Here is a 135,277-nt window from a genome sequence, read left to right as displayed (position 1 = left end):
ATTTATTTTTGCTCATAATTACGTTTTAGGAATCTAATTTTTGACTAGAAATTAATGTTGACTGTGGCTGAGTACAGTGGGAACTTGGGAAAGCTGAATTTTCTACAGGCGCCTTCTATTTATAATTAATTAAATGGCAAGAAACTAATATGTTAACTCATAATTAAATTCTATCTTCTATTGGTTTGTTAAATGAAATTTAAAGATTTCACAAAGTAATGGAATGAACTTCATTTAAATTCTTAATGGAAACTAAAAATGAGGCTTTATTCGGAATACAAATTCGATGTAGTTTTCATTTTATTTCTTGCAATTTGGCTGTATTCATTGGAAAGTATTTTAGTTTTTTTATACTATTAATTTTAATGCCCATATTTTGTTTGTTTGTTATTGTACAAAGCTAAATGTTTTTTTTTTTAAAATTAGCTAAAAAATTTTTTAAATGATGCTTTTAAAAAATTATATATATTTTTTTACCTAATTAAGTAATAAATTAGTGTTATAGAACATTTAAAACATTTTTTATAACTGCAGACATGCTTTGGTTTTGTTATTTGCTAGTATTTATAGTAGCAATAAAGCATTTACATTTTGTGGTCTAAAAATTGCAATAATAAAAATCTGTAATCTCTTTCTTGCAGTTTTGTCCATTCTTTTTTTTTTTTTTTTTTTAATGTTGATAATGTGCATGATGAACTCTAAAATTTGTTTTCAAATTGAATAATTCATACTTGTAAAAATATGCATTGTAAAGATATATATATATTATTTTAGTTAAGTTTTTGATAAAATATGGCTTATTCTCCTTTAAGAAAGTATGATAACCAAAAATCCTCAAAGGAATCATCAAAATATTCAATATTTTCTATTTAATAAAAACTAATTTTTGTTTTGTTAAAATAAGATTTATATTGAATTAAAAATTATATGCATAAGCTGATTAATATTACATGATTTTAAAAAGTACCTTTTCAATACATATATTTCTTATTCTAATTTATTAATTTTTTTTCATAAATGCTTAATACATTTATTTATGCATACAGCAATTTAATTCTTCTTTTTATGCTAAAAATCAGAATTTTGATTGAAAGTAGCCAAACTAAATTTGAAAAGGTAATAGAATCAATTATTTCTAATTATACGATTGGTGTAATAATATTTTAAAAGAAAATTTGTATTAAAAATTCTAATATCGTGGATAAATTTGTTCTAAATGTTGAATTTTCTACTTTTATAATAATGCACAGAAGTTAAAACTTAAAGAAAATTTGGAATGTAATTTTTAATTTCAAAAAATAAAAATTATTTTTTAATTTAATATAAAAATATTAGTGTATTCTAAATTAGTCAATAGAATTTTCAATTAAATTGTAAAATATCATTTGTTAATTTTTGCATAATATTTAAGTCATATTTTATTCAACACTTATATTTTCTCAAGAAATTTTTCTTTTTCTTAGTTTTTTGAAGCTTAATTTCTTCTCATTTTGATTTTCAATAATAATTCATGAAATAAAAATGATTTGCTTCACAAGCATTCATTATTGTAATATACAAATGTATATTAGTTAACCAAACCATTAACAAAATAAACATTTACTCCATCTTAAAAAATGCTATACTAATATTGTTTTAACTGATTCAAATGAGTGGATAAATACCAAATGATGAATAGTTCTGAGATATTGTGTAAAAAAAATTATAAAGGATGATAAAAATCCTTAAAACCTATAAAACTTATATAGTTTATATACCTACTTTATCTTTTAGAATTAAGGTTTTGACTAAATTATTAAAAAAGACAATTTCTATGAGGATGTAGAAAGAAAAAAAATGTTTTAGGAAAATAAAATGGGAAAATAATTTTTTTTTGTTTTAAAGTAATGAATAATTACAATGGAATAATGAATTTTAACACTGTTTATGTTAAATTGAAAAAAAATATTTACAATTTAGAATCAATAATAAAAATAATCATAATCTCTGAATCAAATTATCTGCAAATTCATTTGTTCAATAGGAATTTAATAACTTGGAGAATATGACTTTAGTCACTTGGAGACTTTAAATCAACTTCCATTGTCCCCATTACTAAAACGTAAAGAAAGGCTAATTTCCAAAAATAATTTAGTATTGATTCAATTCACCTTCAGTAAAAATTTTAAACTACTAACGCAAGTAGGTTAAAACTGTCTGAGTGGTTTAACTTACACATATCAATTGGATCAATAAAAGAAAATAGATGGCAATCAACTGAAGACAGATTTTATTCATTACAGAAAAAAGGATGGACAGAGAATGAATAATATCAGAAGGATCACAAAATATGTTCTGATCATTGTTTTGATGAAGGAGTAAATTAGTGAGTATTTTAAAATCAAAAATTTACTCCAGTAATTTAGTCAGTATTTTAAAAATCAAAGTAGTTTTGTACATTTTAAATGCAACTGAAAGAACTTCCTGGGCCATTGTATTCACAAAAGAAGAAAAAAGAAATCTTTTAGCATATGAAAGAGCAGTTGAACTTGGATATGTATCATATAATTGGGGACTTCTAAAGAGAACTTGACAGGAAGAAAAAAATAAACTTGATGAACAAAGAGAAAGCACAATCATTTACAATTGGAATATATGATATAATATATTCTCAAGATATTGTATCAAAGCTGATAATCTATGCAACTCCTCTCAAAATTCAAATTCTACCTCTAAAACATGATTCTTATTAATGCTTAAACCACAGCCTGAAAATTGAAAGGAAAAAAAGTGTAAACAGTATCTTTCACTTTTGTTTCCAATATCATTTAAAAAAAAAAAATCTTTCTTTTTTATTTAGTTAAAATTACTTTTTAAAAAATCGTCTACCTCATTATTATTCATTGTAACTAAAAAGAATTTAAATTAAGTATGTTAAATGTATGATGTGTTATTCTTTGTTTTTTTATTAATTTTTTAAAAATTTTATGAAATAAAAAAAATGATATGCTTCCCTCTCTTTTATCTTTAACTTTTTCTGCCTCGTTATAACATTAGCATATAAGATCATACAGTTTTTTTATATGAATACAATTAATTGAAAAATAAATAACCATTGTGGATATTTATCCTTAAAATTAGATACCTGAATGCCATCACTAATCAACTCGCACTAAAAGAAAATTTTACTTTTGAAGAAAAATAATTATTTTGCGAATAAAAGAAACCTTGGTTAATGCTTCAGAAGAAAATTTCATAATTTCCACATGTATTTTTTGAAGTTTTAAATACTAAATCTGAATGATAAAATGGTATTTTAACAAAATTTCGAATATGGCTGTGTTAATTTACCTAAACATTTTTATTGAACAAATAAAATATCTTGAAGGGTACGAGAAATTGTGTTGTTTCAAGATGTCATAAGGAATTGTTTACCTCGTTTGTAGATTTTTCAGCTACTACTGCAAACATAATATTCCATTTTTTTTCAAAGATTACTGTTATCAAATAATATTATTGCTGTCATACTTTTTTTTTTTTTTTTTTGTAATCACTATATTGCATACAAACAAACGCGTAATGTTGAGTGACAGAAAAAACAAGTTTAAATTAATGACAAAAGAATAAATTCATCTTTACTTGATTAGTTAAATTTTGATAGTCTTGGGAATGAAATGAATTTTATTACAATAATAAAAATTATTGTAGAAATACATTCTAAAATATTTTTTTAGTTTATTTATATTAAAAAGACAATTGTATGATAATGAAATTGATATCAATAAAAGGATTTTGATATTAAGTTTGGAAAATGGTGTTAGTATCATTTTTGTACAATAATATATTTGGGAATTATAAGAGGAAAACATCAACATTTTGTTTAGTTAAAATTATAACAGGAAATTTTGATGCATTGCATCAAAGCACACGCTTTCATCTTTTAAAGCATGTTTGATAGATTTTCAGTTCCTGGAGTCGGCAGTCTGTCTTATAATTCATGTTAAAGTATAGATAAATATATGAACAACGATATATTTCTTTAGTAAGATTGAAATTACAATTGCATATCTGTATATTGACCTAATGTTATTCTTTGATTTGATATCCACCGGAATGCAGCATCTTGTAAAATTTTTATTCATCTACTATTCTATTTAAAAGTGAAGGGTTTTTTTTTTATCAATTAATTTTAATAAACATTATTTTGATATTTTTCTCTTTTTTCTTTCGCATTTTAATCATCAAAATAAAATTGCTTAAATGTAGTTTCTCAAAGAAAGCTTATTTGCAGAAAAGTATTTCTTAGATAGCGCAGTAACCGATGCTTTTATGAGCATAAAGAAAGAAAAATAGATACTTATGACAGTTCTGTAATTGATTTTTCCACTTCCATCTACTTATCTATCTCTGCTGCTTTTGAAAAGCTACCCCAATTTGCTTACGGCAACAAAACCACCGGGTGGTGGTAAGCAGATGCGATCTTATCTAGTATCATATGTGCTAAAATTGTAGGATTAACGGAATTTAATTCGCTTTTAGAGAAAACTTGGTAAACAGTTAGAAAAGCTGTAGGGAATGCATATTTCTCATTCTTATAATGTGAGTGATTGATGGATAATGATTCTTTTTTTATGGGGTAATCAACATTTTTCCCACGCGAAACTTGATAATTACACTTTAACCCACGCCTGGAGATGGGAAAATTCAGTGAACTCATGATCTAATTTCCTTCAAACAAATGCCTTCATTTTATAAAGGCAAATCAATAAATTTTTATTGAATAAAAAAAAAAGACAAATTAAGGAATAATTAAACAGATAGTTATATGTTTACACAAATGATATAACAAAGTATTTGACATTCGCTTTGGTCTGTGAATATCCATTTTGAACGGATGATTTTTAAGTAAAGTTGATTAAACTGAATCTATTTTTCCCTTGTAGCATATAAATATTACAAACACTTGATAAAGAATATTGGAATTATTATTACGATTTATTTCTTATTTAATACTTTTTTATCGATGTATTTTAGTCAGTTTTTGAGTTCGCTGTTTTGAGTTGCATTTTAATATAGTTAATGTTTTGATAGCAATAATGGACAAAACCATTTATTATACAACCATGTCGAATGAGTTTTATTTCAATATATAGTATGTATAAATATATATATATATATAGAGAGAGAGAGAGAGATTAATTAAAATTATAGTTGTAAATTTTGATAAATTGCCTAAAAGTACACATTTTTATCCTCTAAATCACGTTTGCTAAATGTTAATCTTTGGGGCGGCAGTCTGTCTTGTAACTCATGTTAACACGTAGATAAACACATTAATAATTATATTATTCTTCAGTAAGACTGAAATTACGAACGGGTATCAGCATCTTACTCTAACGTTATTCTGTTGATTTAATATTCATTAAAAAGGACCGAGAAGAGCTATTTGGAAGGCAGCATATAGCAAAATTTTTATTATTTTTATTAATCTGCTTAATGATCAAGATTTTTAACCAAAAAATTTTAATAACATGAGTTTTATATTTTCCTCTTTCTTGTTTGGTATTGTATTCATCAAAGAAAGAAATCGCTTAAAAGTAGCTTCTCAAATAAAGGCAATCGTTTGCAAAAATAAATTCAAGTTAAAATATCGATTTTTATTTATTCTTTTATTATTTTTTTTTATTGGGCTCAATTTTTCATTCGGTTGATATGTCTAATTTTTCTGAAAAGGATGTGGCATTATTTACAAAAATTTTAACATGATTAAATTTATAGATTGGATGTTGTCTCTGAATTAAGTTAGAACATTTATAAGGCAAAAACATATTCGAGATTTCTGAAGGCTAGACCGTTCGACCGAAAGTTGGTTCGTAATTTGAATAATAAATGTTCACTAAGAAAAGTTTTTAAAATTGCAAATAGGTTTTTTTCTTTAAAAATTTATTGACGTTTTAACCCTTCGTCTCAATAACTTCGGAGCGTATTGTTGCATAGAAGTCATTCTTATGCCATTTTAAAATTCAAAATATTAATTATTCAGTGATATCAATTTTATTTCTGTGTAATTTCTTTTCATATTTTAATTAAATATTTGAAAATATTTTAAAGAATATTTTATAATAATACTTTCTAGTACCTTTGTTACAGGGTTGGTCTTAGAAAACGCGAGGCCTAATCTGAAACTATTTTCTATAATACTTATTTCTAGACAATTTTTACCAGTTATATAAAATAACTTTTGTAAAAAAAACATTTTTTAAAAGATATTCTAATTAGTGAATTAAAAGCAGATTTTTAAAAAAAATTAATTGATTTTTTTTAAATTTTTAAATTATTGTTACTATTCCCCTTTGGCAACTAGCTGGTTTGCCTAGAATTAACATTTGCTTTTCAATTAAATATTTTATGTAACTTGCTCTCTTAATAGATTCTCAAGCAAAATGTTTTTAAGCTTCAAATTTTTATAAACATATCACCGATACTATTATAGAAGCCTTTCCTTATTCTGTTCGTTCTTCGATGCCTTTCTCTAATTTTCTATGAGCTCCCGTAAAATGTAAACTTGAAATTGAAGCCGGAATTGATAAAACTTCAATAAATACATTTTTTAAAAACCAAACAAGTCTTTAAAAAATATATGAGTTTAGAATTAATATCTAATTTGTATTACAGAATATTTACATATTTTATGAATTAAATAAAAACATAATTCAATAATATTTTCTTTGGTCTCGTCATAAAATTTTATTTTTAATTTTGCTTTCTAAAAGATTTAAATGACGTAATATTTTATTTTATTTCAATTAAAAAAGTACTTCTGTAAACGATTATGAAGTCTAAATTTTATACGATCCTTCAGACCTAGGAATCCTATTCGGTAAAATAATCTTGACCATCTAACGTTTCCATCTTTGCGGCAAATCTGACCGAGTTATAAAGCCTTGAATATCCTTATTTTAGGACAATCAAAAATGTAATTATTTTAGATTGATCAATCTTGGGGAAACTCAGGGCACTGATTTTGTATCTTCGAGGCAGTCAATGGAGTTCCGCGTTTTTATAAAACAGTGACATTCAAATTGTCATAATTCACTCAGTTTTGGTCACAAAAGGGCGAACTTTTTTTTTTATATAATATAACAAAATATACATAGAAAAATTATTAAAAGCATGCCTCATATTTAAGTCAACTTAACATGGGAAAATAAACCAAACCTTCATATCTTGGTCATATCAGTGGGAAAAGGCTAAGATGAGGTATTAGGAGCAACAATGTAAATGGTTTCAGTTTCTCTTCAGTAATAAAATACAATGCTGTAAAATAAACTTAAAAACTTTTTTAAAAAAATAAAAAATAAATTATATGGCAAAAACTTTTTCATCATTAAAAAGATAATGTTTTGAATTTTAAGATGCTTGCCATTGTAGGATGTCTCCTTTCCGAAAACTAAGAGAACTGCTCCACTTCGGTCTCCTTCATGGTTTTTTTCTATCATTTTTCCTGATAGGTTTTCGAATATCCTTCTATTGATAGCGTTTGAAAAAGTCATAACAATAGTTTTTGATGCAAATTTAATTGAATTTTTTATTTCTTAAGATTTGAAGTCTGATTGGAAGAATTTACTTGATAAAATCAAATATCATAAATCCCATTATGGGTTTGAAGGGGTTTATACATTCCAGCTTATTTTCATCAAATAATCTACAAGCAAGTTCATTACATTTTCAGAGAATAAATGTAGATTATTCAAAGAATAGTAGTTGATTAGAAAAGATATGTAGAAATTTATAGAACAATTAAAGGTCCATGCTACACATTCAACATTAATATAACAATATAGGCGCATACCCGGCAGCTGAACATAAATGCTAAATAGAGAATCAGTCAATAAATATTAATTTTGGATTTTAAGAGGAGTCGGTGCATAACTAAGCAGGTATTCCATGTATGACATGGCTAGAGCCCAAGAAGAAACATGAGCTCTAATGTTAGCTAACTATTTAATAAATAAACACCGCGTTCCCCAATGATATAAGTAGACTGTTTTGTTTCACATTGAAAACACATTTACATTATAATGATGATTATTGTTAGATGTATACTTTGGAAACGAAATCGAAATAATTAGGGATGTACCAGCTGCTTTCGGTGACCAGCTGGTCTGTCCATCATACATTTAGTATTATTTTAATTATGTCAATTAAAGTATTTGCAATAAATTTAATTTTTGTTAAATTAATGCATGAATTGCAAAAAAAAAAAAAAATAATAACAAGTTACATATAGTTGTAAATTATTATAAAAAATACTGTTTATAAGAATTTTTTTTAATACTTAATTTTAGTTTAATTCTTCTTTAATTCTTAGTTTTTTATGAAAATTACTGTTTAAGCAAACTATAATATATAAATAATTAACATAACCTTCGAAAAGAATTATCTTGCAGTTGATAGAGGACTTATTTAATGATTGAGCTAAGAAGTAAATATATTAAAACTAATAGAAAGTTAATTTTTAAAATTGCTTTTTATTGAATGATAAAAAAAAGCCATAAAAAGCTGGTCAAATAAAAAAATCAACTGTATTTTATTAGGAAAAAAAAAAAAAAGATGATGCTCCAGTTATACCTAATTTTTAATTTTATGTTAACCTAAAATAAATGAAATAAAATAAATAAAAAATAAATAAGAGAAATGAAAATAATAAAGTAGATTTGAATCTTCATCCAAAATATTATAGAAAGCCAAGATTATAGATTTTAATTGTTTAGTTTTATATTATCTTTAAAAAAATTAAAATGACAATAATATGTGCATAAAATTGTATTGAATATCACTGCAATGTGCTCATATAGAAGTATAGTTAAACCAATGAAAAAATTTTTTGAAAAATATGTTTTAAAGTATTTTGAAAAATACTAAGATCAAAGAAATAAAATATTAAATGGAGTTAAAAAAAAAAAGATAACTGAAAAATTAATTTTTAAAAAAAATTTAAGATGTTTTTGGTCAGCGATATATTTTGAAGTTATAAAGAAAATGTTGGAATTTTGTTAATTTTTTATTAAAATTTTAATTTAATTTTTGAAACAAGATTTCTTAATATTGCTATCTAAGAAATAGCTAATTGCCAGCCAAATTTGGAAGCTCTAAGTCCAACAACCTGCCTCGAAAGATGCAATTTATTGATAGCATGCCAGCCTATAAATTTTATTATATTAAAAGTATGAATAATTTTACCTCATATTTTTTAATAAAGAAAAATCGTTCAGCTTTGATTGAAAAATGAAAATGATTTGTCTTTCATTTACAATATTGCTGTAAATCAAAATTTAAAAATTTGTTAAAATAAAGAATATTATAAGATTTTATAATTAAAAAGATATCTCTAAATATACTTTTATTTTAAAGATGAATTAAAATCTTTTTTTTAATTTGGAAACATTTTCGAAAGTTATTGCAGAAAAACTTCAAACTTTTTTGCTGTTTTTAAATAATAAAAATTAAAAAATTACTTTACCAAACATTACACTTTCCTACCCTCCAAAACATATTTATTCTTCTCTGCATACACACGCGCACGTTCTCTTTTATTAGAAAAAAAATTTGCATTTAGTAAAAAATTTATATATATATTATATGGAGAGTCCTTGCAGTCAAATATTATTTCGAATCGCAATAACATAAAAGCATTTATTTATTCAAATTTCGCATGAAACTATTTCTATTATTTTCGCCTGTTGGAGATGTTTTCTTTCAAATGAAAAATAATTATACAATAATAAAATAAATAAAAAATAATAAATAAATACATTTATATTTTCAATAAGTTATTTAATAAATAATAATTTTTAACAAATGACAAAAAAATTCTTAATAAATAAATACATTTTAATAATAATAAAGAATTTATTTACATCAAAATCAATTTAAAATAAAAAAATTATCAGATGAATTTCTGAAAGAGTGTAAAAGAAACGAGTAAAGTTTCAGAAAGAGTAAAAGAAACGAAACAGTTTGACGATTCCAAGTTTTGGCGGAATAAAATAAAAAACAAAATCGCATAATAAGAAAAGAAAAAGATTGGCATAATTCGCCACAAATGCGCTTATTTGCCAAATCTTATAACCCCTATTATAGCTAATCCTGCAATTGGGATAGTTCTTGTTAGCGCCTATAGATGGCTGTAGACTGCTGGCGCCGTCTACAGGCACTAATTGGAACCTAGCTTGATCCTCCAATACGTCCTCCGGTTAACTCTACCCCTCAATAAACAGCTTCTATTCATTTCATTTCATTGGAATATTTCCATTAAGAAAAGAAATATAACTGATAGAAGCGAATATTAAGAGAACGATCATACGTTATCGAACTTCCTTAATTGTTCAGGTTGTTTTTATTTTATTTTACTTTCTTTTAGCAAAGAAAAATTTCTAAATTCCTATGGTAATTTTTTTTAAAATCTTCGGTCTTCAATTCCCAGAGGGGAAAAAAAAAAAAAACCTTCCCTGTGATGATAACCCTAACTAGAATGGTCATTTATATTTTCCATTTCTTACTAAACAATAAGATGAATATTACTCGTTTTCTCCAGTTAAATCTGAGCATGCGCAGAAAAAATCATTCCAGCTCAGAAAATTTCTAAGTCCCTTAACATTATATGATCGTTCTTTCGCTATTCCCTTCTATAACAAATCCATCTCCCCTTCCCCCCTTATTACAAACATACCCGTGCGAATCTTCATCAGTACAAAATGTAATATTTTAAATACCAATCATTATTCTGGAAATACTTTTATCACAGAGATAACTTTATGATTTTTTGCTATCCTCGTTATTTTTAAGTTTAATTTCGGATCGAAATTGAAATATTTCTAGTTCAATTTTTCAGTCAAAAATAAATATTACATAACTGAAATTGTGCACCTATTTCTACATATTAAAAAAAGCGCCCACAGAAAAATTTAAAAAAAAAAAGGAGGGGGGTCACGATTAAAGTATAAGCCTAGCGGGCTCTGTTTATGTTTCGTTTTTTCCGTTAAGAGGAATTAAGAATATTTAAAGCTATTTTAATTGAACTTTATCTTTGGTCCAATAAATTATCGAGATTGTGACAAAAGAAAATTATTAACGAATGAATTACATAGATATTTTAATTTTCCAGGTCATCGACATGGTTCTATGTGTAATAAAACGCCTTCTCGAAGCAGACCCAAATTTTGCGGCACTTTATTTGATGTGAAGGGCACTTTTCCCCCGATTATTAAGACTCAAGAAAGCTTAAACTATATCTGCATCTTCGACTATTTATAAATTTTCTCTTTTCAAAAAAAAAAAAATGATATAGGGTGCCTTCGTTAGTTTATATCCCACATTGTTGACACTTAAGTTCAAGAAGTGATATTAATGCTATCGGTCTGTTCACTAGATAAATTTTATTGAGTAGTGACAAAAAAAAAATTGTAACACTTAAAAATGGTATAAAAAGATGGAGAAATCGATGACTTTTTGTATGATTATAATTAATTTGAATTTAGGAATTAAATTAGATGAATGTCGGAACAAAGCATTTAATTAGAGTAAGTAAAGCATCAATTGAATACAATGCTAAATAGAAATAAATGAATTGAAGAATTGATTTATGAAAAATTTCAAAAGTATATTTATTTTGCAAAAAATTAAAGATTTATATATTTTTGTAGTAAAAATTTCAGGTACTTGTGTATTGATCACATACAAGAAGCTAATCACCAAGGCTCGTGCCATTAAGGGTTAGCAAATCAAGGTCAATAAACTAGTAGCAAACTCATTTACAGTCATTGTCTGGCCATGGGTACATTAGGTAACACGTTTTAATAGATATGCACGGCTATACAATTTTATTGCTGACTTTGGACAATAATGTATTCCTTTTAAAGTGGACATATGTGCATAGTATTTAGTTTCACAAGATAATATAAGAATAATAAAGGACAGAAATGCAATGCAATATCAAAATATTACTAAGTCATCGCTTCCTGTTTGTGCTAATTTTTTTAGGCAATGCTGGTTAAACAAAGGTCACGTATAGTAAATATTTCATTACTTCTTAACTTTTCACATTTTGATACTAAAATTAACATTTGAAAAGTTTTAAAAGAAAACCTCATTGAAAATATTGAATTTTTTCTTCTATATGTAAAACCTAAGATAATTCAATCCCTCCTCCCACCTTACAGTTTGTATTTTAACTGCTAAAATATCATGGGAAATATTCACTTTAATGTTACCAACTAAACTTCATGAATTCTCTTTAATTTGATGTATTGGATAAAAAGCAAACTGGAAATTAAGATACATTGTTTTAACTCATTCTCTTTGAAAATGATTCTAACAATCATTCGCCTCTCAGTGGCATCAATGTACTTATGTTTTAGTCAACTAAATTGGCAAATTCAACAATATTTTTATTAAAAAAAGTTTTTAAGCTTGCTTACTTTATTAAAATACTTAGTGTTAAAAAAAGCATGCATGCACTTAAGCAAATATACTAGTAATATATTGCTAAGAAAGTGTATTTGATATAATTCAGATGTGTATTTTTGCAGGGTTTGGGAGGTAGACAACTGTTGAATATTCCAACAATTTTTCTTTCTAGAACTTGGAACTTATTAGAATTTGCAAATATTAGAGTACCAAAAAAAGGTTTTAAGTTGTAATATTTTGATTTGCCAAAACTTTCTATTTCATCAAATATTTAAAAGTAACTTAGAATAGTTCTTAATAATACTCAAAAGTTAAATAACTGTTAAGCTATTATCTTTAATATGTGAACAATAAAACTTCACTACAACACTTCATAATCTAACCTGAGCATTTAAAATGTTATTTAGGTCTCCAAGTATAAATTAGGAATTTATATATAGCATAATACACATTTCAGTGAAAACATTCATGTAAAAAAGTTATTTTGAAGAAATGTAAAGTTGATTCAATAAAAGACATAATACAAATGCTGGAATAATTTATTTCTATGTTTATATTTTTTGGAAGGCAGCAATATCTACAGATTGAACATAATCTTCAAAGTTTTGTATTTCTTCTTGTAGCCAATCAATGCTGACCTGAAATAGAATAAAGAATTCAGAAAAGATTTCAAAATTTACACTCATAGCACAATTTGCATTATAACAAGTTTTTTTTTTCTTTCATTAAGAAAATTATAATGAAAGCATTCAGGAATAATTAATATTTATATGCTTGCATATTTTACAAACATTTCATATGTGTGCATTATTTGTTTGGGGGCAATGATTAAGCAAGGAAAGATTTTTAAAAAAATCACTAGTTTGTATTACAAATGTTTGCATTTTTTGTATTTTTTTAAAAAGCCAGGGAAACTTGTAAGATGTCTATGTTCTAATCTAATTTTCTCTAGAAATGAAGCTTTAGTGACATCTTACAAGTTTCCCTTGCTTTTTAAAAAAATACATGTAAAAATTAACTTTTTTCTTACAAAGAATAGATATAAACTAAACTAACTAAAATACTCAAGAAAATTAACTGATCTTTTCCTTCCTTTTAAAATCTTGACCATCTATACATTACATTTCAATAAGAACCCATTCAATCTAAAGATTTAAATTATTCCACTCATTTTGTTTACTAATACTACAGTAGAGAATAATCAATATAATTAATTTACCTTATCATCCTCTACAACACACATAATTTGCAGTTTCTTAATACCATAGGCAAGAGGTACAAGTTTAGCTGAAAAGAAAAATATTCATTTAATAAAAAAAATCAAAGAGATACTGCTATTAATACAATATTATATTGATTAATATATTCCAGAAGAATTTAAACTTAAGGTAAAATAAGAATTATTGAGCATTCGACGGTGAAGAATTTGCAAATAAAGTATAAGAAAATTTGGAAACAAGACATTTCTGTGATTGCAATATTATGACATGCAATTATTAGAGACACCATTTTTGAATAAAAGAAATAAATAATTTGCAGTTGAGGATATAAAATTCATTCATACATAGATTTTAATTCAAAAGAGGAAAGAAAATTGTAAATAATGAAAAACTGATATCATAATAAGATCGTATAGCAAAATTAACAGAAAGGTTGATTTTAGCAATTTAACATAATGTCAGTATAGATACAACGGATGGTCAAAAATTCAGCAACAAAAGATGTAGGGTAGAGGACCAAACCAGTAGCAAATTCAAACCATATTATACCCATACTATAATTCATGCGTAGATACAAAGAGTTTAGTATAGTATTTCTTAAGGCTCCTGTATATCTTTTACAAAAATATGTTTAATTTAAGAAATTAAAAGAATTTAATTCAAATGACTTATTAAGATAAATAAAAATGAAACTTGTTTATGAACAATGTAGATTTAACAGAACATTAGCCCACACTTTTAAATGAATTTTACTGTTTTTCTCAGGTAATAATTCAATATCCAAGACTAAGGTTTATGATCCAAGTCAGATGCACAAAAGTTTTCAAATATTTATAAAAATGCTTTCTTTTATATTTTCCAACATTTAATATCAAAACTAGCTAAGAAAATCTTCTTCACCTTCTTTTCTATGTAAATGTTTGAAAATATCTTTCATTTAATTCTCTACTTTCATTTTTAAGTAACAGCTTTCAAGAAGAAATTTTTCTTAATGAAATAGGCTTCTAAAACTTTCTTCAACCCCCCCCCCCAAAGAGAAAAAAATACTTTCAATGATCCAACAGATTTTACATATTCTGATATCCTGATGAAGTAGACCAGAACATGGAAAACATAATGTGTTTAATTTTATTTATGAGAATTTAAATTGATTTAGTCATTTGAAAATCCAATTGACTGCTAAAATATATTGGTAAATCATTGAAATGACAGAGAGCACATTATGAATGAAGGAATTATGAGAAAAGAGATTGGAGTATTTAATGAAAGTTGCATGAATAAGGCATTCTGTTGATTAAAGAAGGCAATGCTATCATTTCTGAAGATCTAATAAAAAATTGATGGAAAAGTTAAAAGACAAGAGCTTTTCATGAATTTCCCGAAGCTTCAAGAAGTGTTCTTAATGGAAATGGGAACACTTAAATTATTATAAGTTGTGCTTACACTGGATATCGAAAATGTTAATTGAGGTGCATGAAAAACCAAACTTATAACCAGTTGTTGACTTTCCTTGAGCAATACAGTGATTTTAATATTGATGTTTTAAGCCAAATAGTCAGACAAAAAAGCAAGGCGGCTACTGGTATGCCAAAATCAGAACAATCCATGGAATAGTAGTATTCAAAATTATTCATGAAGTGAAACTCAAGAACAAAATTTCCAACTGAATTATCAAAAAATACTGTGTTTTAAGATAAAAAGGAGTTGCTGCTAGTGGAGCTGTTAAGGTTTCAGAATGTGTATTACTTCAAGGAATGTTAAGCTTCATAATAATGTTAATCTTCACATAACTAATTATATCCAAGATCTCATACTATCATTCATCTAAAAAAAACTTCACCATCCTTAATAAAGTGCTGATCTAGCGACTAACGACTTTTTATTCTTTTATTTTGTATTTTAAAGGTCAGCATTGCAATGATAACGACCTCAAAACAACTATAATGCAGGGGTTATCAAATTTGATAGATGTTTATAAAGGTGGATTCTAAAAACGTTTGAATGATACAGCAAATGCCTTAATATTGATAGAAATTATGTGTAATTACAGATTAAAGAACAAGTTTCAGGTAAAAATAAAACTGATAAAAAAATTACAGGAACTTATTTAATTTCAAAGTGACCTTTAAAAAATATGCCATATATCAATTACTAGAGTAAGCATTAAATAGTTACGAACCATAGTAGGACTGGCCCTTGTGCCAAAAAACCCAAATTAACCAACCAACCAGTTGCAAACCATAAATTATTTAAATATGTTAACAGAATATCAATTGACAAACCTGATTTAAGATGAAAATGTTTTTATATTTCATGTTTTTAATGTTAAATTTTTTAAAAAAATTGAAATCAAAATGTCGGTTGTATTCAACAATTTTCAAAAACTAATCCAAAACTAATTATCCCCTATGTTATACTCATTATATATTCATTAAATCCATATTCTATACTATTTATAGTTATAAAAAAGTTTAATTTTCAAAACCTTTCTTTAGGAATAAAATTTGAAGAAAATATATACTACAGCTTAGAATTCCAGCAAACAAACTATTTAAGATTAGAACTTATTTTTAGTGATAAAAAAATACTTACAAGCTCCCCATTTCAGGCCATCACATTCAACAGTGCGTACACATTTTTCAAGCTCTGCCATGTCTGTTTCATCATCCCATGGTTTGACATCCAGAACTACACTGGACTTGGCAATGACACCAGGTTCTAAAATACAAAATAATTTATTTACAGAAATATCTAGACTCATCTATTAAATAGAAAAAGCAGACACAGAAAAATTCATCTTTTTAACACTGTTCATTGAAAAATTCTATTAATACAAATAAAAAAACAGCAAGCCATTTAAAAAACAGACCATTGAAAAAAATTCAAAATAAAATATTGATTTTTCATTCTATTCCTCAAGTGGACAGTGCAAATGAATAATATGTAAATCTGTGTTACAACAATACACAAGCAAAAATTTACTAATTATGCCATTTCAAGATGCTTCAGGCAGCCAAATAAGATTTAATGATATAAAGAACTTTTATTATTTTCTTTTATTTGATACATATAAAAAAACATAACTTTATTTATTACATGTTTGAAATTCGAAACTTCTTTGGAACCAGGCGAAAAAAATCATTCCTCAAAAGAATGAAATTTAATACATACATTTACATCAACACTATAGGTTTACATTCAATTTGAAACAAAATCAGTTTATGGACAATTTGTTTTAGTACATAAATTTGAAGATGTAGCAAGTTAAAAGAAATTTAACCATGATTTTATTATCAGAATTATAAATCTGCATCAACTAGGACAGATCAAAAAGGTTTTCCTATATATGTATATTTGCTTTTATGGGCATTTATAATGAAACACATAATGCAACACAGTGCATTATAATACCAGAAAATTGAGAAAAGAATACTCCTTACCTGAGATTAAATAAAGAAAGTTAATTTAAATGTTAATTCTTAAAATTAAAATATTTTACTTAACTTATATTTCATAACTATCAAAATAAATTCAATTTGCAAATTTTCACTATACGACAAAACCATGTTAAACATGGAGTGCATAATTACTGAGAAGTAAACCAGCTACTTTTTATTTGATAACATAATAAGGAACATTTCAAAAAAATTATGTAGTAAAATCATCAAAAAATATTAACCAACAAAAAAAGTGAAATTCTCATAACACTGAAGAATGTTTCCAAAATTCAGCTTTTTTTTTCATGCATTTTATTGAATATTTGAAATATTTATCCATTTAGATTGGCCAATAATATAACAATATTCAATGAATATATATTAAAAACGATAAGAATATTCTTTTATTTAAAAATTTTCCAATACCATACAAAAATAATAATTTCTGAAATATCAATATTTGTACATGTTTAAGAAGTCATTAAAAATAAATTATTAATTATAATAAAAAGAAATTACTTTTTGATTTCTTCTCTGCATACTGCTTCAGTCGCTCTTGTTTCAACTTCTCTGCTTCTGCATCCTTAAATAATGAAGTGTATATTTATGAATAAACATTTATAAACAAGATATTTATCATATGCAATACACAAAAAATGATTTGAAATATTTTATTAAATGTCATAAGTCATTATACAAACAGATATTAGCAATTCCACAATGATTTTCGGATGGTAAATTTTTGAATTGAAAATAATAACTTTGCCAGATAACTAAGATTTAAATAAGTACTTCACACAAAACTTTTTTAATTGCAGAACTTCAGTTATTTGTATATTAGAAAATTCAGTAAAATCCCAAAAATGAAACAAGCAGAAGGATTTGTTATTAGAATATATGCCCAGGTCATATTTCAGAGGTCCAAAATTTTGGGTATTAAAATACAAGAAAAAGCAGATTTATCAGTATTGATCAATTCAAAAGTACTAGTTGCTTATGTAAAAAGTTGGTGGTTGGAAGATACACGTTTCACACATTCAATGGTTATAGAAAATATGGACTATATTTCTAAGAAAATTCACATGAAATGAATACGACATACAATTATTTCATAAAAGGACTATTGGGAAATGTTGCAGATTCTCACTTCTCTGATGGGTATAGCAATAGCATGAGATTGAATTATGTCTATGGAACGATTTCTCACAGAAGGGGTTTGGCTGAAGCCAGAGAACTCTAATCGTAATTATTATGTATCATAATGCCAATAATCATTCATAAAACCACAAATCCCAAGATAGGGCCTAATCAACATCTTTTGATTACGACATCAATTAAGACCCCATGGCAATGACATGGTCAAACACATATTGAAGACTACTATATAGATGTGTATTGCATAGTTAAAGAACATACAGAACACTGGAAAAAAATTTTTGTACGAGATCTTATTTTGGTACTGATAATGTTTGAAGGACAAGAAATTTAAGCACCCAATTAAACTTTATAATTATTCTAATAAAGTAAATTCTATAAAGAGGATAGAACAATTGCATTATTTATTAAATCTTATAAATCTACAAGAATTGGATTCTTAAATTGGGTATAAAGTGTTTAGTATAAAGTACATACTTCTTCATCATCTGATCCAAATAAATCCAAGTCATCATCATCTCCACCAGCTTTACTAGCTTTGGCAGGTGAAGCGCTTGAAGCATCAGTGAAAGCACTTATGTCCTTTTTAACTCCAGGAAAACTGAAATCAAAACAAGATTACACACGTACATAAATGAAAAATGTTCAAAATCAAAGTATTTAAGACTTAATGGAAAGAATCTGGTTCAATACATTCATCTATATACAGATACAAGTATCACTCATTATATAATTTTTTTTTCCTCACTTGTAATGTTTAACAAAATGCAAACACACATAATAGTTTATAAAAATAAATATTTATTATAAATATATATTAACTTTTTATTTAAAACTTAATCATTAAAATATCAGCAATGAATATAAAGCAATATATAATTAAATTTGAAAAAGTAAGTATTTTTTTAATGTATGCACACCTCACATAATTATTACAAAACATTTAATACATATTGAAACTTATGCCATCAGACGTGTTATTGTTCTCGACATTATTGATAAGGTGTTACACATATAAATGCTTACAATGATGAATATGCAAGTCAGCATTTCTTTTTAACATATGCTCTCAACCTAGAAAATACAACTGACCTTAAGTTAGATACATACTGTTTCAACAAATGTAAAGTTATTAAGATGAATATGGTGGTAATTCAATGCTCTCTCTTTATCCTAATAATCAGCTAATCAGAATTCCACCAAGACTAGTAATCACAGTAAGCAATGAAACGGCTTGAATTCCAAGATCATGAAAGCAATGAATGGTATTGTTTACCAATGGATTTATGGGCTTAATTCAACAGAATACAGATAATAAGAAAGATGAAAGAAATGTTTACATTTAACAATAATGAATATTTAGGAAATGTGTCCGTTCTTCCACAAACTAAGCCCTTAATGAGACAGAATTGTTAAAAAGCGATTGTCTTGGGTTACTGAAACAAATAAAGGAATCTTGCTGGAAATATCATTCTCCATTCTGAAGCCTCACTTGAATGCGTTTCTCATAACCTTTTCACTTTTAAGTTCAGATTAAAATAATTGATCATGATATTCTCAAACAAAAAAGATCCAATTAATTCAAGTATCGAAAAACTACTTTATACAGTTAACAACAGATAGACAAGACACTGCATTTTAATGTCCTATAAAGAGTATTAATTACTGAATAGCTTTAATTATGACGGTTGATAAGATCATTATAAAAGTATTGCTTCGATGCAAAAAAAAAAAAAAAAAAACGGCACATAATTAGAGTTATGAAAACATTAACACGATGCTATCGTTCCATTCACTGAGACATAAAAGTTTACAGAATATTTTTAATCATTATTATGACTTATTTAGAGTTGTGTATACATATTTGAAATATCCCATATAACATTTTTAAAATTCAATATTAATTATTTACGTATTAAGGAAATTTAATACAAGTAAAAAGAAATAATCTTAAAGAAAACAATTCAACAAAAGCAAATAATTTGCTTAATGCATTAATTTGATATCTGTCACAGATGTTAGTACGACAATACTAGATTCTCTTTATTTCTTCTATTCTCAAGCATTAGCGAATGAATTTTCCAATTCAATAATGAAAATTACAACACAGCTATTCATCAATTTTAACTTTTTATGGTTACATAATAATAGGTAACAAAGCCAATTACAAGTTTCTGTTATTTTTTGACAAAATACCAAGAACATAGGATATGTCTTATGGAGTCTTGTATTCAGATATCGCAATGCATTGAGATATAAACATTGCTAATGCACTTTTGTTCAATTAAAAATCAAAAAAACAATTTTAAATTGATTATTAAGTATTGTGAATCTCTACCAAATTATAAAATTTAAAATCAATTACAAGAATTACTATAGAGCTAATGAAAAGTACCAACTTGAGTTTTTGAAATATTTGTGCAAGTCCTATGTCTAATTACACTATTGATTTTGAAAACCATTTAGGTGTTTGTCACACAGAAAGCCTTCAACGAATCTAGTTGTCGGTCCTTCTCCAACATTTAAATTCACTCAAAGCTTTAATATCAGGAAATGTTCAATTAGAAAAAAAGTGAACTAATTAGATTTTACAATACCCAACAAATTAAAAGTATGATTTGCTGAACTGTGATTTCTTTAATATAGCTAACTATTTAAAAAAATTTTATTGTTTCTTGTTTTCTTTAGAATTGCCACTTATACTGTATTCTTTAGTGGAGATTTCCAATGCAATGAAAATCATATCTCATAAATAATCATATTAGTAATTTCAAGTTAAGAGTTGTCAAAAAAATTTTTTAACACATTTATACTGTTATATTAATAACGAGCTTTCATTCTATACCTTTTTAATTATTTGTACAAGAATTATTCCTAATGCAATTATAAGAACATTAAAAAAAACTGCAATTTTTGTCTAAATTTACAAAAATAAATTTAACTTTTTATTTATTTCTCAAAATACTTCTATTATACATATGAGCTTATTTAGTGAGTGTTTAATGAAAACTAAGAATCCATTCCGTGGACATACCTAGTGATACCATTGCCGAAAGACTTGATGTGATTGTACCATCTGAGAGCATGAGGAAATTCTGCATTTGGTGGAGATTTCAAGGCTTGAAATACAGTTGTATCAGCCTGGGATGGTTGAAACCTGTAATGAATCCACCGAAAGTAAATATCTAATGCTTAATGAGAATGTAAGCACTTTTTTTAAAAAATATTGCCATACCAGAAGATATGTTACCCAATTACAATCTTAACAATCCATAAATAAAACAACAGATTTACCCTTCAATGTAACTATTATCTGCTAAGAATTCATCAAGGGACTTAAGTCCAGCATTAGTTTTAAGATCACCGAAACCCATTTTGAAAAAAATTAGAAATTTTTTGAAACCGTCTGAAATCTCCACTCAACCGGCAACGTAGATCAGAAAAAGTGGGAGAAGAAATTATGTTGTGTTGCCACTGCAAGTACTTTTCCTTCGTTTCGATTCAAAGTCCTGTCATTTTTGCATAGCTGTTTAACCAGCCAGTTTCGTTTTCTAACAAAAATTAAAAGTGTGGCAAATCAACTTAGAAAAAGTGTTCTTTTGCATAGTATGGCTTGTATTTAAATAATACACCAAAATTAAATAATTTATTCTCAAATTTAATAACATTCAGAAAAAAATGCTCAATTATTTCTTATATTACTGTCGTAATAACGGAATTGGTTTCATTTTCGTTTTTTCTGGTTTCTGATTCAAGTCTACAGGGAATGAAAAATTAAGGAGTTATCATCTGTGGTCTTGAGAATGAAACTTCTGTATCTCCTTTTCTATAACTGAAACCATTTATACTTTAATCTTCATCTGAATGAGATCAATTTATATGACGTAAAAGTCACATGACATTACTGTGCATGTAAAATTACATCCGCATCGATTTTGAAATTGGGTCTGTTATTAACGTCTTGCACTTTGGTTATTTCTTGTCGGATAGTATTTTACTTTTAATTTTATACTCTTTTCATAATATAGTTGCCATTTAATTTAAATATTCTTTTTTTTAGTTGATAGTTGTCTTTTAAATAACTCTTTTGCTTTTTTTTTGAAAAGAATGTCTCTTAATTTTTTTTTCACAGGAAAGAATTTAGATAACAGACTAGTGATTTTTCTGCAGCAACACTAATTTACAATACAAAATAAATTATCATTTTAATTCGGTGTGGTTTCAAATAAATCTGTTTATTCACAAATCTAAAACGTGCAACGATTCTTTAAAGAGTGTGATTCTTAAAAGAAGCAAAAATAATATAATATCATTTGACTGATTATATTTTATTTGTGGATATAATATTATTGAACAAAGAAAATTAATTTGAATATTTTCACAGTTTATTAACTGATATTTGTTTTATAATTTTATTTGATAACCAAAACTGTGATATATCTGTTATGATTAATATTTTCAATATATGATTATTCTTTAAAATTCTTGTTTTTCCTACTAGTTATTATATGTTTTTTTTTTATTATTTATTTTAACCTTTTTGTCATGAACATAAATTTGTTAATTTTATGACAAAGATGTTCAAATTATGTTTACTTTTCTATTATTCCTTATTTTTTAAGAAAATTATATTGCCTCTTTACTAATTGTCAAATATACATGTATCATATTTATTTTAGTAATCTAAATGAAGCACAATTGGAAATACTGAAAAAACAAGTTTTATCGTCTTCCACAAAATACTTAAAAATGTGAAGTATAATGAGATAAAATAAATTGTCCTGTTACTTGTAATGAAAAAAAAATTTTTTTTTAAGTTTGAACAGTTATATATATATATATATATATTGTTTAGTTTCTTTAAAAACTATATTTCTAATTATGTCAGTGTACATCAGTGATAGTATTGTAATTGTTTTATTTTTAATTGAAAATTCCATTTTTAGACAGATCCATTTCACTAAATGATAATTATTTAAAAATATAATAAAATCATTGCCATTTTTGAAAATTATTAATTGAAACTTTAGAGCACTTTTGATTTTCTGTTTGTTACATAACCAATGCATTCAATATAAAATTCTTCTGTACCAAGTGATGCTTTTTTCTTTCTTTTTTTTAATTAATGTCTTTTTCTCAATACTCTGTTTTAAAATATCACATTTGATATTCCTATTTCTACAGCTTTCAGTCTTTATTTAAAGTTAGAGTTAAAGTTGATTCAGTTAAAATCTTAAATGATTAAGTGAATTAAAATTGTTCCTGTTGTAACCAGTCCACTTTAATTTAAAACAAAAACCCTTTTCCCAATTCAAAATAGTAAGGCTTTATTTTTGGAAATAGCATTTTAAATTTGTAATAAGTATATAAAATAATAATGGTTTACTGTAGATTAAAATGGCATAACATTATGCTATTGTATTAATATGTTTTGCTGTGCTATAAAATATTCTGTTTTTATTTATTTCCACTATACTTAATTACTATGTCATAATCATAATAAAGAAAAAAATTACTTCATTTATAAGATATTGAATAATACTAGATTATATTCATTATGAAAGATTTCATAAAACAGATAAATACACAATTGTTATTGTTCTGAAGAATGTAATAGAATTAAACAGTAACTTTTAAAATAGATGTCTGTTTATATTCTCTTATCTAGAGTTTTTTCATTTGAATTAATTTGCATATGCCAAAAATTGCAGCTATAAAGTGACAAGTAATGAATTTTTCATGCTTAAGTAAACAATATTATAAGGTATATTCATAAAGCCTCTTAGATTGCAATGTTAAATTGTTAAGTCTAACCTTTGTTGATAAATGAATTCTACATAATTCATAAGAACTAAACTAAAGCTATAAATCCCCTGATTTTTATCATTAATAAACAGACTAACAAATATGAAACAAGATTCTAAAAGTTAATTGAAATATATATCAAGGGTAATTGCAGAATGCTGATTCTAATATTTTAAATAAACTACCATTTGGATTGAGAAAAAGATCTCATTGTATTTCTTGGATATGTAGAAATATTATCATGTATCTCTGTTAATTCTTATTGCATTACACAGAAAAAACAACAAATGATTAACAATTAAAAGAGTAACTCTTTATTTAAATAAGTACAGTTTGATCTATAAAAGTGGCATACTTCAATTTTTATTCCAAAACAATTAAAAATTGTATCATAGTATTCATATTGGAAAAAAATTAATGGAATTTTAATAGTTATTTTTTGTTTTAATGTTGCCATTCAGAATTATATGTGCTGCAGATGTATGATAACACCTTAACTTTCATATTTCTAACTGAAAATGTCATTCACAGCCAGTCCCATTTAATTATTTGATACTTCACTAAACATACAATAAAATAATAGATAATTTTATTGGAATTAGGTTAAATTTTTTAGTTAATGCACAGGATGGCTCTTTCTTTTAAAATGTAAATAATTCCAATGACAATATACTTAGACATGTAACAAATATTTTCTTTCAGTAATTTTACGTTTTCCCTCCAAGAGGCTATGGTTTCCTCACTATCATGTTTCATTGTTATGTAATTTGCTTTAATGTTGTTTTTTAAATAAAAAACTGTTTTTTGTGTGCGAGTGGAAACATTTTGACTGGACTAAACATTTGGGCTGTCTCTTACTGTTTGTGTGGATTAGATTGGGGAGTGATATTGCTCATTTCCCTTTATTTAATTACTGCTATATTAGATAAAAATAATATCTGCTGATTTCAGCATCTTCTTTTATTAACATAAACCAGAAACTTGAAAGAGAGGTCTGAAAATAATATAATATTGTACAAATATGTTGTGATATCATACCATATTTTATGTTAGTAAGATGTTATATGCAAGTTTTATATGCCCAATTACGAAAGAAATTTGCTAAAAAATGTAAATTCTACAAATTAGTGAAATATATAAGATTAAATTAATACTTTATTAATTATAACTAGTGAGGTTCCTTTCTGCTTCATTACATTCACTTAGTTATTAAAATATTTTTAAGCATGTAAAGTATAAAATATATTGTGGATAAATGTGGAAAATGCATATTTATGAATCAACTTATCTGCTCTGTCTAAATCAAAGCAGACGGTTTCAAGCATAAAACAGCAACTCGTAAAAAAACACTCGCTGATTGTTATCTTGATTATTCAGGCATGACACATTTCCTTGGAAGCACTCATTTCAGTATTGAATTTTATTATTCGTAAGATCATTTAATTTTTTAATATAATAATTCTACAATTTTTTAATATCTCAAGCACTTTATGTATAAGCATATTTATTTTATGCTTCAGGTAATCATACTTATTTTACTTCTTGTTGTTTATATTTGATACAATTTATTATTTTATATTCAGCTTTTTTTTATTTTTTTTTGTAACAAGGGCAGCTTATATATTTAGAATGGATGATGTTCCATATTAAAAAAAATTCTTTTACTAAACCTCTAACAAGTAGGAAAAGGGGTGAACCCAAAATGAGATGGATGGAGTCAGTGCAGATGGACTTCCTGGCTATCCAAGAAAGAAACTGGCACAAAAGTGTGAAAAATAGAATGAGGTGGAACACAATTCAGAGGAAGGCACTGGCCCACCCTGGACTGTGTAGCCAAATATGATGATGAAACATCTACATGTTTTTTATATAATTGTGTCATTAATTTCATATTCCACACATTGCTAAAATTGTTATCCTTATTAAAAGCAGTTTACAAATAGCAGTGTAATAAAATACAGTAATAGGAAGTTTTTAAACGAAGAATTGAGAAGGGATAGCTTACATAACTTTTATTTAATCAAGATATAGCAAGTTGTATTGCCTTTTTTAAAAAAATTTAGAAATAGGGAAAACTGTGGATTATTTTTACTATGCTGTATTTCTTATCAACAAATATAAGAATTTTCTTTCTTTCTTTTTCTTTTATTTTCCTTTCACTCTCTCTCTTTTTTAAATCAAAGGACTTGGACAGTTTTCTTTTAAAAAGCTAAATGAATATGTGGTGTGAAAGCTAAGTTTGCCTCCAAAAACTTTATATAACTCCTTGTATAACTTTTAAAAAATATGGACATTATTCAAGATTTTTATCTAAATTATATTTGCTATTTTTTATTCAGAGAATGGAAAGCACTCTCTTACAAAAAAAAAAAAAAAAAAATACTTATAAGGCCTACTTTGAAGCGGTACAATTCATTTACAAATATTTCTCTAAAAATTGAAATGCAAAAGTAAGGAGGAGTTTGACAAAGGTAAACAGAAATAAATTTATATATATTAAAGCTTAAATAACAAAATTAAAAAAAAAAATCGTTTTGTGGAATTCAAGAAACTTTTTTAGGATTTTTAATGCATTTGAAAAGTTGGAGAGAAAAGGATTTTTGATTGAAGGAGTTCCTCGAAATAAACACTGAAAAGAACAAACTAAGTAAACACAGTATATTCTTCTAAAAAGTCCAGAACCTTAATTAAATCAACTGCACAATAAGTTGATGAATCTAGCGAAACAAATAAAAAAATGATTAATTCCAAGAAGTACCAAGTTTTAATATTTATTGAAGAAAAAATTCAATATGTTCGCTTAAATATCTTTCTAAGACTTCCAAATTTTTTTCTTATATATTGAAAAATTGCAGCAACAGTGAGATATAAAGCTTATTTTTTGAATATTTTTTTCATTATTTTCATAAAAGAATATGAAATTAATGCTTATGCAATTTCACCATTGTTACCAAATTCATATTGGTTTATGATTAACATTTTTTTTAACCTTACAAAAAATGAAAATATTCATTTGAAATTTTATATAAAACTAGCGCGAGTTGTCTCCCTGAAACTTTCTCGCATACCCCCGAATTAACGTCTTATCCCTCTCCCTCCCCCTACCATTAAGGATCTTGAGTGTGGTCGCATATGCCATGCATGGTATTGGAAAACAATAGTTGCAAAATTCGGATTTTTGGCGTGAATCTAACATTTTTACTGAACCTATCTTGCGACACCAACTAATTTCAATTTCAAACCAAAATCTGACACGGAGCTACTGTTGTAATTACAAGGTAATTTACCGAATTTTATTGATTTGAGTCATTTCGTTTGAGTTATTGCATTTACATGCAAGCGAAAGTACAGACCGACAGACAGTCAGTCCTTTGTCAGATTTGATTAGAAAAATAACAATAATCCATATTTAGATGCTAAACCTTTATACCAAATTTTATCCACCTAGCCCTTTGTGTTTTGGAATTATTGAGTTCACTTGCAATCGCACAACCAGATGAAAAGACTTCCTGTAAATAGATTTCGTTCGAAATTTGATAACAATCTACAAATTTGGTCCTAAGTCCATATACGAAATATCATCAAGCGTTTTTGAATTATCGGAGAGACAGACAAACTGAATTCTACAAATGAGTTTTCGAACTCAGGAAGATCTGAAACGTGGTGATTCATCAATATCTCGAATTATAATTTTTTGACAATTACAATGCTTTCTCTATACTTCGATACGAGAAAAAAAAAAAAAAAAAGTGGATGGATAATTCAATTTTTAAACATTCTATTGAAATTTGTTTGTTCGGGAAGGTTCAGCTCCTGGCGTCCAATCTTTCGCAAGGAAAAGTGTTTGCTCGGGACATAACGATCAACTATTTGTTCGCAACCCTGTAAGTAGCCAATGGTATTATAATAATTGTATTTGGCATATAACTCTAACATAAGGATAAGGTAGTTTTACCTTAGTCTTAAGAATTACAGTTTGACGAGAGTGCCAATTAATGAATAGGTATTCTGATAATCATACAAAAAGATCCCAGAACATTGCTTCCCGCTTTAAAAGCCCATTCATTTTATTCGGAATTAGAATTTGCTACTAAGCAAGATTTATATGAGATGTACTTTTTAATCAAGAATAGCTGAAAATGTTACGAGTTGTTCTGTGGAAGAATACATAATAGCAGAAATAATAGTTAACAATTTTCTGAATTTTAATAATATAGCAAGAAACTATACGTTTTTGTTAGCTGATCTAGCCATCGAGGCAAATCTGTAACTTCTGTAAGAGACTTCGGTGGCATAGTGGATATGTATTTTCAGAAAGTATTGTTTCTGCCCACGAATGATTCGGTCAGCTATTGGATCTAGTCACCGGTTAATTTACATTTTTTACGGTTACGGTTACACATAATTACATTACATTCCTTTTATTTTATACTATGTTTTGATTTTTCAGATATCTCCCTTGTCAACCAAATTCAAATCTGATTTCAGTAACTCCCTTTTAATAACTCTAGATTGAAGTTATTTCACAAAAGAAGGAAAACCTAAGCCATATAATCGAGTTTAACTGGAAGGAAATATAAATATTATAATAATTTAAACTTTTTAAAAATCAATCGGGTATTCAATTTCCCAAATATAAAAACTAATATCTGTAAACTTTCATTCTGTCCAAAAGTTCTTATCCGTGCAAGCAGGCCGTTCGGGAGCAATGCATTCAAGAAAGGTAGTTTAATCGTTCATCTGCAATAGAAATGTAGTTTCGAGTTATGTGCAGGGTTTGTTTTCTTTGTATTCCATCTAATGAATTAAAATGGTAAAGATAAAGTTTTTTTGCTTGAAAATTTAAAACACACTCGTATTGTTTAACTGTAAGTCACCAAATAGTTAACTAAATAGAATGGATTAGGTTCTTGAATTTTTCTCTATTGGACGAACACAGTACGTATTATAGTACTTAAGAAAAGAAGTCTGCAATTTACAGCTAATTCTATGATGAAAGTTGAAAGATTAGATATTCTTAATTCGGTAAGATTCTACATGCATTTTTAATTCAACTGCGGATTAAATATTTTTTTATTGTGGAAGTACTTACATACACTTTTTGAGAGTTGACATTTGCTGCTAAATTTTAAAAAGAACTCTTTTCAATATTTAACCACTTCTAGCGTTCCCTCCCCATTTTAGAATAATTTATTCAAATATTTCACTCTTTCAGTTTTCAATGTTTCATAGTAACTCCAGTAATATTGTTGTTTCTCAGAAATTTATATTTGTGAGTGAAAAATACCTAACCTTCATATCAAGTTTAATACAAAACTTACAAAAGTATGCTCACATTGATTGACTTCACAATTGCACTGTTAACAGAAGTTCTTATTCGGTGGTTTTATATTAATCATGAAACTAAACTGAAAATTCGGTCCAGCTTCTATAAAGTATTAGAATATCTTTTCTAAAGTTAAGTATAAAGCAGTTTTTCTAAAGTAAAATTCTATTTCTTAATGAAGTACAAGATTGTTATAAAGAGTACTGTTATAAACGAGAAAATTAAGGGCCAACTAGATGCTTAATTATTAATGTAGAAAAATATCTTTGCTCTCTCTCAAAGTAATATCCTGAAAGTTTAAACTAAAAATTGAATGAATTTTTCTACATTATCTGTTGTACAACCAAGCATAACTTGGGCTTTAATTAAATAGAATAAAATTAATCTTGGAGATCCTCATTTTATTCGAGAGTAAGACACGAGTCTGGGTATACTTCTGGGGGAGGGGGGTTGATTCGTAGATGATCTTTACATATTTTGGAATAAAGCTATTGAATAAATTGAACGTCTGATATTTGGAATAGAGTAGCTATAGTTTATGGAGTGGTTATTAATTATATACTCGGTAGTTTGGATGCAGTTAGAACAATTTCAATGGTACTAGATATGTGGAGATTTATTTTAAACTACGAAGTTTGTGTACAAAAAATATTACCTCAAAAATAAGAATAACTAGCAGTCGCCGTGGCTCAATTGTAGAGCATTTCGTTCTGTTGGTTGGTCCGTAATTCAAATCCTAGTCCCGGTGTTTAATCCAAGGATTAGAATTCTTTTATTTGAAATGTTATTCATTGCTTATGTAAGGTGTGGAAGGCTCTACATCTTAAATATTTAAAATGGGTTCTCGAACATTCTATATGTGCATAAAAGTCGAGTCCCATCAATAATGGGTAAGCTCACAATCTCGAGATATTGTAAGTTGATTCGTCCAAATAAATCCGTTTATTTAAATTAAAGGCGCAATCCATTATATTTCTTTGATAATATAACATATTTTTCATCATTGAAAACAATCGATATTAATGTAATAAAGGCTATAGCTTTTATTCTAATAAGCACAGAAGATTTTTTCATCCAAATTAATATTTGAATCCTTTATAAAGTAAAATAGGTATACCTATTAAATCTTTAGCATCCGGTGGAAGATTAAATGGGAAAATAATTTCGCCCTTTCTTTACAGGTGATCTGTTACAATTAAACTATTTGTTATCTAATCTACGGCTCCTATACTCATGATGAATGTTGGATAACAATTCACGAATTTCCCACCAAGTTTCTAAACAAATATTTCGATGCTTAGTTCAAGAATTTGTCAACTGGAATATTTTTGAAGGAAATTTTAGACTACTGCATATGGTGCTGCAGATGACTCATGATTATCCATTCCGCGGATTTTGTTGAAGATAATTATGACAGTAAGTAAATCGGATGTTTTATAGTTGTTTTTTTGAATAGAACTGTAGCGTTTACTTCGGGTGTTTGGCATTTTAAACTTCATTTTCAATTCTAATCTCTTACTATACCACTTACTAGCTCAGAAATTTCTTAGTTAACTTTGAATTATGCGATATTGAGTGAACGTATTAACTAAATTAGAATTCAAAAATTTTGAATTCTGTTTTTTAATTCGAGATATTAGTGTATTTTAAAATAATGGCAATTGAATATACAGAAAGTGTCCCCCAAAAATAGACGCGATTTCATCCTTTACCCATAAGTGATAAGTGGACAATGTATTTTTAAGAGATAATGGGTGACGCAATAGTTCAAAATTAGATACAAAATAAGACCACTTTAATAAAATTTTCGCGTTAATTTTCCAAAAGTTACTTTTTAAATTTTTCTACAACTTTTCCAGATAAGGTCGGTCAATTAGAAAGTTTTTCTGTTCCATCCAACAAAATCATTAGAAGAAACCGCATATCTGTATCTTTAAAATTAAATTAGGATAGAGGAAATATTGACCTATGCTATTATGTATTATGCTATTTCTCGTATCACTTAAAACGCTTTCTTTGGTGAAATTAGGGACAATATACAAATTAGAAGTTTTTAGATCAAAATGCAATAGTGCGTGTAAAAAAAAAATATTTAATAGGTAGCGATAAACAATGGTATGATAGACTCGTTTCATATAGACGTTTAAACTCGTAACAATATAGACGTCGGAACAATATAGACGTTTTAAACTCGGAATAAGTTTTGAATTTAGCATTCGGGCTAAATCAGTAGTTCTTAATCATCACAGAGAAGGAGATCTCTGATTCGCCGCTTTCGTTTAGTTCCCGTACAAAGGCATCAACAGAGGTGGCGCTACAATCGTTTACCAAACTTCGAAGTGAGACTTCTGGATCTCTTTCTCTGTGTTAATATCATCCGATAAACAAGTATGCATAGCATTTCAAGCAAATGCGGATATCGCCGTCTAAATTCCTTAGAAGTTTCTGCATTATTTTTATTGCACATTGAATAAATTGTTGCTAATTCAAATAGCTCGTCATTTATTAAAAATAACGTAATACACAACCAGTTTTGCTATGTTCTTAATTCTACATTGCTGAATTTATTATGTCATGCGAAAAAAGTTTGGTTACGTTATACTGAAAAAATAAATTCTGAGAATAAATACATTGAAAAAAATCGTCTGTGTTTCACTATGCCATTTTTAAAAAGTTAACATTAATACTTGAAACGGCTAAATTACAATTAAAAGAAAGAAAATAAATCATTTGTGAATTTGTTAGAATGTCGCTTTGAAAAATTGATAAATTTGACAGTAAATTACTTGCATGTATTAATTTTGTATTTTAATTTTTACAAATAAAAATGACAATTTTAACATAAAACTTAAGAAAGCGTGACAGTGCAGTGATTATGCCCTAAACAAAGTGTTTTATGCAAATATTATAATATATTTTGTATTTTTATAATGTAAAAATATTTTTATTTTGGCATATGGTCCCTATGCAACGCACTAATTTCTCATTTCAGTATAATTCATTCAATTTAAAAAAATATATATACTTTTTTGTAATGTTGCATACAAAAATTAAACCTTTCGAATTGACTAAATTTGTCTAGAGGCGTGACATAAAAATTTAAAACGTGTAACTTTTGGAAAATTAACTGGAAATTTTTTTTCTTATTTTGAACTACATGGCAATTTACATTGCCTACTTTAATAAGTAAAGCATTAAACAATGCTTCAATCTTTTTGGGACACCCTGTATTAATCAAAGTGAGGCAAGAAGTAAATTATAAACTTGATTTCATTATTTTGGCATGTAATTTAAATCCAAAATCTGTTGCAAACATTGCATGCTTTTTTTAAATCGGAATACTTAAAACCAATACCTCCGCAAGTTCATTTTTTATCCATACCAATACAGCAAAGACAGTGAGCAACAAATGGTCAATCTCGATTTTTGATAGTTGTGCTAACCTTTTATGTAAATCTTTAAATTCTGTAAACCGAATTTGACGTATATATACAGCAAACCCAGATGGCAAATTAGGAATATAAATTCCGGTCTAATCTATCCGAGTGTCTTTGCCGCTGCTTATGTAATGGTTAAAATTTCCCTTGAAAATTGAACATATTGCCACTTTCGTGGTAACGAAAAAAAATTATCATACTAAATTCTAGACGAGCTTTCGAAAGTTGTAACAAGAGTTAAATACTTAATTTTATTTATATTGCTATTAATATTGCTAGTTTTTAAAACATGCAACCACTGTGTAAAAATTCAGTTTATGAAAATCACCTGCAATCAAGTGCTTCGAATCGAATTGCATCATTTTTGTATGAAAGGAATGCATACAAATGCGTTATATTTAATTTACTTTGATACGAAAGTTGGATTTCTCTATTGTCTCTTACAGTGACATCCGCCGAATACCGAGTTTTGTTTCGTGTTTGGGTCAAAGGCTTGAGTACGAGACTCAATTTTCCCTATCAAACATTATCAATAGAAATCTTGTATTCGAATGTTTCACTAATTTCTTGTTCAGTTTCTGAAATTCGCGAGTGGATTCGTTTGTATTTCCTTATGTAATCACAAGTCTAATACTTAAATTAAATTTTTTTTATTAAAAAGTGAAAAGTAATCTAGTTTACCTAATGCAAATCTAGAACAATCCACCATAACTGACGATATGGCTGCAGCAAGAATAGTCTGATTCATTATTTAATTAGATGACTTCACTATGTATTTGGTGACGGCAAAGAAGGGATAATCTAATTAGATAAGTGAATCATTGACGTTAGTCGGACAGCAAACATTTTCAGCTTTAGTAGTTAGAGATGCATAATCCACTATTTTTTGAATAACAAATATTTTTGCTATTGTTATTTTTAAATATTTGTTCCAAATATCCGTTATTTCAATCATATTAATTAAAAATTATTAATTAGTATTAAATATAAAATTTATTAATTGTAATTAATACTTAATTTACTAATTTAAATAACGTGTGATTGAATGAATTTATCTATTTTAGCTTACTTCTTAAATTTGATTTTTTTCAAAACTATTTAATTTTTTTGGTTGAGTAAACCATTTTCTGAAAATTTGAATAAAATATGTATGTAATTTGTTTAAAATGTTTACTTTAGTTCGATATTCTAGCAATAGATGGCCCCAGCAGTAAGCAATATATGCAAAGTCGTGTCACAAGCAATTAAAAATGATTTGTATGGAATAGTGCATCATTAAATGCAAATATCGGAAAGTCAAGGTCACTTCACTGGCAAGTGTGAAGTCGCCGCTCCGATAAATTTCAGTGATATACAATTCAATGATACGATAATTCCAAGAATAACCGATCCGTTCACTTTTCAACCCATTCACAGATTTCTCCTTTTCTGTTTTGTTCGAGAGCTTCCATTGGACAGATCGTATTGATTGTACTTCCTATCGTGATCCAAAACCAAATGTAATGTAACCGAACCAGTGTAATGGAAATATCACCAGTAAGATCGTATCAAGGATTTGAATCACACCCCTTTTTGAAAAGTACTGATCACTGGTATTTGTGACTTTGATATTGGTTACGTAATAACCGCTCGTAAAATATTCGTCATCCCTATTAGTAGTAAGCTCGTAAAGAACCTATTAGGAAAATGCTTTCTATTCTAAGATTGCATTTAAAACAGGAAAATTAGCAAGGCACTTCGATATAATTAAATATGATACAGGAATTTACTGTTTATTAATAAGTAGGGAAATATTCTAGACTGATATTACTCAATAGAGAGTATTTTTTAAACTAAGTATCGTTTTGCAGCATGTAAGAACTTAAGCACAAATACTAATGTATCACAATTTAGCTGATATTTCTGATTGTAAGAAAATGCTTTGCTAGAAATATGATTTGCGGAAATTTTTAGATTTGGAAAATAACAAGAATGTTTCTTCTGTTTTGTTTGCGGCTTATTGATGCAAGAGTAAATTCCTTGATCATACTATGCCAGAAGGTTTAATCCTGAATTTAAAATACAATTGTGCCAATAGTTAGAAAAATAAAAGGTTGGAAAACTGATCAAATTATAAAAGCTCACTTAATATGAAAAACTTAAAAGTGTAAAGATGTAATTAAAGTATAAAATCCTATTTAATTTTAAGAAATTGATTATGTAGCGTTTTATCAACTTGTCAGAAGTGGAATAGAACTTGTTTGAAAGTAATAAAATCCTTTAAGGTTTAAAAATGGACATTCCACCAGAATATGGAAAGCGCAACCGGACAGTCGCAATGAGGGCTGGTGGAACTTGTTTTCCCTTTACTAAATATCGATAACTTGCTCAAGTATTCTCAATATGCATTCTTGTTGAAACAGTGGCCCATTTTCGATTTCTTAAAGGCCTATGCTCAATAAACTAGTTCAATTGCATATCATTGATTCTTTGTTTCATGAATTCATTGAGTTAGCCAGGTTGAGTAAAGAAGGCATTAAATTGTTTTTACAGGTTGATACAAGCGAATAAGTAAGGATAGAATTTTGAAACTGGCATTTAAATATTTGGTATACTAGTTTTGAAACTTCGTTTGCGATGAGTACTGCTTGAGTATTTCAGATGACCATGCGCTTTTAAATACTTTTCTAGCTCCATAATTTAGTAGTTGCATTGCCATGTAATAAATTTGAGAAATTGATTTAGATTCCGTATTTATAATTTGACAACATACATAGCTGTAAAACTGAAATTCAATTTTTACTTCTCAATAAATTAGTTTTTCAATAATCTAACTTTAGCTATTAAATCTTTCACTATTTCTATTTCGTTACTCATTTTGCTTGTTTCCGAAATGCTGAATGTATTTAAATTTTTTCAGGATATCTTCAGTCTTTACTATGCAAAGATGTTGGTGAAAGTTATTTGGAACAAATTCTGGATGTTGAAGATTGAAAAAGAACATTGCCTCTTCCTTGATTGTTCTGCCCGTAGGAAATGTGATGTTAACCTATTTTCTACTCTTGGGTGATATATTTTTTAAAAAATTGTTTTAAATATCTTGAATGTCCTAAGAGTAGTTCAACCTGTAGATTACGATATAAATTAGATACAAAATGGAAACGATTAACACCTGAAAACCGTTATCTTGCCATTCCCCCCCCCCAAGTAATAAGGATCTGCATGTAACATACTCAACATAATTTCAATCCCATTTTAATCTGTTGAAACAATACTTAATGTGTGAAGCCTATTGATCGACAATTTTAGGTAACCGATTTTTGACATCATAGTTAAATCGAATAATTTAATGAGCTGTATGTTTGTACTCCAAAACTGTAGACTTGTTTGTGGATTTAGTGCACCACTTTAGAATATTGAGCTGTAATTACAATTCGAGGCACATATAAGGTGTAGTAAATGAAATCTTCCTCTTTAAGAGGAGATATGGGTTAGTGTTGATTGCAGGTTTCAATCCTGAAATGATCAATGAGTACAGGGTTTCATCCAGATTTCCACAGCTGGGACCTCCTATCTACATTTGGAAGAAGGGTCTGCACTGAAACTTCAAATATCAATACACGGTATTTTATTCTCAATGAACAAATACAACCAGACTAAGACAAACTTGTGGCGGATTGTAATGAGCGAGGATAGAACCTGGCACCTTGTGGTTCGCAGCCGAGTAACAAGACCACAAGACAAAAGTAATTACTCGTTTTTCGTACCTGTTATCTGGCGTATAAGCTTTCACCCCAAACTTCTCTTTTTGAAAACAAAGCTTTATATTTTTTAAAGGAACTAAAATAGTGTATTAAAAGAAATTAGACATAGTTAGCTAATATTTCAATCTACGTAAAGTAGACTTTGGAGTATTTCATTTTCTGTTTTTAATTTTAAAAGGCGTTTAGAATGCATCACATATTTTAAATATTATAAAATGTATGCAAATTACTTCAAGCAACTCTAAATCACCACTCTCTCAAGACTCTGGATTTACAGCCAAGTAAATTTGATCCTTATAAGAGGTATCAGTAATTCCATGCCTTTCCATATGTTTTACTGTTGAGTTTTAAAGAAACGCCAAGATAAGGTCGTTCTGTTCGTATGGCTATTCAGCTTCCATCATGAATATTTAATGTTAAAATGACGTGCTACAGTCTTAAACTTTTATTCGCCTACTAGTTAAGAACTTTGAAGATTTCGTTTAAACTTCTTAATCATTTAGGAGACTAAGCAAAAATTTAAATAAATCAGGAAAATTTAGAGCAATTTATTTTTAAATTAATCAGACGCGCAGTCGCATATTAATGTTAAAACTAAGTTGATCGTTTCATAGTTTGGAACATTCGCTGTAGATTAGGAATACGAAAATTTTAGTTACCAGAACATTTTAAAATCCAGGTTTCTTCCATGTTCTGATAGTTAAGTGTGAAATTAAGCTTCTTTATAAGGGAAGGGAATCTAAGTTGATTGATAACACAAGGTTGGGAGTGGTAAAATAATGGTCAGATTAAGAGATAAAATAATAATGATCGTATAGCAATTTTCTTTGAGATGAGAAGGGTGGGTTAGGTACCAGCCGGCTGGTGTGGAGGTGGGATACACTAATATTTCCAATTCAATAATACCCCAGTTTCGGTTGCTTCGAACTTAATCAAGCATAATGACTTATAAGCTAACAAACTGGCTTAACTAACAATTATAAAGGAGCTTATTTTATGCTTACGTTTTCATGAATGTGAGGAAATCTGGAAGAAGTAAAGTGTAGGTTTCCTTTTACTTCATGCTGAATCATTAGGGTAAATTTTAAATATGGTTAAATGTCTTTAATTTGCTGCATTAAATTATCGGTTTTCTTTTTAGAAGAAAAATTTTAGTATAACGTTTAAATTTTAATTAAGAGCTGAATGTTTAACATAGTTTAAACTGGTTACTTTAAAATATTCATGTTAGGAGCAGAATGCCATTTGGTATGGTTCAGATCATTTAATTTTCAAATAGTTTCATAAATTTATTAATTTCTCAAAAGCAAGATTCTAATTCCTTATCTTGAACTTTACTTCTCACATATTAAAATTCGATAGCACAATATAAACATTTCATGTCCCATCAGTCTTATTTAGTTGAAATGAAACTTTTTGATATTAGTTTATTGAATTAATTTTCTTATAACCATCACAGTACAGCATGGATTTTATTACAACTTTTAATAACGCAATTTTAAGCTGATCATTTGCTGGAGAAGTTAAACTAAAAGAATCAAATATCTTCATAGTTGAGCAAGTAATTATTGGTATGATTAAACTGGCTTGAAAAATATTTAACGGAATTTCCAAATAGTTTTAAATAAGGTTTTTATGCTTAAACGAAAATTCAGAATAACCCGGTGATAGAAAAATGATTGTATTTGAAAATTGTGTATAAATCACATGGAATAGCAATGCAATTGCAATAAGCACTTTAGTTTTAATGAATAAATTCGTTATGATCCAAAATCCTACCGATTGAACTTTCTATCGATGCAATAAGACATATTGAATATTCCCTCTCTTGATCTATGTTTAAGATGCATTTCCAGCCTTGCGTATTTTTATAATATTCATTTTTGCTCAAAACAAGTGATGTGCAACGACAATTGACCGGATCTGAGTATTGTACATGCATTCATATATTAGTAATTCTTGCTGATTGCAACTCTTGATTGTTTCAATTGAAATAACCATTTTTAATCAGTTTCAAATGTTTGGTTGTGCAAACATATAGCATTCTATATTTTGTTTTGCTACCAGATCTAACGAATGGAATTGGGTGTGGATATGGGTATACTTGCCCAAATCGATTGTCTATTCAGCGAATGCAAGATGGTGGAAAATTTAGATAAAAAAAATCATTGACAAAACAAACATGCATAACGCTGCATAACAATTAGACGCTGCATAAATATTGAATAGCACAGTTCACATAAAAACAACTTAAAATATATTCTAAATGAAATCAAAACAAAGCAAGCGTCTGAAGACAATAAATTATCATTACAACAATATAGAATCCAAAAGAGGATTTCATAGTAAAATATATGCCATCAAAAACATAACTTGTAAAAAAAACCAAGTCTCGCAACTCAATTCTTCTATCGTAAAAAGTTGTGAGATCCATGTAATACCAAGTCGGTACATTTATTCAGTCCCTACTTAAGGGTCCTTCTGCCTTGAGTTATTACGTAATTAGCTAACCTAACATCTTATGGTGACCATATCAATATTAAAAATCTTTTATGATTTAAATCAATAGATTGACTTGGCAATCGCATGAAAACACAATGTATCTTTACATTAAATTAGATTACATTAACATATTATATTAAATTAGATTGTTTAGTGCGATTGCCAAGTCAATCTATTTATTTAAACCATAAAAGATTTTTAATATTGATATGGTCACCATAAGATGTTGTTAGGTTAGCTAATTACGTAATAACTTAAGACAGAAGGACCCTTAAGTAGGGACTGAATAAATTGACCGACTTGGTATTACATGGATCTCACAACTTTTTACGATAGAAGAATTGAGTTGCGAGACTTGGTTTTTTTTACAAGTTATGTTTTTGATGGCATCTCATTTCTTTTTGTAGATAGTCCTTTTCTTATTTTTGTATGTAGTCTTCCCCTTTTCTTTTCCGGTACTACTTCTTGAGATTCAGCCACAGTTTTTCTCAAAGCCCAGTCTCTGTCTCTATGGGTTTTTCTCGTAAGCTTTGATGTGACAATTTTGGACAAGTCTGGACGGTAAATGCTTCTTAGTCTGTTGTATTCACAAATTGAGGATTCCTGCGCTTTAATACTTGCAAAGTCGACATTTATTAGATGTAAACCGTCCAGACTTGTGACTCACGGAAGTGCCACGTAAGCTTGACCGGATGTGAACGCTGCAAAACCAATATCCATCAGTGCATTATTTAGACTTAGACCGTGACTTTTGTGTATAGTTATAGCATAGGCTATACGTATGGGAAACGGTTCGCGATGAGCATAAGCTCTATTAATAATTTCAAATTTAGTTTTGACCGGACTAAGCTCATAAACATGTTCTTTATTAAATGCAATGTATATTTTCTTAATTATTTTTTGTATTTTCCGGATCAACCTTTACTCTTTGCACTATACCGATAGAATCATTAACTAAACCAAGACTCACGTCAATATTTCGCCTTAACATGACTTTTGCTCCTATTTTTATAATTATGTTCTCTTCCAGGCCTGCAGTCATAGAAGCATCGTCTTCATATTTTTTTATGCATTCACGAGCTCTTTTTGTTAGGTATCTGGGGGCAATCTATGCTATCTACAGCTGTAAGTTTTATTTTGGGATGTAGAAGAGATTTAAGCATTGCAGTATTTAATTGTTGACACATGTTTTTTGTAGATAATAAGCAAACGATATCATCAGGAAGTTTCGAGAGGTGTTCAATTATTTCAATTAATCTGTTTTCTTTTGAATTGGATTTGAGAGTTATTAATCTAGTCGAGAGTAAGTCGCGGTCTTTTTGTGTAGTCACACCTAATCTTATTCTATTTAGCATTTCAACAGAGTCAAAATCATTGAGCTGTCGCATGTTAATTGTAAGTTCATCGTATATGAACAGTTCGGTCCACAGATTCGGTACACTGAAGGAACCTAATAACTTGTTAGTTTCAGCAGTTGATAGTTATTCAAAAGGTGACTTTTCTCTTACCGGCGGACGCTGTAAGAGATCTCCGAAAACTACAAGATGTTTTTTTCCAAACTACCCATTCTGATCGTCTCTTGTGTCGAATATTTCAGATAAGCGTAAGTAAATATATGTTAAACATTGGATATCATCGACACTTCGTCTATTATAAACAACACTACTTCTTTCAAATCTGATCTCAGAAGGAGCACTTCATCAGAAAGTTGTTTGTACTTCGGTATTTGCTTGTGTTCTACAGGCAGTTGCAATAGTCTATTTATAGTCAATCTATTCTATGTATAGTCAGCTATTCCTGTTGGAGTACTAACTGCCACTTTTTTTGTTTAAATACGTCTTAACCCAAATTTTCAGAGTTTTTATTAAAAAGCTCTTTCCAGTGCCACCAGTTCCACTCACAATACAGCGTAAAACGTCAGCGTTATTATCGGTTGTGTCCATTTTATTTGTGATCATATCGAAGACTCCTTTTTGATCGACATTAAGTTTTGCGATCATACTTTGAAGATCAGTTTGCTTTCTTCTACCAGATTGATTTTCTGAAAGTCACCCATTGCGTTTGCAGCTTCCAATTGAATTATTTCAAATTAGATATTGTTAGAAACCTGTAATTTTGAGATTTAATTAATTTTTCCCAGCGAGAATAGTGTCATCATATGAAAGACAGTTTTACAGTAATCTGTATTGGATGCTGCCGGATGCCGAGCCAGTGATACGGGAGCTTGGTGACAAACTTGGCGACCATTTGGCGACTTGGCGAAGAATTTGCCGACAAAATGGATAATGCTCGAAACTTCGAAAAATTTATCTATCCGTCCATTATTACATGGATATTTTAGTTTTTCCTTGATTTATACACTAAACACTATTTGTATTCTAAATTTGAAGCTTCTATGTCTGCTAGAAGTGCCTTAGAGTTTTGATGATCTGTCAGTCAGTCAGTCAGTCAGTCAGTGACAAAATTCACAAACTTTGACTAGTTATAATTCTTAAACTACTGATTCAAATGTAATGAAATTTGAAATATACCGTGTTTATATAATGCCTTCTTGGTTACTAAAAATTCAGGCTTCTATATTTATCCACAGCGAAGTTATAGGGGGTTGAAAATGGCCTGAACTGCTTCGAGAAAAGGATAGTACCGCCGTGCCGCTTGTTTTTGCTCGACTTGGCGGGGGCACTGCCGTGCCCCCAGATAAAATAAAAACTTGCTGTAGATAAAACACAGTATACTTTTTTAAAATGAAAAGAATGAATCTTTGACATGAAATCAGTTATAACGTGACTTGTCATATTTTTAACTATATAACCACTGGTTATTACATTACCTCTTTATGTTTGATGATCCTGCAAAAAAAGTTGACTCGTGCATCGCATAATTAATCCGCTTGCACGAGCACGCATAGCAAACTGGATTACCATGCATTCTTGAATATATTTCTCAATAGGAAAATTGAGTAGTTACAGTAGGTAAAGAATGTGCAAAGTATGGTTGGTGAACTATTCCAGATGTTATCATTTCAACCAGTTCATTTTAGAATATGTGATGCAGCTTCAGATTTTGTGTTGTCAATCCATTTAGTATGGATTACAATTAAATTTGATTTGTATAATATGTTGTGTAATTCACTATCTTCTATGCAAATACTTCATAGCATTTAATGTCAATTTTTATGTTGAAGCTGGGTGATGTTTTATAATTAATCGATGCATCTTCAATTGTATCAAAGTTTATTGGGTTAGCTTTATACATTACTAATTATCTCAAATAGTTTAAATTAATTACTGGATATGAAATAAGTCTTACTTTAACTGTCATCAAAGTAATTAAGGTTCTTGATGCTTTCTTAAATATTACTAAAGGGTTGCTTATCGAATGTTCTCTTGGTGGCAATTTCTCGATATGAATATTTGAAAATACCTGTTCAATCTTCTATAAAATACTCGTTCCATTGCTCATTCACTTCATTTTAAATCAATATTACTGCATATGTTGAACGTAAATAAGGTTTGATTAAAAGGCCTGGTGAAACATCTGTCTCCAAGCATTTATGTTCCAAATATATTTACTATTTTGCATATCTACATTCCATCAATTACGAACTGTTTGATATTGCATCTAATCAACTTTTAAATACTTGGAATCTAACTACAAATATATTTCAAAATTGAACATAGTTGCAACATATACTGAATCCGAAAAAATTCCTCCCCCCCCCTCCACAAAGCTGGTAAAATCCTTGCTATATTTTGATAGTTGTAGAACCCTTATTAGTGTTTTTCATGCCCTGCTTCACATGATACTTGGGCGGAAATCTTATGCTGAAACTCCAAAACGAAATTGATTGGATTGGAAAGGGCAAATTTTTCTTCTGCAGCATAAACTATTGAAATGCCAATCTTCCAAAGTCTTGATGATTAATCCTATTGAACACATAACAAAAATGTTTACAAAAATGAATTTGGCTTTAATTCTTTTTTCCAAAATCTAATGGCAGACAACTTACTTTCCAAGAATGGAGATTTTAAACTATCAATCATTTCTAATTATGTTAATGATCATCACTCTGCCAATTTTTTTCGTACAGATTCATTGAGCCGACTTTCTCCCATGAGGATTTACATTTTAAGTCGCACCAAGTTGCATACGAACTAGAGATAACTGCAAAATTAGTTTCTCTTACTCTGAATTTCAACTGTAAAATATGCATTATGAGTTGCTCAATAATAGATAAGATATAATGGGAAAATTTAAACACTATTCAACTCATTGTTTATAATAAGAATAAATTTCCAATTTCTGATAATGTCTTTCAGTTGGTGTATTTTGACACAATTCGTTTTGGATATTTATCTGGATTGATTCTGAATTAGTTTTCGAAAAATTCTTGTTTGGACGAAAGTTATCTTAATTTTCACTTCAAATAGAAAGCCAGTGGAAACATTTGGAAAAGACGGAATTGGAATGGAGAATGAAACTTTCAAATGTCGGGTATCATTAAACTTGGAGATTGTTTTCATGAGTCTTCGGTGGTTTTTGGTATGTTTACTTTGTAAAGAAAGTTGATAGTTAAATTGAATGTGCAAAAGTTTACTGTTGTAATAATTAAAAAAAAAATGCAACATTCAAGGTTGGAAGGTCAATTTGATTCGAAGGCGATGCAAAGTCTTTAAATGTCCATTTCTATAATTTCAGTTACTTTTCCATTACCCGATCTTTAAATAGGCTTGTCAAAACTCGATTCTTACAGTCCAGTAAATATTTAGGGCAACAGTCAATAGTAGATTTTATGAAAAAACAGTGAATTCTGTTTTTAGACTTTATGGGGAATAAATGGGCTGATTAATAACATATGGTATATTTTTGTTAAGCTAGATTGAGCTCATTCAGTATCGCTTTTAGAAAGAACAAGATAACATACGATTACTATACAAAAATTTCAAAAAGGAAAATTTAATAGATTGAAAAAAAACTTTAATTTTGATCATTAATGTATTGCATTGTATGTATTATTTAGTATGTATCGTTGATGTAGTGTTGTATTATTTGGAATTGGATATACAAATTGTCTTTGAGACACTAGGGAAATATTTAGTCATAAACAACTTTGAAATCAAGATATTTGAGATAATAAATAAACTTAAAGTTGTAAGCTTGTTACTTGATTTATAAATATCTTAAATTCATTTGAAATCAAGTTTTTAAAATGGAATAAGTCGTTTTAGAAAAGTTTTTTCTAGCAAATTGGGCTGACTTTTGGTTTTCGGAAATAGTTGAATTCCATGTTGCTAATATAATTCAATTACGAATATCATAGATGTCTTAAAGTAGCCTTGGAAATTTAGAAATTCAGACGAATAAGCAGTTCAAGCCAAGAATGAAAATGAATACTCAAGTATTGAGTTTCTTTCAATAAGAAGGTATAGAATTTTTCGCTGTTAAGCTTTATTTCAATAATCTTTCACCATATTTGATTCTTGGGCCATTAAAATCTAATTTTCCATCCTATCCAATCCATTAACTGCCAACTTTACTGTTACTGAAATGAAAACTTTCTCAGAATTCTTATTCTCTAGAGCTATACGCAGATTTCAGTAAGGTTTCAAAATGGAATTTGTCTTGAATATATTAAAGCTGGCTTTGCACACACTGTTGCAATAATCTTAACTTACTGATATGATTTAGTAACTGGTTAGTTCCTGAACTTCCTTGAAGAAATTTCAAATTACATTATCAATGATGCAGCAGAATGGATAAATTGGCATTTAAACAACGAGCAAACTATTTTTTTTTACCCCAGTTTATCCTCTAACTTGAGGTTATTAGCAATTCAAACCTGTATATAGATACATGCAGAAAGATTTTAGAAAAATGTTAAATAGGAAACACTGCATCACAATGTTTAATAAAGCAGTTCTATGGATTTCATGTAAAATGAGGTTGGTTGAGAAAACGAATGGTCGAAATCATTGAAACCATAGTAAATTGAAAGAAATTTGGGTGAGTGTAAAAAAAAAAAAAAAAAAAAAATGAGCTTTGTTCTGGATGGAACTGTACTGTCTCATTTAAATATTAAATTTATTTTCAGTTGCATTATTCCACCAGATTTGTTCGATGTTCTGGTTAGGTTTTGCAGTGTGGGAAAAGTGTGGTGGACAGCTGATAACGTGATAAAATGACCTACAGCCACAATAATCAGAAAATTTGCCTGAGGAAGCCTTTGGGGTATGAGGAAACTGTCGGATTACTTCTAAAATTCATGTCTGCTCCATGGTTCTGTATTAAGGGAAATTTTGGGCATAATTCCTGTGGTTGAAACGTTGACTATTTTTCTTGTTGATGCTGAAGACTAATTCTTTGCGAATACTTTTAAGAAGGCTTCTTAGAGCTGAATATTCAAGAATACTCGGTCAGACATGAATTGTTTGACCAAAGAACTGCCTCGTTGCTCCTGTTGATCGCATATGCTTTGATACTAGTTGAGAAATGGCTGAGCAGGATTCGTTTGTATTTATTGTGATATTAAGTATGTTGATGAAAATGAGTTATCTTGAAGCTTGACTTCATAACAAATACAGGTTTCACACTTTATTTTGACATTTTATTTCTAATTATTTGGAAGTTTGAGTAATATATAAAAGTTCTGCTTTAAAGGCAGTGTTCTGCTTATTAAATGTGCTGAACCATTATTGAATACACGTTGCTATTTTTGTAGTGGGTAAAGCCTATTTGTACCTCAAATTCGAACCCAAATATTAAATTCTTTGAAATTCTTGTTTGAAAGAGATTTTTGTTTAAAAAAAGTCTAAGTCTTATTTTTTAAATTATTGATATCTTGAAATAATTTAGTTTATAATGTTGGATGCTCTGTGTTTGAATTGGAAAATTGCTTTGATAATTTGAAATTTTGTTGTGTAGAAGTCGTGTGAATTGCTACTGAAATTTTGAATATTCTTCTCATTGAATTTGGAATTGAGAGCTGAACTAAAAGGTTATAAATACTGTATATGAAAAGTAGTGTTTGAATTCTTTATTCAATCCCTAAGTAGAAGTAGCAATTTTGCTGAGGTATTGATATAGAATTCACTTTAGTTTTGTTGCTGAGAAAGTGAAATCCAATTGAGCTTATTGTCTATGGCGACATCGATATATTTTAGATAGTCACATTGTTCCATGTAATTTTTAAACCCTTTAATTGCTAGTGCTATTTGAAGAGTTTCTATTAAGGATATCTTTAAGCGTTTCTGTGGTATTAGTATTCAAGTTGTGGCTTCAAATATAAATGTACAGTATTGATTTAATTCTCAACATATACAAATCTCAAATTGTGAAACTTCTGTATTAGAAAACAAGTTATTAAATTTTTCGAGATACTAAAATAGTGTATTAAAAGAAATTAACCATAGTTCAGGGCTAACGTTTCAGTCCATGTAAAGTAGACTTTGTGGTATTTTTGTTGCTGAATTTTAATTTATAACTGAATAACTTGAAATGTCTTACAAACTTTAAATATTTGAAAATGTATGATAATTTCTTCGAGAAAACGTTAAGTTTCTCATACTTTCTCAAGACCTGGATTTATAGTCGGCGAATTCTATTCCTACAAAAGGTGTTGACATCCACATTTCGGCATATGTTTTACTCTTGAGGTTTGAAGAAAGGCCAAGATTTGGTAGCACTGTTCCAATTGGCTATTCACCTCCCATTATGAATATTTAATGTTAAAATGATACTCTAGGGTCTTAAACTTTTGTTCGCTTACCAGTTAAAAAATTTCGGGATTTAGCTTAAATTCAGTATTTTGGAGACCACGCCAAAAATTAAATAAATCTGGAAAATTTCACTAAATTTATTTTTAGGTTTTATTAATTTTAATTAGGTTAATCAGATGCACTGTCGCGTGTCAAAGTTAAAACTAACGAATGAAAAGGCAGAAACAATACTTTTTCAACGAATCCGATATTCAACGAATCGACAAATATTTGTTGATCAGAATTCTTAAAAATAAACAAGAACAAAACAAAACAAAAAAAAATCAATTTAGTTTCCAAGAGGTCGAATTATTAAATGTGCAAAATATTTTTCTTTTCCAATTTCAATGAACTTTACGACGCCCCTTTTTTTTTTTTTCACATAACTGAACGTTTAAGTCTAGAGTCTCAGCGAAATATTTTGAGAAAATATTAGGATTACTTTAAATATAGTTAAATATTATTAATTTTGATTTTAATAATCTTAATACATTAAACTCCGTAAAACTGTTAATTATATGTTCAGATACGGATTCTTGTGGATCGTAAAGAGATTCCATTAGAAACTGAATCAGAATGTCTTGAGTTTATAAATCAGCAATACAGTTGTTTGGAAACTACAATAAAATTTGCTGTTTTCCATTCAACTAACATGTACTATAGACATTGTATTTAACCTGCAAATCTTCATCCCTGCTCCGAAAAATGATTCTCGCAAAATCAAAAAAATATTTCTAGCTTTAAAGTTCGAATTCAGAACAGTTTCATCAAGTTTGAGGTGTTAAAGCATGTTGATTACAATCCGAAGATCCAAGATTTTACTACAGAAGAATAACAATATTTACTATAGAAGAAACAATATTATAATTGCTTTTCAAACGAAGTTGTCAAACATTCTAGTTGAAGAAAATTCGAAGGCTGTAAGAGTATGAACTGTTAATTCCAAGCTAGAATGTGTCGTATTCACCTAAAAAGCTTGAGAATGGTGATATTGAAATCGAAGTTCCATTTCCTGTTGTAAGTATGGTGATAAATTAGTTCGTTTGGTTTATGTCATTTCAATAGAAATAATGCTTCCTTCATATGCAGGTTTAAAAAGAATCTTTCTGAGCTATTTGATTTGAAAAAGATGAAAACGCAGAAAAAATACTTTTTCAACAAATCACTAAAATTTTTCGAGACCTTGGATTAGATTCAGCATATTCCTATATTATTCATTTTCAGTTTTTAATATACCTTATTAAATTCGCTGCAGTTGACAGTTCTGTAATTGGATAACCTTTCTTAAGGATCATTAGAATGCTTTACTGCAAGGGAATCTCATGAAAACAAAGTACAAACTCTGCCAGCTATCCACAGATAATCTACGTCCTTGTGGTGGAAAATAATTATTTGAAAATGCTAGGGAATCTTGAAATTCTGAAGTAATTTATTCGGAAAAGAGTTTCGTCCATTTTGAACTGTGAAAACATTTAATCAACATACAATCCGATAATACAAGATATTTTAACAGAAGAATCGTCGTAGCATGCGGTACCGTTCTGCAAACTTATATCAATTGCCTTGGGACCGATTGATTTAATGCAGTCATATCGTTTACTTATAAACTGATTTCATTCCACGTCGACTTGACAAAAGCAAAGCATCTTATTAAAAGAATGCATTTGTTTCATGGTAATTATAAGTTCTTGTTTAATATTCGGACAAACTATATAATCGCGTCATTTTCATCAAAGACCCTTACTTCTAAGGAATCCAACAAAACTTCAGATACAGAATTTAAACGGTCACGGTGCCATCCTACTCCGATAGGAAGTACATACTTTCCCCCCGTGAAGATGTTTTGCGAATTAAGATCCGAGTGCAGAACTCCATATTTACTTTTGTGAATAACGAAACATCAGAAATCGGCAACCGTTCGTAAATGTTGGAGTAAATTCGGGTTTTTTCAACTTCAATCGAATCCAAAGTGCTTTCAGATTCTGCAATTTTTTTTCTTCCACTCAGGCTATAGGTAAATAATTTACAATTGAACGTTTCGACTCATTTTAAAATAGGAAAGGGGAAAGATTTTTACCTTTATCCTTAAATGAAAACTATAAAGAATGAATAACACTTTAAATTTAATTATTTTAGTATTTCTAATTTGCTATCGTCTATTCGTTACTCCAAAATTAAACGTATTCGCATTGCCATTGCAAATAAGATCTTTTGGGGAATAACTAAGGAATTACCTATACCGTTTATGGCTTCCAGTTGTATTCCTTTTAAAGAAATCGATAACCATCTCTTCCAATAAATTATTGTTCTGTAGTTTTCAAATATCCATTTTTCTTAATATCCAACCAATAGCTTATCCATCTTTCAGGAAGTGTGCTCCTTTTAACAAACATAGCCCCCATACTTGTAAAATTTCGGTCTTTCTAAACTGACAGCTTATTCCCAGATCCACAGGTTAAATTACACTTTTGATGAACATGAAATTGGGATTTTCTATGCATAACTGTGCAATTCTTCCTTGAGTGTGTGTGCGAATTTCTTTCTCCACTCCTCCCCCAGTGCGTGTGCGGATTTCTTTCTTTCCCTCTCCCAGTGTTTGTGCGAATATCTTTCTTCCCCCCAGTGTGTGCGAATATCTTTCTTCCCCCCAGTGTGTGCGAATATCTTTCTCCCCCGTCAGTGTGTGCGAATATCTTTCTTCCCCCCCGTCAGTGTGTGCGAATATCTTTCTTCCCCCCCGTCAGTGTGTGCGAATATCTTTCTTCCCCCCCGTCAGTGTGTGCGAATATCTTTCTTCCCCCCCGTCAGTGTGTGCGAATATCTTTCTTCCCCCCGTCAGTGTGTGCGAATATCTTTCTTCCCCCCCGTCAGTGTGTGCGAATATCTTTCTTCCCCCCCGTCAGTGTGTGCGAATATCTTTCTTCCCCCCCGTCAGTGTGTGCGAATATCTTTCTTCCCCCCCGTCAGTGTGTGCGAATATCTTTCTTCCCCCCCGTCAGTGTGTGCGAATATCTTTCTCCCCCCCCGTCAGTGTGTGCGAATATCTTTCTCCCCCCCCGTCAGTGTGTGCGAATATCTTTCTCCCCCCCCGTCAGTGTGTGCGAATATCTTTCTCCCCCCCCGTCAGTGTGTGCGAATATCTTTCTTTCCCCCCCCGTCAGTGTGTGCGAATATTTCTTCCCCCCCCCGTCAGTGTGTGCGAATATCTTTCTTCCCCCCCGTCAGTGTGTGCGAATATCTTTCTTCCCCCCCGTCAGTGTGTGCGAATATCTTTCTTCCCCCCCGTCAGTGTGTGCGAATATCTTTCTTCCCCCCCGTCAGTGTGTGCGAATATCTTTCTTCCCCCCCCCAGTGTGTGCGAATATCTTTCTTCTCCCCCCCCCCAGTGTGTGCGAATATCTTTCTTCTCCCCCCCCCCAGTGTGTGCGAATATCTTTCTTCCCCCCCGTCAGTGTGTGCGAATATCTTTCTTCCCCCCCGTCAGTGTGTGCGAATATCTTTCTTCCCCCCCGTCAGTGTGTGCGAATATCTTTCTTCCCCCCGTCAGTGTGTGCGAATATCTTTCTTCCCCCCGTCAGTGTGTGCGAATATCTTTCTTCCCCCCCGTCAGTGTGTGCGAATATCTTTCTTCCCCCCCGTCAGTGTGTGCGAATATCTTTCTTCCCCCCCGTCAGTGTGTGCGAATATCTTTCTCCCCCCCCGTCAGTGTGTGCGAATATCTTTCTCCCCCCCCGTCAGTGTGTGCGAATATCTTTCTCCCCCCCCGTCAGTGTGTGCGAATATCTTTCTTTCCCCCCCCGTCAGTGTGTGCGAATATTTCTTCCCCCCCCCCCGTCAGTGTGTGCGAATATCTTTCTTCCCCCCCGTCAGTGTGTGCGAATATCTTTCTTCCCCCCCGTCAGTGTGTGCGAATATCTTTCTTCCCCCCCGTCAGTGTGTGCGAATATCTTTCTTCCCCCCCGTCAGTGTGTGCGAATATCTTTCTTCCCCCCCCCCAGTGTGTGCGAATATCTTTCTTCTCCCCCCCCCCCCAGTGTGTGCGAATATCTTTCTTCTCCCCCCCCAGTGTGTGCGAATATCTTTCTTCTCCCCCCCCCAGTGTGTGCGAATATCTTTCTTCTCCCCCCCCCCCCCAGTGTGTGTGAGAATTTCTTCCCCTTCCTCGGCGTGTGTGCAGATTTATTTTTCTCTTCATTGTGTATGCTTAGAAAAATATTCTGATTATCTTAGCTAATTGAAGTACGGGCTGACAGCTTGGGAAGCGTGTGAAGGCATATATTCTAAAAGAACAGCAATCTTTTTTTATTGTGAAAGTCGGCTTAGTATCGCTGAGAGATGGGTATACTATTATAAATTGTGATTCTGATTCAAGCGGACATTTGAAAACTACTTAATTCAGAAAAAGTCGGTAGAGACAGCTATCGATTTCTTTAAAAGGTACACAACTTCATTCCATAAAACGCAATTAAAAATTCCTTAGTTATTTATCAAACCAATGTAGCTACAATGGCATTGCCAATAAATTATTAACAATTCATAGCTGGGTAACACAACACAACGCATAGATGATAGCAAAGCAAAAATTATCTATTTAATTTTATTTAAAATTTAGAAGGAATGTATAGAGTTTTAACAATAAAAACGAAGGTAAAAATTTCTCTCCACTTTTGCTCTCTCGTATTGAACGTTTCGATTCATTAAAGTAAGCTATTAAACTTGAACTAGAAAGATGCAAGTTACAGAATCTGGAAGTATTTTTGAATCTTTCAAAGTTAGAAGATTCACAGTGCGCTTTAACGTTTTGCAAAAATATTTGGGGAACTAATTCTCGGGGGATAGTTGCCGATTCCTAGTGTACTCGAATTCATAAAACTAAATATGGAATCTTATACTCCGACTTTAGTGCAAAATCCCACCAGGAGGGCAGGGGTGTGGGAATATGTACTTCCTGTGGGAATCGGGGATAATTTAAATTCTGTATCCGAAGTTTTGTTAGCTCTTAGAAGTAAGGTCCTTGTATTGAAAATGACGTGATATATGGCTTGTCCAAATAGTAAATATTATGAACATACAGTTACCGTGGAGCATGAATGCATTCCTTTAATAAGCTTTGCTTTTGAAAAATCGATTTGAAATGAAATGAGTTTATAATTAAATATGGTTTTATTTAATTAATCGATGCGAAGGCAATTGTTAGAAGCGTGCAGAACGATTTCGCATTCTAGGATGATACTTCTGAAAAAAAATCTTGAATCATCGGATTTTAGCTTTATTTATGTTTTCACTGCTCAAAGTTGACGAAACTCTTTTCCGAATAAATAACTTGAGAATTTCAAGGTTCTCTGAATTTTTGAAATAGTTATTTTTCCTAATAAGGACGTATATTACCTCTAACCTGCCAATATCGATTGTAGATGTTCATTGGATAGAAAGTATACCAACATTTTTAGCGTGTTTCTGTAGAAATGGACCGCTGACAAAACTTTTGTACTTGGTTTTCATCAGACTCCCTTTTAGTAAAGCATCCTCATGAATGCTTGTGTGAGTATACATCTGGCAATCTCATCGAATTTAGTAAGAAATATTAACAACTTAAAATGAACAATATACGAGTATGTTGAGTCTAATCCAAGGTCTCAAAATATTTTTAAATGATTCATTGAAAAATATTTTTTCTGATTTTTCATCTTTTTAAAATGAACATGGTTCAGAAAGATTCTTTCCAAACCTGCATTTCAAAGATCTTGGAACATTATTTCTATTCAAGACAAAAACGACCAACTGCTTTATGACCATACTTATAATAGCAAATAAAACTTCGATTTCAATCCCGCCTTCAATGGTAATCTTTTTAGATTATTACTACAGTTGTTAGTTTGTAATTAACTGTTCATACTCTAACATTCTTCAAATTTCCTTCAATTATAATTGTCTACTTTATTTGAAAAACAATTATAATGTTTCTTCTGCAGCAAATTTTGTTGTTCTTCTGTAGTAAAACCTTGGATCATCGGATTGTAATTGTATTTTCACAGCTCAAACTTGTTGAAACTATTTTCTTAATTCGAACTTTAAACCTGAAATATTCTTTTATTTTTGCGAGAATTATTTTTTGGAGCAGAGATGTATATTAGCAATATAAATACAATGTCTGCAGTTAGATGCTTGCTGAATAGAAAACGCAACAGCAAATTTTATGGAATGTTTCCGAACGATTGCATAGCTGATAGATAAAAATCAAGACAATCTAATTCTGTTTTTAGTAGTTTTTCTTTATGATCTCCCGACAATGCGTATCTGAACTCATAATTGTCAATTTAAGCCAGTTTTAATTAAGATTATTAAGCTCAAAATGTAAAATATCTAAATGCTTAACGTAATCCTAGTATTTTGCAATGGCTCAAGATTAAATCAAATGTTCAGTTATTTATTATGTGAAATGAAAGAAAGCCTCTTAAAATTAATCGAAATTGGGAAAGCTAAATTATGTTGAATATTTAATAATTTGATATCTTGGTATTAAATCTGATTTTGATTTGCTCTTGTTCACTTTTGAGAATTCTGATCATTAACAGATATCTGTTGAATGCCTCTAGATGAAAGGGATGAAATTAGGATTGTTCAAATTCATATCAGAGTTGCGTTGAAAATATATTCTTGAAGTTTTGGGTGTTGGATTTTGGGATTTTACTTTGCATGACTAACTTTTCTGGCAATATGTATCACCTAAATATCGAAGATTATTTAAAAGATTTCCGTTATTTGAAGTCATTCATAATCCATAGTGCATTAGTCTATTGCAGTTAGTGTAAAATGCTTCACATTTATTAGGTTAATTTTAGACGGCTACTTTAACTACTAAATGGTTGGAATTTCAAGAGGAAGATTGAATAAATCAGCCCTTGGTTACCAAAATAAGCATAGAATAGAATACTTTTTGTATTGTTGAATTATATCAGATTTATTTTAAACTGTCAAGTGCACATATTTTAGTTTTGAGACTTCATGAAATTCTAAATTCAGTATTTCGAGGTAATTTTTGATGTTTGATAAATTATTGGTATAGCATGGCGCTTGAAGTCTCATTTTTTAAGTATAAATTCGTCTAATTGTGTAGTTATATTTTGGAATTTCATTTTAGTTTAATCGTGATTCTTCACTGACGTACTTCTGAATCGGAATTTATTCTTGGATTTGAATTTTTAAATTTCTTTAGAAAAATGTTCAATTTTATGCAGTGCAGAGTAATTCATGACAATTTTCGACTTCTTATTTTTCATCAATATTTCGTAAGTCAAATGGCGTAAGAATGACATATTTCCTGTTCAGATATAGTCATAATTAAATGATATGTCATCTATGAACAGCTGTACTGGAATATCGGAGTTGAGAAGAATATTGATATTAAAATTAATTGAACCAAGTCCAATAGTGAAGATCATTTCTTCCACATCAGGTTGAATGTTGCATGATCAGTAGATTTTTCTTCATTCGAAGACCTTCAGGATTTGAAATCTAGTTATCTTGTGAATTTGTATATTATCGAAACTTGGTAAAATTATTTTTGCTGTATCTGAAATCTATCGCATTTTTAAAAGTATTCAAGCTTTATAATAAATTTGACAAATAGAAGTTTTATTTTCAGAAAAAATGCGAAAATCCTGCTTTAAATTGCTTTTTGTAATAATTCATTCTACAATAAATTAATGATAAAATTTAATTTTAAATGTTCATCAGAATTACTGAATTTGTTCACGAAATATTACTTTTTAAAGCTATTGGATCTCTGGAAATTGCAAATATGAATGAGTAAAAGAAGTTAATATTTCTAAATAATTTTAATGCTACAATTTTCATTTTTTAATCTGTTTCCCCTTTCTTCTGCCTTTAGTGCGATGAATCTTCCAAATATCGACAATATTAGATCAAGGCATTATATACTAAAAGAAATATTCTTATAGTATTCTTGTTCTTTAATTTTAATTGCAAGTTTGTCTTTTGATTCATTGAGTCTTAAACATTTTTATTTGAGTATGGTTTTCCGTTTTTGAGCCTAAATCTTTAATCTTTTCTTTTGTTTAATCCTAAAATGGTCCTGGTGGTTTTGGACAATCGTTCGTCTTATCTTTTAAAGGCGATGAAAGGAGAGTATAGGCAAGGAAATTCAACATATTGACAAGATATTTTATATTTTAATCACTTTAGCTCTGAAATTGCATCTGAAACTTGGTATTCTATTCAGTTTTCAAATTACAGCCGTAAACGTGGTTCTTTAAGAAGTAGATTTAGTCTCGCAACTGGCTTCAGTATAATTTATTCAGAATGCATTTTAAGCCATGCATACTTGCTCGTAAAACTGGTCCGTTTTGGTGGCTTTCAAAAATGGATATTTTTGCAATTAATATTTGACGTAACTCTTTCCTGCAGTTTGTATTTAATATATGTATCTTAAACGTGACGAGATTCGATATTATAAAAGCATACTCAGATATACCAAATTGCTAATAATTGGAAAGTCACTATTTCCGAAATACTATTTTAATATCTTACGAAAAAGTTCTACTTCCGTTACTTGTTTTTAGGATGATCCCTGATATGTTTACATTTCTCATGAAAGTACTTCTTTATATGGTTAAATTACTTCATAAATCCTTTTAATACATATGCATAATCATTGTATTATAGTACCTTTAAAATCTGTTATAGAGGGGAAAAAATTAAGTTTTTTTAAAGCTTTTAATGAAAGATTTGGAGAATATTGGATATTTAATGTAAATTTTCATTATTTCAACTGCATATTCAATGGTAGTTGGTTAACCCTTTCTAGGGCCATGGGAAGTATGCTTCCTACCAAATTCATCAATCTTTGTATGGAATTATTTCAATCAGACGGAAACTTAGATGCTTCATTTCCTTATCTCACACAAAATGGTGTGTCTTGATTTGTTACTTAATTACTAATTAACCAAAAGAAATTTATCTAATAAGCTAAATGAGTCGCTTTTCTTAAGCCATTCACAATCTTAAAAATATTTTAATATACTATGACTAGAAAAAAATGGACCTTTAAATGGTTAAATTTGTTGAAATTAAATAAGTACAAAATACGAGTAATTAAACCTTTGGAATGCTTTTTGTATGCACGTTATAAGACGCCAAGAATGCAATTATTGTGAAAATTAAGTGAGTTTCCTTCGCCAGATTCAGTTCAGATCTTTCAAATAAAAAAAATATGGACCATAAAGACTTGCCTTGTTCATATCTATCCGTTAATTAGCTGGAATCTTCAACTTTTTTCTTAGCTTCATTTGCACAATTTGAAAATACTAAATTCAAATATTATAATTTTAGATAATTTCCGAAACATATCTTGGTATTTCTGAATTTCTGAAATTATACTATATTAATTAAACTATATTATTATATTAGAAGATTTGACAAAGAAAATGTGTTTCATGTGTAAAGCTTTGTTAAGTATTGAATACCGCTGTTACAAGCTGGCAAATTTCATTTTAATCGTAATCCTCAATTTCGCACATCTGAAGCATCATCGCATTCCAAGGCTCAAGCAGTTCTATTCTTATGACATCAAAATGTATGCAAGATGTTTCTTCTTTGCTTTTTATCTCAAATGAAATGATTTGAAATGGTTACAGCTTCTCGTGCATACCTGTGCTCAAACTCGAGTCAAAGCAAACAAAGAATTGTATTTCAGGTATTCGATTTCAATTCAATACCTAATTTCATTTCTGCCATTGTGTATTTTATTGGGGGGGGGGGGGTTCTGTCACAACAGATTTATATTCGGAACTGACCACATTTAAAATAAACGCTCTACAACTAGAATGCTGCTATTGATTTTTATGCTTGTTTATCTCCGCCCTATGGGGAATTATCCAACTGACTGAAAGTTCTCATCTCTAGCCCTGGTGAAAATTGTTATTGCCTATTTGAATCCAATTACTAGCTTCGATAAAAATGTTGCCATTCTGTTGTATTCTGATATTATTCATATTCCTTTCAATATGCTTCTTAGCTTTCATAGATGGCCAGAAAAGGGCCGATAAAGTAAGTTTTGATATTATCGATGGCTCTGTAAACAACTTCCTGCACTTAACTTGCTAATCGGCAGAAATCGACATTCTACATATATTGGAATGTTTTTTGCTATATTCTGGTACAAGTTCTCTCTATTCAAAGAGCATGCGCTTTGATATGAAAGTTTTGTTGTTCTTCTAGCTTTATATTTATAGGTATTGTTCAGCTACTGTTACAGTTATCTTTATAATGGAGAGATTTTGACGTAATATTTTGTTGAATTTGTATTCATATTGGTATTGTTACAAGTGCCTCAAATTGTTCTTGGGTCCCTCAGGATTAAAAATGCCATTTAATCTGGAGAATATACGTTCAAAAAAGAGCTAAGTGATTTAAATGTGATTAGAAAATACTGTGACGGAGGCTCGTGCTTTGGTAAGCGTGTAAATCCATTCTTGTAGAAACGTCCAGTACACTACATTATTGCATTACAAAATTGGTTGCTTCTACTCTAATCTGGTTTCGTATCATCTTTGCTGTAAATCCTCCATCATTCCTTGATAAGTTTTAGCATTGCTTAGAACATATTTCATCCAATAGATGGAGACGTGTTTCCTTGATATAATCTCGAGGTTCGGAATGGGAATCTCTGGTTCTGGAACCATCGAAGCTTCGCAGTACATACAGGCTGGACATCTATCAACGTCCCTTGGCCTGTTCAGATATTTACAAAATAACATTGCTAATTTATGCACCTGAAGTATTTGGCGCATGAATACTCGAGCTTTGATTTACCCAGAATAGTGTGTATTGTCTGAGAGTGGTGGTAGAGGATAAATATGGGCAAACAGGCCGTCATCCCACTGTCTTCGGGATAAGGGGAACACACAGCCCATCATTGCAGCAATTCAGTCCCAGATCTTAATATTTACCGTTAGACGTTGCTGGGGTGGACAGTTGTGGACAGTGCGATACGGATGGTGTCTATCATCCATTATTATTTCATTGTTCGAATGTAGCTTCAAACTTGGACATTAGTCTAAGAAAATCTGTTACCCATTATTTCAAATTATAGCGTTTGTGTTTTGAATTGCTGCTTTTTGTAGTCAAGGCTTGGAAAAATTGGCATAATGAAGTCATTGTCGATAATTTCTCTTAAAAATAATTTTATATATTGGAAGTTAGTTTTTATCTTCGGTAATTTCGAAGGATTTCGCTTTTCAGTGAAGGAACCAATATTACATCCTAACTAAAATCGTACATTAAAATGGGAATTGATTAGTAGATGGTATAAAACTAATCAAGAGATTGAAGTATGCTTATACGTCAAAGCAAAATTATGTGTTTTACATCACCCAGCTGTTTGCATATTAAGAATGCTGCTATCATTTTAAAACTGAGTTTGTTTTAAATTCTACATTAGATATGAAGCACTTTTATGAGTTTCTTGTATGCGACTCTTATTTGTTAGCTATATAACTTGTTGTATAATATTCATCCTTAGTATTTATTTCCTTTATAGAATTTTTGATTAAGATTTTTAGAATGCTGTGTAAGATGTCAAAACATCTTTAATTGTACAAATTTTTATCCATTTAAATTTAACTTTGTTCGATAAAATGAATGTACTTTTTGCATAATTGTTCCAATAAAATGTATTTTTGTAAAAAATGCGTTTGATATAATTCTTGATTCTATTTTATTTTTAAAATCGCTTCCAATAGTGTACAATAATCCTTTGCACTTGTACGAATTCTAACTTGGCATTATGACCGATGCATCATTTTAACTTTTTTGAATATACCAGTCATAAATTTAATTAAATTTAGCTATCAACTATATTCAGCTTCTTAAGCTTTAAAATTTTTACACTCGGTGTATATAATTTTGCAATTTCTTTTTTTGAGTACGAAGGCTTGAAATTGAATGATACATGATTTGTATGTGTAGTGCATGTTAAATGTTTATCAAATGTTAAAATTAATTTATTTAATGAATTTAAAATTAGTTTTCTTTTTTAATTAAATAGAATACATCAGCCATTTTAGATAGAAAATTATAAATTCGAGCTCTATATGAAGTTTTTTTAAAACTATTCTCATGATAAATAGTAAAATTTAATTTATAGGATAAGGAAATTAATTTTTTCCCATTCAAGCTCATAATTTATTTTAAGGTGAAAATCGTAATGTTTAGGAACGTTTTAAATACTCTGAAGCCAAGTTTTAACCAAAGTGAAGCCTTTTCACTTTGCATATTCAAAAATGTACAGAATTGAACTTTGCTTTACAGGGCAAAATTCCAAATAGCAAATTTGGAATTCTTATAACAAAAATGGCCATTAATTATGAATAATTTTGTTGAATTCATATCGTTTTTAAAAAAAATCTTAATTATAAATTATCCTAAGTTCTTTGCTTCAACACGCAGTAGGAAAGTATCAATTGATAAAAATTAAAAATGTGGTCTTGTAGCTGTTTTTACAAATGTTTTTATAGCATAAAAATTTTTGTTTCAGCTGCATAAAACATTTTTCAAATCCGTTGAAATCATTTAAAAAATATTTTTGGTGAAATTTTAATTTAAATATTTTTAATTAATATAAAAATACTTTATCAGTTCAACGCATTTTTAGTTTTTATATATCTTTGTTTAGTAATTATAGGCATAAAAATCACTTCACAATATAACTTCGTAATGAGGTTTACTATCTATAAATCTAACTTAGCATTTCCCACCTTTAGCTATCCATTAGAACCGTTATAAAAAGAGGGATTGCATACACACTTTAATCTTAAATAGAACACAATGTTTCATTCAAACAACAGAGACATGATGGTTTTAGATAAGTCATGTAAATAAAAGTACAGCAAAATAGTACGATATTGGTCCTTGTGCTTGGTTTATTGGCTTTTCCTATTTCGAATATACAGATCTATAATTTGTGCAAGGCCGCGACAGCTTAGTGGAAGGGTTTCGACTCCGAAACCACAGCTTTGCAGGTTCGGAACTCGATTTCATTGAAGAGCGTCTGTGTAAACGGTTTTGCACGTTAAATCCATCTGGGCTTAATGTTCTTGAAGGGGTGGGGTGAGAAAGTTTGGAGAGAGGGTGCAAGTTCAAATGTTGTCTACATCATCAAACCATTGGTCAAAATTATGAAGTCTTCCCCAACTAATCCTAGTGTTGCTTTAAAATGGGATATTATTAAACTATATAATTTGTACAATTCAGATAAAACGGTAAATCCTCACCCAAATTGTAGTAAAAAACCTTCAATAATGACTGGGGAAAAATGCTATTCAGAAATAACAAGACGGATACATTTTGGAAGAGAATCAAAAAACAAATCTGCACCTGAAGGAGATCGAGCTAACAATGTTCTGTTATCTTTGGTGTCAAAACTTTGTTGTAGATTTTATATTTATCTCAACATTTACCTGGATGTTGAAAATTTCAATCACAGAAGATCGTCCATCAACAATAGTGAAATTTATTCTGCGGTAAATTTAACATCTTGTTTCTGAAACTATTAATACAAACGTTTCTTGAAATGAAACGTGTGGCTTTGGAATCAGAATAACTGATTCTATTAGTTTGATTCCGATAAGCAGAATATATTGTTCTTTTGTAGATTTTATGCTTGCTTTTTTTTAAATATGAATCTCTTTAAAGAAGTTTTTTTGATAATCATTTTTAAAAATCTAATGTATTTTAGTTTCATTGTTCTCTTTAACCATATGTTTAGCGCAGCATGGGTAAGCCTGGGGCTTGTGTCATTAAATTCTACAAACCAACCAATCGATATGCTGATAGACAATTAGTGTAGATGATTCGAGCGTTATTACAACACTGAGTTCAGTTATAAGAGAACAGAAAGGATACTTTGTCTTCATGACACTATTGCTACGTGCTGCTACCATAACGTGTCAGAAAAGGTCTATATTCAGTTTCTTGATACTGGCTGCTTCTGTCGGCTTTGCCATTGTTATTAGAATCCCGCATATGGTGACTTTTTTTTAATTACAACCAATCGCACCGCTAGCACAGAACTAAGTCATATAAACCGGGATTGTTGTGACTGGTTGTTATGTTCATTAGCTACCCAACTTTGGGGTTAGAAAACAACGCCCAACAAAAGTTCAAAAAATATTCAAACTGTTGGTAAAAGACTAGAAATCTTTGCCATCATTTCTTATGCTTTTATATTTCCAGGATATTGTAATATTGTTAAAATTAGTATTCATAATGAGACCTCCTCTAATTTCTTTGGATTTAGTACATTCTGTTCTGTTCGGTATGTTCTGAAACGCCTGTGGTGACTGAGGTTGAAACAGAGGTCGTTGGTCATACTTTTGTTTTTATTGCACTTTACGACCTCTTGGATGAGCACTTCCTTCTAGGCTTCTCTTCTATTTGTTTTATATGAGATTTTTTTATTAACAGACATTTCTGATTATATCTCGTTTGTTCGCAGGCTGTTATCTCTGATGGCGCACACATATTCTACAATATTGTAGGATATTAACCAATATTCCTATTGTATAATATATATCTTACAATATTGTGCCACAAGCTGTACTACATGGGTAGGTGCAACTTTTCTACAAGGTCATCAGAAGTGATCTATTATACCATATATCAAAAAAATGACACTTCATTTCTAGAAAGACACTTTTTACAAAATTGAGCAGTATCATCAAATTTTTCAATCCATCAAACTCTCAATCATGCTCTCTCATTTCTTCGAAACAGCCATCATAGCAAACTGATTGGGACGCAAAGATTTCTTAATAATCTCTACACAATTAAACTTACAATCGATCTCTGGCCCACATTACTGCTAACTGGACATCAGAACCAGGCAAAAAACAAAACAAAACTGGACATCATTTTAACTAGGTCGAGGATTGATTACACTCGATTCACCCATCGACATTTGTTGATGAGAGAACTAACACCATTTTGCTCAATTTGTAACAATCCTATGCCTGTTTTACACATTCTTGTGGAATGTACGCAATTTTCCTTAAAACGGTTTTTTTTTCCAAAAAATCTCATCTTGATTTGGACGAGTTGCTCAAAACTAATCATGTCAATCTTTTGGGGCTTAAAAAAATATTGGTTTTTATAATCATATGTAAAAATTAGCCACGTAGCCTTACATTATAGTTGCAATTCTAGACATTTGGATTTTGTAGACATTCCATATTTCGATTTTATTATAAATTGATACAAATATTTTAATTCCATGAGTGTGGTTGGCTGGCCAAGGCTGGCTTTTGTGCCATTAAAAACAAACTCCAAGCAGCCATCAAAGTAATTTTAGAATCCTATGTGGAAATCTTTTAGCATTTTTGTATGGTGCTTTTCTCTGAATAGCAAAAAGCTGACATCTCTCCTAATTTCTCAGGGCTCAAATTGAACTTTTTTAAAAGCATATCTTTAATATGGTGGAAATCCTTAACTTTTTTGTCCGGTACGTTTACAATTAGTTGTGCAACTTCATTAAGTAGAACTCTAAGCAGAAATGAGACCCAATTTTTTTTCCAACCCCACCTTAATCGTTAAAATAACCTACATGTCTTCTTTAGAAACGATATTTGGAATCAAGTTCTTTAATTGCAAATTTGGTCGATTATTGAAAGCAACATTAGTAGTACTAGACAGCGGCACAAGCGTTTAATCCTCTACATATAGACGAAGTTTCTTCAAATCAAATGCTATTTCGTGATCAATTCTTTCTTGGTTTGCTTTGCCTTATCTTTCTTCGATTATTGTATTTAAATAATTACGAGTAAAAACTCTCATAATATTTTTCACATTTTTTCTGTTGATTCTTTGATCTCAAGAACCCGTGGAACAATAGGAATTTTAATTTCCATATCTTGAGCTATAAATGACAGGGACCAATTTTTCATTTCATTCAGAAACTGATTTTGAAGCCCCTCTTTTTAACTTGACGAATCATTTATTACATTTAATTGCTCAATAAAAAAAAACATCTTTTACTTTTCACTATAAAGCATTTTAAATAATGCTTTTGAGTAATTAATTATGAAATCAGTTCTTTTTATAAAATTTACTAATATGTGACCGGTATAGCCTGGTTGGTAGGACGGTGGATTCGCACCCCTTGGGTTGCAAGTTCGATCCCTGCCGGCCGAAGACTCGCCGTGTGTGTGGTGGCTGGCGCACTTATAAATCTGCCGTGGTCACAAAGTCCTTCATGTTGAGAGTAGTACCACTGGGGTACTGGATCAGAGGTGATCGTTCTCTGGTTCAGGTCTAAATTACGATCTGTGGTTGAATGAATGAAATGCATGAATGAAGTCCGCCCCGTAAAAAGGGTTGCGACGCGTGAGTAGCTAAGTCGTATTCTTGACCCTAGATGGCGCTACTGAAAAACAAGAGACTCAAAAATTTCGGCTTAAATTCGCTATCTTTGTCAGCGGGCTTGTCTGTGACAAGTGCCATCAGAAACAACAACAAATTTACTAATATACAGTTAGAAATCATGATTCACTTTCATTTTAAGGATGTAATTTTTAAAACAATATATTCATGCACTGCATTTTCTATTTTTTAATTACATAATATTTAGCAGCATTTATAGAACAGATTGAAGGGAGGAAAAGCCTTTGCTTTGTGTTATAAACCATGAATATGAATATTTTTCATAGTTTTTATAAACATCTTATATATTCATCAACACAAAAGAAAAATCAGTCTCTCAGTATTTATCCTTGCATTTACATCCCAATAATCAGAATATTCTTTCAAAACTATATTAAACTATCGGCCCATATTTCTTTCATCATTTTTTAAATAAAAGCACTGGCAATTATTTATTTTCGTAATTTGAACGGCAATAATTAAACCCTAAAATAGAAGATTGGTAGTTTACATTATTAAAAAAATTCTTTTACCTTCACAGAGAAATGCAACACTGACACTAAATAAGAATTTTAAAAAAAAATTTCACTTTCAACAAAACACACAAACTTATAACTGCTTCTCTTCGGATGGGAATGTTTGTTCTAAAATATATTAATTTTCCGAAGATATTGAATATGACTGGAACACTTTCATGCGCTGAAAAATTAATGAGCAAAACCAAGCGAAAAACGATTGAAGTCGAGGTCTCGCGTTCGCCCAGTAGTGGGCTAATTTAAAATAATCCGATTAGAGTAAGACTTGCATATTCATCCAAAAGCTATCATTATGCAGGTGTCAACCTTAAATTTCAAACAAAAAAATAATCATAATCGTAAAGAAAAGTTCCTTGGTCACGCATTTGCCATTCGCTTATTTTTCACTTGACACTTTTGCCCGCTATTTTAGATACCTTTGGAAATTAGTGCAATTAAATCGCCAGATTAATTATTTAGCTCTAGTTAGTAGCTTTGAAAATTATATATATGTAGTGTAGTTGTATTTCCGAAATTATATTTAGAATTTCAAAAAAATTTTACGAGGGACACATCCTTACTATTCAAAGTATATTTATACCTGTCTCTCCAAATACATACTTTTCTTTATTATATATATAAAGGGAAAGTTAAAACCCTTTTAAATTGCAAAAGATGTCTTATACAATTAAGAAATCTATCTTAAAATGAATAAGCTGAATTTACTGAGACATGTGATAGCGCTCCTGGTTGCGAAATAAGAAAGTCACAAAATAATTTTAAAAAATAAAGGAATTCAGCCAAAAAGTCCAAATAGAAAAATGTAAGTCATACAAAATTAAAACGCAGGTAAAAATTTCATGGAAATATTTGTAAAATTGGCGGAGATATTTGTGATTAAATTATAAACTTAAAATATAAACCAATTGTAGGACTTTGTCAATACCATCGGGAGTTCTCCCTTTTTTTCTATACCCTCGCTATATCTTCATTGCATGTAGACTCTTCTAAGAGGAATTGAATAGATGGTTTTATATTATTGATGATACAAGAAAATCTAACACTTTTGCTGTTTATTAATTAATGTTAAATGTTGTAAAAAATGGCTTTCGTTATCATAAGAATCTATAATACATAGGTGACATTCTTATATAAAAATGGAGAGAGAGTTAAGGGGAGAACTTTCTCAAATTTCAGAATAAAAGAACTGAGTTATCAGAAAAGTGCTCCAATCGTTATCGCATAGAACTCATTTTCACTTAGTTTCTCTAGTTCCTCGTACTTTTCTCAAACAGGACAGAATTCAATTTTATGCTTCAGTCGCTGTCAATACAAATGATTGAAGAGGACGATTAAAAAGACAAAGTTACTTTTGTCACTGGCAAAATGCTCCACTTAGATATTAATTATAAATAAATTGCTTGGCATTTATGACCGATATGAAACAGGAATTCTCCGCTTCACTCAAATAAATGTCTTTCAGAGAACGGTCGTGTTTTGAAGAGTCAAAGAGAACAAAAGCGTCTCCTAGAAGCATCTGAATGCTCCGATGATCATTTGTGTCTTGTCCGACCATAGTATCTTCAGTGCGCGTGATGAAAGAGCTGAGTTGAGGTGACTGCAGCCGAGGCAAGCGATCGTCTGCTCATTTCTCGTGGGCGAAAAGGATTTTCTATTCGTATCTTCAAGCGCGCAATGAAGGATCAGAGTTGAGGAAATTGCAGCTGAAGCAAGAGATCGTCGGCTCTTTCTTTATAAGAAGAAAGAAGCTACTATTTATTTATTTCAAATTATGAAGATCTGAAATCTCTCAACAAATTATTTCTGCATTATTAAATGAAGATTCAATCCTTTCGACAAATTATTTCTGCATCACATGTTTAAATTTAAATCATTCATAAAGTTAATTGAAATATGTGCGATTAATTCTTAGAATTTATTTTGAATTAATTAAATACTTTCGACTAAATTGCGCAATTTTTTAGTTTTATTTAACTATGGTGCACATAGAAAATGTCTGTTGGATCTAAAAAGCTACCAAAGAATTTCAGGTGAGTAATTCTAATTAGTATTTCAAAAAAAATATCATTTTACAAATATAAGTTTTTATTATTAGAATTAATATGATAATATTAAAACTTAGAAACATTGTGTTAAATAACATTTTTCCATAAATTAAAAAAAAAATTGTCTATGAAGTTAAAACGAAATTAAATACTAAAAAAATTAAATTTTAAGAAAAGTTTTAAAAAATTATGCAATTTAAAAATTTTTTGAAATCATTTTTAGCAATGCATTACTTTAAAAATATACAAGTATTTTTAAAGATAAATATTAAACTTAATGGTATTAATTTTTTATTTAATGTTCTACAACATTAGCTAGATTTTTCTTCCATTACGGATTTTCAATAATTTCCACTAATCGTTTTTCTTCCGTCGAATTACGAATCTCACAGCTAAAATTATATATTTTGCATTTTAAATTTTAAATTAATTTTTATTTAAATATATTTTTAATTAATTAAAAATGTAATCATTTTTAAAAATTAAGTTATTTTAATTATTTGCCTTTTCTTTCTAAAAATATTCTTTTTGATAAAAATTTAAAATTTTGTCTGATAGTTATATATTAGCGAATGTTAAAGTAGTGTATCTGAGTAGCACATAAATAGTGCGTTTTTATAATAATAATGAAAAAATCAAAAGGAATGGAAAATGGAAATGAAAAAACACACACTGTATGTTTTTAAGATCAAATTAGGTAGTGAAAAGCAAATATTTTAACTTTCAATGTTTAAAAAATATTTCGTAAGAAATAATATCTTATGAAGAAACAATATCTTGTTGAAAGTATCTTATGGAAGAAATTGATAAAAAGTATTTAATTAAAATTAAAACTATTGTGCTTAGATTGAAAGTGATTTAAAAGAACTGGATAAGCAAGATACATTTGCAGATGTTGTAATATAAGTTACCTAAGTAACTGCATACACATCAAAATTTATTCACTCATGCAAAATATTTCCTGTTTTCAATCTCTCTTTTACATGTATCATGTCAACATGATAATTTTATTGATAGGTCGATAATTAAAATAGGTGCTGAAGGTCAGATTAAACTCTCTGAAGGCGCTTATACAAAGTAAACTAATTCATTGTTACAATGTTTTGGAACCCCTTTCCCCTTAACCCTGCGTGGGGCACGTCAAATTGAGGGTGAGATGCTTCCGGCATGGTGGTTGGATCTCACCACTCTGGAGGGTACACAAATAGGTGGGGGATCTGACTCTTCCCATCGATGATAGGACGTACTTCCTTCGGGGAGGGTTGTACCGTGGCCGGTGAGGGCCCTTAGGACTCAACCACAGTTCCCGCCAGTGTTGCTGTTGCGGCGGTCTGGTCATTCAGCCTTATGGTTTAAATCCGTGTGCCTTCGTGGCGAGTCGGAGAGTCAGTTAATTGACTTCCCCTTCAAAATTTCAAAACCAGATATTTTTAAAATTTAATATCTATATATGCAGTTTTTGTATCATAAATGTGACGATAAACTAAAATAACAAACGAAATGTGAACCAAATTTGTCAAACGGTTGACCTTCTATCGGTTTGCCTCCTCGTATACATTTAAATTCAATAACACACAAATGTATTGACTTAAATCAGTTGTATGTGATCTTGTGATTACAACTGTAGTTCCTTGTCAAATGTTGGTTTCAATCGGTGGGAAAGAAAAGCCATTCAAAATTCATATTCGTATGCTACATTCATTAAAAATGCTAAACTCACGCCAAAGACCCATATTTCGCAACCATTGTTCGCCAAGCAAGCGCTGCTTTACGTAAGACTTAAAACTTTTACGAGGGAGGAAGGGGATAAGAGCTTTATTAGAGAATATGCGAGAAAGTTGCGAGGAGACTACTGCTGAGTTCATTATGCATCAAACAATTACAGATAATGGAGTTGGGTTGATGTCCTGTTTTGCTATATCATGTACAGGTTGATACTGGTACTCGACAGTATACTGATTCTTTTATTCCTTATACACTGGTAATATTTTCTTTCTTTGTTGAATGAAACTGGGTACACTAGTATTGCTTCTTATACTTGCTCCAAGATTGGTTGGCATATGTCACTGACACGTAACGTATATGACTTAAAATCAGGATTTTGTTTCTTCAGAGGAAGTATTGATAACTATGAATCGATAGCTTGATTCTGACAGTGATTGACGGGCGGATGAGAAGAGGTTTTGCTCCTATATTTAGTACAGGAGAAGGCGGGAATTCTTTAGTAGTATGTGTACCATTATATGGGATAAAAGAAGTAATGACTGGGGAAGTAGTATATATTGTTAAAAAATACCTTACGCATGTTCATAGTGTTGCTGCATCGGTATCAATTAAGTCCAATAATTATACTGAGTATCTAATATTCTCAGCCTTTCTCAGTTTTTCGTAACTAATACTTTTGCATAACGAATACAAAGTAAACATTAAACAGTATCACGCAACCCTAGTCTATATATATAATCATGTTAAAATGTGTTAGTATGAGTTCAGGAATGAGCTCATACTCATTGCGAATGTCATATCCATAGTTTAATGGATATGACATTCGCAAAATACATACGTGACATCACATAGTTATAAAGATAAAAGTTCGATGGTCTAGACTTCATTTTAGAAATTTCTTCAATTACAGACATCCCTTTCTGACCTCCTAATCAAACAAAAAAACTCAACGACAGATTTCTCTAGAACTTTTGCGCTTATTCTTAAATGAAGATGTTAACCATTCTCTTAATAGCATGAAATTAAGAATTTCGGGTTACTATAACCAGTTCAAGTGCTCTCAGATTTATTTTCAAATTCCTACATGAGAATTATGTGATTTGTAGTACAGTACTGAAAATCGATACTTTGTATTAATTGTATAAAACTGACGAACAATAATTACGAAATATCGACCTTTGAAGTAAATGTAAGGTACGATCTTTGATAATTTCATTGGCACGCAGTTAATACATAAGTAGAAGAAAATAGAATATGTATTTTAGATGCTATTTTTTGTCCGATAGAAACCAAAATTTAACATAGAGTTTCAATTGTTATCACAAAATCGCATATTAAATTTCATTTAATTAAATCATTCCGTTTTTGCATTATTCTTTTACGAGCATATGAAAATACAGACAGACAGATGGTCAACCATTGGCGGATTCGGCTCCAAATTTTATCCTAATGTACAATTTATGCTAAATTTCGGAACTAAATTTTATGTATTTAATTCTGCTCATTTTGTAGTTATTGTGCTAATTTATATTCGGTCAGTCAATCAGAAATATTTCCTACAAGTCAATTTCATTCAAAATTTGGCAGATATCTGCAAATTTCATGTAAAATCCACATACCACATTTCATCTATCTAGCTCAACGCGTTTTGAGTTATTCATGTTCCTAAAGAAACAGATGAGCATAATTTCAAAAATGTGTGTTTCGGACTCAAGGATATCTAAAATGTGGAGATTCGTCTAATCGAATTTGAATTTTTTTTTTTTGACGCTCACAGTACTTTCTCTTTGTATATCTTAATGTGCGATAAAATAAAAATATAGACAATCAACATTCTGATGCATTTACTTCAAAATTAAACATAGGTCAATAGGTTTGAATGAGATATTTGATGAAGAATTAAAATATTGCAGGTGATTCGTTGCTTGACAATATTTTCATTTTTTAAACTTAATTTAGAACCATATTCTTTGTTTTTTTTAATTAATTAGATATATCTATTCAAAGTTTCTCCATTTCTTAACATTGTTGAACAAAGTTAATGAAACTGAGTGATATATTCACTCATCAAGTACGCTGCTTGATTTATTATGCCCGCACACATGTAACTATACAGTCCGATAAACTGACAACCTTTTGCCAAAATTGTTTTAAAATCTGACATCAATCTACGAAATCTAATGCTAAAATAATACGTTAAATTTTGTTCACAGTAACTTATTACTCTTTTAAGTAATTCTGTCCAAATGCAGGCAGTTAAGCATTTAGGTAGAATTCTAAAAGGACAGAGGACAGACTTTATCTAAGATTTCATGGATTGGATTCGAAGTAACATGATTCTCTCTCTCTCTCTCTCTCTCTCTCTATATATATATATATATATATATATATATATAATATATATATATATAGAGAGAGAGAGAGAGAGCATATACATATATATAGAGAGAGAAGCAGAAGCCAAAGAGAGAGAAGGCACTTTGAATTTTTAACTTTGCTTTTGTTTCATCCCGGGAGGCATAATTTATGCACAAGAAGCAGAGACAAAACGCGTCCGTTCACAGCGCGGCACAAAACAGAAGAGCAGAAAATATTTTTCCCTGCTTATTTATTCTATGACATTTCGATAGGGATTTTCTTTACGCGTGTTCCAGGTAACATTGCTCGTAACACATTATTGTACAATATTTTGCGATATTATATTATATTATTCAATATTTTATAATATTGCGAATATTGTTTAATTTCATACAATATTGTATAATATACGTGTGCTACGAAGGGTCGATTTAGGTAAGGGAATTATAGGGATCTTTTAAAAGAATGTGTTAGGTCGACAAATTTTTATCCCTTCACTTTGAGTGTGGGAACTTGTCGACGTCAGCCATTTTACAGTGCTTCTGTTGCATTAATTAAATAAAAAAAGTTGTATTGGATCAGGAAATAATATTTTAGAATGAAGACAGTATGAACTAAATGAAGATAAAAACTAGGAAATTAATTAAATTTAAATTAGATTATATATATATATATATATATATATATATATATATATATATATATATATATATATATATATATATATATATATATATATATATATATATATATATATATATATAATATATTCAACAAAGAGAAACATATTATACGAAGATAAAAAATATTGTAACCATCAAGAAAATTTGAACTCGATCACATTTTTGAAATTATATCTATCTGTAAAGACGATAACACAAAAGCGACGAGAGTTAGATGGATGAAATTTGGTATTTGGCTTTTATATCAAATTTGTAGATTTTGATAGATATCAAATTTGTAGATCTGTATCAACTTTGGCACCAAATCTATCAAGCTTGCGTGGCAGTCTGTGGATGTATACTAAATAAAACTAAAAACTGTATACTAAATAAAATTTAGTATACAGTTTTGGCATATAAAGTGTAGATTAGTATCACATTTTGATTTAGTTTTCTGTACATTTGCATGCATGTAAACACGATAACACAAAAATGCAACAACTTTGATGGATTTGATTTTGTTACTATTGTTGTAAGTTCTGCGTCAAATTTTAATTTCAATCACTAAGCAGTGTGAATGTCCCCTCCGCAACTTTCTCGCCTATTTTCTAATGAATGTCTTACCTCTTTCCTTCCACCCTCGGGAGGGGGGGGGACCTCATATAAGGATTAGAAGCCGCCGGCATGGTGGTCGGTTCTCGCTACCCGAGGGGGTATAGAAATGGTGGGTCGTCGATTATCTAATTCCGAATTATGGGACATACTTCCCACGGGAAGGGTTGTACCGGGGCCGGTGATGGCCTTTTGGATTCAACTTTAGTTCCCGCCAATGTTGTTGTGGTGGTCCAATCATTCAAACTTAATCCCAATATGTCTGTAATTTGGCAGGGTGAAGTAATCTTATGTGGTTACCACTTTCCTTCGTATAAAATTGTAGATCTTGGGTAAGGCCAAGAAGATCATTCATGGCATTGTTGAGCGATATTTAAGAAATAAATAATTTTGACCGGAATCTGGCACTTCTACTGAATCTATCAAGATAATATACAATTTGGATGCCTTTTCCCCGGCCGATTAAACCAAAATTTGTCACGGAAGTACAGTTGTAGTCTTAAAATCACTCCGAAAGCCATTGTGATTATAAGTTGATTGCATTCACATGCAAACGAAAATTCAGATCGCGTCAGTAATCTCAGAGCTTGGTGACATGGCGAAGGATTTACTGGATAAATTTAATTAATTACTGGATAAATTTAATTAATTAATTGATATTTGAAAAAAACTGTATTAACATCAAGTGTCATCTATTTACAAGTTTAAAAAATGTATTTGAACTTGAGTGGATGAATAAAAAGTATTTTATTAACGATTGAAAATTTGAACAAGATATATATATATAGGGAGAGTGTGAACTGATAGGAGGAATTGAAAAAGTGAAAAGATTGTTTTAAGGTATATGACAACATTAAAAAACCAATTTTTTTTTTGTGAAGTTATAAAATTTCTTTTAATTTAATATTCTTAATATTTGAACAGGCTTCTTTATAAAACCTTTAGAATTTTCTTTCCTCCAAGTCCATTTTTTGTGAAGTTGCACTGAATTTTATATTTGCATTTGCCTAGAGTTTAATGCTATTTTATATCTTTAAATGCTGTTTTCTCAACTTCTAATCTTGGATAGAATTTTCTTAAAGAAAACCTCATAAATTAAAATCTAAGGTGTATTTTTTGTCCAAATTTGGTATAATAATTTCTCAATGTATTCTGCATTTCAGGAATTAGACAAGTAATCTATCCCTTCAGAAATATTTTATAGTAATTTCAGCGTTTCACAATGTGAAAAAGATTTGAAAATTTTGTGTTATTTATCAGTCGAATTCCAATATTTAAAGACTGGAAAGAAATACGGCTGCTTTTTTCAGTTCTGGAACAAAATAATATATTTCTTCAGCTATATGCAAAAGTTTAAGTAAATCATTTAATAAGCCTCTAAACTATAAGGTTTTTTGCTTTATACTTCTTTTTAGCAAAAAAAAAAAACTTATGATCCTTAATCGGTATATTTTGGTTTCATAAATGTGTTTGCAATCGTTTCTAAACAAATATTCAAAAATATAGTTATTTTCGAACGCTTTTCAAAAAAATTCATTCTAAACGTAATAACCTAAGCAGTTTAGCAATAAATTCTCATTGAATTTGAAAGTGCCATAAATTAATTGTAACTGATGGGTGAATGGCGTAAACGTAGACGAACTAATTTTGTTTTAATTTCAAAACAACTTTATGATGAAAATAAATTTATTTTTGTAACATCGTTGAAGACTTTTTTTTACAGTATTCTTTCATTATTTAGGTCACGTGGGATGAAGCTTCTCGACTTCATTTTCACCATATCATGTTTTCTTGCAATCACAATACAGGTATGTAGAAACATTTCAATTGCAATTAACAAAGAATCTCGATGTTTCATTTGTCTTTTTCAAGTAGATAATAAAGCAGGATGTGTTTTCTCAGCCCTTCCATACTTGAAAGCTATTTCAGCAACTTGTCTGTTCGAAGCAAATTTTTTTTGAACATACATAGGTTTCGAAAGGGATTGGTTCTTTTACCTCCGTATTTATTTTATAGTAAAAAAATAAAAATAAAATCTCCTCCGTCTCTTTCGGTTCGTTTGTTCTACCATGATATATTAGATATATAATTATTTCTTTTAAGTCTGAGCTTAACGTCCCGTTTTAAAGCAACACTAGGGCTGTTTTGGGACGGACCTCGTAATTTTGAACCACTGTAAGATGACGAGGGCGAGACCAGAGCTGGCATCACCTCCCACATCACACCAGCGGGAGGACGTTTGGCCCCGGTGGATTTAACGTGTACCAGACCTACTTACAAGATGGTTCTTCACTGGAATCTGGTCTCGAACCTGAAACCCACCGGTTCTGAAGCTGAAACTTTACCAGCAGGCTACCGTGGCCTACTTAGAAACAAATCTACAATATTAAAGCAAATATCGTAATTAGAATTCGTTTGTGTCGGTTTTCATGCTTTTATTTTCACATATACGTATGGAGAAAATATTGTAATCGCGTTGTCGTCAAAATATTCGAAAATCAATGTTCAACTAATCTCCACATTTAGACCTCACTGAGTTTGGAAAATGTCTATTTGTCTGAAATAAAGATAACTCAAAAAACGTTATGAGCTAGACGGATGAAATTTGATATACTGTCTTTATACTAAATTTGTAGGAGAAAAATTCATTCAGAGGAAGTCTGTCTGTCCTGTTATTCGAATATAAGTTAACACGATAATCACTAAGCGAAGAGCGATAAATAGATTAAATCCTGAACACAGATTTAACATTCTATAACCCAGACACTTATGAAAATTTGAGCCAAATCCAGCAAAAGATTGACCATTTGTCATGAAAACGCCATAACTCAAAAATGTAATGACTTAAACATATCAAATTTGGTATGGAATTTTATGAGTATAACTGCATCAAATTTTAATTTCAATCGGTTGTAAAAAAATGCAACTAAAACTCAAATTCGATATTCGGATACTATTAACCGCATGCCAGAGTTTATTCGCCAAATAATTCGCCAAGGATCACATGATGGATTCTGTGAATATGCCATATTCATGTCAAAGTATCGTGTATTTTGTAATTATTGTACGCCATTACCACAGAAAGTGTTATAATAACACTTTTATTAGAGAGTTATGTGAGAGCATACCCACTGGTTGAATTATTTTGTTCACAAACATATAAATCATTATTTATTGATCAATAATCGCGCCACCGATTTTGTAACTGAAATGTTCAAATTTTGGAAAGGATGCAATATTATAAACGTTAGTTATAGCGGGGAAGAGATATGATTTTGAATAAAATTTGGATCGATTTTGGACCGAAGAAACCGCATCATTTATTTATTTTCAAACTTTAACTTTTCTTTGTAGTTATAATCCGAAAAAGAGTTTCTATTTCCATAATTGGAAATATTCTGTTTCCTATTCAGTTCACGTGCATACCCAAAATGCATCTTTTGGAACTTGGTATTATTCATTAAATATGTGGTGGTCCTGCTATCACACACCACAAATATATTCTTAGTGCAGTTTCACGCTTTCTTTCATACTTTGTAAATGAATTGCTATTGTTATCATCTATATTAAGATAAATAAATCCTCGGGATACACAAACACATTATCCCATAAAATAATTTGGATAATTTTCGCTATAAGTGTTTTATTAGAGATAAATTATTGTTCAGTGATTAAATAAAAATGTATAAAGAAAATGAAGGAAATTATAGTTCCCAGATATATATATAATATAATATAATATAATGATATTTTAATTCTAATTTCAATTTAATTAATTTCCAAGATTTTATCTTAATTTAGCTCATAGTAACTTCATTCTAAAAATATTCTCTTATTTCGTGATTCAATTCCGCTTTCGGTTTAATTAATTCCTCTGTAAAACTAATGCGCCATCAGTACTACGTATCAAATGAAAGTGATACTTTATTTGCCTTTATCAGAGGTCAAAACATGTATTCCATTGGCACATAGCCAGAAATCCTATGTTATATAAGACTAGTGATCATTTGTTTCGCGCTTTTTTTCTTACTTCTGCTTTTGTTCTGCACTGCGTCTGCTTGTAAATAAATTGCTTTCCCGAGATGGATATTAAAGAGAATTAAAAATACAACGTCTCGTCTATGTCTTCAAACCTGTATATATATATATATACACTATAAAAATAAGAAAAATTTCTGTAATAACTTTTTAAAATTCTTATAGGTAAACTAAAATCTTCTATAATTTTAATTTGTAAGTTCATTTTCAATTGATAAGTTAACTAATTCACGAAAGATATTCACAGATTTATATAGCAGATTCAGTTATACCAATAATATTTTAATCCATATGTAACAAAACATCTGTTTTCAAGCCAACTCGTCGAATAGTTTTACCAATAATGATATTTATCAAAGCCAAATCAATCACTATCTGACCCTTCTTGTCAATGAGGATTGTGGATAGCCCTGATATGATTAATTAGATGTACTCAAATGTCACATAGTTTTGTAACAGATGCGCTCAATTGAATTTACACGCAACGTTAACTACTAGTACATGCATTCAAAATGCAGTTTTATTGGAAATGAATATAGTCAGTAGGGATGTGCAATGAACAATAATAAAGGCTGCAGAGAATGCATATTTCTCGTTCTAATAAGAGAAAGTCTTATACCGGAGGATATTTTTGTAAGTGATAATTAGCATTTTTCTTATTTTTGCCCTTTAGTTCCTGGCTAGTGTCGTGAAATTTCATTGCATAACTACATCACTTCGCTCCAAAATTATCTTTGCTGCCTCAGGGTGGCAATTAAACCTAAAGATCTAGGCATTTTGAGACACTAGACAGTGCACATTATAAAGCCCACTTTTTATGAAGTGGTAAATTTAATCTCAAATTTTAATTGATTTCAAAATTAATCAAAATATTAATGATTTATTTTAGGCTGTTTTTAATAATCTGATAAAATTACGTTTTTATTTAATATATATTTAGTTATATTATGGATCAATTATTTGTGTATGTATGTGTTATGACTCACAGATCCACGACTTTCAAGTAGGTACACAATAGTATCTAGGTCTAGTCTTTAAAAAATTTCATAATAAGTAAGAGCTTAGAAGAATTGAGGACTTGAAACTTGAACTTAAAAAATAAATATGAACTTGACCAATTAGTAAAGACAGAGCCTTCATATCATCCTAAAATTTCATAATTCAATGAATAGCATGTTTTACAAATTCTATGTATGTCTATGTAATTACATGCTTTTATTTATTTGGCAAACTAATAGCATAATTTTAAACGACTGCCTGCAGTCCCATTCAGCTCAGTGGTAATGGGTAATTCGCTTGCTCTAGGTAATTGCCTAATTTGTCTAGTGTTTTTTCTCCTAGATTTTACGTTTGCGAAACAAATTTTCTGCTTTTTTGAACGATCCTCAATACGAAACATAGGTTTTAGCTAACGATAGAGATTTCAATATCAGTTTCGAAATTATCATAACACCTCATAGAAGTCTTCGCTGGATGAAAACTACCAAAAAAAAAATTTGGGATTTATAACATTTAATAATTAATATCAAAATATACTTTGATTTTTTTTATATGTGTGATATATTCTGTGTATCTGAAAAATATACATCCTTTTTTTGCTTTCGATAAATACTCTCTCTGTTCAAGGATTGAAGCCTATTTTTTCTGCTTTGTTTATTGCACTTTGCACAGATAATAATTGCTTCAGGGTTCACCTCTTCTCTATACGACTTCCGACACGCCCATTATTTTGACTTGAATATATCATTATTTATTCATTATAGGGGGATTCTATAAAAAAAAAAAAAAAGGAAAATGTGAGACGGAATTTTTGGATGCTGGTGGCTAAATGGTTTGTCTCTTGATATCGTGTTTATACAACAAGATCACATGTATGAAAATGATGGACTATTGAAAAATTATTTTGCAAATTTAATAGTTCTCCTGCGACAAAAATACAGTACATATAAGATTGTATTTATCATTACTATCCGCTTTTGACGACTTGCTATTCAAAAGCCATATTAATAACGAATAGCCTCTGACGATCAACTGGTTCACCAGGGGTGTTATTTATATTTCATTTCAATTAAATTGCTTAGACACATTTCATCAAAATAATTCTGTCAAATTGTCGTTTACATTAATATCGTGATATTTTAATCGTCTTATGTATGTTATATTCATTTATAAATGAATGCATATAAAAATTCCTATTGAAGAGGTCATAGCGCTATTAAAATATAATTGCCCTTTTCATCTATATTCTTATTTTCGTAATATTATATTTCACTTCTTTATTACTTTCACGTATATGTAGTTCTTACAATTACTTTTCACCCAATTCTAACCAAAATTATAACTTTTTAAATAAAGTTTTGTAAAAAAAATATTGTATTCTGAAAAAATAATACTTTAATGAATTATGTTGATGGACAGAAAGTGTATGCTACAAATGAAATGCACCATTGCAATAAATAAATAACATATTACATACATTTAATAAAATATTTCTTATTTAGCTGTAGTTTTTAATCAGCTGCAGAGTTTTTACACTTGAATTCATTTTTATTTATACAGTAAATTGTATCAGTCTAACTCGAGAATTTTTATCTATGGCGCTTTTGCTACCCCCCCCCCCTTTACCAGCGTTCTTAGCAGAGACCAATCCTGTCATCCCGTCTGTACGTCACTAAATTTATAATACAGTCGCACAATTATAACCAGTTGATAATTGTATACTTTCGTAATAAATTAGTAGAAACTCTGACCTGGTCAAGTTAAATCGATAAATTTATTTGCCATAATTGCAACAAGCGGAAGATTAGACCATTCACAATTATCTGTTAAATAACTTTTAAAAAATTTAGGACTAAAAAATTTCTATACGCCAAATCCCCCTTTCATTTAAAATAGTTAAAAGTACCAAAAGTGAAATTAGTTAGAATCAAAAAATAAACTATTCCATGATTTTATCACTAATAATTTATTACACATGCATTATAAGCTATGTGTTATTAATTATATATTAATAAAAATTCTTTTCTTAATTCAGTATTATAAAATCTGCTTTCAAAGGAAATCTTTACTTTGACATGCCTTCACTTATTTTATTGCTGCTTTTCAGACTAACTTGCTGGATAGCTTCAGTCTATTAAACAATTCTCTCTTTTATGTGTAACTAAGCGCCTCTTTCGACCAGCTGGTTCACCGGGAATATTGGATATATTTGATTTTAGATAAATAGTTTAAATATAACTTCAGGTTCATGATGCCGTCAAATAGTCTGACATTAATATCGTGTTATTTTAATTGTTTTATTTTTTATTTATTGTGTGCATGTATTTTTCTAATAGAGATAGTTCCATGCCATCGTAGCGCTATCAAAATTTTAAATATCCGATTCCATTTATCTTTTAAATTTTGTTATATTGTAAATTCACTTTTTATCCGCCTTGTAAACTACAAAGATATTAAACACAATTATTCTTAGGTTTCAGCAATGTAAGTGAATCATGCATTCCATCATCAACCGCGTATCTATCATCAATTAGTAATCTGCTATTGGATTTGATTTCAATCAACCCATCTATTGTTTAATGAATCAGTAGTCTATTGTTTTATTTTAACTATGGTTGGAAAAAACATTTTTAAATTGCCGAAATTCAGAAAAAAATGCATGATTATTAAATCGGTGTCATTACAAAGACATTTTTTTAAATTTTAAAACAATGTAAAATTTTTTTTGTGCAAAAATATTTTCGGAAGATATCGTGAGAAAACACCAAAGTTTGGCTTAATTTTTAATTAATGTAAACATAATTAAAATTTCCATAAACTCGGTACGATATACACATTCTCACCCTCCAAGGTATACAATTATAATGTAAAATACATATTTGTTAAGTAGTTTTGTGGCCTAAGAGAGAAGAGACACTTTTGAATTTTTAAAACTTCCGATTTAATCCATCCCAGGAGGCATAATTTATGTACAAACAAGAAGCGACAAAATAAGTCAATCTACAGCGCGACACAAGAGCAAAAGAGCGAAAAATATTTTCCCCGTTGGTTTTATACTATAAATTTCTGACAGAGATTTTTTTTAAAATTTTTTTACACGTGTCGATTTAGGAAATGGAATTATAGGTATCTTTTAAAAGGATTTGTGTGGCTTGACAGATTTTTGTCCCTTCACTCGGAGTGTGGAAACTTACCCATTGCATCAGTTTTACAGAGCTCGTGTTGCATTAATTAAATAAAAAAGGTGGAATTGGATCAAGAAATAAGAGAACATTTTAAAATTGTTAATATATGTTATGATAAAAATTAGGAAATTAATTAGGATTTAATTTAGATTTATATATATATATATATATAATGATATTTTAAACTCTTAATTTAGACCATAGTAAAATATTCTCTTATTTCGTGATCCAATTCCACTTTCGATTTAATTAATCCCTCTGTAAAAAATAATGCGCCATCAGAACTACGTTTCAAATGAAAGTGATACTTCGGTACCCTTGAAAAGGTGTCAAAGGTCATTCCCTCGGCGCGTGGCCGGAAATCCTATGCTATATAAGACCAGTGATCATTTGTTCGGCCTTTTTTTTTTTCGCTCTAAAATGCTTACTTCTGTTTTGTGCCGCGTTGCGCCTTCTTGTTAAAATCATGCCTGCCACTCGGAATAGAATAAAACAAAATGTAAAAATACCAAGTGTCTTCACTGCTTCGAACCTGCATTCCATTTAAACCAAAATATGCTACATATTATTTAGCCGACAGGATTCGAAAATTTTTACATTATATATATATATATATATATATATATATATATATATATATATGCCAAATTTGGTAGCTCTAAGTCATAGGGGGTCAAGAGCAAACACACAACGTACACACACGCATACTTCCCCTTTATTATTTACAGAGATTGAAAAGAGATAAAAAGCCGACTTGGCACTGAAATCTATTCATTATTTTATTATCATCACTCCTAAAAGAATTAAATTTTTTTTTGCAACAGTTCCTTAAATCGTTTTAAATATTCTAGGTCAAATTTTTAAAAAAAGAAGAAGAAACAAATTATGAACTGATGTCTCCTGTCAAATATGAAACACCTCCGACTGCCACACGTGATGTTTTCTTCGAAAAAGATTCCCATAAAAAGATTGCATAATATGATTGTAGTGATATAAAAGATTCTGTCCAAGTTTTCTTTCCAGATAAAAAGTTCTTACTTAACGCCCCAGGTATTCCATTGATGGACATTCTGCCGGTCACGGTCACATGCTCGAGCCGCTGTTTTTACGAATACGACAATGAGTTGATGTCCAACAAGGCGTGGCCAGAGTAATAAACACTGCCGCCACACCCCAGCTTTCGATTCGTTTTACGGTTGCATCTGATATAGAAGGATTCGATTTCGCACGAAATGTATTGAAATTGTGGTACGATTTATAGAAGATACTATCTATAAAATTTTTAAGGTCATGAGGAACGGACATTAAAGCAGATCTGACCTAAATAAAATCAAAGTAGAGTGAGACTTCTCTAATTGGTAATTTGCCCCCTTCCTTACTAATTTCAACAATGATTTAAATTTAAGAAAAAATATGAATAAAATGATAGAGTAAAGCAATAAAAAAACCGTAATATAATAAAGGAAAAAATATGTATAAGAGTGTCAATGCTCTACAGAGCAGATCGTTTAATCTACAGCTATCATACGTAACACATACATACCTTGAAGGGTAAAAACGTGCACATAAAAACGCTTTTTTTTAAATTTTAAGCAAAATTTTAATTAATCAAAAATTAAGCGAAATTTACATAATATTAATTCCTACATAATTTCCAAAAATGTTCCTGTACAAAAATGATTTTTTTCCACCGTTTTATAGTTTAAAAAAATTTATCTTTTCTAATAATTTAATGGCTGGAAAATTGTTTAGTCTAGATTTAATTAACCTTTAAAGATATTTTTAAGTATATTTTACAAAAATATTTCCATTGTTGTGAATGGAATCCAGATAATTTTTATTGTTCATCAAATATTTAATCGCACGATTTTCTTTCGATATTGAAAACTAAGAATGAAAGATTGTATTTAGTACCTATGCAGTCTATTGCTTGAATAATAACAAGTAATATATAAATAAAAAATCAAGTCAATTCCTACTTAGGTCGACGAATTTTTTTTAAAATTTTAGTTACTTTTTGTTAAATAATAACAATTAATATAAATATGTATATACATATGACAGAATTACAATATTAAGTGGCAAAAAAATTTGGCGACCAAATAGAAATTACTGGGCAAATTTAATTAATTAATTGATATTTAAAAAGAAAACTGTATTAACATCAAGTGTCAACCACTACAAGTTTAAAAAAATGTATTTAAACTTGAGTGGATGAATAAAAAGTATTTTATTAACGATTGAAAATTCGAACAAGATATATAGAGAGTGTGAGTTAATAGTAGGAATTGAAAAAAGGTGTATGTGTTGGTGCTCTACAAACTAGACCGTTTGACCTACAACTATTAAATTTGGCACATATATACCTTGAAGAATGGAAATAAATTTGTCTCATATACACCTTGGAATGGTTTTCTTTTTTTGAAATTTTAATTAACTAAAAATCGCACTGAATTATTTATAATTTTTTCAGTGTAGTTTCTTCTATAGGTTATGTAGAAGATGTAGTATATATGGAATGTAGTTTCTTTTATATGTTATGAATTACGTAGTTTCTTCTATATGTTATGTAGAAGATGTATATATGGAATGTAGTTTCTTCTATATGTTATGTAGAAGATGTAGTATATATGGAATGTAGTTTCTTTTATATGTTATGAATTATGTAGTTTCTTCTATAACTTCTGAATATATTATTGAACAAAAATTAATTCGGCACTGTTTCAAAACCTAAAAATTGTCTTCTGAATGATATCAATTTAATAATCGTACAAATTTTTCTTGAATTTTGGCAATTATTTATTCATTTGTTTTGCCTAATTTTTAACAACAGATAAATTTTTGCTTTATGGTTCAAATCATTCTCCATATTTCGTCAGATATTTTGTCACATGTTTTTCTTCCGTTGTTGAAAATAAAATAAGGATTATGTTAACATCTATCTAGTTTATCCGGATATTTAAGCTTTTAATAGTCCTATGATGTCATAGGATTGATCCTCACTCAAAAGGTTCATTTGCGCAATGAAGAGACCATTTGTAAGAAAATTCAAATAACGCCATTTTAATGCCTGATAATTTTACGGAATTATGGACATGAAAATATATCCAACCGATTTAAATTGAATGAAATTTAACCAATTTTAACAAGAACCAGCTGGTCGACAAAGATGATTAACATGAGGCATAAAAAAAGTAAGGTCTATGCGGTCTATCTGTCTAAATCTATCTATCATAATTCGATTTTTTTTATTTACATTTCTGGGGAAATGTTACATAAAGTTATACATAACATTAAATTATACATAAAGTGATTTAATTAAAATTAAACGCAACCAGCACTCACAGCTATTTTTCGCCAAATTTGGCAATTAATAAATAAAATTAGAACAAGAATACAGTATATTCAGAAATGGGCTGATTCCTTCAATTTCATGTTTAGAAATTCATGAACCACATTCTTCACAATTTTCGAAGAATCAGGGCTGGGGTATCAAATAGGATAGCCCCCAAAATTTTACCAAAGCCCCCAAAATTTTCGCAGGGGTCGAATCTAAATTTTTTATCACAATTTAAAGTAATTCAATTTTGTGCATTCATTTTAATTACAAGAGCTATGAATTCCAGTTACTTTAAGTTGAAATCTAGTATCTTTCAATTTTAAGACAATATTCATCCGACATTCCCAATTAATTATATTCTACAAATTGTATATCATATTGATTTACAACTTTAAAAAAGTTGCTTTATAATTTATAAAATGCCTGATGCTATTGTTAACCCTTTAAAGGGTAATTTTTTTCTAGTCATATTATGTTAAGATATTTTTAGGCTTAAATTTAGAATACGAAAAGGGATTCATTTAGCTTAATAGATCAATTTAATTTCATTAATTAAATAATCTGGTTAATTAATAATTAAGTAACAAATCAAGACACATCATTTTGTGTGAGATAAAGAACTGAAGCATCTAAGTTTCTGTCTTTCTAAAAAAATTTGTTAGAACTTATGCCGACCTATATAAATTCATACAAAGATTAATAAATTTGGTGGGAAGCATACTTCCCACGGCCTTGGAAAGGGTTAAACAGTATTTATGTTATCTTAAGTGGTTAATTTTACTTCTAAATCTAAATAATTACTATTATTACTTTCTAGAATACGAAATATAGAAAAAGTATAGCAAAAAATTCTTACTTGATTTTGATTTATCTCCACGTTTTAGACTTCCTAAGGACAAAAAAAACACACTTTTGGAAAATGCCCGCCTGTCTGTCTCTCTATTTGTCTGTGATAAAGATAACTCAAAAATGCTTTGCGTTAGACGAATGAAATTTGGAATACAGGCTTAAAACCAAATTCGTAGATTTCTATCAATTTTTTAGGAAAATCCTTTCAGAGCAAGTCTGTCTGTCTGGCGTACGGATAATTGCAAAACAAAAAGAGCTACATAGATAAAATTCGGCATTGCGGATTTAACATCTTTTGTGTAGACACCTATCAAGTTTTGAGCGAAATCCAACAAGAGGTTGGCCGTCTGTCGGTCTGTACTTTCAAAAACATGTAAAAGTGATAATTCAAAAACGCGATAATTTAAATATATCAATTATGGTACGTGTTTTTGAGATTTTTAAATGTAGTTATATGTCAAATTTTTGTTTCAATCGGTTGGGAAGAACGTGTCTGAAGCCCAAATTTGATTTTCGGATACTATTAATCGCATGCCAGAGAGTAATCGCCAAAACATTCGCCAAGCATCATGCAATACATTCAGTAAATGTGCTAAATTCACGCCAAAGGTTAATATTTCGCAACTATTGCACGCCAATGCCATGCAAGGCTTAGATAACTGGAATAAAACCATTATTAGAGAGTGTGCGAGAAAGTTTTAGGGAGAACACTCCGCTAATTATGTATTTTATTTATTTACTTTTTCTTGTACCTGAAATCTTTTAAACAAACTCTCTTGAAAGAAGCTTTCAATTAAGTATTTTGTTGTGTCAGTTAGTTGAAATTTGCTACCTCAAAATTGTTTATATAGAGATTAGATTAAAATCAATTTCTGCATTAAAAAAAATCTTGTATTTAAATATAGAAAAAATTCCCCTCCCCCTCTCCCAAGATTTGCTTTGTTTAAGAGCCCTACAGCACTTAACTCAGCTGTGAGAAGTCCTCCTGCTGGTGTGGAGAGGGGGGTGCCAGCTCAGGTGTCGTCCTCGTCATCTGACCGAGGTTCAAAATTATGAGGTCCGTTCCAAAATAGCCCTAGTGTTGCTTTAAAACGGGACGTTAATATAACTAAACTAAACTCAGCAGTGAGAAGAATGGTATTTAAATGAATACTTATGTTCTTTCATGTTCCAAATCTGTAATACTTTGATCAACAGGGAATTTTATTTCAATGTATTATGTATGGATTATAGATAAATAGATAGTTTTAAGTCAGATGCTAAATTTAGTGCTTTTTATCTTATTGACAATGCATACATAGTATTAGTGAATTGAATGTGACTTTTTTTCCAAAAGGCATTTTACAGTGAGTTTCAATAATTCTGGTTTCTAAGTGGGAATGCGTTTTTATTTCTTATTGAATTTTTTAATTCTATAGATCATTTCATATTTTCAATTCTTCTTTCACGGTTTTATCATTTTAGCACGTAATTGTTCAAATATGCTCCATACAAACTCTTTATTACAACAATCATTTCAAATTCAAGTTAATTTAGTATCTTAATTTCAAATTCTCAGTCTATTTATTTTTTAATTTTGTTTGTTCATTTATTTTAATTTTTTATTTATATATATTTATTTGTTTTCAATGCAATCTTAAGCATACCTATTCAACTGACAGAGAGAGATGTTCTGTCTCTGATATATGCTGTGGTGATAAACATGAAAATTTTAAGTAAAGAGCTAAGTCTTAATTCACTCTTTTCGCTTTCCTATATTCCAGAAAAATGTTATAAGCGCCTCCGATTTAAGCAGCTATTTTCCAAAGAAAGGAACTTTTTAAATAGGCCATGCTCGATGAAAAAATGGTCTAAGTAGATTCTTTATATGTCTTTTTTTTATCTACTTTTTCAGTTCATTTACTGTCTATTCTTCCGGCAGGAAAGTCTACCTCTCTCTCTCTCTCTTTTTAAGTGTATAAAGAGAAAGTACTGCAATCTTCAAAAAATTCGAACAAGAGATTATGATGAATCTCTAAATTTCAGACCTACCTGATCGAAAACACGTTTTTTGGCGTTATGTCTGTCTATCTGTGAGCGTGATAGGTTAAAAACATTTAGAGGAAGATGAATGAAATTTGGCACATGGATGTTACACCAAATTTGTATATTTCTATCAAATTTTGAGTAAAATCCATTCAGCAGACGTCTGAATGGATTTCCAGCAATCCGAATAAATGTGAAAATAGTTACAAAATGAAGAGAGCTAGATAGAAAAAATTTGGTACATATATTTAGCATAAAAAAACGTAGATATGTATCAAATTTGAAACCAAATCCTTGACTGTCAGTCGGTCTGTACTTTTACAAGCTTAAGTATATAAATAAGATAAAGTTAATAATAAATAAATAAAAATAAAACAAAAATGTAACAATATAAAAGAAGAATACTATTAGCAAATAATAAATAATAGGAATTAGGAAACAATAATTGGGAATTTTTTATGATAATTAAAATTTGTTTAAACTAGTAACCAGTTAATTCGCAGGAATGAATGATCGCTAAAATTTTTGATTAAATATTTAATATAACTTGATTTTAGTAGCTACTTCTACACATAATTTTAAAATTCAAATTTTTATAGATATATAATTCATATTATTTTAGGAGCTTTACGCCGTTCTGTTCAATTAATTATGCATCTCCCTTATTTTCTCTTAGCGCTTCTAACATTTATAAAAAAAATAGTTCTCTTTTATATTTCTAGCCTTTTAACAATGCAACCTAATGTCTAACTTAAAACATTATAAAATTTGACATTTTTTTTCATGTTAAAGTATATTAAATATAAATTAAAATTTTTTACAGTCTTCTTAGAAGTAAATAAATATATCGTTTGCTTTTCTGAAATCTGCTTTACCATTAATGATTTGTGTTAAAGACAGACATTTTATTTCACTATTTTATATATTTCATTATTCTTTTTATTAATATCGATATCAATTCGAATTGTAAAATAGAAACAAAAAATATCTGCATATTTAATAATGATTTCTGTCAATAACTTTGTTCTTTGAGAATTCTTATGTTTTATTATTATTATTACATTCATGATATGCTTAATATTCGTTCAGAATTCTTGCGTATTTTTATTTGTTTTATTTTTTTTGTGTGTGTTGGAAAACATGTTTAAAATATTTTTAAAAATTAATTAAAAAAAATTATACAAAAAAAAATTAATTTAATTAGAACGATGATTCTTTGAATTTTAAGTTGATGTAAAAATCATTCTTGTAATGTAATATTTTCGGAAGTTGAAAAAAAGCCAGAATTTTGTTTAGTTTTTAATTGCATATTCCCAACTTCCAAATTATGTACGTACTAGCTTTTACCCGAGACTTCGTACGCGTGAAAATAGATAAGAATTTATAGCATTAATGGCTTTATTTTTCTCCTGCGCATGCGTGTTTTTTCAACGCCAATTGGGGCATCACAAATGTATGAATTTTCTACGCCAGTTGGGGTAACGCAATATAGATTATAAATTTTTAATTTCCTTTATTCTGTTTTATTTTCATTCAAAAGTACTTCAGAATGAATCCGAAAGATCGATTCATTAACGATGTTTAATTTTAAATGTATCGAACACCAAGAAAATAAACAGAATCGTTTAAAATAATAGTCAAAATCATGTTAAGCCTAATCTCATTGGCGTGGGGGGGGGAAACCTGAAGATTTACTCATTTGGCAATTTTTGGCGGGAAAGTTAGTTTTTAAATAATAAACAATTAACCACTCAATTAAACGGAATAAATAGTAGCCTATGTCCTATTCCAGACTATAATCTATCTCTCAGCTAAATTTTATCCAATTCTGTTCAGCCGTTCTGGCGTGAATGACTAACAAACATCTATCCATCCATCCATCCAAACTTTCACGTTTATAATAGTAGTATAGATGCAATTTGGTAGTTCTAGGTCAAACTGTCCAGTTTGTATAAGCTTAAACACACTCATTCATTTTTATTATACGTAAAGATAAAGTTAAAAAAATACTCATTCACCAACAGAATATATTGTGTTTCTTGCTCCGTAGAATGAAGAAAATGGAGTAAGCATTAGGGACACCTTCGTTTCAATTGATTAAAAATAAATTCGGACAGAAATTTATTATTTGAGTAATAAGCCCATAAACTGAATTTATCTCCTATATTTGTTTATAAGTGAACGAACAAAAAACAATTAAGGTTTATAAATCTAGTATGCGCCCACAATATAAATTTTTATCAAAACTAGCCGCTTTTGGTGATCAGTTGATTCGTGGAGATAAATGCTTGCCGAAAATTTCAGTTAAACATTTAATATGCCTTGGTTTTAATTGCCCCATCAACAAAATACTTTTAAGCTTTAAATTTTGATACATATATTTTACAGGCCTTACAGCGTTCTGTGAATTTTCTTAATTTTCTATTACAATCATTATACATTTAATTATATAATAGGAAAAGGCAGCAGTGTTTAAAAATGGATGTGCTTTAAAATTTTTTCACTCTATTTATTTCTGAAGTTATACCTTAAGTACCACAAACTTTTAAATACTCTAAAACTTGGAGATTCGTTAAAATACATCGAAATTTGGAAGATAGATGAATCATTACATTTACATTTTTCACATACATCTTTCTATGATGCCCTGAAACTAGTCTTCATTCCATAATAAACAGAAAACATAAGAAAATGCAAAAAATACGTATTTAATGTATGACAATTTGGCGGAATCATGGACATAAAGTTATATTTAAACGATTGAACTGAAATTAGACACAAAATAAAATCCCCCGGCGAACCAGCTGGTCTCCAAAGACGACTATTTTCTAAAAGAATTACATATCGCGTTACATTGTGTTAGTATGCAAAAAAAAAAAAAAAAAAAAAAATCGAGATTAGAGCACTCCCTCTTGTCTTTGCACACTTCATATAGGAGAAAGTAAACAAAGCCGACGTCAACGAACAAACATTTCCAATTGAACACCATACAATCATATAACAAGCTCCATAAATACTAAAGCTTTCTTCTTCGGGGCTAATCTGAAAGAGATTTTCCATCAAACAAGAAGGAAGGGAAAAAGATGCATTAAGTAGAAGTTGTTCCGATGTCTTTTTGAATGCACTTCACTTTTCATCTCCAGTCTCTTTGAAGCCCATTGTGGGCACAATGGCCCTATTTTGTGCCCTTTCTGCGTGAGGGGATGCGCACAATGAGAAGCTCGCCCAACCGAACTTTCGCAGATAGCAATGGCGGAAGTCAGAGAAGCAAGTGAACTCTTCTGGTTTTCCGTTTACGAAAAAAAAAACACCACCTGTTCCATTATCTGCTGCAATGCATGCGAAATGCTGGTTGCCCACAAAGGACATGTTTGAGGTTCATTATTTAAAACATTTCATATATTATAATGGATTTTTAATTTAGATTTCAGACCTCTCCGTGTTCGTAAAACACATTGCTGGAATTATATCTGTCTGTCCTACTGTGAAAAAGATTTAGTGGGCGGTGGGTGTTTGAGACAGAGCAATTAATTGGGTACATAATTTTTACACTGAATTTGCAGATTTCTATCAAATTTTGAAAAAAAAAACATCGAGATGGCGTCAGCCTGCCTGTCTGTCCAAATTTAAATTAATACAATATTCAAAAAATGAATAAAATTTGGTTCAAAGATTTACATCTAAAATGTAGATATCTATCAAATTTGGAACTAATTCCATTCGTCAAAGTGTTGACCGTCTGTCAGCCTGTACTTTTATAAGCATGTAAACGCGACAATGAAAATATAGTCATATGAAATTTTGAATGAAATCCACCCACAAAAAGTTTGTCTGTATGAGATGCGCGTGAATACGATAAATACAAAGCGTAAAAAAAAAAAAAAAAAAAAAAAATTTGGTACTCAGACTTAGAGATTCACCTAAAAACCGTCGTGTAAACGGATCTGGTGCACTTCAAATCCGTCGGGGCCAAATGAGCTCGGGTGTCGTCCTTGTCATCTGACTGCGGTTCAAAATTATAAGGTCCGTCCCAAAATAGTCCTAGCGTTGCTTTAAAATGAGATGTTAATATCTGAAACTGAGAATGAATGTCGATCAAAATTTGATAGAAATTTACAAATTTGATCGCTCAAATTTCAGCCGTCTGGGTCAAAGTGATTTTGAGTTATTGCATTCATTTACATAGAGATAGATAGATAGATAAGACATAATGCTTTATCAGATTCAAGGATGTCTAAAGCCAAAAAATAAGGCGAAATCTCAAGATCGAATTTTTTGGTGATTACAATACATCATCTATATTTCGTATACAAAAAGGGGGGGGGGGACCACGAAAATAGAAATTATTAAATAGAAATTATTTTTCGTAATATAAAGAATAAATAACATGTAAATGTCATTCAGATACAAGCTTTTGTAGAACATTTTGTTAAGAACAAAACTTCCTTAAGCAAAAATTTTACAGGTTTTTTTCTTTTTTCTTTGCGCAATGGCTTGAAATTGATATAGTTTTACGTAGCAAAACATACGTATTTGAATATAAATTAAGTGAATAATTTAGGTGAAGTGGTAGTTGGCTGTATTTATGCCCAGTTTCACGAAACGAATAATAATTCATTTAAAAGGAATAATTATCTAATTATAATAATTCGTTCATTACCAAACGAATAAAAATTCATTTAAATTTCTTATAAATTGCATTAAAAACAAAAATATTTATTTTTCATCTTCTCATTTTTACTATTAGGTATTTTTTTCTCAATAATTTCTATTTTTAGGTAATAAAATGCGATGGAAGCACCGACTGGAGATCAGGCCCTCCCGATAGTCTACCAGAACTTACAAAACTGAGTGTAGAATGTGGCAAGCAAGAAATGACAATTTACCTACAATTCAGTGCTCCATACGATGGCAGCGTTTACTCCAAACCCAATGGACAATCTGGCAGGTGCATCCACGTGGCACCTCATTCTCACATCACGGAAACCACCTTCTCGATCGAGTACGATGACTGTGGGACGCGTTCTGATCCACAAGGCAAATTTTATGAAAACACTATCATCATCCAGTACGATGATGTTGTCATCGAGGCTTGGGATGAAGCGAAGAAAATTCGTTGCGAATGGCATGATGGTTATGAAAAGTCAGCCTTCAAGATGCCCATCACCATTTCAGATCTGGATGTGGTAGAAATGAATTTCCAAGGTGACGATGTGGATTGTTGGTTGGAAGTCCAAGATGGCAAAGGGCCGTGGTCAGCAAAAGTGGAAGGATTGGTACCACTGGGCAGCCCTCTGACTTTAGTAGTCGCAATTCAAGATAGCGAAGGTCATTTCGACATGAGGGTAAAATCCTGCATTGCCCACGATGGACAGAAGCATCCAATACACCTGACAGATGAAGATGGATGCGTTTTAAGGCCCAAAATGATGACGCCATTCCAGAAAACAACGGAAACTAAAGGAACGGCAAGCGTTATAGCGTACAGTCATTTTTACGCCTTCAAATTCCCGGAAACAGTTGAGGTCACGATTCAGTGCACAGTTGAGATCTGCCGACATGGCTGTCCAGGAACTTGTGTCGAAGGTCGGGAATCGCAACCCCAAGACACTGATTCGTCGAATTTTCAGCCACCGCCTTCTAAGGAAGCTGAAGACATACCTACATATAAAGATTCGTTCCCTTTTTCAACAGTTGTCACATCAAGGCCCGACCAACAAAATCAGTCCTTAAGTCTAAACACATCGTCAAGTACTGTAATAGGAAATAAGGAAAATGCATCGAAAGAAGAAAATGTTGATCCACTAGAGACAAGTCCAAACACTAATTATGATTTTTATCTTAATAAATATCCTTACGATTTGTTTGATGACTTATTAATTGAAGAAAGACAAGATGATAAGGTAGACTATGATCGCCATTCAGATAAAGATTATGCAGGTAACGGTGATGATATCTATTATTCTCAACTGCCCAATATTTTTGGTGGCGTCAGAGAGCATGGAAAAAATTTCCCTGCTGGCCAGAAAATTTCCAACGTATCTAACAAAACGCATGATAAAACCGATCAGTCAGTAACTACACAAAGTAATATAGAAAATTCAGCGACAACAGAAACATATGTAAGTACAGTACCAGATTTATCTGACGTGACGGCTTTGGCTATTAAAATGGGTATGCACACTTCCTCAACAGAAGCTCATACAGAATTAAGTTCAACAGAAAATCCACTTTTGAGTGATGAATCAGAGGCAAGTAATGGCGACGAAATCACTTCTGATAATGGAAATATTAGTGATTTAGTACAAGATGAAGAGCATCTAAAGCATGAAGCATTACACACCAAAGTGATCGCCAGTGATACAATTAAGTCTGACAAAAGTGGCGAGATTTTTTCAGATTCAACAGATTATAATGATGCAAATGTAGAAAGTCGTCAATCCGATTATGACTTTAACGCCAACAGAAAACGAAGTGAGGAAGACATGCTGCCAAAGAAAGACATAGAGCTTCATTTTGACGATTATAAGGTAAAAGCCAGGAAACCCTATGATAATTATGAAACAAGGCAGAACTATCCATACAGATCATTTTTGCCGCCAGCTCCAGCACCACCAATCACGCTATACAACGGTGTACCCCTTTACTATTACAGCCAGTCCAGCCCAAACACAGACTACTTCGAGCCAGAAAGTCATCCATATCTAAGCAGATTTTCTTACCAAAAAAGTTACGTCAAATCCAAACTACGACGTCCTGGCAGAAGACGTGGTAGAAGAGACATCGGTGAAAAAGAACAATTGGGTCTGAAACAGACACTGAGAGTAATAGCTATGGAAGATCTTGATTTTTCAGCCAATGAAAATGAAAAGATTCTGCCTCTTTATGTAGGGAAAGCAGATCCAAATTCTGATGTGTGCATGGCTCCCTCGAGTCTGGCTGCTGGTCTGGGTCTTTTGCTTTTGGCTAACGTCTGCGTGATTTGTGTTGTAGTATTTCTTGGTCACCATTATTATATTCATAAGAAGGCACAGGTAAAAGCTGTTGAATTACTTGGCACAGAACTATCATAGTGGGAGCACAATTAGGGGAAATAATTAAATATATTCGCAAAAACAAGACTGAACAACTTTTTGTAGATAGATCATATATAAAATATTTCCACTGAAAGAAATATGGTACACTAAGTGCCAACTAAGATTTACTGTATTTTTTCATTGAAAAAAAATATTAGAAATAAAAGGAATGCACATTTTTCTATATATAATCATCAAATAATACAAACTGTGGAACAGACAATGAGGATAAACAAATGCCGTTTCTGTTTTTGAGATTTTCTACTTCACATTTTTCAAGTAATACATGAACAGGTTTATCGAAGTATCAAAGCATTGGTAAGATGTCACAAGCTGAAAAATGTGACGGAAGTCAAAGTGAAATGTTAAAGAAAGCAAACAGCAGAGAAGAATGTGAGTGGAAAATAAATATCAGTTCATTTTAATATAGTTTTCTTAAAATGGATCAAATAGGGAAGTAAATGTGATGAATGTATGCAAATTTATGATGGCACACACATCTAGCGTGGTAATTTAATAATTGTGTGTATCTTATTTCAATATACACTTTCTCTGTGTTTTAAAGATTATTTAAAGTTTGTGAAACCATTCAAAATGCTGACGGCAGAGACATTGCAAATGGACAGCTGAAATTGGATAAATATAAAAGGAAAGATACAAATTACAATAAAAAATATCATCTTCATTACAAGAAAAAAAACTTGAATGTCAGTTTGAAAAAAGACTTTAATATCTGAAATATTTCAAGTTCACAAAAGACATGTTTCTTTGTGAAATGACTGGTCTACTTCAGAAATTTCACTTCAAATATGCATGAACACTTTTTAATGTGTCGAATGATTTTAAATTAAATGCTTAATTGCTTATAACATGTTATTTATATACTCTTTGAACGATTTTCACCACTAAAGTATCAGTTAGATAAACATAACTCTTTCTTTTTTCTGAATCAAAAAAGTTTGTTTCAATTCTATCAAAAACAGAAAAACTTTCCTTCTTGAGCTATAATCTTCCATATTTGGATTTAGGATAAGTGAGTAAGCAATTCAAGCAGAGAAAAAAGAAATTGAAATAAAATGCTGTAACAAAATAGAACATTACAAGACTAAACTTGGCACAGAAGCCCCTTGCAGACCTTGGCTGCCTCGACCGCGTGCACTTTTCTGTGCTTTCTATCCTCCGGAACTGCCTTCCAGTTCCTTATCCTCAAGTCTCTTTCCACATCATCCAGCCATCCAGTTGGAGGTTTTCTTTTGGTCTATGATCCCATAGGATTTTTAAAACTGGATATTTTGAGGGCGCTGCTTTCATGGCTTATACATTAAAAATGAGATGTTTTCATGGCTTCTCCTTCTGGTCAAGTCGTCTTAACCTGTTGCTCCGGATAACCAGTGTTATCTGTGTTTGCCTGCAGAGTTTGTATAATTCAAAATTGAATCCAGTTCGCCAACATCCTCTCTCTAGTACTGGGCCAAAGATAGTTCTAAGGATCTTTCTCTCGAACATGTTCAGGGAATGCTGAGTGCCCAAGTTCCACCGCATAGAGCAGAACAGGCATAATAAGAGTCATAAATTCTTAGTTTAGTTTTCCAACTGATTAAGTCGGATCTTAGTTGTTTTTTCAGTCCAAAGAATCATTTATTAGCCATTTTTATTGGACTAAACTAACAGGATTACATATTTTGATAGAAAGCAATAATTGTGTCTTTTATCTGAAATAAATATTCATTGATATTGTAAATACAATACTAGCGATAAATTTTTAATTTTTTATTCAGAAGAAAAATGTTTATAAAATATAACTCTGCACAGGTAATATGAAAAATAATCAAATAAAAATGATATATTACACAATATTTTAACTGCCCTTTAAAAAAACTGGTGGGAAAGCAAAAAGCCACTGCAATATCAATAGTTAATTTACTTTGTAAATAATAGGAAAGAAATATTCTATAATATTAAAAATTATCAGCCTTTGGCAACCATTTATTTCAATGTGAATCTTGATTATGTTTAATTTCAATTTAATGTTTTCTATATAACTCGGTATTTTTAAGCATCACATTACAACAAACGTTAATACCATATTTCAAAACTTTTACACCTGTTCTGTTTATTATGCACATGAACCTTTCTAATGGAATAAAGTCCCATAATATTATCGAGTTATTAAAAATTTAAATGCCTAGGTAATGCATTTTAAATTCCCATTATCTTTTGCAATAACATTGTTTCACTACTGAATTCATCACGTAAACATAAAACTTTCCTTCTTAGGTTCCAGCAATGACAGATCAAGCAATTAATTAAATATTTAATGAAATAATGGGCTTGAATTTCTTTGTAACAATAAATTTTATTGTTACAAATTAGAAATTTTTTTTTAATTGCCAAAATTTAGAGGGTGGGGGGAGGAGGAATTGCATAGTAACTAAAAATAAATCAAGAAAAAGACAATTTTTTAAATATTAAAATGGTAAAAAGTCAGTTTTGTTTAATAATATTTTTAGAAGTTATTGTGGATAAATGTTAAAATATTGTTTAATTTTTAATTAATCAAAATTCTAATTAGCATTCCAAAAAATCGATCTGACACTGAACACTTCCGCCCTTGAAAGTATATTTGTATTAAATGTTGATAGTTTTAAATCGAATGATAGCCAATACATTCTCCAATATTAAAGTACAGATGTGCATTTTGTGAAACATTTATCTCGTCTTTACTACTATTTATACCAATGCAAGTGTTTCTTGGAATTTACATTTTACCATTAAAACTACTATTACTCTAGTCCTTTGAAAAGTATAAAATTATCTATTATTATATTTTGAAAGGCAACTAAAAACAACAAGTTTAACATTTAGATATTGGGAGGGGGGGGGGAACTTTGTTATTTATCAAAATAAAAATCATAACATATCAGCTCTTAACAATTATTTCTGGTATCTATAACTAGATACCAGATACCAAAAACCTTTCGATATAACAAGATTTCAAGATTATTAAAACTCAGCAGTTCTCAAAACTCATGAAAATAACAGCAGTCCAGAATAAAGAAATATAAGAACCAATTAAAAGTAGAATTGACTGAAAAATAGAGTATTATTGAAACACATTGGAATTAAACAGAAATTAGCGAATTTCATGTCAAGATATTTAAAAGTTATAGAAAATGTTTTAAGTGAAAATTTACAAAAATATTTCAAAGTGCTAAATTACAAAAATTAAGTAATTCTTAGAAGTTTGAAATTTCCCCACACTTCTGCTGTGTAATTGTCAAGTAATTTTAGGATTGTTGCTTTTTTTTAAATTTTGCATAATTGTAGCAAAAACAGATTGTAAATATTAAAAAATTCTCTTCATGAAATTGTACTAAGAAACAGAAATATGTACTTTAAAACCATATATAGGTGTCCAAATACTTCATTATACATATGATTAATATTTTGTGAAACATATAAGAAGACAGCTTAACAACATACTTATCATTCAGTTAATATAAAAATATATATAAATTGAACAATTTTTTTTGAATGATTTAAAAAATTAAATACAATATAAAAAGAGAATGAAGAAAATCAAAATTCATAACATTGAAAAATAGTTTATTTTTTTCTAACTAACATTGCATACATTTATACCTCTATTAAACGAAAAGTATAGTTTTCTTTATGGCTGAAGCTAAACTCTTAACATGAAACAGCAGAAATAATTTGCATTTATCACAAAATAATAATTCCAGACACAATAATCCTTAATATATAACTAAAGGTACTTTTAACTACTACTAACAGCAAAAAGACTTAAAAGAAGAAAAAAAAAGAAGCTAAAATGCTAAACAACATCAATATAGTTGAGCAAAATTTATCAGAGGGTAACAAAATGAATAATTGACACACGTAATAAGAGGAAACATGAGTTTGCAAGTGTAGAACATTTAAAAATACATCAAGAAATTATTTTGGCATATCTAACCATATACAACTTGGAGGATATTGTGTTCACAATATACTGCATAACAGAAATAAATAAACATTTAATAGGCTAAATAACAAATGAAAAGAAATTTTGATATTTTTGAAAAACTTCATAATATCAATTAATTTAACAAAACAAACCTTAGATATTCATGCTACTAAGAAATCATTTGTATGAAATGCTTACAAAACAAAATTTAATTTATTGCTACTTATGAAAAAAATATATATATCATAAAAATGGAAACTTTCAGGTGCTTATATAATCTTTAATAAAGTAAATATTTATTTTTCAAACCCCATAAAATATAAATGAGTTACAAAAAAACATTCATATCTTAATATAAAATCTCTGAGAATATTTTTAACCTGCTTTTCTATACAAAATTTGTTAACAACATCACAAATATTTTCTAATATATAAATATTACAACATAATGGCACATGTATTTACGATAACAACAAAACTTTAAATACAGGTGAGGTAGCCAGTATGTAAAATAAGAAACTACCTACCATGATATAAGTATTTTAAAAATATTAATACTAGGGAAGGAAGGACAAAATACTATATGATTATATAAACCAAAAAATTTGGAACTTTTTTAAAAATAAAATTTGTCAGCTAGTTTTAAGAATAACCAATAAAAGTTTTGGAATTTTAATATCTCTCAAGGAATGTTCCGTCAAAATACATTTTAAACCACTTACAGAAAATCATAAAAAGCCATTTTAAAATTAAATTATAATTTGGAATGTTGATAGTCAAAAAATATACTCAAAATTAATTTTATGCTTTTTTTTTACAAAAATAAAAGAAGCATAAAATTCTGTAAAGCAAGAATAATTCTATTTAGACAACAAAGTGTATTCCATAAAATGAGTTGAATGGCTTTAGAAGTCACCTAAATATCCCCCTCCCACTATATAAAAAAGACAATTATACGCATCAATGACAATTATGACGTTATCATAATGACATCAATATGACAATTATATTAAATTATATACATCGCATCAAATTTCTGCTTAGTGGATTTTGCAGTAGCAAAATAAATTAAAGATATTAGATTCTAAAGTACAGTATTCAAAATTTACAAATACATACTAGAATATCAATAGAAATCTGTAAAATAAAATTGTGCAAATAGTATATTATTTCTTCTATAATCATACATAAAATTTTATATTCCTTTCACACTTACTTTGATAATATATTATTTATTTATTGCAAATCCAACAGAATATTCTATATAAAAATAGTTCAAACAGCGGACGGTACAGAGGAATTCAGATGAAATTAAGATGAAGGGAGAGGGCCAAAATGTAAAAGAATAACAAAATGCTAAGCTTCAAAAAATAATACATATATATATAAAAAAAGAAATACTAGTTAAAAAAAAATTGAATATGAAATTTAATATATAACATTGAAAGGTCTTTAAATAAAATTTTCTTGCATTCACAATCAAAAAGAAATGAAGTGAAATATGTACTGTAGTAAAAACAATGTGTTAAAGTGTAAATCGCAAGAAACATTTAAGAGCAAGAGAGACAAGACAGAGAAAAAAAAGCACATATTTTATAATAAATAAGAAACAATTTGTAAACCTTATAAAATACAGTAAAAAAAAAATGACAACAAAAATCACCTTAATATTAATGACTTGAGCATAAAAGAAAACAAACAAGTAAAACAACTGGAATTTTCATCAAGTTTGTTGAAAAATACTCAGGAAATAAGTCTTCTTAAACAACACTACAAATAAAGCTCCATTTAATTTATGACACTGCATCCCATATAGATGTTTATACACCATTTGAAAAATTGCACACCATAAAAAATAGTTCCTTCAAGTTAGATTAATCTTATTCATTCAGCACCATCTATGAAATTTTGACAGCATATCTTTAAGAATCTTTACTTCAAAAACAAACTAATTACTTTTTAGACCCATTAATGGTTTCATCCAATTTCTTCTCAATATTTTCATAGGAATCTTCACCCAGGTAATCTATTCTACCTTGTTCCCATTCTGATAAGCGGTCTTGCTTCTTTATAAGTTGTTGAGTATAGGTCGATGGAGCATGAACATTGGCATCTTTAGGAGCTACTGTTAACTTTTCAAATTGTTCAGCAATGTTTTGCTAAAATTAAAACAAAATATAATGAGTTTTTTTTATAGTGTAATATTTATTAACAAAATATTTTTATTAACAAAATATAAGCAGTAAACCCTCAAATATACAGAAAATATCAGTTAAAGTAATTATATCAATAAAATATGACTCCTTTTAATTTTGTACAATGCAGTAATACATATATATTGTCATAATTTAAGATTTAGCCCAAAAATGCTTCTAAAAGATAAGTAAAACATTTTAATTCATAAAGTATTCCATTTTCCTGCAAACTGAAGTCAAGTACCTGTTACTGAACTTATAAAATGGTATTTTAGTATTGTATCTTATACTCTAAATCTGTATTAATTTATTAGAGAAATGTTCAATTTAAAGTTACTCAAAGAATAATTAATATGGATTCTGAAATCAGGAATTATGATCAGATGATGAAGATAACATTCAAACCAATACCCCACTCCCTAAACTTTCATGTGAGATCAATGTGAGGACTTTAGAACCATGAGAGTTATTATGTAATATTAATGATAATGATACTCTTATAATAAATGATAGCTCTTATGTACACAGAGTCTGAAACACCTAACCTTTATGCTGAAATGGAAAATTAACTAAAAGCACACTCTAAACCTTGTCTAAATACAAGTTTTTTCACATTTAATTTTGTTTTAATACTATTTTTAAAATGCAAATAAATAAGTAAAGTTCTAAAGATGTTAAGATGTTTTCTAAATATATTTCTTCCATTATAATAAAATATTAAATACATCCAAATACACTACTATCCATAGTAGCATCTCCACTATTAATAGTTATCTTCGATTAGATAGGAACCTGGGCTAGCAAACTGATTTTTTAAAAAAATATTTTTAGTTTTAACTACAAAATAAATAAAATTTATAGAAAAAATTATGCATTATAAAGCATTGGAGTAACAACATTCCATCAAGGATAATTGATTAGATTCTTATCAGTCTCATAACATTCACATAATTACGACACTATTTATAAATCAAGCTTCTACATAAAAATAATTATGTAACAAACATTGATTCTATACATTCATGAGTCCTAATAAATAAACATAAATGCATTTTTACAATGCTATTAAAATGAAAAAAGAATATTAAAAAATTATTAATATCTATAATGCTATTAAAATGAAAAAACAATGCAAAATAAATTATTAATATCTATACATAGAATAAAAAGAAGTCTCCTGAAAGCGTCTGTATGTTGAAACTCTAAAAACTTGAGACTTAACTAATTTTGGAGATATTTGTACCAATTTATAAAGCATTTATTGGCGAATGTTTTAGCATATTGAAGTCATATCAAAATAAAAAAAGGAGTTTTATAATTGCAATTTTAATTATTTTCCTACTACGATTCGTGAATGCATGAAGCAGCAGTATCTGTGCATTGCACTTATCCGTGTATGAGCAGAAATCTCACACTTCGAATGTGCAAATAGCAAGAGCTGGGGTATTCATATGTGATACATTTCTTTGTTCACGTCTGATTTTAAACAGCGATTCAAATCTCATTATCCCCAAAAGAAGGAAATTCAACCTTGGCCGGAGCACATTAAATGCCAAAACGCTTCGTTTGTTGGGTGATAATGAAAATGTAGAGGAAAGAAACATTAGGTTAGCGAATATCACAGAAAGAATTCCACACTTTCTTCAAAGGAGAGTTCTTCTGCTGCGCGAAGATACCGTCTCTTTTTAAATCACACTGCAATTGAATTACAGAGACAGAATGAATCTCGCCTGTCTGCTGACAGAGAAAGATATTTAAATTTGAGAAACAGGAGAAGAAGTGAAAGAACAAACGTTCCTAATATTTGATTTGAAAAGGAGTACACCGCTCTGAATTTTGTCCCATGTGTGGATTACAGAAATGATGTCTCAGTTTGAATAGGAAAAATGTTTATAATCTGTCCATATTGTTCAGGTAAGGAACAGCTTTGATATACAGTCATTTTCGCCAAAAAATAATTTATTGCCAAATTTTAGTGAAATGGCCGAATGTGACGTGAACGACAGCAATAGGTAACAGTAGCAAAAGTGAAATCAAAAAACTGCCAACCTCACAAGGCGTAAAATGACTGCATATCAAAGCTTAGCCCAGCTTTAAAATGGAAAGATGAATCAAAAGGCATGTGTTGTATACAAGGGAAAAATTAAACCATTTTAACAGTTTAAATATGGAACAGCATTGATATACAGTCATTTCCACCCAAAACGTTTATCTCCAAATTTTAGAGAAATGGCTGAATGTGGCGCGAACGGCAGCAATAACATTTCCAATTTAAAGGTTCAGAGGGAACGCTGCAGCAAATTAACGGAAATATAGAAAAAAAAAAAGTCAATAAATGTAGTAAAATAAAATGCATGCAAAAAAATGTAATCAAAAATAATGAAAGTAAGCAGAAGTATGTGCAGCAGGAAAAAATCAAGGGAAATGAACAGGAAAGACCGAAATACAGTAGCATACAGTAACAAAAAAATGGCGGCCATGTAACCCCAAACAAAGCACCACCGAAAAATTGCCTACCTCGCAAGGTGCCAAATGACTGTGCATCAAAGCTTAGCGTTAAATATTTCTGAATATGAGCAATAAAAAAATTGTTTTGTAGTTATTTTTAATTATTTCTATATATCTTTTTGATCCCGCATGACATTCCCATGTCATATCGGGTGAAGGCTTCACGTTAGTCTAAAGCTAATTTTTCCTTTTAGATGTTACGGGCAACGCTGTGCGGGTACTGCTAGTGTTTACTAAATAAGAAATATGCTTAAATGTGAAACTAAATTCAATAGTTACTTAAAAAGAGATTTCATAATGACCATACCTTAAGACTACAAAATATTTAAATTTGCTGCTGCAACACAAATTCATAACAATGCTTCAGTATATGATGCATTAACTTTTGAAATATATGCACATAAGTTTGAAATTAATTTGCAAAAATAACTTTTACAACTGTACATTCATTGGCATACACTAACAAAATTTTAATCTAATAAATAAATAAAAAGTAATCTAGCACAGGATTAAAATATTTCTAATTGTGCAAGCATCAATGTCATTCCAACATTTGAAGGATTAATACACTGAAAAATTTATGAAAAAAAGAAAAAGGATACTTTCATTCAAAATTTGACGAATTTCAATGAATCATAAACACTTGAATAAAAAAAAATCTGAGAAGTGAACAAGATCTGTAATTTCAGAAAACAGCATCTATACCAATAAAATGAAATACATAATTTCTTTTACCATAAAACAAACTAAAGGACATTTTCCCAAGAAAAGGATATATAAATTAAGGAGTCTTACTTCATTATTATAATCTCTAACTTCTCATCAGATATAACAACATGTTAATACTAAACTTTTTTTTTCCAGAAATCTGATAACAGAAAATAATTTAACTGAACAGTATGAAAAAAGAAAATTTCCGAGTAGACTCAAATTTAGACAATCATGTCACAAAGACAAAAATAATCAATTTAATAATTAGTAGCATTAATATGGTAAGATTTTTGACTGCTTAATAAACAATTTCTAAAAAGAAGTTGCACAAAATAACTATTAAAAAATCATTTCAACAACATAAAATAATATGTTTTATTTACTACTAATTTAGACAAAATTAAAATTTTCATCATTGAGGCAAACAACAATAACAAATGTCTTAAAGTAACCCAAATAGCTTTGAGTCATATTCTTTTTACCAATCAATCCCTAACAATAATATGATTTTAAGGAGAAAAAAAAAATTAGTTTGCTTTTAGTCATCAATGACTGACTAAAACTTACTACTTAACAACAAAGTTTTTTTTTCTTCTTTTAATATTAAATGTCAAGAAAATTAAAGATATACTATTAAAATAATACTACATATAAATTTATAATTCTTCAAAAATCTACACCTTTATCAATCAAACAAACAATGAATGTACACGTGCAAGATGTTTCTTTAGTCCTTTACAAAAACTGCTACTAAATTAATTAACAAAATGGATTTTAAACTAATATATGAATGAATACATTTCTTTTTGAGTAAATTAAAGACAAATTATTAAAAGAGCACAAAAGACTATATATAAATGTGGAGTTCTTCAGAAAAAAAAAAATTATTTTACTATTAATGAAGCAAATGACTATGTATACATGTAGATTTTTTTCCACCCCTTGAGCAGCAAAAGAAGGCAAAGAATCAAATTCCAAATTTTGATTTTTTTAAAAAAAGTTTTAATAGCTTCTATATAATAATTATGAAACAAAAAAAATTCATTATCACAAATTTGATTAAAGAGCATAGCAGTATTGCTATACTGAGAAATAATTTGCAGAAATTACTATCTGGAGAACATATTAAACATGCAATTTTTTAAAGATAATTACTCACTTGTTGCTGTGTTTGATTTTGGCATTGTACCTCATCCTGAAGCATTAAAAAAAAGCAAACAAGCATATAACAAGAGAAACAAATTAAATTCACATAAACTGCAATTGAAAGTAGGCAGAACAAGATATAGTTTTCATAGTTAATCGATTATTATAAGAAAACCAGACTGATAATATAATATATATATTTAGCTTAATCAATTTACAATAAGATACATTTCTTGACTTGAAAAAAAAAACAATTTTTAAACAATTTGGAATAAAAATAAAAATAAAAAGATTAATAAAAGGCAAATTACATGAAATAGTTTTGAATAATAATATCATAGAAAAAGACCAAAAGCATTGCTGAAGTGAATACACCTACACTTAATATGATTTTCATCTAAATTCACATTTTAGCATCAAGTTTAGTTTATGGCATTTGATAGAACAATCAACTGAAATTTGAATACAAGCTGCATAATTATGTAATTTTAGTGATTTACAAACTAAAAGAAGCAACTTATATCATATGTGAAGTAAAATTAAATAAATAACAACAAAAAAAATACAATATCATGAATTGATATAATCTTCTAGTATTTTGTAGTAATTCAGAATATAAAACTTACATCCACATAATTTCAAATAATTCAGAATATAAAACATATATAAATGCAAGAACACATGCACATTTCTTTTGCAACATATAGATATTGCAGTTTAGATATGATTAAGCATTTAGATTTTGCAATTATTTTTAACAAAATAAACCAATAGCCAATAGGAAATATGGCCTTTTATAGTAATCAAAGATAACATTTGAAACCCTTTTTATTATATATAAAGTTGGCTGATACTTTACTTTCCTCCACTGATAATAAATAAAGTCACCACTTATAAGGAGATAAGATAGGGCAGAGAAATAACAGATAGATAATTAAGAGATAAGTAATTTAGGAGAAAAACTAAATTTTAATATTTAAATGAAACAAAATCTGTATCAATTCGTAAGCACATTAAGAATTCTACTTTTATAATATCAGTACAATCTATAAAGAACAGATTGAAAGAAATTTATATATTACTTCATATATATATATATATATATATTCATATTATACTTCATATATTCATATTATTACTTCATATATATATATATTCATATTATATATTACTTCAGTATTAAAAAATGCAGGCTTTAAATATGGTAGTTGAAACTAAAACAACCCATCGCTCAATAAAAAGATTCCAATATTTATTCCAATATATGTTAAAATGATAATTTCCCCCCATTTTTTAATACCTTCACATCATTTTTTAAAAACAACTTCAAAGTTGTTAATTTGAAGCACTGTAACTCATCAAACAATCAATTATTTTAATCAAATATCTTAAATTTCTAATGTCTAAGCGATAATTTTTAATTCAGTTAAAATGATATTTTAATTTTTAATTGAAATTTTGGAATTTCAAGATCCTTATGCCCATAAAATGTTAAGTAGATAAAGAAATTAACAAAAATGATTTGGTTATGAAAACAAATATAGAAAACTGAAACAGCTAATTCAGCCACTTGGAGGATTAGTAACAAAAGTTTACTGATAAGATTTGTCAGATTAGCATCTCAATGGGAAAAGGCTTCAGAAATTTGAATTGCTATGAGATGATTTTTTTGAATTAGTATCCCCAATCAAACATTAAAAAACTTTTCACACAGCAGTATAGAAATGTTCGACTCTAAGAAATCTGAGATGCAATTTATACAAAAGCCCAAATACATACATCATATTATTCAGAATTTGGAATTCTCATTTCAAAGCTAAGCTTGTGTTACTAGGACACTTTAAGTTCAAAAACTACATGAAGAAGATTTACAAAAACAAAATAATAATTGTGAACCAATTTCAAAAACCAAGAAAACCATTACAAGTTAAAATCTGACATACTTTCAAATAATTTAGAATATAAAACATATATATATATATATGCAGGAACACACATATGTATTTGAAAAAATTTAATTTGCAAAGCAAAAAAATAAATAAAAAAACCCCTTTATTGCCCTTTAAACACAAACAAACAACAACAACAACAAAAAAAGTGTTTCAGATAACCTACTTAAACCTCAAAGAGTACACAAGGTAAATTTCATGAAGATTGCCTCACTGTTTCGATTCTGTGGATATTCCATCAGTTAGAACAGTGCACTACTGAATAGTGCGCCAAAGTAAGCATTGTTGTGAAGTGAGAAAATAAATAAAATACACTTTATATCAGTGTAGCAGATTTAGCATAACTGTATGTACAACACAAGAAAGCATGCTCAGATTTGCTATTTGGTGGCATTTTTTAAAGAATTTTTAATGTTTTGGAAAGTTTTAGTGTATCTCTCTGTGGCATTTCTAACGCAATTAATTTATTAAAAAAATTAGATACAATTATATTTTAAATAAAAAATATGCTATAATATATATAATTAAAAATAATTACATAATTATATGAAACAATCATTAATGAAATTCAAAATGGAGTGCAAAATAATCTGCATAGTTCCATGTAAAGATGACAAAGCTATTAATAACAATAATAAACCCTCATAAGACCAAAAGTAATGGCCAATCCTTTCGAAGAATTCTAATCACATCCATATTATTCTTTAAATTGAGTTTGTTTTCCAGAAAAAGAGAGAACAGAAAATGAAGACAAAAATCACCTCCATATTATTCTTTAAATTGAGTTTGTTTTCCAGAAAAAGAGAGAACAGAAAATGAAGACAAAAATCACCTCCATATTATTCTTTAAATTGAGTTTGTTTTCCAGAAAAAGAGAGAACAGAAAATGAAAACAAAAATGTTCTCTCTCCCTCATAGTGTGTAGCACAAATTGTACAATATTTTAATTGATGGAACACCTAATTTTATTCAAAGATAATACATATGCTTTTTCTTTAAAAGAAATTTTTAATTATATGGAATAAATAGTTTAAAATATAGAAAACAAATTTTTTTTAAAGTTGAAATTCTTTTTCAAAGGAGAATTTTTTTAAAGCTTAGAAAAAGTATTTTTTTAAAACAAAAATCCTTGAAAAATTTGGTTTTTATATAGCTCATTATAGCTGAAAATTATGGAACTAATTTATTTAAATTTTCATCAATTATTTTAAAAAAAGAAAGTTAAAAGTGAATCCTAAACTCATTTTTCCCCCCATTTATAACTGAATTCAATGACTTAAAAAAAAAAGTCAAGTTAGGTATTCCATATAGGGGAACACAAAAATCAAATGTTAATTTGGGCTTCATTCATCATTTCATCTAACTTCATTTAGTTTAGTCTGATCAAAAAGAAGAATTAAAAAAAAAACATTTATTTGCTTCTTTCCCCCCCCCCCAAAAAAATATGCAAACTTGAAATTTTATATTAACAGATGCTAGAACTGAAGAACCATTATTAGTGGAAAGATAATGATTCATAGAATATCAGAAATTTCACTAGGCACTCCCAGTATTCAATAAATAATCTCTAAAATAATTATTAAAGAAAAACAATCCCTCACTTACTGAATGATAATAAATAATATTTCGTAGTCTGAGCAGCATTTATGCTACCACTATTCAAAAATATTTTATATCTTTAATATATCTATATGATTAACATTGTGGGATATAAAAAAGGTAGGTGGCATTTCAATGCTGTGTTTGTATAGTAAAATAAATTATATATATTTGGAAACTTGTAAGATTGATAAGTGAAAGCAGAGCACAACCATGTTAATCACCAATTGTAAACCATTCAGTAAATATTGGCCTTCCAATTAGTCTGAATGATATATTTGCTTTGAAAGAAAATTTGAAAAAAGATGAGTACATTCTATAAAATTGAAGTATTGAATTCATATGGATAAGGATGTAGCAATAAGGATAAGGATGTAGAATAATAAGCAATAAGGATTCAGAAATTATAATAATTAAAAAGGTTGACTTACTCCACTTGGACTGCTTGCTACTCTTTCAATAAATATTTTCCACCACATTTTAAGAAAGTCTACTAAAGGAGCATTTCCAGAAGGAGCATCGACATTGCCAGTATCTTTGTTATAATGAAACATCCAAGGCTTTTGGTTACCAAGAAAATGCACTATCTTTACATCTTTTCCAAATCTAAAATAAAAATTTTACAAATAAAAAAGAAACCATACATAGATCATCCAACAATTTTAGAGAATATCTGTTAATTAGAATTATTTTGAATTAGAATATTTGTTCGAGAGAATTGATCATTCTTTTAAAGAATATTTACTTAATAAACAAGATAGATATAACTTCAATATCCTTACCAAACAATTAATTAATTTCAAGTCAGTTAATATAGTTTAGAAACAATTCTCTGAGTTCAAAGTTTAGTTAAATCTTAATTTAATAGCTTTGATTCTTATGTTGATTTTTTTTTTTTTTTTTTTTTACTTTTACTATTTTGTTCATAGTCCAATCAAATTTGTAATAATAATAATAATACTGATGATTTGAAGTCCTAATGGTAAAATTTTTGTAGGACATCAATGAATATAACAGAATTCAAAAGTTGATATAATAACAATAGATAACAATTTGAAAAGGAAACAAAAGTCAAAATACATAATTAAATTTTCAGCAGAAAATAACAGTTTATTCTAATACATCAACATTTATAATATCCTTATCTAATAGATGATGACAGATGAGAAAGAGAACTCAAAATATTGATGCCATTTTTTCAAGAATGAAGTTCAAAGAAAAGAGATGTCTTCTACCATGCTATCATGACTAACTTCAATGAAGTTTGAAAATTATTTGCATCTTTAAAATCATTAATGAATAACAAAATACAATATAACAAGTAACAAAGCAAATCTGTTTATTTTGCTATGCACTTTCGAATTACTTAAATACACACATATACAAAAATGCCAGAGTATTTTGTTTTACATTCTTTTAGAAAAAAATCTCTTATCTATGATATTAATCAGTTAATTACTATTTTAAAAGAATCATTACTGCTAACAGAAATATTGCTTTTAATTAGTTTATCCCAGAAAAAGAATTTGCATATGGTTTTATCGCTAGATTTGTCTCAAATTATGGATAAAATATATCAAGGGGTAATGTTCTATCCTTGTTAATGTGAATATTATAGCAAGTGATTGCAACTACTTAGATAAAGAACAATATATTATAAATCTTTTTACCAAAATTGTAAATCTATTTTAATTTTGGATCACACTAATAAAAGAGAAAATGTTCAAAATGAATATTTTCTAAACTACAATATATTCATAATAATATGTATGTATACAAGAGTCAAAGGGGGAGAATTTTTAAATTTGGTTACCCAAGTTGGCTTTCTCTTCTTTTGTCATATTTAACTGTTGGTTTGGTATAACTAGACCAAACATGCCTATCTTATTTTATAAATATTCTTGACTATATATCTCAACTAATAATAAAGATGAACATGTTTAGGTCACTCTATATGTGCTGGCATTCTACAGGCAAGACTATTTCACCTAGAGGCTATTGAAATTAGTATATAAATTATATTTTGGAGAGTAAAAATGCATACCTTGAAGGGATTAGTTTTTTAAATTTTAACTAATCAAAAATGAAAAACAGTGGCATTTTCCATTGATAGTTTGCAAAAATATTACAGCATAAAAATGATTTTCCATTGTCTTAAAATTCAAAAAATATTTTCAAGAATACCATTATTTTTTGCTATATTATTTTTTCACTTTTTAGTTGAATGCTAAAAAAATTTTTAACATATTTCACAATAATATATATTATTACTGAAATGAAACTCAAATTATTTTTTTCCATTCATGATTTTGAAGGTATGAAGATTCAAGCTATTTTCCAAAGTTTCAGAATAAGGCATTCTTTTCATAAAATGTTGAAATTTCATTATACATGCAATTAAGGTTTAACACCCAAATCAAACTATGGTGAAAAATTTTAAAATGCACCCCTTTTTTAAATAATTTTTCCCTGTGATATAATTGGATATTTAAAGATATAAAATATTTAAATTAAGGAAATCTGTAGTATAATGTACAGAGTGATATAAGGCTTTTAAAATAGTATGAATTATATCTCTATCAAAATATGAAATTTGAAAAACATCTTGCTAAGGAAACCACCATTAAAACCAAATGGCAAAAAAGAACAAAAAAAAAAAAAAAATTCAAATTTTAGCATCTACTAATCCTGACCAGCTAACTGATCACCAGATTATACATATTACATATATATAATGTATTTTCAAATATCATGCCATCATGAAGGCAATTTCAAATTTAACTTCAATTTATTTTTCCATGGGTGGGGTTCATTTACATACAAGGATTATTAGTGGAATGTGTCCTTTGGCATCTGAGCACAAGTGAAAGAGTATGAAAAGTTTTTGCTCAGTGCTTTTACTGAGAGATTTTTATAGGGATTTCTTTGACACATGTTGATTTATGGAAGGGAATCATGTATCTTCGTGAAGAATGCGGTAGGTGCAAGGAATTTTTATCTCTTCATTGACAGAATGAAATTTAATTAATCAATTTTTTAAATGCATATTAGAAATAATTCAATAAAAAGAGGAATTTGGATCAAGAAATGAGAAAAAAATTTAAGATTTAAAAAACAGGAAGTCAATTAGTTTTTAAATTAGATTAATTCCTATTATTGCATATATATATATATATATATATATATATATATATATATATATATATATATATATATATATATAAAAGTACATATGAGGCCATATTTTTAAAAAAAATCTAATTTTAATTTCGAATTCAAAATTAAATATAACAATAAATAATAGATAAGATTATAAAAAAATAGATTTCAAAATAAATACTTACTTATTATAAGCAGGCAAATAAGTATAACTCATATTTATATTCATATTATAAAGAAATGATAAATGTCGAGAGATATCTGCAGTTGCCCAGTCACTAAAATATGCATTTAATAATCCTTGATCACCCCCTGAAAATATAAAAAAAAATCTTAGTTTGAAGAAACATAAAACATAAATTTTTTTGTCAGATATAAAAGAAATTTAACAATATAATTGATAATTACTTTTTATGAATGAAAATCAAGTACAACACTTACTTATTTTCAGAAGTTTTTAATTAAAAAGAAATTATCATTGCTACAAGTGTCTGTGTCAGCATTTTCCATTTTCAAAATTTAGCTCAAAACCAAATTTTTCATATTTATTTGCACATTTTCTTGCATTGGCACAAATATTCAGGAGATCCCACAGTTTTGACATCATGCACTTTGGCATCATGCACAGAAATAGTTTATCTACTTTCAAAATTCAGTTCAACAAATTTAAATTTATTCAATCAGACAAGTTACCAATTTAAGAAATAAAAATAATTTTGAAGAATAGTATACTTAAGTACCAATGAATCAAGCACATTGTTTTGTTTAATCAATGGTATCTCATAGATGTAACCAACAACAAGATATAATATTTATTTATTCACTGTGCAGTGATATTTACTGTGCACTTTACTGTGCATATTTACATCACTTTGACCTTTTTTAATTAATTTTTAATATTTTAATGTATAGTTTGTAAATTAATTTTCTTGGTATTTTAATTGATTATTTTTTGTTTGAAATTCATTTTCAGATATTTTTTCTGACATGTATAAAATTGGAAATAAAAGTAAATTTTATTTTTTATTCAAAACAATAAATGTGGAACAAGAGAATGATTGTAGGGTGAAGTAAATATACTTATGAAGAATTAATTTTTAATTCTTTACAAGATATCTCTTTACAGCACAAATATAAAAAACTATTCTTATAGTATGGTGTTTTCAAAAGCAATTTGTTAGCATTACTAAAATAAATAAATAAACCTGTCCTTCTTGTTTTGTTTTTAGCAAGATGATAAAACAATTTTAACATAGTGTTGAAGCAATCATTGAAAAATTGTAAAATCTTTTGAAATAATTACAAGTGTATTTAACCTAACCTATCCTGACTTATAATGTAATACAGGAAATATTTTGTAATTGTAAACACTTAAGGTCAGAATTCGGGTTCTGATGTAGTAACAAAAATAATGAACATTGGAAGTGGTGTGGGAGGGGGCAATTACTAATCTATATTATTATGTTTTTCTATAGAAGTGCTGTGAATATTCCTCATTATTATATTCTTATTTTTTAAATAGAAATAAAAATACTAATTTTCTTTAAGAAGTTGCATTTCTTGAGATAGTATGCATTTTATTTTAAGTTAGGTCTTCATACATTATGAGATACAAAACCAAATAAGGATATACAGATCACTAGAGATGTAGACATTTTGAAAGTAAAAATTGTTGAAAAAATCATTTTGATTATTAAAAACGTCTTTTAATTTAATTATATTAAAAACAATTTAAAATTAATTTTTCATTCATTATTAATTATACTTTGTCTTATTCCAAAATTTTCATTCATTAATTCCTGTAAAGTCCTAAGTAAAGTAACAAGAAAAAATTTTAAAAACTCATTTCTAATATAATATTATTCATGAACTGAAAACCAAAGCATAAAAAAGAAGGAATACTAAAAAATACTGAGACATTTAACAGCAACTTATCTATAAAAAGTCATTATTATTAATATTATTTTAAGATTCATCATTATTATCAGAATTAGAAGACTATAAGTAGAAACAACTAATATGGATTGATAATAAGATATTTTGATTTGAAATAACAAAGGTATAAGTATGGGTTTGGAAAACAGCAGTTCATTCTTGGGTGTTGTAGAAGTTTGAACACAGCTTCTAATAAATTGAACTGTAAAATTTTACTTTTTTTTTTCGCTAATTAAACATTTCTTAATGCTTTTTTGATTTTATAGCTAGACCATAAGAATTATTTCTTAATACATGCAATAAAAATGGGTTATTTCAAAATGCATAGGACAGGGGATAAAAGTTAAAAATTACAGCAAAATTAACTTCATCCTTATACTCCACATCTTTTGTCCATAATTGAATTTTCTGTTATAAGGTGTTTCTTTAAAAAAATTTTTTGTTTGTACTGCTAAATTTATCAGCAATAAGTCTAGATCTGAAAACATTCATCCGGATTTTTGTAATAAAAAGTTTATATCTTTTCTTCTATTTATCACCCTTTATTCATTTCTGCATTTAATCGAATTGGCATCTTTTTTTTAATAATTAATTGTTTTATAATCCTTCATAAATATCTGCACCTCCGTATAAATATTTTTTGGAATAAAAATTATTTTATGCACATCTTTACATATTTTTCCCTTTGCTTCTCAAGGAATATTATAAATTCAAATAATCATTCTGAAACTTTCAGAAATTAAATTTTTTTTTTGTTTGCTTATTTCTTTAATTTGTCTATGCACTGATATTTAACTGAAAATAATTAATATTAAATGATCTTATTTTGAAACATGTTTAAAAGTTGGTAAATCATTTTTGCATGAATTTCGAATTTCAATTAAAAAATATTTTTTAATATGACCAAGTAATAAAATAGAAATTTTAAATAGTTAATTTTTCTTACTGATAATCGAACTGACAAGATAGCCAATAATACAGGTAAAAGAGCTGATCAACAAAGATGGGTAATATCTAATATAAAGTAAAATATATGACAATATAATAAAAATGAGGAAAAAATTTGGAGGACATTGACATAGAAAAATTGTAAATTCTTTTATTTTGTGCAAAAAAAAAAAAAAAACCCTTTCTAATTAGTATAAGAGCTTCAAATTAAAGAACAAAAAAAGGATTTTTTTTATGCAGAAAAAAAAAAAAACTTTTAACTATTATTAAAAATTTCTAGCTCCAGTCTTCTTGAGCTGAACTGTTAAAATATAACATTTGAGCATGCCTATTATTTAACAACAGTTCTAAAAACAGGTTATTTTGGAAATTCTATCATTTTTTATTACAATTTTATATGAAACTCAAGGATGGCAGAAGTTTAAAACTGAATTAATTACTCCTTTAAATAAAAATGTTTAAGGTTTTTAAAACAGCTTTAAAAAATAAAGTATAAGAAACAAATTCCACAGTAGTAATCTTTAAAAAAATAATAATAATTATACCATCAAAGCTTCCTTCTTCAGCAGCCATCTTTTTTAATTTTTGAAAAGTTTCAACTGATGGTTGGAAGACAAACACACCAGAGTTGAAGCAGTCTGGCCAACCAACATCTGGCACGGCTGACAGCTCTGGTTTTTCAAATAATTCATCACAGTTCTTTACAACCTGAAAAAGCGAAGTGATTGACAAGTAAATAAATATTCACAATGACTTTTTCTTCAGCCTCAGAACATTCATTACTAAACACAAACTACTTCAAAATGCCACTTTTCTGGAAGAATATTAATCACTAAAATATGTGTAATCATACTAAATACAATAATCTTATGCCTACATTAAATAATTCACAAAGAAATTTGCTACATATTGTGCATTGTTTTAATTTTCAAAGTATACTATCACTGATTTAAAGATAAAAGTTTTAAAATTCATTTTTAAACACAGGAGCTTGATGTGAAAGAATATTACAAAAAAAGTTCTGCATTTCATAATTTACTTTATAAATAACTTTTTATCTTTAATTAACAATCTTTAAATATTACACAAAATATTAGTTTGTACATTTGTTTGAAATATTCATACTGTGTTTTTTATAATATACATCATAATGTGAATAAAGGATAGAAAATCACAAAAAATAGCTATATTTAACCCTTTAACTACCAATTTTTAAAAAATCTTTTTCTCTCCAATAGCTGAGAAAATGAAGTTAATAGTTTCTTTATTAGACATATCTATTCATTTTTTTTCAAATGTTTTTAAATCCCCATGGCTAGGACATGATGGCCAAATACCCACCACAAAAACTTTTACTTAAAACTATTTAAGCTGATTTTAAAAGATTAGAGGGATGTATATGTAGCCGGATAGTCGAAGGGTTAATAAATCATAAAGCAAGAATGACATGCAAATTATTATTAACTCTTTCAACTAAAACTAACTTTTTAAAACTGTTTAAAAAAAATCTACAAAATTTATTTTTAAAAAACTGAGTTATTCAAATAATAAATTACATAACAGATACAGATATAAAAGCCCAAGAACAACACAACAAATAATGTTTTTGTTCACAGGCTTTATAGCAAAATACTTCTTTTGCTGAATTAAGTTACTGAAAAATTTTAATAAAATAAATACAATTCTTCTTCAGAAAAATTGATTTATTTTATCAAACAAAATGAAGATTTTACAGCATTAACCCTTCTTTTCAAGTAACATTACCATCTAAAAAAATTAGATTAGCATGCCAAATTTGTAATGAGAATAGAATCTTAATGGTGTAGGCAATAATTTTTAATACTTCAGTTTATATACATTGTGTGTGTTTATTTTTTTTTTAAATAAAAATAATTATTTGGTATTCTTTAACAACTGAGAAGTATTCACTTTTTTTTAATGTCTATTTTGGTTTATGCAATTATATTAAGATGCAATAGCTATTTGTCTGCAATTTTGGAACTTATGGAAAAAACGGGTAAAAATTGCCTAACAGCCTTAAAATGAAAATAAATTAAGGAAATTAAACACTTTTTATGATGGAACCTATCTCCAAATATAAAGTATGGTGTGAAATTTTACTTTTTAAATAAAGTGGTAGTTGTCAAACATTTTATTGAAAAATATAAGTTTGCTACAATTACAGTTATGCAAATGAAGTTGGAAAGAAATCACTAGTTGCATCATTTGCATGTAATACAGCTGCTGTTGCACTATGAATATAGTACCCAAATTAATTTTACCAAATGAAATGCAAAAATTAACAAGATTTATATGAATATAAATGTTTATTCTCTATGCTTATGTAAAAGTTGGTCATCAACACTTAACATACACCTACAAACATACTCAATTATAATTGAAGTTCCTCTATTCTACTTCATATCAAAATAAAATAATTCCTTTAACATAAATAGAGATAAATCTCTTTTCATTGCTAATAAATCTTAAATCAAATATCAAAAATTAGTAATATAATAATTTTTTTAAATTTAAACAAAATTTTGTCAATATTTTCAATAATATAATTAACAAATTTTCATTTGCATCAATTTCTATTTAAATACTCAATATAGAAAATGAAATATGTTACTTATGATAAAACAATCAACCTCAGATAAATTATTTCTGGAATGCAATAAGTTTTACATTGAAATCGAGGTGGAGCTTATCGGAATTTAATTTACATCAAATATCACAATAATTTAAATGAGAGTTATCTAAAAAGGTACAACAACAACAAAAAAAAGTAAAACTATGGTATATTACAATTATTTTTAACTCTCGGAAAGTTCCATATACAATGTTAATGAAAAGTTAAATGAATGCGAATAGATAATGTTGTGACTCATAATTAAAATGAAAAATTTTTATTTTTGGAAATGTTAAAAGCCACACAAAATGAAAATCTAATAGAAAATTGAATTTCATTGTCATTTACGATTAATTATAATTTTAAATAAAAAATACAATGAAGAATATTTTATTGGCATCCAAATTGTGAAGTAGATATATTTACCAAGGTATCAGCATCAAGAAAGACACATTTTGAAAACTGGGTAAGTTTCCAGCAGTGAAGTTTAGTTAAAGTCACTCCTAATTCTGGGCGTTGCAGAATTGCCAAATTTTCATCATCATTACTATCCAATCTACTAACTTCTTCAACTAAATCAAAGACTTTACTTAGTTTATCCCTAGAAAATATTTTTAATAAGTAATTAAAGTGAAAAAAATTTTAGTAAAAATAAGTAATAGCTTAATATTATAAAAAAATGATGAATAGTACACATAAATATGCAAATGTTAAAATAATCCAAATAAATATCTGTGTATTAGTCCCATGTCAGTGATTAATCACTAGAGATGTCATGTTTATTGCAATCAGAGATTAATTACCAAATAATTTATATTATTCCATCAACTATGCCAGAAATTCAAAACCAGCAAAAAATTCATCAATAACATGCGGTTAATACACAAATATCAAATATTATTCTGAAAATCTTTCGAACTAAGAATTGGTTGAGAATATTTCATTAATCAGCATAACATCACATAATCCTACAAAGCTACATTAAAATGTTACTGATTAAAAAAATTATTTTATTCATTTTTTAGGAAACTCATTTTATGAATATGAAAACCTTTTTATTAGAAATGGTACATATGCTACAACACCATAAGATTTTCCTCTTTTGGTACAATGGTCAAAATCATATACGACAATAAATGGCAAATGAAATAATAAATTTTCATAAAATATTTTTTAAATAAACAAGAGATGCACATAAAAATAAATAAAAAATATCTGAACATTTTAAAATAAAATCCCAAATCTTCTGAACAGCAGAGGTTAGAGAAGTGTGTTTAAGAGATAAGCACAATGAATGCATACAAAGATTTGCTAGTTATATCATTTCTTAAAACTGAATAATGGCCTTTGGTGATAAATGTCATAATTTTGAGTTAGAAATAGATGCTGAGAAAGATAGTTTAAACAGGGTGTTTAATGAGAAACTGCAGCAAAAATTAAGTACGGTTAAGCATAAATCTCCATACCTTTATGATAATGTATAGATTATAATAACACATTATATAATATTTTAAAATATAGTTTTTATTGAAAAAAATTGTTTTAATTAATTTTTAATGTTTTTTTAATTTCAATATTTATTTCTGATTCTGCATAGCTACTTCTATTCTAAAACAAATTATGACTTTTTGGTTTCATCAAAAACATAAAAGTGATTATAAAAATGAAAGAAACAAAAATTTTCAATACCCAAAAATTAAGCCAATTTTTATAAGATTAACAATAAAGATCTCTGATCTCTTTTAACATTTCTAAAATTAATAAATCATTTAAATGGATACATCATTTCTGAAAATTTTTGAAGAAAAGTAAGCATTATTTTCAAATAGCTTCAGCAGAATGAATAGTTTAAAAAAAGTATTAAATTGTTTAAAAATAAATAAAATTTTAACCTCTTCTCCTTTCTTTTTTTTTTTTTTTCCCCTTTGTCTAGAATCACACATTTTTTTGAGCATTGAAAAAACAAAATCTGCATATTACATAGGTATTTATATATTTTTTAAAAACAAATTTCTTTAAAAGTTTACTATGTTTATATTTTTTAATTCCTACAAATCTCCTTGGGGGGGGGGCAACTTTGAAATGAGGATATTTTTCATTAAATAATAACATATAGGCAGTTATATTAAAGATGATTTAGGGAATGAACTTCAAAAGTATATTTTGCAATATAACTTATTTGTTTACCATTAGGAAAAAACACACAATAATCTTGATTTTTTTTAATTCAATATTGCATTATAAGAAACTTAGTTCAGAATTAATTGGGAAATTTTGTATAGCAATTACACATATTTACTATACAAAGTATGTTGAATGAGAATCTCCACAACAATGTTTGGATCTTGATCATATAACTGAAAGTAATTTTAATAAAGCAAAAAAAAAAATGTAAGAAAAATCTGCAAAAGAAGCTTACCGAACTCTAGCAGAAACTCCTGCAGTAACTAAAACTACCAATTTAGCTTTAGTATTTACTTCTTTTAAAGAATGGGCCAAAACTAAAGCACCTGTGCTATAAAAGTCATCAGTTGCCAAAGTAACAAATGCAACATTTCCTAAAAAAGAAAAATGTGTAAAAACAACTATAAACTAACTAGACCCTCAACTAACATATTTCCTACATAAATATATTTTTAACCTGAGAGCTCATATTTGAATAAAATGATCTTTTTATAAAAAACTGAATATCTCAGTCACTCAATTATCAATTTTCTAATTTCCTTCCTTATATGCAGGAAGATAAATTACTGGAATGTTTGCTCAACATGTACATAGGGAGAAAACTTAAGTAGATATTCTGATTCCAATCTAAAAGAATTATACATAAAAGAAATATAAAATATTTCTTTAGTGATAAAAACAATATGAGTAAAATTAATACAAACTAAAATTATTGATCTGTTGAAAAATAAAAGAAAATAAAACAAAAGTAAAATCTTCGTAATTATTTTTTTTTCAATTAAAATTTTTACAACTAGGAAACATAATAATCTGATACTTATCTTGAATTTTACTGAACTTCACTATCTTTGATGTTTCTTAAACTTTGATACTAATTTAGCATTAAAAAAAATCATACATATGCACTTCTCTAATAAATAACTGCCATATTCTAAAACCTAAATACAGATGTTTTAATAAACAATACCAACTATAAAACAGAATATAGCAGCTTAAAGGAATTCATTTGAAAGCATGTTACTATGTGAATCAAAGAAATGGTACAAATAGAGAATATCTATTGCAGTATTTGAATAGGCTGAAGGAATGTCATGCTTATGTAAATAAATGTTGCGTAATAATCACAGAATTAAACTAATGTGGAGAGCGGGAAGGCATTAACAAGAATTAAATGTTGTCCATTGGTAAGTGACAACCAATATTGTATTCAAGATTTGAAAAATGTTGCAAATAAGTGAACAATGTAGTAATTACAATCTAGCAGTTTATTCTCATGATAAAATGTCTCATGAACATTTTTAACACATTCACAGCCAGTAAAATTGATGTATCCATCCTCACAAGCTGAATTACAAAATATAGTATATAATTTATCATAGTCAATCGTCGTCCCAGAGCGTTGCTAGCAAACGAGGTATCACCATGCTGATTCGCCAGTGACAGTGTATGTGTTAACAGGAACACAAATTAGTTAAACACAGTTGGTAAAAGGACATGTTAGTTCGATGCTGCTGTTGGAACTTGGATAACAAAGAAAACTGCAATAAAAGATCTATAACAATCTGGACAAGATCCAGAAGACCTTTTATATATATAAATTAATTGTTTGCAGTGATCACATTTATAATACCAATCAATAAAGGATAACTAAGCCAAAGTCCTCCTCAAAGTGTTTCAATCATTTGCTAAGTTGGTATAGATTATATCATCCAAAAAAAAAAATAATAATAACCATGAAAAGGTATGAATATGGTTTGCAATATCATGGTTAAAGGCCACATAATAAAACACGTACACAAAGCAGAAATTATGATAGTTGTATGTGGTCATATAAGTCATTATATATATTGTCAGTCTTTTACCAAGTCATACTTAGTATATCCCTCATGTGGCCCATACAAACTTTCTTTTCAGAGATGTTAATGAATTTTGTCATTGCACTAACACTTTACAGCATATTGAATATTTATCATATTATTTGACCACAAGTTCATTCAATCCAAGTCATACATAAAATGTATAGGATGCTTTAGGACAAGAACTTAGTAATAATCCATATCTTCTAAAAAATAAATATTTCTTTATTTGTACAGTTAAGGACTAAAAAAGTTCTTTCAAAATTATTCGACTCCACTATTTAAAGTATATTTATATAAATGGGAAGTTGTATTGCACTGAAAGGTGGGCATATACTTTATTAAAGTGCATCATCAAATTGTATATAATCTGCATTCTTTGTAATGTTATAATTCTATGTAAATTTATATCATTTTCAGCAACAAACAGTTTCAGTTCTTTCTACAGTTATTTTTACATCAAATCATATTTTACATTCTGCTTTTACTATATTTTTCCTACAACGCATGAAGTCATACCAGCAATTATGCAAAACTGTATCCCTAATATTTAAATTTTAAATATTAGGAAAAAAAAGTGTAAAATGCATACACTTAATTATCAATAAAGAATATCAGCTCTGATCACCAATAAAATATTTACAGATATGAAAATTAATGCTTTTCATTTTTAATTAACTATGAGCACACTAACACTTAAATAGTTTTTAAAAAATTTACTATTATAACTATTACATAGATTCATTTTTTAAAATATTTAATTTTTAGATTTAATATATATATATATATATATTTAATAAGCATATTTTTATAACTTTGGCTGATTTATTATAAGAATCTCTTATCATGTTAAAACACAATGAATTACTGCTGACGAACCTCAACATTTTATACCATGATTAGATGAAAGGTAAAAAATATAATTATGTCAAGCTAAAAATTATCTTGATATCTTTAAAATAAAAGTTATTTAATTTTAACTAAATAAATTATTGCAAAATCTTAAATTATAACAAAATAGCATTCAACAACAAACAAAATCTAATTTAAAAATTGAAGTTAAACAATGAACAAGTAATATAAGACATTTCTTTAAACATAATTATTTCTATATCCTTCTTGAAAGAGAATTCTTCAGAATTTATAAATATTTTTGATCTAATTGAAATTCATATACTTCAAGCCTTACAGGTTTGTTTTATTTTAACACAAAAGAAATGAAAATTGTTTGTAATAAATCGGAATAAGGTCTTTTTTTTTTTTTTTTTTTTTTGCAACAGATGTACAAAAAAAATGTAAGAAACCAAGAAGTACAATTGAGATTCAAATTTAATAATATATTTAAAAAAGCTGCTCCGTAATCAAATGTATCATATAGTTTTGAAAAAACAAATATTTTAATCATGACAGCTTCAAATTTCACATATTTCTATAGATTTAAAAAAATAAAAATCATATTACATTTGTGATCAAATATATTTTGTAATTCCTTTCAACAATAGAACCCATAGTATAAGCTTCGAATTAAATTATGGAATTTAAAATGATAAAAACTCTCCATGATAAAAGATAAAGAACAAAATTAGCATTATATTACAAAGTAATTACAAACCAGAAATTAAACAACCAACAGTCATAACCTCTAATTATAATAAAATATAAATATATATATAATTAATAATAATTTATACAATACTTTATAAAAAAGTAAGATAAAATGAAAGTAGAATTATGCATTATAATGAACAAGAGTGCATCAAAATTAGGTTTAGAAGATTCCAAATATAAGGTTTGTTTAATTTCTTTTTCAATAGAAGAAATAATTGGATTTTTTTTTAATGTGCATTAAAATATGATTCTGTAAAGCAAAATATTTAAAACGGTTCTTATCTTTAAGCAGCATAAAATAATAAATGCAACTTTATTTCTGAATGAAATTAAAGCTACAAAACAATTACATATAAAAGAAATCAATAAAGTCTTATAGAAATAAGGAAAAATCGCAGAAATACAATTTGCGCCATTAAATTTTTAATAAATTAGGCTCAAAGGAGAAAAAATTTCAAATAAAAAAAATTGTATATGATACGAAAGGTAATATTTTAGTTTTTAATACATTAAAAACCAAATTTTTAAAAAGTTCAATAATGTAAAATAAATTTAATTAGAATATTTTCACAATTCGAAATCGTTTCAACATAACTAAATGCTTACTTTTTAAATTTACATTTTATTACACATATTGCATAATATATAACGAAATAAGAAGTATAATTCAAAATAACAAGTTATGTATACAAAATTTTTCTTGAAGAAGTAAAATAACAAAGGTTATTCTACCTTGATTCATTTTAATACCAAAATTTAATTAGACAGTTATTTAGAAAGTCAGTCTTACATAACTTAAAAAATCAATGCAAAATACAAATATTTTTGAAGCGAATCTATCCAATATTTTAATAACTTATAAAATCGTCCAAAATTCCAATTTCTTTCCGTTTTTGTTTACACTAAACTCAAAGTCAGAAGATCGTTTCCATTTGATTTTGCCAATAGACGACAAAAAATTTTACAGTTTAAAATAAAGTGCACAAGTGCATAAAAATCTAAAATTGCTATGAAAATTTTAGAAGATCATATGCACGCTTTTTTATTGCATTTTCTGCATAAAAAAGAATTTGTACATGAGAAATGATTTATTAAATCAACAATTAAATCAATCTACCACCATATCAGCAAAGCGGCTAAAGCAAAACGAAAAGAATGGTCTTTATCATAATCACATGACGGAATAGCAGAAATAATTTGCTGAGTTTTTTCCTTATATTATATTCTATTATCATGTCGTATATAATTTTTGATGTATATATATATTAATAAGCCATTCTTTAAGCACAATGGATTTTTCTATAAATTGATATGCAGAGACATGCCCTTGTCTTGAATTTCTTTCTTTCTTTTTCTTTTTTTTTTTTTCCAGCCTGCATTGATTCAGTCGCATTGAATACTTAGTAAAAAAAAAAAAAAAATGCAAACGTGATATTTTATTCACTTGCCGTTTCGTCTTTTAGTTAGGCTTTTCTGCTGAATGTGATGCAAATTATAGTCTGAATATCCGCCAGTTAAATTACATGACTGTTTACCTCTCATTTTAACATCCACCGCTTCGATTTCTTAGTCGGCCGACAAAGTAAAGTCGGCAAAATGTCACGTTTTTCACCTCGTAGTTTATTATGCCAAATGTTGAGCAAACTATTGGCAAGGGCCGACTAAGTATACTTGGGGCCCGAGGCAAAAACTTCTTTTTGGCCCTCCCTCTGCTTCAGTAGTGAAGGACGTTCATTAAAGAAGGAAACGTAAAATAAACTTTTTATTCGATTTGGGGAGCGCTTCTGTGTGGGGGCCCGGGGCAACTGCCCCGTATGCCCCTGCCTTAGTCAGGCCCTGACTATTGGTTGAATATATGACAGTTCTAACTTATGTTAGACAATCGGTAGACTTAACTTTGCATTAATTTCTTAATCGACTCACGGAGAATTGTCAAAAAATGTATTCACCATTAAACTTGTCCGCTATTTGTTGAGCATTGTTATTCTGCCAATTTAAATCAATCCTCGGATATTTCGATTGTTTATAATACAGTAATTCTAAGATGGGTTTTAAATTATTATATTCGTTAATACCAAATTCGCCACACCTACGTTCCGAAGCAATAAAGACTTTTGCCGACGAAATTCTCATCTGTTTGCCAACGGAGGGGGGCAAGCAGTCCCTGACGGGTGGAAATTGGTCCTGGCCTCCCAGTGTCGCCGACCCTAGCTTTCAGAACTACAAACTGAAATCATCCCGACATATTGTACTTGTCGTCTTGCTCTGTGCAGTTGAAATGAGATGTGATGAGAATAATATTACTTATTTTGCTTACTGTTTAGCATTTTAATATAATTTATTTTTTATTTACTCATTATTTTTTCCCCTCAGATTTGCTATTTTGTTTCTGTTCTCTTCTGTGTGTAGTGTTTTAGTAATTTTTTCAAAAACAACGATATGGATGCAAACGCTGAAAATGACAAAAAAAAAAAAAAAAAAAAAAAAAAAAAAAAAATGGAAGAGCCGTTAAGTTGAAAGAAGAAAGTAAAATAATCGGTTTATAAAAACCTGGATGTATGTCATTCAGGATTCCTTTAGATGAGAACAAATATGTTTAAAAGTTAAACTTTTATTCATATATATTTTGAGTTGGAAAAAATTTCGAATAATTTAGTTTAAATTATGTGATTCGTTTGAGCATAAAAAATGTATAACTTCCTTTTTTGTATGGATTGATTAGTTGGCAGCTTGATTTTTTTTCTAATTAATATAATATTTTTAATGTTCGCCATTTGGATAAATATTTTTATCTTTGATATTTTCAATGATTCTAATAAAACACTTATATTCAAATATTTTTATTCCGCCAATCCAAGGGAAATAATAATAATTATAAAAAAAAAAATGAATATTTTGGTTTATTATTTTTTGCTTGTTAAAACTTATTGTTTTTGATAAATATGCATTTTATTTTTTATAAATGTTTCAGCTCAGTTTTAAGTATTTATAAAAGCATTTATTTTTTTAATTCATAATTTTTTTATATAATTACTATAGACTTTTGAAATTAATAGTAATTTGCCACTAATGGATTCTTACATGCTAATTAATAGGTTTAGTATGTAGGAATCAAAATTAGTCAATTAATCCCACATTAACAATTCAAACTTATACTGATAGCTATTTTTTAATTGATTCTTCTTATTTTTCACTTTTCAATATTTAGACAGTGATAACTCAAACACATGTAATCAAAATTTTGTCACCATTTATTTAAAATTTAATCGCTTAAATTTTAAATAATATGGGATTAATTTTTTTTATAACCGATTTGCACATTTAAAGAAACTTTAATGGATTGAGCTTCTTTTTTTTAAGTACAAACCTTAGACTAGGAAGACAAATTGCTAATCAGTAACAAAAGTGAAACATTGCTCATTCAAATAACCAACGGTATTTTGAATGAGCTTTATATAAAAAGGAAAGTGATTTTACTTAATTTGAGCCTAATAAAAACGTGTTTATTTATTTTTTTACGTTCTGAATCACGCAGTTGCAGCTGCCTTCAATTTGCACTTGCTAAGAGTTAAAAACTTTAAGCTTTTTCATCCCAACATTTTTATATGTAAAGTTTTGATGAAAATTCTGTACTTGATTGCAAGAACTTCATTTAGAATTTTGCTATATGGAATTTACATCATAAGTTAAAATGTTATTTATTTTCATTGTTTTGTTAATTTTAATGTTTTTTCAGTAAAGTTATTTAACATTTTTTGATAATTTCAATTACGTGTTGGTATTATTGTGAGTATGGAATGCTTGCTGTAAGATCAATTAAAGAAATGTAATTTGATTTCAAGGTAGGAAAAATATTTAACAATTCTTAACTTAACTTAATACTTTTTAAAATTTAAATAAGAGTGAGCATAAAAATATTAAAGGCCGATTATTATGGAAATTAAAAAATATTCTGGGGTTTAGTGTTGAATGCCTTGTTTTATTATGTTCAGGTGGCGCTGCGATCATCAAAATGCACTGATATATTTTGGTTTCATAGACGTTTTTTCAATCTTTTTATACAAAAATTTAAAAATATAGTTATTTTAGATCGTTTTTCGAAAAATTAAACAAATGAAATCCAGCGTGACTACGTGTTTCAAAATTCTTCTATAAATAGGTACGTTTTACTGAGTCATCATTTTTAATTATTTATGTTATTGAAATTTAAAAAATGATTGTCATTAAGGGGCCTCAAAGGATTTTTTTGATGTATAATAATTTTTGCTGGTAATTAATGTTATCTGATACAAGGAAAATTTTTCAGTGTATAAATAAACTAGATTAATTATTTTAACTAGCTGTGTGTAATCTTATTTAACTTTTTTCTATGTTTAATTCATAACTGTCTGAAACAAGTCGAAACTATTAATATGGAATTTTTTTTATAAGTTTTGTCATTTGATTATGGTGCAAAGTATTTTCACTTGTTGCTAAGTTTTATTACTGATTATTTATATAATTTTATTTAACAGTACCTCAAATACAGTATGCACTGAAGGATAGTTTACTGCTTCTAGGACGATCCTCCTTACTGCAATCTTCCTCAAAACATTCTACTAATTCAGCAACCCATTACATGAAATTTGGCTTTTTTGGGTTTTGTTTTGTGTTTTGTGCGATAGTTGTGGATTCACTATTCTTATAGAAAAGTCAAATCCCTAACTGTCTACTTGTTAACAATTCAAGTTTACAGGTTTTTTTTTTTTTTTAATACCTTCATTGAATGACAAATCCATTTCCAGCCAAGTATTTTATGGCTTGCTTGATTTACTTAAAATATGTCAGTTTGACATCTTTCAGCCGCTACGGGATTTTTTTTTTTTTTAAATACAAATATCACTCTTGGGTGCTCCTTTTTCCTGAGCATTACTACTTTTATTGATGAATTGTTTTCAATTGTAAGAATTTACACCGTAAAGTTTTCAAGTAAAAATTTACTACCACTTTTATTATTTTCTGCACTGTTGGTAATATTTATAAAAAACTTTGAACGATTGTTTAAGGTGTTGGAGCGCCCTCTTTTAGCTGCCATCGGAATCTTTTTTTTTTTTTGATACAAAGAAAATCAAATACCCTTCTTGGGCAATCGGAATTTTCCTGGAACATTTCTGCTTTTATTGATGAATTCTTTCAATTGAGAGAATTTACGATGTGTTTTATTAGGCAATCTGGATTTATTGCTAGGAGAGATTTTGCTGGCTTTATTTAGTGAGGAAAAATCCTCAAATTCATCGTCACAATTATTAGGATTGGTGTCTTTTCGTAGTCGGGAGGCTCATTAGAAACCTCCATGTTCGCATAAGCACAAGACATCCTTATTCGACCGTAGCCGAGAAAAAACTGTACGGATGAGACAGAATCGACTCGAATCGAAAAAAATCAAGCCCACGAAAAATTCAATACCAAAATCTTTTCTTCCGAAAAATTTCCTGATTCGAACTTCCTGATATTAGCTTTGCAGGAAAAATGAAGGAAAAAATTCAGCACCACTTTTATTATTTTGTGCACTTTTGTCAATATTTATAGACAGCCGTTGAAGAATATATTGGCTGGTTGGTGGCGGCTGGTTCTGACGGGGGTTCTTGACCGCTTGTAAGCGGCAATTTTCTACGACTGCTTAATGCAGCAAGTCTCCGCGTTATGGAGATATCCCTAGTTGTTAAATCATCTGGGTCAGATCCTGTTTGCTCTGCGCGGCAGAAGACGATATCTCAACATGACACAAATTTGAGTTCTGGTAATTTATCCCTAAATTCAATCGGAGCTCGGCAATCAATTCGACTCTAAAGCGATATAATAATAAAAAAAAAAAAAAAAAAAAAATCTCCCCATATCGTTGAACTTCAGCCGTAGCCAACTGGCTTTTTGATACTTAAAAAAATTGTCAAATTTATTTTTTGAAAATAACCGTGACTTCATACTGTTTTAAATTATTAATTTGACGTTTATATATCATTAATTTGATAATATATAAACGTTGATATTATTAATTTGACGTTTCCAAAAACCTTACACATACAGCTTTGAAAAACGTATTATTCAATTAAATTTCATTAAACTTTATAGAACTATTATAAAAACACATGTTCATTTACCATTAATTATGTTCTCCGAATTAGTAAATGAAAGTGTCTCTAAAAAATAATTAACAGGAAATTGAAAGTAGTTAATCTGTTGGAAAATATTTTACCTGGTTTCTGCAGAATTACTTCTTTTTAATTTCTCGTATACAAAGTACATAAAGAGGAAATACTGTAATCGTCAAAAAGTAATAATTAAGAAAAGAAATCGAATATGAAAGATTTCGATGAAGTCCATGTTTGTAATCTCTCGAATCAGATAAATGCATTTTTAGTATGATGTCCGTGTATTTGAAGACACAAGTCTGCAGCATGGTCTAATTCTCTATTAACTGAATTCCAAAAAATAACTCCAGCAGACAAAACGTGAGAGAAAATACATAACGTTCTCTCTTGAGAAATGCAATTGAATTGAATTAATTTTTTGCAATAGTTGAAATTTTAAATAAAAATTTCATTTTTCTTTTTAAAAAAGTGACTTTCAAAAAAAAAAATTTTCAAATTTCAATTTTCTTTTAAAAAAATGACTTTCATCATAGTAAATCCAATCCTTTAAAATTGATGGATTTCAATGATTTTTAAATGAATTTTTATTTTGAATAAGAGTATAATAAAACTATTTAATCGGACAAAGGAAATTGGATAGAATAAATGCAAGAAATTTCAATTTCCATTTATCTTTTATTAAAATTCGTTTGCAGACAGCTCGTGTTTTAAGGCTTCTCATTTTATGGGATTATTAGGTCATATTTATGATGCCGGTACGACACTGTTTTAATTTTTTCTGTCCTTAGTTGAATATAAAAAAATTAAAAAAAAGACTACGAAAGTTGTATATATGGCCATAAACCGCTTTTTTCACAGCAATGTCTGAATGGAATAAGAGGAAAATAAAAGGAAACCGAATTTTCGCCTTGATTGATGAGTTATAGTGACTTCAAATATGAAAACTTAAGTCCAAATTTATAGAAAATAAATAACTAATTTTCGTTAAATATTAATTAAGCATCTTTTAATTGGTTCTAATATCATCTCAGGTTTTTAGCCGCAGTGTATTGTGACTTCTTGATCTATTTCTCAAAGTATTTGCTGTTTAGGTTAATGCAATTAAAGTTTTTATCTACCTACGGAAGAAATATTGAAACTACTTCTAAAAGAAAGAAGGGATTCGTCGACCAGAAATGCATAGTTAAGTCATGAACAAGAAAAATGAACTTCACAATGAAAATCTTACAATTCTTAGGTTAAGCATCACAGTAATTGTTAAGTCAAATAATGCATGCATTTTTTTCTTATAAACATAAATGTACTGAAAAAGCAAAGTTTAGCTAAGAAAGGATTTAGTTTGACAACTTTACTTCATCTTAGTTCTAAAAACTGTAAAAAGGCATTTCCTTCATAAGAAAATCTCCCATATCCGATGTTTAATTGCAACCGGAACACTTCTTACCGAAAGGTTACCTTACCACATCACAGATAGAGATGATGTCCATTGATAATTGGCTGAAATATATTTACTTGCTACAAAAGCCAAGCACACCAACAACCGAAATTATATATATATATACATACATACATACATATATACATATATATATATATATATATATATATATATATATATATATATATATATATATATATATATATATATATATATATATATATATATATATATATATATATATACAAAAATAGGTCTTATTTTTTATTAACGAATTGCAAGAGTCATGTTTAAACAAACTCTCATACGAATATTTCAAACTATTTCATTTAGCGCTTTTATAGCTGCATTTAATTCAACACTTTGTTTAAGTAATTAATGGAGCTATAAAATATTATTAGAAATGCTCGGAAAAGGGCTCGTTGTGCCCCCAAATCTTCATTCAAGAAAGAAAAGTAAAAGAAATCAAGATTCTGGTGTTAAGCAAAAAAGTTTAATCCATCGCGAAATAAGGCTAAAGCATCGTCAAATAGGTATTAGCAATGATTGCCTCATTAAGGTTATAAAATCTTTTACTTCTTATAATAGAATATTATTTTATGAAATATATGCTAATTCTAAGAAATAACTAAATTTTACACTTGACGATAACATATTGTAACGTCAGCTCAAATGCCCTGAAACCCTGCTGACCACTGTAACGTTCTTTTTCCCCCACACTCGATAATTGACATTCCCTGCCAGTTGTATCATCAACGGAACTCCCACAGTGTTAAGTGCCTCCAGATTGCCAAATGGGGGACCCTCCTTTTAAATACGGTCATCTGGCCAATTAGTGTGAGTCCAGATAAGGAACCACATGTGCATTTTCCGGGGAAATAAATCGTCTTCGAAAGGGGAGAGTGTAAAAACCCTCCAGATGTAAATCTTCATTTTTTCCATTATGGAGGGTTTATCATCAACGGACATTCCCACGGTCAACCGGAGACCATTCAGGTTTGTTCTGAACGGTGATTGGGTATTAGGGAGCCCAAGTGTACCAATGTGGACATGAGAGTTGAAGTCTGAGAGAAAAATAAATTGCGAGATTTTTCTGAAGAAAAAGAGAAGAGAGGAGGAAAGGTCAGAGAATCTTCGTGTGAATCGGACTTCTGAGTAAAATTCCACCCGAAGGAAATTCGGTGGATTCCGAAAGCAACCCGTGTAGTATCCTGAAACGCCAACAGGCTGTTAGCTGTTCTTGTGAAGTTGTTTTCTCCGAAATTGTTGGAGGAATTATTCTTGTTTAAGTTTCGTGTTGTAAATAGCATCATTCATTTAACCTACATGAGAAAGAGTTGTTTTTATGTAAATAAGGCTGTAAATAAAGAAAATTTTCTATAAACGCTACGCTTTATTTGATCGGACAGGATCAAGTCATTACAATATACACGTTTTAATTTGTCCGAGTAGTAATTTGCTGCAGACTGATTTCATTTTATTCATATGTTTTATTTCTATTACATAGTAAGCTGAAATTTCAGTAAATATTTTCCATATTAATAATATAACAGCCAGAAAAGACAGTATCTGGAGATCCACCTGGTCTTGAAATTTTGCTAATTTTTTAACAAAACCGTTTACTTTATTTTATTCTGTTGTCTATTCTTTCTCTGTCTGTCTAGTAATGATTTAACCCGCTTAGCTATCTTATCTATAATAGCATCGTGTTTAATGTTTTTAGAATTTGTACAATCATTTAAAACTCAGTTCTTGATCTAATCTTCATTCTAGATTCAAAAACAAACGGTATGCAGGAATGATGAGACCCATCATTCATTAATCCTCTAACACAGACTTCCTTGTCCTTGTGTTGTCTAACTTTTATTGTTTTTAGGTATATTTTACACTCTGAATTAAGCTTCGTTAACAATATTTTTCTTACTTTCTGTTCGATTATTTTGATTTTTTGATTAAACTAACTACGCATACATATCGTGTTTAATGTTTTTGAATTTGTATATTGAATATCGTCCGTATGATAATGCTTGAGACCAACATGGCAGCATTTCTTGCTCGTAACTTGTAATTTTCTGATTTCTTAATTCATAGCCGATATTGTGTGACAGTTCTGATTTGTATGAAAACCATTACAAAAAAAAAAAAAAGTTTCTATTTTGGTTATATTTGCAATTAGTGTTTCAGCAATAATTTCATCTTTCTGAATTCTTTTATGGTTCTTTTATATTCCGTTTTCTTTCTTTTTTTTTTTCTCGTTCCAAATGAAGTTTTTTCTAAAAGCACGAAGTTCTTTGCTTTTGTTGTTGTTGTTGTTTCTAATGGCACTTGTCATAGACAAGCCCACTGACTTTAAAAACTTTGCTTTTTATTTCATGATGTAAGAATTTCCAGAACGTTCTCTTTCGTGAGAACAAGAACCTGTTCTTTGTCTTCCCCTTTGAGTCCCTGCTTGGTTCCACAATAGGATACAGCTTCACTACGTTATTGCACACTGCCAAACCTAATGTCTCCAATGTCATGAACGAACTAACTTTATTGTACAAATGTTAGCATGATGTTTTATTTGCTTTCTACTATGCTATAAGAGCATACTTCCAAAATCGCATGATGATTTCACTTCCAAAGAGAAGCTATTTTGGTAGTTTGATTTGCAAAAAGCGCCTCAGTAAGATACCATAATGCCCTCTTTTGACTAATTTTGGAATCTTATTTTTATGCATACAAAAAATTCCTGCTGATCAATCCGATATTTTTTCGAAGCATTACTTCTATTATTTTAAATTTGCATGAATTTATGATGCATCTTATGCTTTTTTAGTATCCATATATTTCAAAAATCGTTTAATACTTTTTTTATGTTGTGCCACATTTCTTTCCGTTTTACATTTTCTTTCGTTTTTGGATCTTTATCATTTATACCTTCAGTAGTACATTTATTCACATATTGTTTGTGTAAACGAATAATCCATTTGAAAATATAACTTTTCTAATTTAAATTTTCCTTTCTCAATTATTGATTTTTAACTAAACATGCAGATGGCAATGCTGGCCAATGTAGACGGAAAGTTCCTTTACTTTCTTATGGCTTTCGATATTGTTGCTTTTCGAAAACTTTCAATTTTAACATATTTAAAGCCAACATACAAGCATTTATTTAAATAAAATTAGAATAAGATGAGTAAAAGATTTTGTTGAGCCTGGAAATTTAATGAAAGAGACTTATGTTTTTTTAAAAGACAATTAGAAGTTTTACAGAAGAATTACTGTAAAATGTTCAGAAATTATGGAAGTATCTTTACAATGCTGCATGTATTAAAACATGCAATTATGAAAATTAATAAATATATTTAATTGCTGGTTTATCTCATGGAAACATCTTTTGTTAAAAATTTCATCTTCTTAGAAAGTCTGAAGTTACTAACCACTTTATTTAAACAATACTTTATTTTATATATATTATCCAAGTAGTCTTACCCATGACTAGACGATCTAGCCATGTCGTCAAAGATTTAGTTGACCGCAGATGGCGCTCCTAAAGATATTCCTTGTGTTATTGCTTTTCGTGAAAGCAAGATGTATATCTTGCTGATATAAATAGCAACAATTTCTCTTTAAATGTATTTTTATGAAACGAGCAGAAGAAATTAAGCACTGCTGGTAATTTCACTCAAGTAATTTTCTATTCGTGCGGGAGCGCCATCTGACGTATTTCAGGAATTGCAGCGCTGTGGGATAGCGTCAATAAGGAAAATTACCAATTTTATTTACCCGACTCAGCCGAATTTTACTTATAGAATATTTTTTTAATAAACTGTCACGATGCGATTCCCAAAACAATTTTCTTCCTTAATTTGAAGACGAAAAAAATCATCCATGCTCTACTCGTCAGCTATATTCGAATGTATCTTTAATTAAATTTTATTCACTCTTTCCTATGAAGAGATCGGTCAAATTAAAGAAGGAAAAAAAGAAAGGAAAAAAAAAAAAAAAAAAAAACCCGAATCGCACAGGAATTTTTTTTTTTTTTTTCCTTTCTTTTTGAGGTGAATATTATAGTGTAAATGCTCGAGGTTTGGCAACTTCAACGGAAAATTTGAAGCGGAAGTTTCAATGGCAGACTGGCTAAAGTATATTAAGTCATACTACTCTTAATGAATTTTCCAATAATTATAAAACATTTATGCAGATTATTTTAAATTGCAATTTATGAATTGCTAAGTAATTTATAGCGAATTAGTACCATTTTTGGCCAACTTCACATCGGCTTCAGCCGCTTCTAGGTAAGAGTGTCTGTCACTTTAATTTCCGAATATTTTTTCAATATCTACAAAATTACACAGTTTTGTTTAGTCTTGTAGAAAGACCATAGATTAAATAACAAACAATGAAAATAATGTCACCTTACTTTATTAAAGAAGAAAATTATTTAAAAAACATCTGTATATTACATCGTAGCTTGTGTAGTCTAAACAACAAGAGGAATTTAATAAATATACTATAAATTCATTCAAAATAAAAATAAGTTTTAATTAAAAAGGAAGAGTCTGTACTAATTATTGTACTAATTATCGGAAGATTAATATTTATAATTCTTATGTTAAATCAGGGTGTATTTTGTAAGATAAAAGAAAAACTGGAAATAATTAGGTTGAATCAGATTTTTTTGCATACTTCAGATGATAAGTTAATATTGAAAAAATACTTTAAAAAGGAAACTGATACGATTATTACAAAGAAATTATCAAAATCTTATAGAATTAAAGGAACCTACATATGTAATTTTAATTTTTTTAGAATTAAGTTAGATTAATTTTCTTTTTAACTTTTTTTTTCTGTATCTGTGGATTTTCCTATCAACCGAATAATAATAATAATAAAAAAAAAAGAATTAAGAAAATTTTGAGCTTGAGATTTTTTCTTCTCTTCATGTGATTATTAAAAAACTCAGCACTAACATAACTTGGAAAAATGATGAATTTTCTGCTTATACAATCTTTTTTTTTGGAAATATAGGCTAATATTGGCAAGAAAACATTCATATAAATTAGCAAATTTTTGCGACAAATGTTTCGCTAGACATTCTAAACCTCATTTATATATATCGTACTTTTTTTTTCCAATATATATATATATATATATATATATATATATATATATATATATATATATATATATATATATATATGATTATCCAGAATTTTAGTTTTATCTGTCAAAAAGCTTCTGCATTTAAGGCATTCATGAGAAACAAAAAAATTATCATGTGAGAAAATGATAATTTGATTTTGAGGTTCTTGAAGCCTCAAAATGCACGGGCAGAAAACTCTTTATCTCTTTCTCTTTTAGGGTTATAAGAAAATGATAAAAAAAAAAGGTGTCACATTTGGAGCCTTATCGCCAACAAAAAGTTACAAGTTGGCACGAATTTCCTCCATGCACTTGATTCTCCTGTCTGGCCAATAAAGGGCATGGTCGTAAGAAGTTATCGCCCGAAGCAGCACAGAGAAGAAAATGGGAATGAACGCGAAACAGCGAGGTGAGTTATCGAAAGTTATATATATATAAATATATATATAAATATATAACTTTGATTCGCTACTTTATAACTAATTACCATATGAGTTTGATTATCTTGAAGAAAATACGCCATTTAGGTCTTGGACTTTCCACAAGACTGATGGTCTAAAATAATAAAATTGTTGGTTGTCATAAAATAATGATATTCAAAATTTTATAACTCGGCCAGGCTTGATATGAAAAGATTGAAACGTTAGACTGTCAAGATAATTTTACTGAATATGATTTATAGGATAGGAGGACTGCATAAAATTTAATACTTCATGATTCAGGAAAAAATTGCTTGGCTACTGAGTTGGTATAGCTAAAAAAAGTTTGCTTTTAATCTTGGAATGGTGAGAATTTCCTTTTTGTGCTGCAATAATTTAAGAAATTATCATGGAAAAGCATAAAAAATTTGCTCAAATTTTAATTACAATTCGAATTCTAATTTTTTTTAAATCACTCTCATAGGCAGATTCTCCCTTTCCAAGATGTATATGTGCCAAATTTCAGCTGTAGGTCGAGTAGTCTAGCCAAAAAAATGCCAAAACACACGCTCACAAATATATATACACTCACATTCATCTACATTATTAGTAGATTAAATTTATTCATTTGCTACAATGTTTCTTGTTTAACACGAATTTTATTTAATACTATTTTAATAAAAATTTGGTAATTGTCATAATGTATTCCTCTGTTTTTCTATGTAAAAAATATTTAACAATTAGAAAAGGCCTTTATGATGGCCTACTTCTACTTTTTCATAATTCCTCATGCCATAAAAACAAGAGTTTGGATTGAATGTAATAGTTTTTCTTGAAAACCATTTCTTGCACCTGGGCTCCTTCGTAGAGAAGGCCGGCTCTGTTTCAGAACTGTATCTAGAGACGGAATAAATAATTTCTGAACAATCATTTCTCTTACCACCCTGGTAATCTAATGACAGCCAATACTTGAATTCCTTTCCACATTTTGATTAACAAAATACTGCAGATATCATTTATCAGCAAATCTTTGCTGACCATCGTCAAAAATATCGTCA

The 135,277-nt window shown here is 28.9% G+C and overlaps 3 protein-coding genes and 1 long non-coding RNA gene across 5 annotated transcripts; 2 read left to right on the top strand and 2 right to left on the bottom strand.

Moving 5' to 3' along the window:
• Positions 1–12,968: 12,968 nt before the first annotated feature.
• LOC129957493 (elongation factor 1-beta-like) lies at positions 12,969–21,714 on the bottom strand. The gene is made up of 7 exons (XM_056069820.1): positions 21,554–21,714; positions 21,294–21,416; positions 18,737–18,860; positions 17,624–17,687; positions 16,260–16,385; positions 13,667–13,734; positions 12,969–13,085 (listed from the first exon to the last, which is right to left on the bottom strand). The coding sequence occupies exons 1-7, from the start codon at positions 21,631–21,633 to the stop codon at positions 12,999–13,001; spliced, it is 672 nt and encodes a 223-aa protein (XP_055925795.1). The 5' UTR covers positions 21,634–21,714; the 3' UTR covers positions 12,969–12,998.
• Positions 21,715–29,019: 7,305 nt separating this feature from the next.
• LOC129957501 (uncharacterized) lies at positions 29,020–37,266 on the top strand. The gene is made up of 3 exons (XR_008782771.1): positions 29,020–29,089; positions 30,572–30,806; positions 35,727–37,266. It is a non-coding gene; the product is annotated as an uncharacterized LOC129957501 (long non-coding RNA).
• Positions 37,267–72,940: 35,674 nt separating this feature from the next.
• LOC129957399 (uncharacterized) lies at positions 72,941–92,707 on the top strand. Its single transcript, XM_056069700.1, has 2 exons — positions 72,941–73,006; positions 90,413–92,707. Exons 1-2 carry the CDS (start codon positions 72,950–72,952, stop codon positions 92,705–92,707), a joined length of 2,352 nt encoding a protein of 783 aa, XP_055925675.1. The 5' UTR covers positions 72,941–72,949.
• Positions 92,708–96,340: 3,633 nt separating this feature from the next.
• Positions 96,341–122,029, bottom strand: LOC129957221 (glycogenin-1-like). Of its 2 annotated transcripts, XM_056069446.1 has the most exons (8): positions 121,840–122,029; positions 117,879–118,017; positions 115,886–116,060; positions 113,373–113,535; positions 110,130–110,256; positions 107,217–107,391; positions 103,251–103,286; positions 96,341–98,836 (listed from the first exon to the last, which is right to left on the bottom strand). In XM_056069446.1, the coding sequence occupies exons 1-8, from the start codon at positions 121,847–121,849 to the stop codon at positions 98,630–98,632; spliced, it is 1,032 nt and encodes a 343-aa protein (XP_055925421.1). In that variant the 5' UTR covers positions 121,850–122,029; the 3' UTR covers positions 96,341–98,629. The 2 variants fall into 2 exon arrangements, with proteins under 2 accessions (XP_055925421.1, XP_055925422.1); XM_056069447.1 differs by lacking the exon at positions 103,251–103,286.
• Positions 122,030–135,277: the final 13,248 nt, after the last annotated feature.

This window comes from Argiope bruennichi, chromosome 11 (genome assembly GCF_947563725.1).
Source record: "Argiope bruennichi chromosome 11, qqArgBrue1.1, whole genome shotgun sequence".
Taxonomy (NCBI): Eukaryota; Metazoa; Arthropoda; class Arachnida; order Araneae; family Araneidae; genus Argiope; species Argiope bruennichi.
The sequence above is the reverse complement of the archived record's forward strand: the minus strand, read 5'-3'. Positions and strand labels throughout refer to the sequence as shown.

Coding starts and splice junctions, on each gene's coding strand:
- LOC129957493 (XM_056069820.1), bottom strand. CDS start 21,633: ATGGGTTTCGGTGATCTTAAAACTAATGCTGGACTTAAGTCCCTTGAT. Junction 21,417..21,553: donor GATAATAGTTACATTGAAGG/GTAAATCTGTTG, acceptor GATTCATTACAG/GTTTCAACCATCCCAGGCTG. Junction 18,861..21,293: donor TTCGGCAATGGTATCACTAG/GTATGTCCACGG, acceptor TTTTGATTTCAG/TTTTCCTGGAGTTAAAAAGG.
- LOC129957399 (XM_056069700.1), top strand. CDS start 72,950: ATGAAGCTTCTCGACTTCATTTTCACCATATCATGTTTTCTTGCAATC. Junction 73,007..90,412: donor TTCTTGCAATCACAATACAG/GTATGTAGAAAC, acceptor TTCTATTTTTAG/GTAATAAAATGCGATGGAAG.
- LOC129957221 (XM_056069446.1), bottom strand. Junction 107,392..110,129: donor TATTTGCCTGCTTATAATAA/GTAAGTATTTAT, acceptor TTTTTATTTTAG/ATTTGGAAAAGATGTAAAGA. Junction 103,287..107,216: donor TAGCAAGCAGTCCAAGTGGA/GTAAGTCAACCT, acceptor TTAATGCTTCAG/GATGAGGTACAATGCCAAAA.